A 144,179-nucleotide genomic window follows, 5' to 3' on the forward strand; every position below is an offset into this window, starting at 1 on the left:
CTTGAGCTTTTTTTCCTCTTTCTCATGAACAACATGGTCATTGTAGTTGTGACTCTCAACATTTAATACACATTATTTAAAATTGAAAATTAGAATCACAATCATCTAGTTTTAGTTCTAAAACACGTTGCTGTTAGAAACTGCGAAGCATCCGCTATCTTCATCATACTAACAAGTTTTATTCCTTTTCTTCTATCATTTCCTTCTTGTTCTGTGGCATATAACAACTAAAGCTGTCTAGCCCAGTACTTCTGAAGCTTTAATGTGTCTACAAATGATATGGGTATCTTACTAAAATTTAGATTCTGATACAGTAGGTCTGGGGTGGGGTCCAGGATTCTGCATTTCTTTCTTTCCTCCCCCCCCTTTTTTTTTAAGGTTTATTTATTTATTTGAGAGAGCACATGCACACGCACATGCACACAAGTGGGGGAAAGGGCAGAAGGTAAGGGGGAGAGAGAATCTCAAGCAGACTTCCCACTGAGCATGCAGCCCGACACAGGGCTTGATCTCACAACCCATGAGATCTCACAACCAACTGAGCCACCCAGGTGTCCCTGGGATTATGCATTTCTAACCAGCTCCCAGGTGATGCCAACACTACTGGTCTGGACACTGTACTCTGAGCAATGAGGGTCTGGAAGACTGAGCAGTGGGTTCTTTAGTTACCTGGATCACATGGGTGTGGCTTTTATATTCTGCTCTACCAAATGAAATACTGTTGGCAATATTAAATCAAATTTAGGTTAAAATGGGGTTGGGATTAAAGAGCATTTCCCAAAGTAGAAACTTACTGATTTGTTCACTATTTTCTTTACTCTAGGATAAGATGAATACATTTTTCCATTGAGAAGAAACTTCCTCCTCCTGATGTCTAAAAAACAGAGAACCCAAGCTTGTTTCACAGTTTAAGATGTATAAAAAAATACATATTTTTATTATTGGTATTAATTCCTATCTATAAATTAATCCAAGGCAATGAAGGACTATTGGTAAAGTTTGCTAAGCACCTGGAAACAATGAAGAAGAATATTATACTTATTTTTAGTTGGCACATTTGAAATACATTGGGTTTCTAATTAGCTTATTTTATTAAATATGTGAAACATGGTAAAAACAAAGGCATGTTTATTGAGTCTTTACTTCAAGGTAAGCATTGTAAACCTTAACCCTTCACCATAGTATAATTACGTTCATCCGTTGGAAAAAACAAAACAAAACAAAACAAATAGAGGTGCCTGGCTGGTTCAGTTGGTAGAGCATGCAACTCTTAATATCAGGGTTGTGAGTTCGAGTCCCATGTTGGGCACAGGGCCTACTTAATTAAAAAAACAACAATTTATTTACAAATTTACAAATTCATTTACTAATTTATTTATTTGAAGATAAATAATGCATGATTATTTAACATACATTAACATCATACAATTTCCCATTCATTAAAATAGAACTTTTTTAAGTTGAAGTAGAGTTGATACACCATGGTACATTAGTTTCAGGCATACAACATAGTGATTGGACACCCTATACATCATGCTATGCTCACCACAAGTGTAGCTCTCATCTGGCACCATGCAACAGTGTTATAATACTATTGGCTATATTTTCTTTCTTTTTTTTTTTTAGAGATTTTATTTATTTATTTGACAGAGAGGGAGAGGGAGAAGCAGACTCCCTGCTGAGCAGAGAGCCCGATGTGGGACTCGATCCCAGGACTCTGGGATCATGACCTGAGCTGAAGGCAGATGTTTAACCAACTGAGCCACCCAGGTGCCTGACCATTGGCTATATTTTCTATGCTCTACCTTTCACCCTGTGACTTATTTACTCCATACTAGAAGCCTGTACCTCCCATTCCCCTTCATCCATTGTACCTATCCTCCCTCTGGCAACCACTACTTTGTTCTCTGTATTTACAGGTTTATTTTTGCTGTGTTTATTTCTTTTTTAGATTCCACATGTAAGTGAAACCAGACAGAATTTGTCTTTCTCTAATTTATTTTACTTAGCATAATATCCTTTAGGTCCATCTCTATTGTCACAATGACAAGATCTCATTCTTTTTTATGACCGAGTAATATTTCATTGTGTGTGTATATATATATATATATATATATATATATATACCACAACTTCTTTATCCATTCATCTGTCAATGGACACTTAGGTTGCTTCTTGGTTATTGTAAATAATGCTGCAATAAACAAAGCGTGCATAGATCTTTTCAAATTAGTGTTTTCTAAAATATAACTTTACATAATTACACTTAAAAATCATACGTACTAAATTTTTGTGTTTATCACTCTATTGTTTGGACATTTGTGTTTTTTCAGTTTTTCATTTTATATATAACTTTCATAATAGTTATTCCTGTCCCCTTAAAAAATTCTTTTTCCCAGTATCCTGGTTATTTACCTTTCATTTTCCTTCTTTTCTAGGCTAAGTTCATCTTAAAACTTCTTTCAGTTCTCATTTCTCAAGTTCATTTCTCGGTTTTAATGTAATAAATCAAGTCAAGTCAACAAAGATTTGTTGACTGGGTATGTCCCTTCCCTACTTAAAAATATTTACACTGTGAAACAGTCAATAATCTCTTAAGTCAAGATCCAGACTTTTCCAGATTTAATATAAAAATTTCCAGTTAGTAAATACACACTAGACAAGATCCTACACGTAAGCCAATTCCAGCCACCACCATGTTTATGGAACTCTCTCATCACTGGCTACTTCAAAAATGGTGCTGTGGCTAAAATTGGAGAGATTACATTTTAAATTAGTCAAGAAATATAACACTCCAAACCACCTGGAGTTGGGTGAAGCCTTCACTATTCTTACACATCTAAAATCTCAACCTTCTAAAAATTCTTGCCATCATCTTTTTTGCATGTTTATTAGGATGCCACACAAAAAGTATAGTGGGTGGGGAGTACAACTTTTATTCATCTGTTGAAATGATGTCCTATTTGCTCTTGAACTACCAGTGTGGCTTTCAAACTCATACACAGGGATTTCCTTCCTCATTTCCACTCTACTCCTGCCGAATAAACAAACTCCCCCTTGTTTATTCTCAACCTTGCTGCCTGGTGCTCTGCTTGAGTCTCCCACTTCCTGATCAGCTGCTAACACCACCAAGGACTGATTGCATGGCTCTGTTTCCTTGCTAGGATTTCTGTCCTTATTCTACTTTGGGGCCCTGGTTCCTTTTGTGGTTAAACTCTGTTCTTCATTGCCCCAATGTACATCTTCCCAAGTAGATTCCTGTACAGGGTTTTTCATGCCAGCATTATGTATAGGGAATAATTGAAACTATCTCAATGCCAAATATAGGGGATGATTTTTTTTAAAAATTACTATATGAGGGGCACCTGGGTGGCTCAGTTTGTTAAGCATCTGCCTTTGGCTCAGGTCATGGTCTCGGGATCCTGGGATCATCAGGGAGTCTGCTTCTCCCTCACCCTCTGCCCCTCCCCCAACTTGCACTCTCTCTCTCTCTCTCTCTCTCTCTCAAATAAAATCTTTAAAAAAAAATTATTATATGATACAGCTGTTTTTTTAATTCAATAAGCATTTTTTAAAATAAAAACTCTTTGAAAACCAGAATTACAAGGACACTTTTTTAAAGTAATAGAAATTTATAGCCATCTTAAATCATAGCCATTTTGATACTTTTTTTTTTAAGATTTTATCTTTAAGTAACCTCTACACCCAATGTGGGGCTCAAACTCACAACCTTGAGATCAAGAGTCGCATGCTCTACCGACTGAGCCAGCCAGGCGTCCCCATTTTAATACTTGATGAAATATACTAGAAGTGGGATGCCTGGGTGGCTCAGTCAGTTAAACTGCTGCCTTCAGCTCAGGTCGTGATCCCAGGGTCCTGGGATCGAGTCCCATATCAGGCTCCTTGCTCAGCAGGGAGCCTGCTTCTCCCTCTGCCTCTGCCTGCCACTCCCCCTGCTTGTGCTCTCTCTCTGACAAATAAATGAATAAAATATTTTTTAAAAAAAGAAATATACTAGAAGCATTCCTTCTAAGGTCAAAAATAAAAAAAAAATTTTTTTTTTCCTAGAGATGTTTGCAGCTTGCTCCCATTTAGTTTTCATTTTATATGCTTCTGGCCCAAAAAGTCCTTGAATTTTCTAAGTTCAGGCTGAAGAAGTTGCTGTAGGGTAACTTGATGTCATAGGGCTCACACCCTTCTTAATTTGGTTAAATAGTCATGGCAAAAGTTTCTGTGAGCCACACAGATGATAAGATTAGAAGTAGAAAATAAAAAGCCAAAATGACTAGAAAAACTATTAGTTGTATGAGATGGGACAACATTTTTTTGAAAGATAACTTTTTAGTCTGACTTTTAAAGAAACTTATCCCCTGGTTTCTCTTATTAACACATTATTTGTTTTCCAACTAAAATCTTTATAGAGGTAAAAATCATACCGTAAGGAGGTTTGGGTTTTTTTTTTAATTAACAATACTAGCACATTACAAGTATTTTATAGCCACCTGTTGTGGGGAGGGTCGGGGTCTAACAGGCAGACGACCTTGTTAGTGCCCACCAGGTAATTCTGGATTGAGTGGTTGCAGGTCACATTCCTGGGAGAGGCAGACACTGCAATGAGGTTAGATGTGAAGTCTTTGTTTGCTGATGTGGGGCTCAGACACAAGTGACTCCACGTTGGGCTTGTTATTGTTTGTTAATGCCACACAAGTACAGTTGAGACCTTGTGTGCCACCTGATGTGACATAACATGAAGCATACAGCTTTCTAGGAATATCCTTGTCAAAAAAGTTGAGTGTACTCAATACATAGGTAACTTCTCTTCATACTAAGTACGGATGGGGAATGGGTTAAATGACACCATGGGGAGGCATAAGACAAGTCCAGAATGTGCAACATAGTGCAGAACAGCTGACCCAGTTTCTGTGCAAGTCAATTAATTATGCAAGCTTAAATGTTGTGGGGGACTATTTGAGATAAAAAGAGACTTAGCAGATACAATGACAAAGTGTAACATTCAGGCCTTATTTACATAACCGATTCAAACAATCCCTGTTAAAAAAGATAACTTTGAGACAATTGAGAACGATTTCATTTTAATTTTAAAAATTTAGTTAAAAAATTGGACTGTGTTTTAGAAAGTCTTGGGACAATTTTGTCAAATTTGCAGTCTGATAATAGCATTGTGGTTATGTAAGAAAATACCTATATATATGCTTTTATATATATATATATACACATATATATATTTAAAGATTTTATTTATTTATTTGACAGAGACATAGCAAGAGAGGGAATACAAGCAGAGGGAGTGGGAGAGGGAGAAGCAGGCTTCCTGCCGAGCAGGGAGACTGATGTGGGACTCAATCCCAGGACCCTGGGACCATGACCTGAGCCAAAGGCAGACGCTTAACGACTGAGCCACCCAGGCGCCCATGCCTATATATTTTTAAGATGAACGCTGAATTGGGGCACCTGCTCGGCAGGAAGCCTGCTTTTCCCTCTCCCACTCCCCCTGCTTGTGTTCCCTCTCTTGCTATGTCTCTGTCAAATAAATAAATAAAATCTTTAAAAAAAAAAAAGATGAACTCTGATTTATATAGGAGTGAAATGACATACATAGAGGATTTACTTTAAAACATAGCAGAAATAAAAGAAAGGGGGTTAAGGGGCGCCTGGGTGGCTCAGTTGGTTAAGTGACTGCCTTCGGCTCAGGTCATGATCCTGGAGTCTCGGGATTGAGTCCCGCATCGGGCTCCCTGCTCGGCAGGGAGTCTGCTTCTCCCTCTGACCCTCTTCCCTCTCGTGCTCTCTATCTCTCATTCTCTCTCTCTCAAATAAATAAATAAAATCTTAAAAAAAAAAAAGAAAGGGGGTTAAAAGAAGCATATGGGGCACCTGGGTGGCTCAGATGGTTAAGCGTCTGCCTTCGGCTCAGGTCATGATCCCAGGGTCCTGGGATCGAGTCCTGCATCGGGCTCCCTGCTCAGCAGGGAGCCTGCTTCTCCCTCTGCCTCTGTCTCTGTCTCTTATGAATAAATAAATAAAGTCTTAAAAAAAAAAAGAAGCATATATGGGTAATCTTAACAATTGTTGAATCCTCAAAGGAATTTGGGGTTCAACCTATTTTTTCTTTTTTTATGTTTAAAGTTTTTCATAATAAGTTGTTTTCAAGTATTTGCTTTAGATAGAAGGAAAGATTTATTTTTGGAGCTAGTAAGAAGGTTGAGGAAGTTCCTTCCTTGGTCATCTTTATTTTTTGAAAAACAAAATAAACATAGGCATTGGACCCCTCTCCAGAACTGTTCAGCTCATAAAGATGTTCATTCCCCCCAAGAACTGTCCACCACCCCATCCCTGACTCCCTGCCCACCCCCCCACCCCCAATCCACTGACCACCACTTGGGACTCTGTTCTAGGCTATAGCTAATCTCACCAGGGTGGACAAAGCCCAGGATGGCCCAGTTGGATTCTTGCTGTCAAAGATTTAAAATTGAGATTCAAAATCTGCCCATCACACTCTGCTGTCAGAGAACTCTGGAACAAGGGAGTACTGTGTTCTGCCCAGAGACCCGGAGAGGTATAGAGAGCTGATCTAGGAGGGTGTGAGTGGGGATGTGAAGAAGAAATTGAAGCAGATGCAGCAGTCTAACAGCGTTGCTTGCCCAGAGGGCTAGCTGCAATCCTCCTCTTGGGCTCCATGAGACCCACTTCTCATGTGATAGTAAATTATGTCCAAGTGAGCACTCTCTTGTGGGCTGGCCTTGGGTAGAAATGCCAAGGCCTTAGCTGCTACTGAGTGACAGATGAGAGCTGGGAAATGCTTGTGGTGGAGGATGTTGCTGGAGACTCCCTCGGTGGAGGGGGGCCTTTGGCCTCACAGGAGGATTAAGTCCTTCATTATCATTTCAGGAACTTTCTGCCAAATAATTGTTTAACTTAATTATGTTAGTTTTTTTTTAACCTATCTTTAATAAAACTCTTTATAAAACAAAGTGCATCTCAGAGCGCCTGGCTGGCTCCATTGGTTGGACGACCAACTCTTCATTTCAGCTCAGGTCTTGATCTCAGAGTTGTGAGTTTGAGGCCCACATTGGGCTCCATGCTGGGCGGGTGAAGAGCCTACTTAAAATTAAAAAATAAATAAATAAAATGTTTTGAAAAGTGGGTCTCTATGAGGCTCAGTTCTCACATTATAATAAAGTGTGCCCCCCACCCTGCCTTTTTTCTGGTCTAAAAGCTGCCTCCGGTGAGTCACCATAACTACAAGTCAAAGAACCCTTACTAATACAACTGCTCTTAGTTTTACCTGGCCTCATTATACTGCTTGCTTGGAGCACGTGTGTGTGGGCTAAACAGCTTCCCTCTGCTTTGTAATTCCACATAGAGAGAGAGAGAGAGACTGGAAACTACTATGTGGAGACACTCAGGTCTACCCCTCCCCCAGGGGAAACTTGCTTCCCTTTCACTTGAGAGAGTTCCTTGACAACCTGACAAACCTTGCCTAATTAATCATAAGTGTAGACGAGAGAGTTCCAAAGACAGGTGGCCTAAAAGAACCTTTTACCCTGACAATGCCACTTGATTGATGCAGAGGTGGCAAAGGACAGAGTAAGTGACAAGGCAGTTGAGGAAATATTCTAGAGGCCAGTGGGCAGGGCTACTGAAGACCTAACACATCTCGGGTTCTGGTATCAGCCTTTGAACTCTTTAGGTCTGGAATTGCTCTAAAGCTGTAACTCAACAGGGTGGATTGAGTGTGATAACTAGCATGTCCTCCAAGGACAGAAATGTTTGTCATGAGCCTGGCACCTAACTGGCATTCAATAAATGTTATCGCATGAAGTTATAGCTTTTGTAGGTTGAATATTTTAAAAGATTTGTATTTATGGGGTGCCTGGGTGGCTCAGTTATTAAGCGTCTGCCTTCGGCTCAGGTCATGATCCCGGGGTCCTGGGATTGAGCCCTGCATCGGGCTCCCTGCTCGGTGGGAGGCCTGCTTCTCCCTCTCCCACTCCCCCTGCTTGTGCGCACTCTCTCACTGTCTCTCTCTCTCTGTCAAATAAATTAAAAAAAAAAAAAAACTCTTTAAAGATTTTTATTTATTTGAGAGAGAGAGAGCATGAGCAGCGGGGAGGGGTAGAGGGAGAGGCAGAAGCAGACTCCCCACGGAGCAGGGAGCCTGATCCGGGACTCAATCCCAGGACCCTGGGGTCATGACCTGAGCCGAAGGCAGACGCTTAACCGACTGAGCCACCCAGGCGCCCCTTTTGTAGGTCAGAACAAAGTCTGACCCTAATGGAGTCCTGCGAGTGTCAATATAGGACAATTCTCAATCCTGTATTGTTTGGAAAACCCTTCAGGAAACAAACAAACAAAAAACCCAATAGCTCTACAAGCCGATAATGACAAAAGGTATCATGCCAAAGTATATCAAAGTAAAGAAAAACTGAAGCATTTCCTCTTTCAAAGGAACACAGCAAATCCTGGGGCCGTCATATCAAAATCTTCTGACAACAATCCCCATCACTCTTTCTCAAATTGCGGACGGGGAAATGCGCCAGCAGAGCTTCAGGGGAGCTGAGAGGCAAAACAGCTGTTCAGGGATGGAAGAAAGGAGCGGTGGGCTCTGTGAACACGGGGTCAGACAGCATCTACCACTTTCACTCATATCTAATCTCTCTTCTCTGACTTTAAGGTCGTTGCTATTTCCTTGCTGTCTTGGGTGATCCAGGAAACGAAGTCTTTGCACAGTGAGCTCACTGAAGAAAGAATTTTCCTTTTTATGCAGAGCCCAGTGATGCAGTGCTGTTAGATAGCCGGGGTAGTGTTTCTTCATCTGTCTTTCTCTTTCTCCCAAGACAAAACGTTCGTGGAATTGCACCAAACATTACTAAGGACAGACCAAAGGTTCTTTCAGAGCAGTTGAAAACATTCCCATTATGACCAGCGTCACTGATGAGATCTCACCCTTCTGCATCATGCGAGACTTCTGGGCTGTGGTGTATTTGGCCACAGTAAGCTTGACCCGGAATCATAAGCATTTGGCTATCTTCTTCAGGAATTTTTCTTCCCGTGCCAACTGAGCAACATTCACTTTAGCTTCCCTTTTCCACACTTCTCCAAAATTACTTGTATGTCACTGATTTTGTTCACTTTCACCCAACAAGTATCTCTTAACATTGTAAGAACCTCAAACCGTTTTTTAGAGGTAGAATCACAGGAATGAGTGGGATGGAACGCAGTTCTGTTTTGATGGACTGCTTGAGGGGAACTGACCGGTCAAGGCATAATTACCTGACTTCTAGGAAAAAAATGCATTTTCTCTCCATTTTCTTTCATGAAGTGTGCCCTGGGGCTGTGTGAGAAGTAGGGTCAGGACAAGGTGAGGAGGGGGGCAGGTAGTCAGGATCCCTTCCTCCATCTGCAGAGGGTTGGGGTGCCTCCCTGAGTTAAGGTCTGGTCCCGAGTTAGGGTCTCATTGCCTTCAGTGTAGCCACACATTGGTACTAATGTGGGGCAGGTCCCACAGTAAGCCCGGTTCAGAAGTCACTTGACTAAAGACCCAAGTAGACTTGGGTTGGGTTGGGGGTAGAAGGACAGTGCTGGTGAACCTGAAGAGGATTGGGGGAGGCCAGTATGATATTTACAATGTTTACCCTACACTTGTGCTGTATTATTTATCTTAGTAATTATCTTTTTTTTTCTTTTTTTTCTTATGATTTTTATTCTTAAGTTCTCTCTACACCCAACCTGGGGCTCAAACTCACAACCCCGAGATCAAGAGTCACACGATCCACCAACTGAGCCAGTCAGGAGTCCCTAGAGTCCAAAGTCTTTTGCATAATCTTCATGAGTGTAGAAATGGAATTGTTTCATAAGTGTCTCATGAAATGTAAAATTAAGAGTGGTGTTCATTCATTCATTCACCTATTCATTTATTTAATAAATACTTTTTAAACACCTCATATGTGCCAGGCACTGCACTTTGTGATATTAACATATTTATTTCCATGTCAAAATAATTTTCTTTTGTGTAAATTTTGCACTCTGTAACTTTCACATGTGACTACAAATAATCTCTATTTTAGGAGAAAGTAGTTTAACAAGAAAAATGCAGAGGTAAATCCTCCAAATATTTAAAGAATCATATAAATATTTCTGACTTCAATTAAAATTTCACTATGTACATTTTTTCTGAACAACCAAAATCCTTGTATGACCTTTCAGTCAGGTAAGTGTCCAGGAAGAACTTGAGTGCATAAAGAGTAAAAACCTTAAGTAAATGTAGTAAGTTCTCATATTGACTTTTCCTAACAATGTCTTTCAGGGCCAGTAAATTTTTGCACTTGGATAAAAACGAAAGACCCTTTAAGTTGGTGTTAGGTTTCTTTTTCTACCAATGATTGAACAGGGCAATGAACCATAAATTGTGGATTGTTGCTGAATTTACACAATTCTTATAATTTTTAACTAACAATTGTTTCCACACTCAACTGCCCAATTATGCACAGTTGAAAAATTGTACCTGACAAAGGTACACCTATTTGCACCCGGGTCAGCCTTTCTAACCACACTTGTCTGTGGACCGCTTCCCATCCCCCAGTAAGTACGTAAACCAGGGAAGGACTCTGAATTGCTGAATTGCCCTTTTGTCTCTTCAAGGAAACAAATGGAAAGTATACTTAGGTCAATGTTCAGCCACAGAAATCTCAGATCCAACCACAGATAGCAACCCATTTGAGGGCAGCCTCATGGAGCCTAGCTGACCAGCTCAGTGCTGGTGGAAAGGCCTCAGGCAGTCAAAATGTGTTCTGGGGTTTCCCAGGAAATAGCAAATTGCTACAGGATTTCTTCTCCTTTGGTGCCCGCGGTTCTTGGTCACGTCGCTTCGAGGAATGAAGGGGTAGACCAGACAGAGTGGTAGGCAGCAAGGTTCATTGAGTGATAGCAGAAAGCTCCCAAAGAGAGAGGCGATTTGAGAGGGTTGCCACTGGAGTTGGTTTTTTTTTTTTTTAATTAATTGATTTTTTTTTAAGATTTTATTTTATTTATTTGACATTGAGAGAGAGAGAGAGCGAGTGAGTGCACAAGCAGGGGGAGCAGAAGAGGGAGAGGGAGAAGCGGACTCCCCACTGAGCAGGGAGCCCAATGCGGGACTCGGTCCCAGGACCCCAGGATCATAACCTGAGCCAAAGGCAGACGCTTAACCTACTGAGCCACCCAGGCGCCTCACCACTGGAGTTTCTAAGTCTAGGGGTTTTTATGGGCTTGTTGGTGGGCTGTTTTAATCTGATCAACCCTCCATGCCGTCTGTCACCCCATCAGGTTTTTGTCATCTATCTATGGAGTGGGAAAGGGTGGAGGGCTCCTTCCAGGGTGGTGTAAAATCCTTTTAAGGGTGGTTTCCTCCTCGGGCAGGGACCCATTGTCCCTGCCTGCCTCTCTTTGAACTATCCTTCATCCAAATGTCACTGGCGAGGAGCACCAGGACAGCTTACAATGAACTATTTGAGGAAGAGCAAAGAATGGGTTAGACTTTTAGCAACCAGAGTTGGCCTTGGCCTTGGCCTCAGAGAATTCTATCCGCTATCAAATGTTGGAACTGAGTTAATCCTCCTTGGACACATTGGGAGGTGATGACTCACTCAGCTTGGGAAAATGCACCTTGAATTGTGGACCTCTCTTCTACCGTGGTTTAGCAGTCCTCAGGGGCCAAAAGCCCTGTCTTCATGCTTGCAACAGAAAGCCACTTCCTCCTGTGTTATAGTCTGTGGAAACTGAGAGGCCTTTAAATATACAAGAAATACTTTGTTTATCCTTAACCAAATTAAGAAGAATCCTAGAATGCTTAAATTTTTTTTTGATTTCTTAAAATTCTGAGGTGATTTAGAGTTCATTTAGAATAACAATTCCTTTTGTATGGCTAATAGGCATGTTGTTTTGGACTGCCCTCCAACCCTTCCCTCTTCAGAAAACAGCACTTTATTTTTTACTTTGGGGAACTACTCTCCCCCTATTGTTAGCCCATGAGGTTTAGCTAAACCTATCCTGTAGCTCCAGAAGAAGATCTCAAGAGAGTCCACATCTCCTGACCACAGTGACTGCTTCAAGAATGAGCACTTGGTCCAGGTTGGGCCAAAGAGAGGCAGCCTAATTTGATGGAGTTTCTGATGCTTGTCATCAGGGTTCCAATTCATGTGTTGCATTTACCCCCTGAAAGCTTAAGGGGCTTCTTAATGTCACAGCAAATCATTCACGTAGCCAATTTTTCCTGATGCTTACACACTTTCTAGTGGGGAACACAGATACCAACAGATTATTTCAGCAATACATTAAGAGCCCTCCTTCATTCAACAAGTATTCATTGAGATGATGAATACTACTACGTGCCAGGTTCTGCGCTAGGGCTGGAGTTATGAACGAAACATGATCCCTGCCCCCATGGTATTCTGAAAGATGTATATATGGGAGCACATATATGTAACCTACCCTGGATTTGTGCATATGGGAAGGCTTCCTGGAGAAAGGCCCTGGTCTCCTAACTATCTCTGAATCTACTCTCCTTTAATTTTAATTTAATCTCATTCTCACATCTACTATTTTAGTTCAGGCATTTTGTTTCGTATGTGATTTCGTATGTGATTTATAGCAATATCTTTCCAACTGGATGAGATACTTCTGCTCTTATCCTGGTCCCTAATACCCAATTCATCCTTTACTGATGAAAGAATGATTTTTTTCCCTTAGAAACATTTTACTGAAGTATAATATACAGATACAAAAGTACATATATAAGTCTGTAGCTTAATGAATTTCCTCAACAAAACACACCCATTATCCAGTGCCTATGTCAATAAACAGGGCTAGCACACCAAAGCCTATCTTATGTCAACTTCCATATACGCCCCTCCCCTCACAACGAGCTTTTAAAAAAATACTAACCCTGGGCGCCTGGGTGGCTCAGTTGGTTAAGCGACTGCCTTCGGCTCAGGTCATGGTCCTGGAGTCCCGCGATCGAGTCCCGCATCCGGCTCCCCGCTCAGCGGGGAGTCTGCTTCTCCCTCTGACCCTCTTCCCTCTCATGCTCTCTATCTCTCATTCTCTCTCTCTCAAATAAATAAATAAAATCTTAAAACAAAAATAAATAAATAAAAAATACTAATCCCATTATATTGCTCCCTCGCTTTGTTCAAACCTTTTGAAGACTCCCTACAACCTTCAGGATAAAACCCCATCTCCTTAGCCAAACTAAACCCTAGTGACTTCTAACCTACCACCCTCATCCTCACTGTCTGGCCATTGGTGTGCTGCCCCTGCTGCTTAGACTAACATCTCGGCACTCTGCCTGATTTCAGTGGTCCCTAATTATTCCACGATCCACCTTACCAAAGCCTTCTAGGATTCCTTCCCTCTGCCTCTTTCAGATTCTTGAAGGTCAAAATAAGTGTTTTTTATCCCAGTTTCCCAACTGGTTCAATAAAGACATGAGAATACTCCATTCCTTTAAAATAAGAACAAACCATGGCCCACGGAATAAATCAATCACTTGTTTGTAGAGAAGTCATGATTGGTTTCTATTGATCCAACTATACCCTCTTCTAGGTATCCCTTCCCCCAACATCCAACATCAAGATGAGACTAAATAGAGAGTTGTATCCTTCATCCTACCAAGGTCAGTAGAGACAATGGAAATTGATATTCATGAGATCAGAGTCATTCCACCAAGAAAGAGTTGGCGTAACTGGACTATCTGAAGGAAGGATTTACGGGAAAACGGAGTGGGGGAAGGAAGCAACATTAACCAAAGCCTTACCTACCAGGTGCTGGACACAACGTTACGCTCCTCCTGTGATGTCTTATTTAACTGAAGTGGGGGAGGAACGTGCATGAATGTATAGGTTTTTGCATTGCATAAAAAGCAAAGCTAATATGTCCTTTCCTTCATTTGGTTGAAAAAAGTTATTTGTGCATTCAAAGCTTTTTTTATTTTTATTTTTGTATTCCTTTTCATTTTTATTAAAAAAAGATTTTATTTATTCATTTGACAGAAAAAGAGAGAGAGAGAGAGCACAAGCAGGGACAGTGGGAGGGGGAGAAGCTCTCCCCAGGATGCTGGGATCATGACCTGAGTTGAAGGCAGATGCTTAACTGACTGAGCCACCCAGGTGCCCTTGTTTTTTTTTAAATTAAAAATAAAAGAGTGGAAGTGAAATTCCTAATTTCAATGACAATTGGCTTAAGTAGCTTGAAAATAATTCTGTGAAATTAAAAGAAAAACGAGAAAAGACAAACATAAAAGGTTTCAGTGTGTAGGAGAAAGTGTCACTAGGTTGATGGGTACAGTCAGGGCGCCTAATGCTGTCCAGCTCCAAAACTGGAGGCATGCCACACGAAACCATCTTTATAGAAGCTTTCACAATCTGTACTTGATTTTTTAAAAAGGTTTATTATTTATTTGAGAGGTGGGGAGAGAGGCAGAGGGAGAGGAAGAGACAGTCTTAAGCATACTCCCCGCTGAGCCCTATGCAGGGCTGGATCCCAAGCCCCTGAGATCACAACCCTGAGGTCAAGGACATGAGCTCAAACCAGGTGTGTCACCCAGTGTGGCACCCAGGCGCCCCTACAGTCTGTACTTGATTTTTAATGAGGAAAGTTCTTCCCAGGAAATTCTAATGGCAAATCCAGGTTTCTTTTCTTTTCTTTTCTTTTTTTAAGATTTTATTTATTTATTTAATTGACAGAGAGAGAGAGAAAGAGAGAGAGAGACAGCGAGAGAGGGAACACAAGCAGGGGGAGTGGGAGAGGGAGAAGCAGGCTTCCCGCCGAGCAGGGAGCCCAATGCGGGGCTCGATCCCAGGACCCTGGGACCATGACCTGAGCCGAAGGCAGTCGCTTCACCAACTGAGCCACCCAGGTGCCCCCAGGTTTATTTTCTGTATGCATAGCATCAAAAACACCTGACAGGTTGGCCCCATTCCCAGGAAACCTATTTCTCCTCTAACATTCTGTAACTTAATATGGCACTGAGCTGTGGGACCGCGATGCACAGCTGTGTTCTACTAAAAATTGTCTCAGACCTGCCTCCTCTTCTTAGGTCAGTTGCCCACCTATGGCCTATTTGGAATTTCACTGAATAAGAGTTGGTTTTGTTTTTTTTTTTAAGATTTTATTTATTTATTTGAGAGAGAGAATGAGAGACAGAGAGCATGAGAGGGAGGAGGGTGAGAAGGAGAAGCAGACTCTCTGCTGAGCAGGGAGCCCGATGTGGGACTCGATTCCGGGGCTCCAGGATCATGACCTGAGCCGAAGGCAGTCGCTTAACCAACTGAGCCACCCAGGCGCCCTGAATAAGAGTTTAATAACATAAGTGAAGGCCTAAACCCAGAAATTCAAATTCAAGGTGTAGGGGAAGAAATTGCTCAAGCGACTGTGGAAGTAGATGCCTTCACAAGGGAAGCAGCAGCGAGATACCGGCAGTCAGAAGCATTTAGAGGTGGAGGGAGGGAAAAGAATGTTTCAAGTGCTCAGAAAATGTGTTATGCCTCCGATCCTCTGCTGGGGAGGTAGGCAGAGGAAACGTTCTTGTGACAGTACGGTTTAACTAATATCCACCCTGGAAGCTTGGTGTCACAAAATGCACGACCTCTCCGTGCGTCGCGCCGCCGGCCAGTCTCGGCGGGTCACGAGGTCACGGTCACCGACGTGGTGGCAGCGCCGCAGCCCGCACGTTCCCGCGGCCTCTCGGGCTCCCTCCCTCCGGCAGGCGTCGCTGGCCACAGCAGGGCGGGTGAGGAAGGAAGAGGACCCGATCTTCCGTCCCCCTGCCGGGGACTCGGCACCCCGGGCCCGCCTTCCCTAGGAGCCCGCGCGCCTGCTCTAGCGCCCTCTGCACGCGCGCTGCGGTGAACCGGGTCCTCCCTGTGCCGGGCGAGGGTGCAGGCCACCGCGACCGAACGCCGGGGCGCAGCTGGGAGGGAGCCGCGGGCAGGTTAAGGCCAGGGCGCTGGGCGCGCGCAGAAAGGCCCGGGACCCCCCTGAGGCGGGATCCCGAGGAGAGGGTGAGGGGGCCTAGGCCGCGCGGCCGCTAGTCCGCGAGCCCTGGGGCGGGTGGGGGCGGGCGGAGGCGCGGCAGGAAACGCCCGGGGCGGCCGCGCGGGTCGGGCTGGAGGTATGGTGGCGGGGAGGGACGGGGCCGCCCCGGGCTGGGCTGCCCGACCCGCTCACCTCGCCCTGGTGGCGCGCTCTGCGGGGACTCGCGGGGAGGAGATCCACATCCGCGAGCTTCGGGATTCCGGGACAGCCCTCTCCCGCTCCAGGGTCAGCGGCGAGCGGCAAAGACGGGCGGAGCCGCAGCGGCACCATGAGAGCGAGCTCTGCTGCTCGACGCCTGCAGACGCCCGGCGAGAGGCGGCGGCGGTGCCTGCGCGCGCCATGGGGGCGCCGTGGGGCCCGGCAGGCGGCTGGCTCTTCGCGCGGCGCGGAGGCCTGGGGCTTGCGCGGAGCGCCCCGGCGCTGGTGGCTGTTGGCCTGCTGTGCACCGCTCTGGCCGCCTACTACTGCTGGAGGCAGCTGCCGCCGCTGCCCCGGCCGTCCTCCGGCCCGCCGCTGCCCCGGCCGTCCTCCGGCCCGCGGCGGCCGGTGGGCGTGCTGCTGTGGTGGGAACCCTTCACCCGGCGCGAGAGCCGCGCGAGGCGGCCGCCGGACTGCTGGCTGCGCTTCAACATCAGCGGCTGCCGCCTGCTCACCGACCGGGCGGCCTATGCGGAGGCCCAGGCGGTGCTCTTCCACCACCGGGACCTCGTGAAGGGCCCCCCCGACTGGCCCCCGCCGTGGGACGTCCAGGTGCGCGGGGCCGAGGGGCTGGAGTTGCGGGTGTTGGACAAGGGGGTGGCGGCGGCCGAAGCCCTGGCCATCTCGGGCCTCAGGCCCCCGGGCCAGCGCTGGGTGTGGATGAACTTCGAGTCGCCCTCCCACTCCCCGGGCTTGCGAAGCCTGGCAGGTAACCTCTTCAACTGGACCGTCTCCTACCGGGCCGACTCGGACGTGTTCGTGCCTTACGGCTCGCTCTACCCCAGGACCCATCCCAGCGATCCGCCGCTGGCCCTGGCCGCGCCGCTCGCCCGGAAACGGGGGCTGGTGGCCTGGGTGGTGAGCAACTGGGACGAGCGCCAGGCCCGGGTGCGCTATTACCACCAGCTGAGCCAGCACGTGGCGGTGGACGTGTTCGGCAGGAGTGGGCCGGGGCGGCCGGTGCCCAACATTGGTCTCCTGCACACAGTGGCCCGCTACAAGTTCTACCTGGCCTTCGAGAACTCGCAGCACCTGGATTATATCACCGAGAAGTTTTGGCGCAACGCGTTGCTGGCCGGGAGCGTGCCGGTGGTGCTGGGCCCCAACCGTGCCAATTATGAGCGCTTCCTGCCCCGCGGTGCCTTCATCCACGTGGATGACTTCCCTAGTGCCTCCTCCCTGGCCGCCTACCTGCTCTTCCTCGACCGAAACCCATCAGTCTACCGTCGCTACTTCAACTGGCGCAGGAGCTTCGCGGTGCACATCATCTCCTTCTGGGACGAGCCCTGGTGCCGGGTCTGCCAGGCTGTGCAGACCGCCGGGGACCGGCCCAAGAGCATACGCAACTTGGCTCACTGGTTTGAGCGGTGAAGCCACTCTTGCCTTGGGTGTAACCCAGGGAGGTCAAATCCTCAGCTTTTGGAGCCTCAGCGGTGCATCTCCTTGACACCTGTATCATGGGACGGAGTTTTCCAAACATTCATTTGTACTCTGTGGGGAAATGGTCGTTACCAATCGATATTATTCAGCACAAAGACGGGGTGGGAAGGATTCCCGGTTCTCATGGGTTTTTTGCACAAAGAGCAGTTGGGCTCTTGTCTGCTGTAGATGGACATCAGTGTTCACCTGTGAAGAAGGGGGTCCTTCCTCACCTTGTAACCTGTGCAGAGGGGAGGAAACAGCCTACCTACCAGAAGCCTTTGAGTCAGTTGCTCTGACCTTCCTCATGGGCCACAGGCCATACTTGTGGTCTGTGCGGAATCCAAATCCACACACACTGCTCCTTGACGCCCGTTTCACTGGGCCAATGCGCAGCAAGCCCCTGCTTTTAGAAGGAGCCTTGTTGCAGAACAGTGACAGGACTAGGGCCACAAGTGGGTCTTTCTCTGTCTGGGGCGAGTTCTGAAAAGCCTCATCTCCTAAGGCAGATGAGGAGGGTGGTCCAAAAATCCCTTGACTGTTCCTTAACAAGTCCTTTTTGTTCCCCTGCCCTGTGAGTGCAAAGAAGATGCTAAATTGTCCTCGGAGAGTTAAGATGAATCTATAGGTATACCTCACTTTTACAAATGTATTTTTTGGAAATGTATTTTTGGAAAGCTGCTTTTAAATCAAGTCCCAAATTCACTGCTTTAGGAGAATTTAGTATTTAATGCAACCCTATGGAGAATCCCTTTGCAATGTGAATCATCATCTGCTAACTTATTTCCTCTGTGTCTGTTTTTCTATAACCTAAAATTTTTCAAAAGCACATTAAAATTACAGATATGAAAATAAAGTGGAAGCAGTCTCTTCCCTCTTTCCAGAAAACCAGCCTGTGTTTACAAACAGGAGAAGGAAGCCACGGTGTCATTCTCCACAAAATTAATTTGTTAATTAATTAACAAATTTCAGGAGGAATGTCCGTCCTGAAATTTCAGCAGGAATGTCTGTCCTCCAGGGTTGCTGGCATTACCTGTCTGCAGAACAAGGAAAGAGACTGTACCGCATTGTGGAATCATGGAAGAGGAAAAAAATTTCGTGGTGTCTGTTAATGCCAGTTTTTTTTTTTTTTTTGGTTCCCCTCCCCCCCCCTCCCCCCCGCTCAGTTTTTAGTGCAATGTTTAGTTGCTGGGAAATGAAACTAAATTAGTGCCTGCAGTGAGGTTTGGCTTTTGTTAAAATCTAAATCTGCAACTTTCCTTGGGGCCAGCAAGTTCCCCTCCTGGTCTGCATGGTAGTACAGTACATCCTCACATGCCTAGTGACCTTGAGACTGTGTCATGGGGCCAACTTTGAAAATATATGCATTGCCTTGAAAAGTTGTTGAATGAATAGATTACTTAGTAGGTGTCACCCTGTGCCCTACTCTGTGCCAAACACTGGGCTGTAGGTGCCAGGAAAGACACACAAATGTGTAAGGCAAGGAAGGTCCTTTCCTTTAAGGCTCCTCGAATCTGCCACTGCCTACAAGTAAGTAACTTTGATAAATTGACAGAACCTATTTGTTTAAAGTGACATTCTTTAATGTAATACGGGCCATAGGTCAATTATTAGAAAGCCAGTTGATTTACAGCCTCAAACGATGGTTTCTTTTTCTCCTTGATCTATGATTATTTTTTTCCATTTTTACTGAGAAGTAATTAGCACATGTCACTGTATAAGTATAAGGCATAGAGCATGATGGTTGGTTTACATAGAATGTGAAATGATTGTTGCAATAGGTTCAGGTAATATCCATCATCTAATATAGATACAATATAAAGAAATCCTCGATTTATTATAATAAGGACCCTCAGTGACTGATTATTGTGGGTACGGTCCGAGATTAATTAGGTTTATATAAAGTTCTGCTGTAAACAGTAACTATGCACTTGATTAGGACAATTATAAAGTAAGTTTTCTCTCTGCTCATTTGTTGCAGACTCACTTGAAAAGCTCACTAAAATCCAATTCTTTATTCAGTTCTTTCTTTTCCTTAAAAGGAGAAATTAAACCCCATTGATAAAATTTCCTTATTTAAATGCTATAGTGTGGGTGGAATTACAAAGTGTCAGCCAGCCAAAAAAGAAAAAGTTAAAATTCTATTCTTTTTTAAAAAGATTTTATTTATCTATTTGAGAGAGAGTGAGCCCTAGCGGGGGGAGGGGCAGAGGGAGAAGCGGACTCAGATCATGACCTGAGCCGAAGTCAGATACTTAACTGACTGAGCCACCCAGGTGCCCAGAAAAATTCTATTCTTAAAATGAGTATTTATGAGGTATTGGCCAATGATCTTGGTGTTGTTGGGAATCTACATGTGGCAGTGGGAGAGTGGATTTTGGAGGTAATCTGGCTTAGATTTAATTCCAGCTAGTGTGACCTCTGCAAATTAGTAATAACCTTGAGCCTCAGATTCCTTATCTGAAAAATGAAGGAGGACAATACTTCACAGTTCATTGTGAGCATTAGGGGAAGTAAAATAAATAAAGGTGCCTAACATATAGCAGTCAGTTGGCAAAAGATAAATTTTTTCCTTCATTTTTTGCAGTGATTTCAGGCTCCTCCATATCCATTTGTATGTGTAAAATTAAATCTCAACATATATTTCAGGATATTTCTGAAACAAAAAGGGACCTCATATTGTGTATTTCAAATATATCTCTAAAGCTAGACTATATTATTTCAAGAATCACCGTTGTTATTTAGATTGAACTTGAATTTGCAGACTAGGAGGAAGCACCTGGCTTTCTTTGAAAAAAAAAATTGAGTTATATAGTTACATGAGTAACTATTACTTTACTGATGCTCTTCTTAGTGGTAAGTCTATTTAAAACTAACCACCTTTATTAAATATTTAGCATAAAGAAGGTATATTTGCATTTTTATTCATGTGCAAATTTTGGGTATAGAATGAGCAGAATTTTTAGGCTGATCTCTTCAGAGACAGAAATAAAGCAGTTGCGGGCACCTGGGTGGCTCAGTTGGTTGGGCGACTGCCTTCGGCTCAGGTCATGATTCTGGAGTCCCTGGATCGAGTCCCGCATTGAGTCCCGCATCAGGCTCCCTGCTCGGTGGGGAGTCTGCTTCTCCCTCTGACCCTCCCCCCTCTCATGTGCTCGCTCTCTCATTCTCTCTCTCTCAAATAAATAAAATCTTAAAAGAAATAAAGCAATTGCTCATTTTTTTTCATATTCTAAATTGAGTAGGTTAAAATTCATATCCATTCATATAAGAATGCATATGAAGGCATCATATATATTTAAAAATGTCTTTTCTATGATTGTCATGCCCTCCCTTTAAGGCATAAACTTTTCTTTCAAATTTATTACAAATTTCATATTTTTGGCACTTGATGACTGTAATGACATGAGCGCACCCGGAATGACATTGGGATCGGGAAGACAGGCTGACTTGCTTTCACTATTCACACTCCTTTCCAGCTTCAAAGCCCTTCCCTGGCAGTAAGTTAGAGGAGGCAGGATGGCTTCATGGAAGGAGTTTGCAATTTGGGGTCAGAACCTGGGTATGTGGTTCTGCCACTTTCTGCCCCTGTGATCCTGATTAGGCAAGTTACTGAAACTCTCTGAGTTTTAGTTTCCTCCTTTATAATGCATGAATGCCTCAGCAGAATGAGGATTAAATGTGATTATGTGGCCCAAAGTGCTTCGTACACGGTGAAGTGCTGCACAGTTAGAGTATACTCTAAATTTTCAACGTTCTAGAACAGGATGAGCAAACTCTCTGTAAAGGGCCAGAGTAAATATTTCAGGCTCTGCAGGCCATCCAGTCTCTGCGGCTGCTAACCTCTGCTGATGGAGCGCAAAAGCAGCCTTTGGCAATACATAAACAGATGGGGTGCCTGGATTTGGCCATAGTTTGTCAACGCTGTGCTAGACTTTTAGACTTTTAAGGAATCTGAGAACCTACCTGATGGGTATTTCTTAGAAGGGATTTAAGAATTGGAATCGAAGAATTTTGGAGGCAGATATTCCTGGTTCCTAGATCAGCTTTGCAACGTTACCTAATTGTCTTATCTTGGGTACATCATCTAAGCCCTCTGTGTTTTGATATTCCCATCTCTAATTTAAGGTAATCATCTATAGTTTATGGAGGTGTTGGGAGAATTAGATCACACTTCAAGTCCTCAGTGCAGTGTCTGGCACATAGGAAGCACCTGGAAGAAGTTAGCTGTGATTATCACCAGTCCATTTTACTTAGGAAGGAGTCCAGACCAGCCTAAGGTTACGGTCACAGTGGCAGAACCAGTTGTGCTTGTCACAAGTCACAGCCCCTTTGAGCCTCTGTCACTTGAACTGCAAAATGACGGAGTTGGACAAAGTCTTTTTTGGGGACCTTCTAGTTTCACTTGCCATCATTCTGCCGACTGGCACCCCAGGGCTTAGGAACTGATTCACCTCCCCATGTGCCTTCCATACAGTCTGGAAAAGACTTGCTACCCAGCCTCAGTAAACTGGCAGAAAACTAGGCAGCAGAGAGGGAGACTGATTTAGCATTAAAACATGCATATATATATTTATGGACACACACACATATATTAAAGTGTCACATGCCTTAGATATGAGGGAAGGGAGCCAAGTTCTTGGTAATCAGTATGGTGAATAATTGCATTGAATACATTTCAAGTTCTTTTTGGATGTGTCTCAGGGACTTTTATGCTACACGTTCTAATAACAAATCAAGTATGTATTCATGTTCAGATTATTTTGATAAAATGATTAAAGTGTTGAGATGGAAAGCGACTCCTTGTTTATAATGTACGTCCTCCAGGCACTAATGTGTGCAACCATGACACGTGGGGTGTTTCCTGGTTGAGGGGTTTCTGTAAGTTCATCAGTCCTCCTGGATTAGTGACTAAAATGTGACGGTTTTATGCCTTCTGAGTTGTGCCTGGTCCAATTCAGCCTGTCCTTTTATTTTTCTTGCCCGGCTTCTTCACTTTAACCTGGTGACTTGTCTCCAAGGGCATAAGTAGTGTTTTCCTTTCTCTCGCTCCAATTTATTTTACTAAGTGCCCCAACACACACTATGTACTGTCTTTATCTCCTGTTCAGTAAGCTAAATAATGCCATTTTAAAAGAGGTGGAATAAAGACTGGGAACAGGATGGTGGGCAGAGGCATCCCTCTTAACAGCTGATGCTCAAATTATTGAAAAGGGAAAAACATTGAATATTTTCTCCGCTTTCCTTTCTCCAACACACACACACACACACACACACACACACACACACACACACTGACACGCTCATTTCAGTACAGACTGTGAACACTGATGCTGGCTCGCTGAGAGTAGGACCAGGTGTGACAAGAAAAGAGGATTCAGTAGTGAGTACTCAAGAGTGAATAATAAATGAGTGAAAAGGAGTGTGCACCAGAAAGAAGGACAGCTGGTGAGCATATGTGGGGAGTGAAGAGAAAAAAGGAAAAAACAAAGACATTGGGGTAAACGAGTAAGAAGTGTTTGAAGAGAAAGTGAGAAGAGCAGATGGAAAAGAAGGAGGGAAAGATAGGGGCTAACTGACACGGAAAGAGGACCAAGGAGGAACAGATGCGCAGAGAATGAGGGAACAGAGTAAACCCTCCATTCGGTGCACTGCTCTGAAGGGAAAGCTTTGTTCCAGCTTGAAATACAGCATCTGTTGGCACATGGGAAGTGAAATCAAGAAGCCTGCACTCATTGACAGGGAGAGTCAGGACCTTAACAAGGAGTACACTAACATTTCAGCAGAAACAGAAAACTGTCCCCTGATTCATTACAAGAGATTCTTGAACTCTTGTGAATACTTCTTTTTTATCTTGGAAAACTCACATTCGTTCAAGGTTTTTGGTTGGTTGGTTGGTTTTGTTTGGTTTTGTTTTTGCTTTTGTTTTTAATTCCCAGTTGGCATACTTCAAGTGCACTCAGTATCTACTTGTAGAGAAATTTATTATTTTTTTATGTAACCATAATCACCAAATGACTCCTTTGAAGAAGAGTCGGAGGAAAATAAGAGACTCAGTGCATTGGATGGACTTACTAGTTTCATGGGGAACCCTATGATAAAACTATTTCAAGTAAGTTGTAAAGGATTGGATTTTTGAGATCTTTGAATTCATTTTTTTAAAGATTTATTTATTTATTTTAGAGAGAGTGTATGTGGTGGGAGTAGGGGGAGGGGCAGAAAGAGAGAGAGAGAGAGAATCCTTAAGCAGACTCTCCTCCCCGACTTGAGGCTTGATCCCAGGACCCCGAGATCATGACTTGAGCCAAAATCAAGAGTCAAATGCCCAACTGACTGAGCTACCCAGGTGCCCCTCGAATTCATGTTTTTTTTAAAAAATTACTGAATTTTATCTAAATATACTAAGAAACATTGCCCTGTTAGATCATGAGTGCTAAACATTTTAATCTGAGTTATTTTTAAGAGGGGAGAGAAATGGGCTATTGAACAACACTTAATGAACATTTCTTTAAAAAAAAAGACTCCGTTTATTTTGAGAGCACTCAAGCAAGGGGAGAGGCCGAGGGAGAGGGAGAGAGAGAATCTTAAGCAGGCTCCACCCTGAGTGCAGAGCCTGACTCAAGGCTCCATCTCACAACCCTGAGATCGTGACCTGAGCCAAAATCAAGAGTTGGACTGAGCCACCCAGGTGACCCATTATACGAACATTTCTTGTGAGATCACAAGCTAAGTCTTTCTGATGTTCTTCCCCCAAAATACAAGTGCTACAGCCTCTGGTCTCAACACTTACCTACCTGATTATTTTCACTAATACTACATTAAAAATAAATGTCATTATGAAGTGTCGCTTTCAAAATGACTAATCTCTATAGGGATTTTGCTCTCCTAGCAACTAGGAACACCTGCTCTTACCCTATGATTTTTCTCATTCTCCTAAGCTTAGGTAAACATTTCAGAAATCTCTGTTCCACTACCTGAAACTTAGTCTGAGATACAATTAAGCACAATTATCTCAGTGATCAAGTCCTTAGATAAAAATGAATCTTATCTAATAATTTATCATGGCTCCTTCTTTGAGAGGTACAAATTTGTGGCTTTTAAACAGGAATTGCTTGCCAGAAGTTCACTAATATTTATTACTTATTAGACTCCTACTAAACACAGGGTGCTTTCCATATATTTTTCCCCTTTACATCGAAGGCCTAGTGGTAGGCAGCCTCTAAGATGACACCCATTGGTCCCTGGCCCCTGGTATCCACGCCCTTGTGTAACTATCTCCCTTTGAGTGTGGTCTGGATTTACAGACTCAAATTTATTTATTTATTTTTAAGATTTGATCTATCCATTTATTTGAGAGAGGAGGAGCAGAGGGAGGGTCAGTGGGAAGGGGACAAGCAGACTCCCCATGGTGGGGCAGGGGGGGCGAACCCACGACCCTGATATAATGATCTGAGCTGAAATCAAGAGTTGGATGCCCAACAGAGTAAGCCACCCAGGCACCCCTTTAGGGACTCATTTCTAATGAATAGAATGTGGCAGAAGAGCAAGGCTGAAACTTTGAAATAAGGTTATTAAAAGTCTGGTTTTCTGCCTTAGGAGCCCTTTCTTGCTTTTTAGCTTGCCAGCTCTGAGAGAAGCCAACTGACATGATGTGAGCTGCCTTGTGGCAAGAGACTGAGGAAGACCTCAGTCCTGAGTTGCCCTCAGTCCATCAGCTTACGAGAAACTGAGTCCTGCCAACCAGATGAGTGAGCTTGGAAGCAATTCTCCCCAAGCTGAGCCTTCAGATGAGTCCCCAGGCCCAGCTAACATCTTCACGGCAACATCAGAGAGACCATAAATCAGAGGTCCCCAGGTGCACCACGCCTGCATTCCTGACCCACAAAATCTGTGAGATAATGTTTATTGTTTTAGGGTTTGGAGGTATTTGTTATGCAACAATAGCTAGCAAATGCAGTCATTAGCCCTATTTTAGAGATAAGAAAACAGAATCAAACTGGTTAATCATGTACAACTATGCAGATGATACCTGAGCCAGGATTCTGGCTCCATTGGTTCCAAATCTTTCTTTCATTATAGTATCCTGCTTTTCATTAAGTCTAAGTCTTGCAGTGACTGTGATGTATGCCCCTCTGTCCTAGTTTACATGAGTTTCACTAGTCCTCAGCTACTGATACACGCAATCTTCGTAACTACTCTCAGTTTGGAATATGGGGACATATATTTGGCACTGGCTTACCAGGAAGCTTGCCGGGACTTCCATGTCTGGACATTTGGAAAGACATTTGGTTAGACAAGGTCAGCCAACTCACTCACTAGAGGCAATGCCTTTAGTTGGCTGCTGGCAACCCTTACCATGGCATCTACAAGAGCCTGGAGACCTCCTGGTGAGGACTGGCACAAGCTAACAGCAGTTGTGATCTTCTGGACTAAGTACAAGAGTCTCCAGGTGGACAGGACAAGGGGCCAGGCAGGTAGCCCCAACCTTGCTACTTCAGATGGTCGGTCCATGTGGTTTAAAGCAGGATCACAGTCCCATGCTAGGAGGGCAGGAAATGGGGTCCAGTCCCTTGAGGGATGAGCCTGGTAAGAGCTAGAGAAGATACCAGGTCTTCTGAGCAGGGCCGCAGTGGGAGAGGCTGGAAAACACAACTGCTCTTCTCGGCTGGTCGCTCTGGTGCCAGGTTCCTCATCATGACGCTAGCTTTCTAGTTCTCTGCATTCTCAGGGGTAGAAGGACAGCAAATACTGGCCACATGACAAAATAGTGCTGGCTCTTGAGCAAAGTGTAGCTGAAGATGGCATTGATTTCAGGTGCTGACTTTCTGTAACCATGGCTCTAGACTTTCCCAGATCCTCCAATTTATAATATTTTGTCATGGATGCATATTTATCCCCATTTCCTAATTTTGGATTTTAAAATGGTACCGTAACTTTGGAAGACAGCCTCCCTGCTCATGGATTGGTGATTGAAAGTTTATGCCATCTGTGGTGGATTCCCCAATTCAAGTTGGACAAAACCCTCTTGGCTGTGAGTGAATGGAAAGAAGAGGGGTGTGTGTGTTGGGAGTGGTGCAGAGAGATGTTGCTGAACTGCCCACTAGGGGCTTTGATTATTTCTATGCTTTTAGAGAACCAGAAGTTTAGGGATTGAGGGTTTACTGTATTCAGGAGATGCTCTCTTGGATTGAATTTAAAAAATTTGAATAATACTAAAAAAAACAGCTTTGCAAAGGGATTTGGTAACGATCTACAGAATTTTGATCTTGGTATGGATTTTGATGTGGTATGGATTTATGGATTTCTTACATGGCTTCTCTAAAACTGGAACAGTAGAATGTTATCTATCTCTTAGATATCAGCTATTTGTTATAGAGTCATAACTCTGGAATTATGTTCATATCTAAGGCATCTTTGTTCTAGAATTATGTTCCTATTATTAATAGGTTTATATTATTTAAATTGTAAGCAAACACAAATATCTAGAAGCTATAACAAAATTTGAGCAATAGTTCCAATTAGCAGAACTCAAAATTATTGCACTGACCTTCAATAGTATTTTAATAATAACAGCCTGACAATTGGTTGCTTTTCTTTTCATACCATATTATATGCATATTTATCATTATCACTTATATTACTTGAATTGTATATTAACTTATTAAGTTTAAGAGTATCTGGGAGAAAGCATTGTTATACCAAAAGTACATTTTATTTTATTTATTTTATTTTTTTAAAGATACTTCTTTTTTTTAATTTATTTGAGAGAGAGAGTGAGAGAGAGAGAGAGAGCACAAGAGGGGGTAGGGTCAGAGTGAGAGGCAGGCTCCCTGATGAGCAGGGAGCCTGATGCGGAACTCGATCCTGGGACTCCGGGATCATGACCTGAGCCGAAGGCAGTCGCTTAACCGACTGAGCCACCCATGTGCCCCAAAAGTACATTTTAAAAGTACTTTTTAATTTTTACATTTCCCCCTCATGCATAATTACTTAATTTATTCATTTTGCTTCATTCATCTAAGCCTAGCTCTCTGTCCCCGGTAATTATCTAAGTAGAGCATATGTCCTCTTGTGCCCATTCCTGCCACTTCTCCTTTTCCTCAGTGCAGAGGAGGAAGAATTACAGTTATATTTCAGTTACTTGATGTTATTTTTGAGATTAAATGTGGGCCTATAGAACCATGATCAAGTTGGAATAGTATGTGATGACTATCTGATTTGCTGGTTATCTTGATATTGTCTAAGCCATGAGACTAGTATTTCCTGAATGGTTCTGCCATATAGATGATCCACAGCCAAGCAATGCTAAACTATGTAAGTCCCCTCCAACCTGCTATGTACTATTTTCTACAGTTGTTATAATCTAACTTAATCGGTATGCATTTCATACCTGAAAACAGTGAGTGGTGGTGGGATAACTAGAAATCCAAAATCAGTCAATCAGATTTTTTAATGAACAAGAAATAGAGAAACATATGTTTACATGCTTATTTTATAGCTTTTATTTATGTATCTAGCCATCATTCATCCATCCACATCCATCCAAGAATCCATTCAGCCATTCACGTAATCAATATGTATTTTCACAGAACAGGTATCATGCTAGACTCCAGACACAGAGGTGAAAAACATGGTTCCTGTCCTAAAGGAGATGACAGTCTAGAAGCAGAAACAAATGAAGCAACAATTTTCCAGTGGCCTGATTAGAATCAGGGCACAGGAATGTGTGAAGCATACATAATGGGAGCACAGAAGAGGAGTGTCTGCTTCAGCGTGGGTATCGAGAGTGAGCAGAGATCAGGGAAGGTGGCCCTTGATTTAGAGATGTTTGAGTGGGTCCTCAAGTGCGAAGAGGAGTTACCCGTACACTTTCGGAAGTGAAGAGAAGAGGTATGTATTTAGGAGGAGCCAGCATAGGCAAAGTCTGTAAGTTTGAGAGAATATGGTAAGTTACAGGAACTCTAAGTCATTCTGGACAAGGACACAAGAGTGTGCTGGGGCAGGACGGATGTGCGGGGCGCAAGAAATCATTCTAGAGAGCAAATCTGATCATGAAAAGCCTTGTAAATGAAGCTAAGAATTTTGTTTTGTTTTGTTTTGTTTTTTTAAAGATTTTATTTATTTATTTGAGAGAGAATGAGAGATAGAGAGCACGAGAGGGAAGAGGGTCAGAGGGAGAAGCAGACTCCCTGCTGAGCAGGGAGCCCGATGTGGGACTCGATCCCAGGACTCCAGGATCATGACCTGAGCCGAAGGCAGGCGCTTCACCAACTGAGCCACCCAGGCGCCCGAAGCTAAGCATTTTGGATTGTTTCCGAAAAGGGAAGGGAACCATCAAAGGCTTCGGGTTGGTTTGTCTAGATTAAATGCCAGAGAGGAGCCATGGCCTTCCTTTGCAGCTGCTTCCTCATTTTATAAACAGATTTCTGAGCAGATAGCCATCTCAGGTGTTCACTTCCCCGTGCTTATTTGCATGTCCAAAGCCTAATGAAATGTAGTTAGTTCAAGTAATTCACTCCAGTGTTTCTGATGGTGCAGCACTGCCGATGGCCCCTCCAGGATCCAGGAAGCAAGTCTTGTGATCAAGTTCCGTCATTCCTCAAATCTTCCTCCTGCCTCTTTAGGCACAGTTTCTCCCACCACCACCTGGTTTTGGCAAGCACTGATCCGTTTTCTATTGCTATATTTTGCTCTTTTCTAAAATGTCGTAAATAAAACTGAGCGCTGGGTAGCCTTTCAATCTGGCTTCTTTGGCTTAACATAATGCATTTGACACACTTCAATATTATTGCGTGTATCAGTAGTTCATTTTTTAAAAACATTTTATTTTATTTAAATTGAATTAATTTACATATAGTGTATTATTAGTTGCAGAGGTAGAGTTTAGGGCTTCATCAGTTGTATATAATAATACCCAGTGCTCATTACATCACGTGCCCTCCTTAATGCCCATCACCCAGTTCCCCCATCCCCCTCCCCCCTTCCCCTCCAGCAACCCTGTTTGTTTCCTATAGTTAAGAGTCTCTTATGGTTTGTCTCCCTCTCTGATTTCGTCTTATTTTAAGTAGTTCCTTTTTATTGCTGAATAGCATTCCATTAAATCTTTGTGTATTCTGTATACAAGTTCTTTATCTTTATGTGTGCGTGTGTACGTGTTCAATAGACTTTATATTTTAGAGCAGTTTTAGTTTCACAGCAAACCTGAGGAGGGGCACCTGGGTGGCTGTCGTTAAGCGTCTGCCTTTGGCTCAGGTCATGATACTGAGAAGAAAGTACAGAGATTTCCCAGATGTCCCCTCCCTACCACATGCATTGCCTCCCTCATTGTCAATGTCCCCCACCAGAGTGATACATTTGTTACAACTGATGAACCTACACTGATACATCATAATCACTCAAAGTCTGTAGTTTACATTAGGGTTCACTTCTGGTGTTGTACATTTTATGAGTTTGGACAACTGTGTAATGACATGTATCCATCATTATAGTATCATACAGAGTAGTTTCACTGCCTTAAAAATCCTCTGTGCTTCACCTATTCATCCCCCTACCCCTTAAACCCCTGGCAACCACTGATCTTTTTACTGTCTCCATAGTTTTGCTTTCTACAATATCATATGGTCAGAATCATACAGTATTAGCCTTTTCAAACTGGCTTCTTTCACTTAGTAATATGCAGTTAAGATTCTTCCATGTCTTTTCATGGCTTCAGAGCCCATTTCCTTTTAGCACTGAATAATATTCCATTGTCTGGATATACCATGGTTTCTCTATCCATTCACCTACCAAAGGACATCTTGATTGCTTCTGAGCTTTCGCGGTTATGAATATGGGTAAGGCTTTGATAAACATCCATATGCAGGTTTTGCATGGATATAAGTGTTCAACTCCTTTGGGTAAATACTAAAGAGCTGGATCATATGGTAAGAGATGGGTTAAGTTTGTCCTTTGAACTGTGCCACTTAACCATAATCTCCCAGGTTTTTATGTCTTAAAAAATAAGAAATTATTATTATTATCATTTTGAGAGGGAGAAAGCATGCAAGTGGGGTGGTCGAGGGGAAGAGGGAGAGAGAGAGAGGGAGAGGGAATTTTAAGCAAGCTCCATGCCCAGCACAGAGTCTGACACGGGGCTTAATCTCATGACCCTGAGATCATGACCTGAGTTGAACTCAAGAGTCAGATGCTTAACCGATTTGAGCCACCCAGGTGCCCCAAGAAATGATTTTATTGTTGACTTAGTTACTACCACCACATTCTTCTTCTTTGTTGTTGTTATTTAAAGCTCTGACAATACTGTCCTTTTTCTTGATGTACTGGAAAGAAAATGGTTCAAGATACTCTTACCCAGGGCGCCTGGGTGGCTCAGTTGGTTGGGCGACTGCCTTCGGCTCAGGTCATGATCCTGGAGTCCCGGGATCGAGTCCCACATTGGGCTCCCTGCTCAGCGGGGAGTCTGCTTCTCCCTCTGACCCTCTTCCCTCTCGTGCTCTCTATCTCTCATTCTCTCTCTCTCAAATAAATAAATAAAATCTTTAAAAAAAAAAAAAAGATACTCTTACCCAGGAGATAAACGTGGCCTATGTGCCCACTTTGCCTGGGACCATTCTTGGCCTAAGTCAATACTACTGTTTGGGCCAGGACACTTGGGAAGGTTGGAGTAGACAACTCCATACAAATAACCAGGCAAGTCCTGTTATTCATTTACTGAGAAGGACTGATATGATATTAAGATCATTAATTCATATAGTATAGGCAACTTTGCTCTTTAATTCTTATTCTGTAAAGCAAATCAGTGAGACTGGCTACAGAGTTCTTTATTTCCACTTAGCTGTGTATCTATTTGAGTTTTCAGGGCATAAACACTTTGCCTGCACTACTTTCTGAGTTACACTTTTAAATGAGCTTCTGTTTATCATGCTCCATACATATCTGAACAAAGAATCCTTAAGAATGCAGATACATTTAAAAAATTTTTTAATAAATCCATTTGCTTCTTTCTTTTTATACTTTTCCATATTACACTTATTCTTCCCACCAGTCTTAACAAATAAACTCTTCTTGGAAAAATAAACAAATGTCTCTACTCATTACATCTGCCTTATTCTACTTGAAAGCATTTTATTTGCCAGCAGTCCTCTAGAATGACTAATAAAGTTCTAAACTTTTTTCATTATTTCATGAAGTAATAAAATAATTGAAAATACTACAGAGCTCTCTTGGAAATTAGTCATACTCTATTCCTTCTTTAAAGGTTTACCAAGGTCCTGTATGGCCGTAGCATATACCATAAACCACAAACCACAGTTATTTAGACAGCTTTGGCAATGCTACCATTCAGCTTGAAATTCCATTTGCATTCTTTTGGAATTATTGATGTAATATTTTGCTTTATTTATTAAGTATACTACCCCCTGACTAGACTCTAAGCAGTGAGCAAGTTGAACTAAGTAAGCAGGATGTAAGTTTCCATGTGTTATAATGCATGAGAGTGAATGATTTTGTCTTACTTTAGTAAATCTGCTTTCATAATTGCCAAAATTGCTGAGTCATTTGGGAAATATGATTAAAGAGTTGGAATGCAAGTTCTTTATTAAAAAAAAAAAAAAAGTGAAGCAATGGGACAGTATTAACCAGAGAAGAAAAAGCTATGGGGAGTTTTCTCCTGGTCTTCAAGCATCTTCAATCATCTAGCAAATAATTTTGCCAGGTACTGGGACCAGATTAGTTGATGGGGATAAAGTATCAAGCATACAAAGTTCAAGTTCTCCCGGTGGAACCATGTGGAGGGAACAGTAAGTATACAAATAACAAAATAAATAAAATAATTTTCTGTAACACACGAGGGCTCATTGTTTAAGATGATATCCAGCATCTTTTATCTTTGCTGGAAGCTGAAGAGAAAATGGGTTTTGCACCATAGAGTAGGAAAGAAATTCCTTTCCAGGGAAAGTACGGAGGGGTTGCCCTAAGGGGGAAAAGAAGCAAAGAGAGGGTGAAATTTACTGAACCTGCTATGTGGCCATCTAAGCTGGCTAGTGGATATTAATCATTTTACAACCACAACACTCCTGTGAGTTAACTTTTATGATCCCCATTTTACAGATAATGAAGGGGTCAATTACTTGCTTAAGGCCACATATCTCATCACTGCAGACCTAGGGTTGATTCTCTTGGACTCCAAGGCCACTTGTTTTCACTGTGCACTGTCTTGAGTGCAGGAGGATGGAATACTGCCATTCTAAATCTTTAAGCTTCTGTATAGGATTCCTTAGGTAGTTTCTTGCTCAAAAGTAAGGCAAAAGACAATCTGAATGGCTTTCACACCTGTTTTTTAAGGAGGAGAATCTAGTTTTTAAATAAAACTTCATGTGGAACACTACTATATGAAACAGATTAGAACAGAGCAGCCCTGTTGGATTTCGGTGCATTGTTAAGAGGCTCGGCCACCCTCCCGATGAATCCCCCTCAATGACTAAGCTCCATTGTGACCCAGGAACGTTCTCCTTGCCTAGTGGTGGACATTTTAAAACAGTTACTAAGAAATAAAGTGAATGGGGCGCCTGGGTGGCTCAGTCGTTAAGCGTCTGCCTTCGGCTCAGGTCATGATCCCAGGGTCCTGGGATCCACCCCCGCATCGAGCCCCACATCGGGCTCCCTGCTCAGCTCCCTGCTTCTCCCTCTCCCACTCCCCCTGCTTGTGTTCCCTCTCTCACTGTATTTGTCACATAAATAAAATCTTAAAAAAAAGAAGAAAAAAAGAAAAAAAAAGAAGAAAGAAAGTGAATAAAGCAAGTATTGATAGGAGTGAAACAAAGAGGAAACAGAAAGGGGTAGGTCAGGAGACTTATCTCATTCCCGTAGGGTGGAAATCTTTTAGATGTTTATTTAAAAACGGGATAAAGAAGGGCACCTGACTGGCTCAGTTGGAGGAGCATGTGACTCTTGATCTCAAGGTCATGAGTTCAAGCCCCACATTGGGGATTACTAAAAAAAAAAAAAATGGGATGAATAAAATGGATATTGATGGGGTTAAACCAATTTAATACAGCACTACCTAATGTTAGGTGGGACAAAGGGACTCCCTACTGCTCTACGAACATTAAAGGGCCCCAAACAAGTCTACTCTATTTACCCCTGTTTGGAGAAACTCAGGAAGTTAGAAGGCAGGGATTGTCACGAGAAGCCTGACCAGCAATCCCCCGAGGCAACAGGCCAATTAATCAAGTTAAAGAGTCACCAAAGGGCATGGGTCCCTTGTTCAGCTCCTAGCTAGGGAGCCAAAGCATTTTGCACGAGAGTGAGTAAAATGGTCAGGGATTGGTGAAGAGAAATTCCCAGGACTTTTTGATTCAGGAGTCCCACAAACTGGTACCAAAACCCAGTCTTGAGGCCCTCACTCAGGCTGCGATTAGTTTTGAGAGCATGTAAACATGTCAGGGTCAATAAGATTATGAAAACTAGAATGTTGAACCAGGCTTTATGTGAAGTAACTGTGTCTTATTGCTGATCTTAGGAGGAAAGTAACCAGTATTTTGCCATTAAGTATGATGTTTGCTGTAAGATTTTCATAAATGCCCTTAATCCAGATTGAGAAGATTTCCTTCTATTAATAGTTTGTTGAGTAGTTTTTGTCATAAAAGAGTTTCAGATTTTATCAAATGCTATTTTCTCTATCTATTGAGGTAAGCATGGGTTTTTCTTTTTTATTAATATGTTTTATTACATTAATTGATTTTTTTGGATGTTAAATCAGCTTTATGTTCCTGGAATAAATTCCACTTGGTCATGTGTATATTTATTTTTATATGTTGTTGGATTTAATTTGCTATATTTTGTAGAGGATTTCTGTTTCTATACGCAGATACTGGCTTTTCTATCCTTGTGATATCTTTGGTTTTGGTGTCTGATTAATACTGGCCTCACAGAATGAGTGGGGTAATGTTCCCTCCTCTTCTTTTTGGAAGTGTTTGTAAATAATCATTATTAATTCTTCTTTACATATTTGGTAGAATTCACCAGGGAAGCCATTTGGTCCTAGGCTTTTTTGGGGGGGCGGGGGAAGAGGATAGTTTTTGGTTACTGATTGATTCAGTCTTTTAACTTGTTACAGATATACTCATACTGCCTACTTTTCCTTGAGTCAGCTTTAGTACATTGTCTATGAATTTGTCTATTTTATCTAAGTGATCTAATTTCTTGGCATATAATCGTTCATAGTATTCTTTTTTTTAAAAAGATTTTATTTATTTATTTGAGACAGAGAGAATGAGAGATAGAGAGCACGAGAGGGAAGAGGGTCAGAGGGAGAAGCAGACTTCCTGCTGAGCAGGGAGCCTGATGTGGAACTCGATCCTGGGACTCCATGATCATGACCTGAGCCGAAGGCAGTCGCTCAACCAACTGAGCCACACAGGCGCCCCATAGTATTCTTTTATAAGTCTCTTTATTTCTGTATGGTCAGTCATAATGTCCCCTCTTTTATTGCTGATCCTAGTAATTTGTCTTCTTTCTCTTTTTCTCTTTCTTTCTTTCTTTCTTTCTTTCTTTCTCTTTCTTCTTTCTTTCTTTTTCTTTCTCCTTTCTTTCTTTCTCTTTCTCTCTCTCTCTCTTTTTATTTTTTTGGGAGTCTAGGTGAAGATTTGTTAGTTTTATTACTCTTTCAAAGGACCAAATTTGATTTAGTTAATTTCATGTATTGCTTGTATATTCCCTTTAGTTCATTAATTTCCCCTATTATCTTTACTTTTTCTTTCTTTCTGCTTCCTTTTGGTTTAGTTTGCTTCTCTTTTTCCTTTGATGTAAGGTGGAAGTTTAGGTAAGTGTTTTGAGATGTTTCTTTTTTTTGATGTATACATTTACAGTTATAAATTTCCTTCTCAGCACTGCTTTAGTAGCATCCCATAAATTTTGGTACGTTGTGTTTTCATATTCATTAATCTCAAAGTGTTTTCTAATTTCCTTTTTTTTTAAAAAGATTTATTTATTTATTTTGAGAGAGTGAGAATGAGAGAGAGAGAGAGTACATGAGAGGGGGGAGGGTTAGAGGGAGAAGCAGGCTCCTTGCTGAGCGGGGAGCCCGATGTGGGACTCGATCCCGGGACTCCAGGATCATGACCTGAGCCGAAGGCAGTTGCTTAACTGACTGAGCCACCCAGGTGCCCCTCTAATTTCCTTTTGATACCTTCTTTGATCCTGGTTATATAGAAGTGCATTGTTTAGTTTCCACATATTTGTGAGTTTCTCAGATTTCTTTCAGTTGTGGATAAATTTCAAATTCCATGCCATTGTGATAAGAGAACATATTTTGTATTATTTCTATCTTTTTAAATTTATAGAGGAATGGTTGATCCTGAAGAATGTCCCATATGCATTTGAGAAGAATGTATATTCTGCTATTGTTGGGTAAAGTGTTTTGTAAATGTCTGTTAGTTTATCCTGTTGGTTCATAGTATTGTTCAAGTCTTCTTTTTTGTTATTGTTGACCTTCTGCATAGTTGTCTTATCCACTATTGAAAGTGATATATTGAAGTCTTCAGCTATTATTGTTATATTGTCTATTTCTCTCTTAATTTCCATCAGTTTTGTTTTCATGTATTTGGTACTTGGTTATTAGGTGCATATATGTTTATAATTGTTTTATTTTTCTGATGGATTAACCCTCTTATCAGTATAGAATGTCCCTGTTATCTCTACGCATATTTTTAAAATATGTCTACTTTTGTCCACTCCGGCTTTCTTACAGTTGCTGTTTGTCTGGGATATCTTTTCCCATCCCTTTAATTTTAATCAATTTGTAATTAAATCTCAGGTGTGTCTGCTATAGACAGCATAGTTGGTTCTTGTTTGGTTTTCAGTCTAACAATCTGCACTTTGATTCACTTGTTTAATTCATTTACATTTAATGTGAATACTGGTCCAGTTGGATTTATGATGCCATTTTACTTTCTGTGTTCTATGTTTCTTGTGTACTTTCCTTCCTCTTTTACTGACTCCTTTTTTATTAAGTGGATGTTTTCTACTCTAATTTTTAAATTATTTAATGATATTTCACAATGTTGAGTTATTTCCTAAGCAGCTCTTTTGTCATTTTTGCTCCAGGCATTTTTAAGTTTTTTCTTTTTGTCATATACATATTTATATTATGTATTTATATAAAGTTTTGATTATGTTATGTTCTGTGTCTCACAATTTCAATATTGAATTTTTACGAACTTCTTTTTACTATATATTCTTTCTGCTGATTCTCAATCATAGTTTCTTTGTCCATTTGTACTTACTCATTTCTTGCTGTAAGTTGCTCTTTTTTCTTATGAAATTATTTGTGTAAATTCTTTGACACCTAGGTTCAATATGGATTTCTCTAGAGATTTCTGTTTCTTTCTTCCAATTTTTGGGTCATCACAAATCCAGGGCCCCTATAAAATGAAATCATGGCTTGAGGTTATTTTGGCCCAAATGATAAAGCAAATTTAGACTATAAATCAGAGATGGGTTAGTTCATGATTGCAGATACCCCAAAATAGTTGTTTGCTCCTTTTTTTGCTGTCTGAAATGAAAATTTCCTTATTAGAGGGTAGAACAGACTTTATTTTTTTGTTTCATTCTTACTCTGAGAATTTGAATCTTGCTTTCTCAGATTTTCAGGGAGGGTATATCTCATATGCTCCCCACATGAATAAGCTCTGGGCATCATTTCCTGTCTATTACAATTCATGAACCTGAGAAAACCAAAGCTAAGATTTTTCCAGATTTGGCAGATGCCCTAAGGATAAAACCAACTTTTCTCTCTGGATTATTGCCTACATTTATATTTTTGGACTAAATGACTATTCTCTTGATAGTTGTTTTAGATGTTTTTTATATTTTATCAATTATTTTTAGTGTAAGAGGCAACTTAAAATCTAGTCTACCCTGCTCCTGGACATGGAATCCCATTAACTATTTTTTCACTCCTGTTATTTATCTGGCACCAGGACAGGTCCTGGAATACAAGTCTACCTAAACCAGTGCTACTTTGTGTCTTCTGTAAGCCAGTGCTGGTTTGTGAACTATTTGTTATCAAGATACAGTTGGGAATTGAAAGTGAATATAAGCAACTAAACCTCTACCTTATCTTGTCCCAGACTGTAATTGCCAAAAAAGATGAGCATTTATATCATGTCAGTGGATCTGCTGAAGACTGATAGCTCTTCATGGACCAGAGATTGAGTAGCATAATGTCTAAACTAGGATGGTTTTTTTAGACTTTTGCTGGGACCACATAAAAACTGATAAATGTTATGGATACTCTCCCCAGAAATATGTGCACATAAAGAGAAATATGGAAGTTAATATAAAATATCAGGGTATATATATATATATATATATACACACACAGATCCTCTGAAATCTTATAGATCTTGTTCTTTTAATCCTAGCAACAGACAAAGGCAAGGGCCCTGGACCCTTGTGTGAAGGGTGTGATCTCTGAACTGGAGTGGGGTTGAGGGGGGCCAGCACCTGCTTCTGACCTCTGGTGCCGCTGGCCTCAGGATCGGACATGGCCCAGAACTTGAAGGACTTAGTGGGACGGCTGCCCTCCGGGCCCCGGGGCATGGGCACGGTGCTAAAGCTGCTGCTGTGGGACGGCGCTGTGGTCTACGGCGTCTGCGAATCCGTGTTCACCATGGAAGGAGGACAGAGAACCATTTTCTTTAATCAGATTGGTGGCATGTAGGACACCATACTGGCCGAAGGCCTTCACTTCAGGATCCCCTGGTTCCAGTACCCCATCATCTATGACATTTGGGCCAGACCCCAAAAAATTTCCTCCCCCACAGGCTCCAAAGACCTGCAGATGGTGAACATCTCCCTGCGAGTCCTGTCTCGACCCAATGCCATGGAGCTTTCCAGCATGTTTCAGCGCCTAGGGCTAGACTACGAGGAGCGAGTGCTGCCGTCCATTGTCAACGAGGTGCTGAAGAGTATGGTGGCCAAGTTCAATGCCTCACAGCTGATCACCCAGTGGGCCCAGGTATCCTTGTTGATCCGGCGGGAGCTGACAGAGAGGGCCAAGGACTTCAGCCTCATCCTGGATGATGTGGCCATCACAGAGCTCAGCTTTAGCTGAGAATACACAGCTGCTGTGGAAGCCAAACAAGTGGCTCAGCAGGGGGCCCAGCGAGCCCAGTTTTTGGTGGAAAAAGCAAAGCAGGAAGAGCGGCAGAAGATTGTGCAGGCCGAGGGTGAGGCTGAGGCCGCCAGAATGCTTGGAGAAGCCCTGAGCAAGAACCCTGGCTATATCAAACTGCGCAAGATCCGGGCAGCCCAGAACATCTCCAAGACGATTGCCACATCACAGAACAGTATCTATCTCACTGCGGACAACCTCGTCCTGAACGTACAGGATGAAAGTTTCACCCGGGGCAGTGACAGCCTCATCAAGGGTAAGAAATGAGCCTGGTGACTGGGAACTCTACTCCCAGAGAAGAAGTGGATCTGTTCCTCCCCTGGCTTTTGAGGAGTCAGCTTGGGGTCCAGCGCACCCCCATCCCACCCCTAGTATCATGTGATGGTCCCTCCTGCATCTGTCCTCCCAACCCTTCTTGAATAAACAAAGCCTGACAAGTTTTCTAGGGAATGATTTTGAGTAATCATTTCATCATTCAACTTATTTGCCACTCCATTTATTTGTGGGTATAAACTGGAGTAGACAAAAGGGGGACCCTATAACAGACTATCAAGGGAGTAAGTTGAAAGATGTCATTTATTAGTCACTCATTCATCCAACCAAACCCAAGTGCCCGCAATGTACCAGATAAAGTTCTAGATCTCAGAGCATTGCTACAAAAAGTAAAATTTACCATTCTTTTTTCCATTGCTTACCTCCATGCTCTACCCCTGGAACCTGTACCCTCTTCCCACATTAGTCCCACATTCACAGAGTCTAGGTAGGAAGCAGAGCCCACTTGCCTCCATTAAGAGAGGAAAACTCACCTTCCCAAACATTCTTGCATTGAACAGAGCATGAAGTTCCAGTATTCAAGTGACCGCATGCCAGCCTCTGACTCAGGACGTGCGGACAGATAGGCTGAACAGTGTTGCATGCATTTGGCATAAGTGGTGTGAGTTGCAAAGTGTATCCAGTTGCCAGGAGCAGCAGACAGCAATCCTTGCTGCAAGGTCCAGCGTCCAGCATCCCTGGAGTCAGTGTTGTGGGCAGTGGCATTTGTGCTCAGCAGCGGGGGCTTATTATAAATTCCTACATGGAATCACATAGGGTGGGATTTTGGATTCTGTTCCTGGTTGTGTAGCCGGCTGCAAGCCTGTTCTCTGGTATTCCCTGAAATAAAACAAGGTGTGTTTATGTACGTGTATATATATCTATATATATGTGAGTATATAATAAATATAAATATCTATCATCTATTTCAATTAGAACAACTTGGAATCTGTTGTTCACACCAAGAAGTGAAAGAGAAATTCATGTAAGAAATAGTCTCAGCAAGGATTCAGAGATTTTGTTTTTCAGTTTTATTGAAATGTAGTTGACATATAACATTGTATAAGTTTAAGATGAATACCTGTTGATTTGGTACACTTCTGTGTTGCAAAATGATTACCATCCCAGTGTTAGCTGACACCTGCAAGTTACATAATTACCATTTCTTTTTTTTGTTGTGAGTACATTTAAGAAATGTACTCTTAGCAACTTAGAGATTTTCTTTATGTTGAGCTGATAATCACTTTCTAAATCTTCCACCTGTCTATACTCCAGCATAGAGAAAACAATATGTATCTCCTAGCATGTTTTGACTTTTTCTTCACAGGAAAAAATAACATTTAAATGTGGACTTAAGTCCCTTCCCTACCCTGAGGGCTCTCTGATCACTGACCTCAGTGGTTCCGGATACGGCTGAGTGCCAAAATTGCTTGTGGGTTTATTACAAAATACTCAGGCCTCTTCCTGGAACCACCAGCTTAGAATGTTGGGAACAAAGCTCGGGAATCACTTGTTCAACAAGCCCTACATGTGAGGCTGCTGCACGTTCATGTGGGAATCCTGGTCTGCAGTCTTGCTACCAAATGTATGATCCAAAGACCAGAAGCATCAGCGCCAAGCTTATTATAAATTCAGAATCTCGGGCTTTATTCCAGACTATTCTGGATCTTGACGAGAGGTCTGGGTGATTCCTGTGCCCACTAAAGGCTGGGATCAGGGCACCTGGGTGGCTCAGTCGATTGAGCATCCAACTCTTGATTTCGGCTAGGTCATGATCTCAGGGTCATGGGATTGAGCCCCGGGTCAGGCTTCTAACGTAAACTTGTAATGTAAACCCTTTCCTTCTTTACTATGCTTGTGGTGTACAGCCTGCCCCTCAGCGATAGAACAAATACTCCACAAGGCTGGCAATGTTTACCTGTTCTTTATTTTTTCCACTGAGGTTTCCTACATCAAAAAGAGTCTGTCATATATCCGCCACACAACAGAAATCAGTTGAATGAATAATCAGCATAGAGCACCTCCCTGCTCTAGAGACAGTATCTTTATTAATGCAACCCTAGGCCAAATTCTATTTGGTGGCCACTGTAGCACGAATCCCCTCACTTGCCATCAGTGCTGCCCATGCTTTCTCACATGCTGCTCTCTCCCTTTGCTCAGCTCCTCCCTCCACCCCAACCCTCCTGCACAGCACAGGATTACATTTCTCCAGAAAAGATGATCCTAGGCTTATGGGTCCTATTTCCTAACCAACTGGGCACCTAAATTAGACTTTGTCTTATAAATCCATGAGTTTGCATGAGAGCCAGAGCTTGGGTAACTGGAGGAAAGGGCAGAGGAAGGGGGCAAGCTGCAGAGAACGTAGGAACCCAACAGGAATTTAAGATGAAGAACTCTCGGATCCCTCCTCTCTACTGATTCCAGGATCTGATTCTTTAAAAAAAAAAAGATTGGAAAGATGGGAAAAACAGCCTAGGAAACAGCCCTGGAAGGAGGGCAAGAGCTGGATGAGTGTGAAAATGAATCCCTCGATGCTACAGAGGCCTGCATGCAGGGGTTCCCCGGGACCGGTAAGAACATTGACAGGCAGAACGACTCCTCCTGCTGTGAGAGATGGGGGAAGCCCAGAGGAAAAGGAGACCAGAACTCTACACAGGAAAAAGAAGAGGCAGAATCCAAAAGAACCCACAGAAGAAAAATACAACTACAGAAAGGAGAGGGGTTGAGGGCTGGACCCAGGCCAGAACGCAGGCTGACCCAGCTACATGAACCCCTTGCTGCCCAGGGCCCTGGAAACAGGACAAGGTCCCCGTGGTGTCCAGGTCCCTATGATCACAGGTCCTAGTGGGACAAGGTTCTACTGAAGGGACAAGGACAAAGGAGCAGAGGAGATGACCATGCCCAAGAGTGACCGTGGTGAAAGCCCACACAGGCCCCGTCCACGCGAGGCTCCTCAGGGCCTCTCCTGTCCCCACCCGCAACAGACTCAGAGCAGCAAACCTGAAGGTTCTGGAAGGTTCTCAGACTTCCCCTTATTTTCTGTCTCAAACTTTACAAATCTTTTCCTTTATTAGCCCATCAACTCCATGTGACAAGAAGTAGAAAAAAGAAATTCATATCTGGACTTTTATTTTAAATAGGGAAGTAAGACATTACTACTCAGGGCGACATGAAGTACAAACAGGGAGGGATACAGCCCAGCCCTGCCTCTGCGGGAACCGGAAAGTGGGTGAGGGAAGAAACGTAGAGGTCAGTGTGGGGAGGGGGTCCTCGTGGGCCAGGGGTGGGCCAGTCTCCCCAGCTCCTCGCATCGTGCTAATAGGAGCACAGATTTGTCCAGATGCCAGCTGCAGGACGAGAAGTCAGGGCATCCGCAGGTCCCGCCGTGGGAGTGGGGCCAAATTGCGTGTCACCGGTCCGACCCAAGGCAGCTGTCTCACACTTTAGAAAAAAGCAATCACGAACGAATTCAGGTTGGTCACATCACACAAGTGTATTTCTGTTTTTGTTTTTGAAGATTTATCTATTTGTCAGAGAGAGAGGGAGAGAGGGCGCGCACATGCACACAAGCAGGGGGAGCAGCAGGCAGAGGGAGAGAGAGAAGCAGACTCCCGAAGGAGCAGGGAGGCTGATGTGGGGCTCGATCCTGGAACCCTGGGATCATGACCTGAGCCAAAGGCAGCCGCTTAACCGACTGAGCCACCCAGGCATCCCAGTCACGCAAGTGTTGACATTCTCAGCAGTCCATTATGTGCCTAAAATGTCCCACTCAAGGAATCCCCATGACTCCATTGTGTCCCCTCTGCCCCAACCCCTCCCCTACTCCGGGCCCTTCAGGGTCTCGCCTTTAGGAACCCTGAGAGACATATCAGAGCCTTAGGCAATCTCACTTCCTGGAGCAGAACAACAATGGGATGTGGTCCAAGCCCAGAGCTATAACTAGAGGAATCATGGAGTGAGCGAGCTCCCCCCGCCCATGGGCCTAAGGGTCTTAGGGATCAACCTCCTGACTCAAACTCACTTGCAGCTAAGCATAGCCCCCTTCTTTTTCTCCTGTGGGAAGAAAATATTATGCGAGAGGCCAGGGAGAAGACTGGACAATGAGATCCTAGACATCCCCCAGCCCCGGACCAGAGGCTCTTGTCTACATACTTGGGATCTTAGTTTTGCATGTTTAGTGACCCATCTTGTTCCATGAAGGATGGCCTGTGCTAGCAGCTGCACACATGTTTCAGCTTGCTTTCTCTTCAAAGCTTCTCTAAACCCGTCCCATAACTGTATTTGTGTTTCCCAATCCTGCCCTGAGTCTCCAGTCACAGAAGAATTTTAGGGCTCTCTAGGACTCCTTACTGTCTTTGCACCTTTTACTGAAAATTTGGTTTATTTATGTAAATCTATTTCTCCTAAAAACTCACTTCAAAGTCCAACTTCTACCAACTGCCTGATTCCAAATCTACCACCTCATTTTAATTTTTTGTTACAACAGCACCCCATTTCCAGACACCAAGTCCTGTAATAGTTATCTACTGCTGTGTAACAAATTACAAAAAAAGGAGACAGCTTGAAACAGTGAACATTTATTATCTCAATCCATTTCTGAGTGTCTAAATTCGAAGAGCAGTCTAGCTGGGTATTTCTGGCTACAGGTTTCTCATTAGGTTACTATCGATAGTTTGGCTGGAATTGCAATGATGAGAAGTCTTGACTGGGGCTAAGGAGGTGTATTCAAGCTCACACATGGGGCTGTTGGCTGGAGGCTTCGGTTCCTTGCTGGCCACTTAGCCAGAAGCCCTAGCCTTTGACTACATGGCCATCGCCACACGTGATCATCTTTATGACATGGCACCTGGCTTCTTCCAAAACAAATGATCAAAGAGAAGGAGAGAATGAGAGTGCAAAAGACCACAGACCCTTTTATGACCTAATCTCTAAACATGGCATCCACTTTTTTCTTTTCATTAGAAGTGAGTCACTGAGTCCAGTCCACACCCAAGAGGAAAGGAATTAGTTTGACCTCTCAAGAGGAGGAAAATTAGAGTTTGTGAACATTTTTAAACCACCACACCCTATATGTAAGGTATCATTATCTCCTGCTTGTTTCCAGATTTTTTTCCTATCTTTGGTTTCCATCAGTTGTATAGAGATGTGCCTGGGTGGTCTTCCTGGTGGTCTCTCTTGGTGTATTGAGCATCTTGGATCTATAGGCTAAAGTTGGAGCCTTTCAAATGTGATTTCTTCAAATCTTTTTTTCTGCTCTTTTCCCTCCTCCTTAGTTTTGAACTCCGATTGACTGTCTATTGCCTATTGCCTTTTATATATTCTTCTATGGGTTTCTAAGGATTTATTTACTTTTCATTCTTTTTTCTCTGTGTTTTTTTTTTTTTTTTGGATTGGGTAATTTCTATGGATTTATATTCAACCTCGATGCCTTCCCAAGACCTTTGCGCTCATCCACTGAATTTTCATTTCAGTTTGAGAATTTTTATTTGGTCCTCTCTCTATTTTTTTTCATTCAGATTTCTTCCCTGTGCACCCTTTAATGCCAAGATTTCCTTTAATTCCTTCAACATGTTTTCATTCAATTCTTTGAAATTCTTAGATCTGCGTGGGAGTCTTTGAATGCTGAATCCAATATTGGGACATGCTGTCAACATTTCTGTTGACTTTCTCATTATGGTTACATATTTCTCTTTCTTTGAAGGTCTGATAATATTTATTTTAAAAGTGGATATCAGAGATATATTTTAGCAAATCTGGAACCTATTTTATTTTTCTGAGGATTGCCTTTATTTTTTTTCCTAGAAAATGGTCAACTTGCCTTGACCACACAGTGAAATGTGAACCCCTGCTGTATGTGATAGCTAGTGTGTTGGCTCTGTTTTCCCATATCCAGTTGCTGCATTTTTATCCTGAATCTCGAGTGATCTGTCCTGCATCTGTGTAATTTAGTGTGCCAACGAAGGATTTGGACAGTTTCTACTCCATTTTGGCCTCACCGTCTCTGTGGTTGCCTTGTCCTTGATATTTCCCCTAAATTTTCAGATACCCACCCCAACCACAAGTTCTGACCTTCGACACCTCAAACCAGTAAGGTTTTTGCTTTCTGCTGCCTAAGCTTTGTGCTAACTGAAGAATTCATCAGTTGAAGTGTGGACGTGCAGAATTCACCAGGACCAGTCTAGTTCTTCCTGGTTTTTTAGCAGTTTCTCTTGAGTGTCCCACAACCATGCACAGATTAGTGGTCAGCCAGGGATTTTGTTGCAGCTTGTACTTAGATTTGGGATCTCAATACTTTTGCTGCTCTCTCGCTTTCATATTTTTCCCTCTAAACTTCCAATTACTCTGCACCATGAAAGCCATCACCCGCCTTCTTGAGCCACTGGGGCTGCAGTTATGAAATAATCAAAGAGAAGGAGAAAATGAGAGAAGAAGAGAGAGTAATAAAGAGTTAGGAGAATGCTCCCGTAGGTAAGGAGGCTATGATTTGCAGTTCCTACCCATTTCGTTCAAGATTCAAGTAATTCAGTATCAAAGTTCTTCTCATATTTTTACCTGCCTGTATTTATTTTTCAGTGACTTCAAATATTTGTTTTGAATATTTTTGTCCAGTTTTCATAATTGTCTTCTGTAGGAAGATTTGCTCTGCTTCTTCATACTGCCATTATCAGAAGTCCCACCTTGCAAGAGGGTTTTGGGGAGAGAAGGCCATAGGCCATCTTTTGATCTTCTGAGACTAAAGTGGATCTAGGCACCAGAGATTCACTATTCAGTTTTGTCACATGGACATAAGATTAGGTCTGGGGTCTGGGCACACAAACTCCCCAGGGGAATCACTGAGTTCATGCAACCCACGATGACAAAGGATGCCCCCATGTCATTGCTTCTTTAGTGTTGGAGACCACAAATTACGTACCTGAGAATTCTCACACGTTTTCTGAAGGAAGTCAACAGAAATGCAGCTAAATCTGAATGGTGGCCTTGGAAGTGGTTCAGTTAAATCTGAAACAAGCTCTGCCTTTGTCCCCCATCCTCCTCAGAACTGTGAAGTTATGGGAATCTCTCATCAACCTGACAGCTCTTTGTAGCCTTTGTCAGTGACAGCCCCCCATTATTTAGTGGGCTCTGGGCTTTTCCACTTCACACTTTCCCTCCACCTCTGAGAAGTGTAAGCCCCTTGAGACCTAACTGCATTGATATGCTCAAATCCTAGTGAATAACAACGATCAAGCCCAAAGAAGAGTTATGACTTCTCATCCCACTTGGGGTCTTCTCTGAACCAAAGTCCCAATAGGTACAAAAAGCTCCCATACGAAATGGAAATGGCACGTCTACCTGAAGGCCAAGCCTGGATGCAGAGGCCTTAGCAATCTGCACCAAGAGACAGCAGGCAACACACATGCTCATTGCTGCTTTCCCAAACCCCTGGCCACCAAGGGACGTGACAACAGACGTGCCACCTGAGAATGAAGTCTGTTCCATTGTGGCACCTCCAGAGGAATGCTGCAGCCGTCCACTGTGGGAAGGTAAAGTGTTGACAGCCCACAGCATCGGAAACTGTGCAGCTAGGGTGAAGATCGATTGGCCACAGAGCATACAAACTGACATGACTGAAGCACATAGACTCATGGGCCTTCACTGACCGACCCGCTGAACAGTCAGGCCACTGGGCTCCTGAATACTGAATTTTGAAGGGCGCATCACATGGCAAATCCTTTTATAGATGCAGGTTAAACCCCAGACACAAATTCAAACTTTAGGTTTTATCTTTCATGCCCATGAGAATGGATTTCTCTGTTTATATATTTAAAGGCTTAATTATTGGGTAAATATAAAATAGTCATATCTTTCTACTAAACTGACATGACGCTGTCTTTATTATGAAGTCAGTAATAGATTATAATATGTTATAATTCTTCTTGCCTTAAGTCTACCTTCTCAGACCACACCAATACAGTTACTCCAGCTCTTTTCTGGTTAGCTTTTCATGGTATCATTTTATTTATTTATTTATTTATTTATTTATTTATTTATTTATTTAAAGATTTATCTATTTATTTATTTGAGAGAGAGAGAATGAGAGAGATAGAGAGCACGAGAGGGCAGAGGGTCAGAGGGAGAAGCAGACTCCCTGCCGAGCAGGGAGCCTGATGTGGGACTCGATCCCGGGACTCCAGGATCATGACCTGAGCCGAAGGCAGTCGCCTAACCAACCGAGCCACCCAGGCACCCCATGGTATCATTTTAAACCCCTTTCTTTTCAATCTACTGTGTCCCAGTATTTAAAATGTACCCTTTAAACAGCTTGTACTGGGGGTTTTTCTTTATGTAGCCAGACAATCTTTGTCATTAAACTGGTATATTTAGCTTATTTACTGTCTTCTTTATTTACATAGAGGAAGAATTAATCTTCATGATATAGTCCATGGGTTTTCGCAAAAGTCTACAGTGTATGTCCATTACCATAGTCATCGCATGGAAGAGTTCCATCTCCTGTAAAATTTCATCATGTTATACCCAAACTTAGCAGTGATCTGTTCTCCATCCCTATCGTTTGTCTTTTCTAAAACGTCATGGAAGTAGAATTCTACAAAGTGTCACCTTTTGAGTTTGGCTACTTCTGCTTAGCAACATGTATTAGAGATTCATTCAATTTGTTGTGATAATATTTCATTCCTCTTACTGCTGAGTAGCATTCAATTGTATAGATGTAACAGAGCTTGTTTAGGCATTCATCTGTTGAAGGACATCTGGACCACTCCCAGTTTTTGATGATTACTAGTACAGTTGCAAAAACAGCCAACTATACAGGTTTTTGCGTGAACTCAAGTGTTCATTTCTCTTAGATCAGTAAGAGTGGGGTTGCTAGATTATATTGTAAGTATACGCCTAAATTAATGTGACACTGCCAAACAGTTTTCCGAAGTGGTTGTATCATTTTACATTGACACCAACATATATGAGAGTTTTGGTCGCTCCATGTTATTGCCAGTATTTGACACTGTCAGCTTTGGGTGGTGTTTTTTGTTTCAGATACTGTACTAGCTGTGTAAAAGGATCACACCATGGTTTTAATTTGCACTTGCCATATGGCGAATGACGTTGAATATCTTTTTGTATGCTTAGCTGCCTCCCACGTATTTTTTTGGTGCTGTTTTTACCTCTTCAGTGAAGTGTCCGTTCAGGTCTTTTGCCCATTTTTATTTTTATTTCATTTTATTTATTTTTTGCCCATTTTAATTAATTAATTAATTCATAAATTTTAAAGATTATTTATTTATTTGTCAGAGAGAGAGAGAGAGAGAGAGAGCATGAGAGGCAGAAGGAGAAGCAGGCTCTGCCCTGCGCAAAGAGCCCGATGTGGGACTCAATCCCAGGACCCTGGGATCACAACCTGAGCAGAAGGCAGATGCTTAACCAACTGAACCACCCAGGCATCCCTTGCCCATTTTTAAAATTGTGTTTTTCTTACTGTTCAATTTTGAGAATTTTATATATATTCTGGGAAAAAGTCCTTATCAAAATGTGATTTGCAGGTATTTCTTCCCAGTTTCTTACTTGCCTTTTCATTGTCCTTATAGCATCTTACACAGAGCAAGTGTATAGTTTTGTTAAAGTCCAATTAATCATTTTGTTCTTACATAGATTGTGCTTTCTTTGGTGCATATAAGAACTCTGCCTCATCAAAAATCATAGTATTTTCTCCTATACCTAATTTCTAGCAGTTTCACAGTTTTATATTTTAAAGTCTATATACATTTTGAAATAATTTTTGTACAAAATGTGAAGTGTGGGTAGATTTTCCTTTTTTTTGCAAATAACAAATCATTTCAGCACCATTTGTTGAAAAAATGATCCTTTCTCCATTGAATTGCTTTGAAAATTTGACAGATATCCATTTATTGTATTTGTGTGTGTCTATTTCTGCTTTCATCCTCATTATTTCCTTTCTTCTTGCTTTGAGCATACTTTGTTCTTTTTCTGGATTTCTAAGATGGAAGTTTTTAGACTACTGATTTGATAACTTTTTCTTTTAAAAAAAGTGTTTAATGCTATGAATTTTTGTCTAAGCACTCCTTTAGCTACACCCCCCAATTTTTCATATGTTTTAATTGGTCCTAATTTAAAAAAAATTCTTGGGGTGCCTGGATGACTTGGTTAAGCATCTGCCTTCGGCTCAGGTCATGATCCCAGTGTCCTGGGATTGAGCCCCGCGCCGGGCTCCCTGCTCAGTGGGGAGTCTGCTTCTCCCTCTCCCTCTGCCCTCCCCCCCTGACTTGTGTGCTCTCTCTATCTCTCTCAAATAAATAAATAAAATCATTAAAAAATAGATTCTTTTGAAACTTCCTCTTTGACCCAGGGATTATTTACAAGTGTGTTATAAAATTTCTAAATACATGGTATCTTCTGGAAATAACTCTGTTTTTGTTTTCTAGTTGAGTCTTACATTGGTCACAGAATATATGTTGTATGATTTCTGTTTTTTTTTAATCCTTTAAAGTTTGTTTTAGAGCCCAGCATATGGTCTCTCTTGGTTAATGTCCCAGATGCACTTGAAAGGAACATATATTCTGCTGTTGTTGAATGTTCTACAATGTCATTTTAAGTTTTCCCTTTTTCAGTATGGAGGTTCCTCAAAAAGTTGAAAATAGAGCTACCCTATGACCCAGCAATTGCACTACTAGGTATTTACCCCAAAGATACAAATGGGCACCTGCACCCCAATATTTATAGCAGCAATGTCCACAATAGCCAAACTATGGAAACCCATATGTCCATCAACAGATGAATGGATAAAGAAGAAGTGGTATACACACACACACACACACACACACACACACACACACACACACAATGGAATATTATGCAGCCATCAAAAAATGGTATCTTGCCATTTGCAACAATGTGGATAGAACTAGAGGGTATTATGCTAAGCGAAATAAGTCAATCAGAGAAAGACAAGTATCATATGATCTCACTGATATGAGGAATTTGAGAAACAAGACAGAGGATCATAGGGGAAGGGAGGGGAAAATGAAACAAGACGAAACCAGAAAAGGAGACAAACCATAAGAGACTCTTAATCTCAGGAAACAAACTGAGGGTTGCTGGAGTGGCGGGGGGCAGGAGGGATGGGGTGGCTGGGTGATAGACATTGGGGAGGGTGTGTGCTATGGTGAGCGCTGTGAATTGTGTAAGACTGCTGAATCACAGACCTGCACCTCTGAAACAAATAATACACTGTATGTTAATAAAAAAAGTTTTCCCTTTTTATCCTTGATAATATTTCTTGTTTTAAAGTCTACTTTGTCTAATAGCATACAAGTTTGCTAAGGCTATTGCAATAAACTATCACAGCTCTGGAGGATAGAAGTCCAAAGTCAAGGTGTGGGCCAGGGTTGGTTCCTTCTAAGGGGTTGAAGGAAGGATCTGGTCCAGGATCTCTCATTGGTTTGTAGATGCCCACCTTCTCCTTGTGTCTCTCTACATCATCTTTCTTTTTCTGTGTCTCTGTGTACATTTTTCTTTTTACAAGTTCACCAGTCAAACTGGAGAAGGGCCTACCACAATGACCTCACTTGGCCATGAGAACTTCCATAAAGACCTAATCTTTGAATCAGGTCATATTCTAAGATACTAAGGACTAGGGTGTCAACACATGAATATGGGGGGCTTGACTCACCCCGTGGCAGAGAGTAGTGCAGTTACTCCATTTTTCTTCCAGTCAGGATTTACATGGTATATCTTTTTTCCATTCTTTTAAGCTATCTATAGGTAATATTTTTAAAACAGGTTTTCTGTAGACAGCATATAGTTTATCTTTTAATTGTCACATTTAGGCCACTTATATTTAGTATGATTATTGATATGGTTGGATCAAAATCTACCATCTGGCTAAGTGTTTTCCATATTTTTTTTTTTGCCTTTTCAGGTTAATTGAGCGTTTTTTATGATCCTATTTTATCTCCATAATTGACTTACTATGTATTTATAACTATCCTTATAATTCTCTATTGATTGCCCTAAGGTTTACTAATATATCGATAACTAATTAGAGTCTACCTTGAAATGCTGTTATAGTGCTTCCTGAATAGTGTTATCTTATAATAGTGTATTCCCAATTCCTCCCATCCTTGGCTATTGTTGACATATATTTTATTTTTACACATGCTAGATGCAACAATATCTATATGTAACAACACATTGCTACTATTTTTGCTTTGGACTCTTATCCTTTAGAGAAAGTAAATATGCAAAAAATGCACTTTATTTTACATTCACTTATTGCTGCACTCTTCATGTCCTCATATAGATCCAAGTTTCTGTACAGTCTCATATTTTCTTTTGCTTAAAGAATTTCCTTTTATATTTTTTATAGTATAGATCTGCTGGCCCTGAATTCTCTGTTTTTGTTTCTCTGAGAAAGCCTTTATTTCACCCTCATTTTGAAGATACATTTGCTGGCTGGCTTTAGAATTCTGGGTTGACTTTTTTTCTTCTTCGAACACTTTAGAAATGTGACTCTTTTGTCTTCCAGCTTGCCTGGTTTCTGATGAGAAGTTTGATGAGACTTATTTTCTAGCAAGTTGTGCTGGTTGCTGACACGAAGCCTCGGCTTCTCACGATATAAATCTCTTTCTAAAGTTGCTTGAGTATCCTCATGCTATGGCTGCTGACATCCCCCAGAGCAAGTGATTTAAGAGAGAGAGCAAGGAGGAAGCTACAGTGTGTCTTCTATGACCTACTCACAGAAGACAATAGCATCACCTCTGCCACATTCTATTTGTTAGAAGAAAGTCACTAGGAGAAACCCATGCTTTAATGGGAGGGAATTAGGCTCGGCCTTTTGAGGGGAAGAGACTCAGAGATTCTGTACCTATACTGAAAAACCACCACAGGGTTTAAAGAGCCTCACTCTGGGGAGCACCTGGGTGGCTCAGTCAGTTAAGTGACCAACTCTTGGTTTCAGCTCAGCTCATGATCTCAGGGTTGTGAGACTGAGCCCAGAGTCAGGCTCTGCACTCATTGTGGAGTCAGCTTGAGATTTTCTCCCTCTGCCCTTCCCCTTGCTCTCTCTCTCTAAAATAAAGTAAATAAGTGCACTCTTTAAAGAGCCTCATCCTGTAGGGGCTTGTGAAGTGAATTCCTTGCCCTTTCCCATTCCTGTGAAGGTGCTAACATGATTTGAATGGCTCAGTCATCACACTGTTCTTATCAGTGACCCTTTCCATGTGTTCACACAGTTACCAGGGTCATAACTCTTTTCTTGTCTGAGAAGAAGAAAAAGTTTTCTAAACTCCAAAGGACTCCCGAAGGATAAAAGATAATAATGTGAACTGTAAGCTTATAAAGTTAAAAAAAGAAAATATCACATAATGTCCTTGTACACTTAGGGCGGGGTCAACTTTCTTTTAAAAGTCTCCAAAAGTACAAGCCATGTAGATATGACTACATCAAGATTAAGGATTTGGGTTAGATAAAGGACCTCCTAGTTAAAATTAACAAGTGATAGATTGGGAGTAGATATTTGCAATGTTAAAGAAAAAAAGGATAAAATTTCTTCCAAATCACAAAGAAAAAACATGAGAAACCCAATTCTTAAAATGGCAACAGACGTACACAGACAATTGACCGAACGGAAAGCTCTGTAGCTATCACGCATAGGGAGAGGTGCCTGCCCACCCACACTAGTGAGCAGAGAAGACAAACGGCGAAGAACAAGCCTGTTGCAAGCTCACACACATGAGATGCGCAAAACCCAGGGCGTTGGACGACGCCAAATTTGGAGGGGGGACGGCGGATGGAGGGCCAAGGGAAGTCTGGGCCCCGCCCCCGGTCACGTGCTCCCCGGAGGGTGCGCGATCCCGGCGGGCGGTGCGCGCCCCTCCACCCACGCGTGGACCGCCGCTGTGTCTCCCGCTGCGGAGCCCGGGACGCACCGTGTCCGCCGCCTGGCGTCACAGCCTCGCCCTCCGGATGCCGAGGGGAAAGTACCCTCCTTGAGAGCTCGCTGCCTTGGAAGCGCCCCTGCGCTCGTCGGGAACATGAGTGGTCGCGCCCGCGTGAGGGCCAGAGGCATGGCCCGCAGCCCCAGCGCCGCGGGAGCCGGGCGCGCACTGGCGCCGCCCTCGGCCTCGCCCCCGCCCTCGGCCTCGCCCTCGCCCTCGGCCTCCCCGTCGCCCTTGGCCTCGGTGTGTAGGACACGTGGCCCACAGGGCCTCGGTCTCCTCCTCCGTGGCCTTCACGCACACCGCCTTCCTCTGCTTTTACCTCTTCCTCTCTTAGGGGGGAATAGTGGGGTACCTTGCCGCTCGGCTTCGGGTCTTCCCAGGGTTTCTCACCTTTTTCCCTTCTGGGGGGCTTATCGAGTAAGATAGGCCGGTGAAGAGTCCTGGAGATTGGAGGCAAGTGCGTCGTTCCCTTCTGCTTTCTGAGAGTTTAATTACTTGACTCTGTTTTAAGTCTCCTGGAAAGAACTGTTGTACCATTGTAGGGCATATGCTCAAATGCGATTTGTCTCGCTAATTCATACACTCGCATAAGTAATCTCAAATACAGATGTGGTTTAGAGTCACCCGCTGTTTCTTGACCAACCACGGTGGGTAGGGCTCCTGGCTACACTTAGACAAGATTAAATTAAATTGGCTGGCAAATCAGCGACGTTTGAGTGATGTTACTCCTACCTATCAGGATTTGGAGCGGTCTCTTAGACCAAAAGTTCTCAAGTGAGTAGGCTGTGGTCATTGTGCCTTTATTTTCATGTCATTGTTTTCTCTTGATTTCATGCATTTTTTAGCAGGCCAACATATACTTCTTGAGCAAAGAGAAGTAGTTACTGTGAAAAGAGGAAATATTAATGGTTCGCTTGGTCTGTTTCACGAACTAATTTGGGACCCATTTATTCAGGAGAGTTATCACCTGAGCTGGTGGCCCAAGTCCCCTGGGCTCAATTTATTTTCTTGCTACAAACGTGTTTACATCGGAGACCCCATGTCTGGAGGCAGCAGAAGCATGAGGTCTGTGTTCATCTCTACCGCCTTCCCTCTGATGAGCTCCCTGGGCATGAGAATCATAACTCTACCTCTTTACACCTCCAGGAGTAACAGCTATATCTGGCTCACAGTCAAAATTAAAGTTTGATAAATGGGGGAAAACTATAGCTGCTCCTTATCCTTTTTTTTCTAGAATGGGCAGTCTCTTCCCATCATCTTGTAAGCATTTTACCTCTTAACATTAGCTCAGGGTAGTCCGATGACTTAGGACATGATACCGTTCTTATTTTGTGATAACCTTTTGGTTTATGACTTAAATCTAACTAAGCTTTACACCCCCCCCCCCCATTTTAGCCTGCATCTGTTGATCTTGGCAACAATGAAGCATCGTCTACCAGTGGCTTCGTGGGAACAAGCAGGATGTCTGAGAAATGTAAGTGCAGTTCTGTCTGTTCATTCCGTTCCATTCCATCCGGATGGATCAGGAGTGACTGCTAAGCTTTACAGCAGCAGGGTCACTTCTTGAGCATCCCATTTACCTCTTCTTGGAGGATTCCCCATGTGTGTGAGGTTTCTTTGGGATTCCCAAACACAGTCTGCCACTGCATTTGCTGATACTGCTTGGCAGTTGGGCATCCACGGCACCAGGAATCCAGTCTTCTGATTTTGTCTGTTCACTGAATAATTTTGAAAAATGTTCAGAAATTCTTTATGGCATGAAAGTGTCAGTGCCCCACCCTGCAGGGGTAGTAGAAACCTGGCACCCCAGCTGCCATGCTCTCTTCTTTTGTCCCCACCACCTGATAGTAGGTGTCTTCACTGCAAATCCAGATTCGGACTCAGGATACGTGTCCACATGCTACCACAAGTGGCTGCTATCGCAGTGTGGGTTGGCCTTCCCCGTACCCTGGTTTGCTAGGGCTGCCATGACAAAGTACCATAGACTGGGTGGCTTAAACAACAGAAATGTGGTGTTTCATAATTCTGAAGGCTGGAAGTCCAAGATCAAGGTGTCCACAGCGTTGGTTTCTTCTGAGGCCTTTCTCCAGGGCTTATAGATGGCTGTCTTCTCCCTGTGTCATAACATGGTCTTCCCTCTGTATTGGTCTGTGACTTCATCTCTTCTTATAAGGACACAAGTCAAATTGGATTAGGGCTCATGCGAATGACCTCATTTTAGCTTAATTACCTTATTAAAGACCCCATCTCCAAAATAGTCACATTCTGAGATATGAGGGGTTAGATCTTCAACATATGAATTTGGGGGACACATAGTTCACCCAGTAACCACTGCTGAAACCTGTTAGCCATCTCCCTTGCTCTGACTATGAAGTTAAGTGATGTAAGCTCTAAGCACTTAGGTTCTCCCAGACTCTGTGGATCATCAGTCCTTCCACCATCGTCTGCTGGGCTCTCTTATTGTCCACCGGGGTTTTTCTAACTCTCCTCAAGCACCCTCTGTGATCTGAGCTCACAGAAGTGCATGTGGTCTCAGAACACCTGCTCTGAGAGGCCGTGCATCAGGTCCAGCACTACTGCCACCACGCACAGCCTAGTCCAGCTTCTCTTGGGACTTGCATTCCATGTCTGCTGCACATTCTTGTGACTAGCAAGGGTTGGAGATTGAATTTTTATTTATTTTTAAAAAATATAGTAAAATATACATAATATAAAATTTACCATATTAACCATTTTCTTTTTTTTTTTAAAGATTTTTTATTTATTTATTTGACAGAGAGATAGACAGAAGAGCACAGCAGAGGGAATGGCAGAGGGAGAGGGAGAAGCAGGCTCTGCACTGAGCAGGGAGCCCGATGCGGGACTCGATCTCAGGACCCTGGGATCATGACCTGAGCCGAAGGCAGGCGCTTAACCATCTGAGCCACCCAGGCGCCCCATATTAACCATTTTCAATTGTATAGTCTGTTGGTATTAAGGACATTCACATTGTTGTGCAACTAACACCACCATCATCTCTAGGACTTTTTTTATCTTACAAAACTGAAACCCTGTACTCATTAAACAATAACTCATCCCTCTAACCCCTGGCAGCTACCATCTTTTTTTTTTTTTTTTTTAAGAGTTTAGTTATTTGAGAGGGAGCCCGTGAGAGAGAACACAAGCAGGGGGAGTGGCAGACGGAGAGAGAGAGGCAGACTTCCTCCTGAGCAGGGAGCCTAACATGCTCAATCTCAGGACCCTGGGATCATGACCTGAGCCAAAGGCAGACGCTTAACCGACTGAGCCACCCAGGTGCCCCCTGGCAACTACCATCTTATGGTAGATTGCTTTTTTAGAAACCACCCAACATCTTTTGAAACCAAAAGCAGTGGGTGATATGGATAATCTAGTAAGAATAATTTTTTAAACATTTTTAAATTTTGTGACCTTGCTGGGAGACTCAGACTCCACTGAAAGGGTCTGAGCAGCAGTTTGGAGCAAGTGATGGTGTCATTTGAGGGAGTTGCAGTGGCTGTATCAAAGGACAGAGGTCAAGTCAGAGTGTTAGAGATTGGTCATACTATTACTTCATAGTAATATTATTACTACACTTGCTTTGTAGTAATATTCTGTACTTTTCTTATTTTCACATTATCTTCAAAAGTGCCAAAGTTGTATCCAAAAAACCAACATCTCTGTACTTGTTTAAACAAAAAATGTGTATTTGGAAACAGATTTTACTTTCATATTTGCCAGAACCTAACAGTAAGTAATATGCCCCAAGGTGAAATGCTGGCTTTCATCTTCAAAGGAATTATCTAGCATAAAAACTAATATCAGTGTTCTGGGCAGTTCTCTTCTCGTGATTGAGAGAGGTAAGAGATTCAGCCCCAATCTGTAAAGAAGTTGGTGTGGACTATCTTTGTCTGTGAGTCTTCAGGGTATTATGCAAGAGCGGAAGGGGGGGGAGCTACCCTCCATACATGAATGTGGAGCAGGGCATAGGGGATAGGGCTTTTTCTCTTTAACCAAGAGGAGAATCAGACTATACAAAAATATTATGAGGTAGAATTCATAGTTTGTTATTTCTAACAAAATGTACCATGCTTCCTTTACAATTTTCAATTTTTAGGCTGAAGACTTCTGTATAGTCATGATTGTTTTCAGCAGTATGGGCCAGTTTTAATTAAAGCCACAAAAATCTGAGCTTTGGTTAGAGATGCAGTTTTGTTAGAGTAGTTGTAAACAGCATCATTAGAATGAAACATGAGATGTTATGGCATTCTCTTCACATTTTAGGTGAAGATGTTATACCTTCTGGTGATGCGGGATGTACTTTCATTGAAAGAGGTGGGAAAATCAGATGGGACTTCACGGATCTGAGTGTCTGTACTAGAGAGAAATTGGCCCACGTGAGAGATTGCAAAAGAGGTACGTAGTCTTCATGTTACTTACTTTTTTAATGTTACCAAATCTTGCTTAAGGAATTTTAATTTCTAGATCTAAAATAAACAAGTTTATATATTGACTTAAAAGACATTTATTGAATATCTGTTATGTTCAAGGCATTATTAGACACTAGTTTTTTAGCCTTAATTCTCTCCTTTATTTGTAGAAGTAAGAATATTTCCCCCAAACATGTAACTTGTTGAAAAGATTTTCTCCTTACACTTGGGGTAGGGGTTGAAAGAGATGCTCTCTTTCTTTTCCAATACTTTTCCTATATGGGAAATAATAAAGTCTCTGGACTTCAGCTGTAAAAAGAAAGATATAGTCTGTTTTTGGAATTTTTAACCCAGTTTCCAAGGTCACCCCTGAAATTGCACCCAGAATTATGGGCATATGCATTTTCAAGAAGGTAGGTCTGTTGTTTTCATTAGATTCTTGAAAGGCTTTGTGACACCCTCCTAAGAGTTGAGAAAGACTCCCTGATACAGATCAATTTTCTTCAAACTTTCTGCAACCATGCAAAAAATAAGGAATAGATATATTGTTATCTACCATACACACACTAACACAAAATTGAAACAAAGTTTTATGAAACAGTGCTTGCACTTACTATGTGCAAGTCACTCTGGTCGGTTCTGTTGCATTCTAGTCATTGTATAAAATGTGTTGGGTCATCTCATATATTTTCCTAACTTCAGCACTAATGGGTCATGATTACAGTGTGCAAACACTGGTGTAGGTGATTTCCAAGGGTCTTGCCAGCTCTGACATTCTGGGCTGACTGCTCTTTGTCCATGAATATGAACAGCTAAAATATGTTGCCTTTTTCCAGGATACAGGAGAGCAAAAGAAAGCTTTTCTTTAATTAAAATAGCACAAGAATTCCTTGCTCCTAACAGATGTCTACCATACATAGAAACTGAGGAAATATTAACACACATGATGCTCTTTTTCTTTCTCACAACCTTGGGGGCTCGTGTTTCCACCTCCTTCATGAAAGGAAGCAAAATAGTGCCCATTTAATAGAAGTCTTTTCTGTCAGACAAACACTGGATGATTCCCTGCAAGAAGAAGTCAGAAGTACCTCCTTTGTGCCCTCCTAGATCCTATCCTGGAGGGAGCTTATGCCATCTTGAGCACTGAACAACCATATCGAGGCCACCTCTGAATTTGTCTGGTAGACTTTGAAGAGGTGAATAAATTCTGTAGGGGACGGAATTTTTGGAAGCACACATAGCCTCCCTGTGTCTGCAGCAAACAAGCCCAGAAGCCTTGTCTGTTTTTATGCATGAAAGATAAGTGTAATATCTTTCTCTCTCCCTGTTCTCCTCTCAGTCTCTGAGGGCGTTCCATTTTCCCTGATTGAACTATTTCAGAATTTTCAGAAGTATGGTTCACTTTTGATTATCTGGATTTCCAAGGGGCTAGGGGTGTGCTCATGGTAAGACCTGGACAGTGTCTTTATAATCTAAGAGCAGCATTTGAAAATATTAGTTGAGCCATTTTTTTAATTGCACAGACTCAGAGCTGGAAGGTAGGCTTTGGGAGGAGTCCTATGGTAATTGAATTCTGAGGCTTCTCTTCTATCAAGGACAAGAATGTCAGTGTCTTCTCTTATGTTCCTATGAGGCCTGCTTTACACATGATCACATGATCCCTTTTTAATTCCTAAATGTGTGTTTGTAGGATTCCATAAGGTTATCAGGCTATAGGTTATTAGAGCCTGTCTTGTGTCACTGAACAAGAATCCTTGCTTTACAGCAACAACTATGCATAGGCAAATAAAAATTTTAAATGATGTGATTAATATTAACATTGTGTGATTTTATTTTGGTTAAAAAATGTTTTTTTTTATTTGCCTTCTCAGGTTCCAGTGGAGTACCTGTGAAACTGGTCACAAATCTCTTTAGTTTAGATTTGCCCCAGGACTGGCAGCTATACCAATATCATGTGGCATTTGTCCCAGATATAGAATCTAGAAGGCTGAGAATTGCTTTGCTTTATAGTCATAAGGAACTTTCCAACAAAGCAAAAGCATTTGATGGCGTCATCCTTTTTCTCTCGCAAAAACTGGAAGAAAAGGTACAGTATGGTTAATTTTTATCCCTGCATACACATGTGTGTACTTACACTCATTTGGGTGTAGTTAAGAGGTTAGCTCATGGTTGTAACAGTTGGAATGAGTGTCTCACTCCTTTCCCCTTGCCTGTTCCCAGGCCTGAGAGCAGAAAGACTTGTTAATTAAGACCTCATCAGTAATTGATTTCTTAATTAAGAAGCTGATGATGTGGCATTTTACAAATAAGAGCTGTAATACAAACACTGCTTTTTCAACTACTACTTTTTTTTTTAAGGCAAAGTGTCCTTGAAATAGGCATCTTTTTTAAACTTTTCCCAAAATAGGCAAGACTTTAAGAAACACCATTTAGCCTATGGCTTCAGAGCCTTAAATTTGCTCTCCTTTTCTTTTGCTCCTGCACAGTTGTACCTGTGTGTCCAAATAACTTTATATCAATCTTTGATTTGAAAACTGTCATTTCTTTCATCATATGAAATATGGGTTATTGATATCAATCCTAAGGATATTTTTTAATGGTGTGATCGCTGAGTATGGCAGTTGCATGATTCATATGCCTTTATCCATGTTTTTATACCCTCAACATTTTCAATCCTAAAATAAAGATATTGTTACTGATGTTTTTATCATATGCTTTGTTCTAAGGCAGTATTAAATTACTACAAGGAAAAAAGAACCAGTTTCTTTATAAAAAATTAAAATAGAGCATTGAATTAAAACTTTATGCTTCTATCCCTGAGAAAGCTTAATCCTCTAGTTCAGGCATAAATTTAAATTTCTTGACTCAACATAAATCTCTGTGAATTTCCTCAAGAAATGCATTTCTGAGCACTCTTGGGGCCTTTGTCTTTTTATGAGAGTCTGAGATTTATAGGAGCCGCTTGAGTGATTATTTTCTCTGGATATGGAATTTAAAAATCATACCATAAGCTTAAATTTAGGGGCTTGGAAAATCTGGATCTGTAAATTTAGAAACATTTTAATTCATCATAAGTCCTTATCGATCCTTCAGTATTGTGTCCTATGACCAGTCATTGATAGCATGCTAATATTGTACCTCTCATACTTAAATGCTATATTTCAGGTGTATTGTTATCATTAAAGATCGTCTTGTTCTTGCAGATACATCTGCAGTAACAGTAAATTAAATATGTTAATATTATACATCCCCTTGAGTGGTCCAGTTTACTTCAATTGTACCTAACCAAAATGGAGAAATTTTACTCTACAGATGCTCAGAATAAGCATATTATTTGTTTCTCATTCAAAATGAGCATGTAGTATGCACCTTAGGGATGGAATCTAATGAAGAGGCAGGTGAGTAAAGAGCAGAGATTGTAAAAACCCAGTTAGATAATGGGGCATCTGGGTGACTTAGTTGGTTAAGCAACTGCCTTTGGCTCAGGTCATGATCCCAGGGTCCTGGGATCGAGCTCCGCATTGGGCTTCCTGCTCAGCAGAGAACTTGCTTCTTCTCTGCGTGTTCTCTTTCTCTCGAATAAATAAAAAAATAAATCTTTAAAAACAAACAAAACAAAATGTAGTGAGACAAATCAGGCCTGTTGCCTTTATTTCTCAGACACAGGTGATACTAGGTTTCTGCAAGAGTATTGTCTTATACTTTGTGGACATATGTCCTTCCTACCCAGTGACGGTGAGATAGAAATAGTAAAAAGAAATAGTGTCCCAACAAACATGTTACTATGCTTATCTTTTTATTCTGGTCTTAGTATCACTCAGGCTTAATCCTGCACTCCCGTCCATCCTCTACACACTTTGTAGGATCCTTATTGTTGTTGAGAAAGCCCCTCCACTAATACATTGATTGCAGCCCTCCAAAGTGCAGTTCTAGAAGTCTTATTCTGCTGCTTCCTGGCCGTCCACTGTCTTGTAGACCCCGTCTGTGTATCTGTGGCCACCACGCGGCTTGCCCTTACTGGTCACATCTAGTTGCCACTCGTATGCATTCATTCTGCACTTACAAAGAGCCTGCGGTTGACTGCCAAGGTGCTACCATCATGGAGGAAACAAGGCCCTTGTCAAAACATTTCAACTCAGTACTAAAGTTATTTACTACTAAATACAGTGCAAAGTTATTTACAAATGAATACAGCACAAGATTACATTTCTTGAGTACCGTACTCTGCCAGGCTCTTCATAGGTGTGAGCTCACTTGATTCTCTCATCACCCCTGGAGCCTTAGAGGTTAAGTATCTTGTCCCAGGTCTTCATACAGAGCTTGACGAAAGGAAAGATCCTGCCTAGCAGGATACTTCAGTGGGAGCTGATACAGGCTCTTCAGGTAGGATTTGGGTCAATGAAGGCGATGATGAGGAGAGGAGGGATTCCTAGACAAGAGCACGGGAAGGAGCAAAGGTACAATGATAGAAGGCGAGGAGCGTGTATCTTAGAAACTTCTGATCGTTCAGGTTTAGCCAGGAAGGAATGGAAGTTGCAGCTCCAAAGGTAGGGAGAATCTTAAATGTGCTGCTGGGGAATAGGACGTCCTCCACAAACCACTGAAGCCTCTGAGGAAGTGCTTCCAGGAGAGCTGTGTTAGATTACAGTTACTCTGATCACATCTTACTGAATGGTTGACAGGAGAAAATGGAAAGATTAATAACGCGCCCCTGGAACCATCTGGGCAGGATGTCAGAGGGGCTTGAACCGAGGGACAAAGCGCTGCAATTTGTTTGACCTTGCTGAGTGCATGTGCTGTGGATAAGGACGAGATCAGTGAATTATCCCCTTTAATCTTCACAACGCCACGACTTATGTGACACTTCCTCCCATTTTAGAGATGGGGAAAGGTCTTAAGGAATGAAGGGGCCTGTTCTGTATCACACAGCCTTCAAGAGGCAGAGGACCAGGGTTTGTCCGATTCCCAGTCATGTCCTCTTAAGCCCTGTGGCAAATACCTGGAACCACGGAAATAGATTAAAGATACTGCTGGTGTAGAAATGCTAAGGCTTGCCAACCAAACGACAGTGAGGTAGCTGGTGGGTTGAGAAGTGAAAGCACACTGATGCTAGCAGCCTGGGACTGGAGGTGCGCCAGGGCGGGGGCTGGGGGGCAGTAACAGACACAGGAACCCAAGAGGATTTGGCGTCGGGTGGGGGAGGCACGGGGAGCCCTGAAGAGTTTGCTCAGATGGCTGTTAGGAATGCAGGTCCTGGACCGCTGCTGCCACGTGCACACCACCCCCTCAGCCCAGTGTCATTTGTTCTCTAAAGCCTTTGTCCTGAAATCCCTACAGCAGTTTGAAAGCATCTCACCTCTTTTGCCTGCTAGACTTCTCCCAGATGGTGATGAGCTCTTCCTACAGCTATCCACCTCTGAATTTCTCACAATTTGAGTAAGAAATCACCTTGTGGAAGGACCCATTTCTCTCTGTTTGCATGCAATGAGCCATTCCTGCCCTACATTTTTGGTTCAACTTGAAAGTGATTACAATTACACTTTACAGAAAGTAGGGATGAAATACATAAGTACTTGCTAATGAACTGGCCTCTTCTGATTCCTTACCCTTCTGAAAAATCCTTGGTCATGATTTTTATTGTCTGATTTGATCATTCTTTTGTTCCGAAAGCCTGGACCAAGTCCTGTCTGGTCTAACAAGCTTCAAATTTCATTGGGCAGCTGGTATAGGAACCTGTTCATGCATTCATTCTATTGTTAGAACATTGTTGCAGATTATAAGAAACCTACGAATTTCTCTAGACCTTTCAAAAATTAATAAAACAGAATTCCTGTCTGTTTTAATGTCTACTGATTTCTCCCCACTTTCCCCACGTTTACTTGCCCTCTTGCAAATCCCCTCTCCTTAACTTCCTTCCTCTCTTCTTCTCTGCTTTTCTGGTTTTTTTAGGAGGATTTATTTATTTGACAGAGAAAGAGAGTGTGCCCCCATGCGTGAGTGGGGGGAGGGGCAGAGGGAGAGAGATTCCTCAAGGAGACTCCCTGCTGAGCATGGAGTCCCTCTCGGGGCTCCATCCCAGGACGCTGAGATCATGACCTGAGTCAAAATCAGGAGTTAGACGCTTAACCAGCTGAGCTACCCGTGCACCCTTCTGCTTTTCTCTTTATGAATAAACTTTTGAGAGGCTGTCCTCTGGAATCCAAGAACCCAGAATGGGCTGGACGCTCCACTAATAGGCTTCAGGGTGTCCATGAACCCCCTGAAAATGGGTAACTCGTTGTGGTATATACGTATGTGAAGTTTTCTTGGGATAATGCCTATAACTTTTTATCAGACTCTCAAAGTAATTTGTGACCTTGCCCGCCCCCCCTCAGCTAAATAAGGTCAAGAAACACTTTATCTTTGGATCGAGTCTCTGTACCCTAAATCTGATTTTGATTCTCCATTAAGAAGTTAGAGAAGAGAGGGGCTCCTGGGTGGCTCAGTAGGTTAAACGTCTGCCTTGGGCTCAGGTCATGATCCCAGAGTTCTGGGATCGAGCCTCGGGGAGCCTGCTTCTCTCTCTGCCTCTGCTGCTCCACCTGCTTGCACTCTCTCTCTCACTCACCTTCTATATCTCTCAAATAAATAAAATCCTAAAAAAAAAAAAAAAGGAAAGAAAGAAGTTAGGAGAGAGATGTGTTACTTTTCTAGGATTAGCAAGATAGGAAAACCCTCCAAGTGTAATGTGATTAGATTGTTACATACTAACACCTGCAGTTTTGTTTTGTTAATGCATATTAAATTGTGATGGCTGTATCATCTCTAACTCTTCACACTCGAGGATAAATCTAGAGTGCACATTAAATACCTCTTTTCCCAGGTCACAGAACTGTCAAGTGAAACTTCGAGAGGCAAGACTGTAAAGATGACTATCACTCTGACAAGAGAGCTGCCAGCAAGGTCCCCCGTGTGCATCCAGGTCTTCAATATCATCTTCAGAAAGTGAGGAGCTTCACACGTCTCTTTCGTTGAGGCTAGCGATGCCGTTCAGTACAGGGCCTGCGTATGACAAATCTCGAACATCTTGTGGGCCATGTGCCTGCAGCAGTGTTGTCTGCAGGGCAGTTTCCCCGTGCTTTCACGCAGCCGTGCGGTGATGTGCCCCGCAGTCCCTCACAGCCTCTCACGGGCTCCTGCCTCGTCATCCAGTGCTCTCTGAGTTGGGACAAAGAACTCAAGGGTTGTGCTGTCTCAATGGTAGCAGGGGTGGGGGGAGTGGGGCAGGGCTGCCTTTTCTTTCTCTTCTCGTTCTGTACCCTCTCCCACCCTCCACCCAGACTGAAAAATCAGGTATGTCTGGGTTGGTCAGCTGAAAGATTTGTTACTTTCCTAGCCTCACCAGCTGCTCTCTGCCCTTGCCGCCCACCCTCACCCCCTTGCCACATGAACCCCTGGGGCAGAAGGAAGGTTGTGACTACACTGCCCGGTGTCCTTCAAACTGATGTGGGGATCACTTGCCTCAGGATCATCCGCGGGTTGTTGGGTGGAACTCCATAAAATGCAGATTTCCTAGCACCTCACTGGACCTAGTAAAGAGAATTTCAAGAGTGGGGCCTGAAATCCACATTTTTAGCACGCTTCCCTGATGACCAGTGGGAACACAGAGGCTCGTAAACCAGTATTTTCCACACTACTAGTGTGGACCAGCAAGATGGTATAAACTTTCGATGCCAGCCTTTTCCTCAATAACGGCCTCTGCACAGGAGGAAGGCAGGGGGTTTGGGTTTTGCTCTGTAGGACACATAAAAGGAATCCACCCCCGCCCCCAGATATGTTATTTCTTAATTCTAGTCAGAAGTCTTGCTAAGTAGCTTTAGATCATATTCAATATCATCAGATATGGAGGCTGAGGCTCAATGACATTTGGTAGCCAAAATCATGCGGTGGTTATCTGTGTTTCCTGACTTGAAATGCTTGCACTTCCCTCATGCAGTGGGCAGCCTCAGATCAGTGATGTGTCCAGTTCCAGAGGTGGCCAGGATTAGCTGCTGAAGAGGCAGCCATGCTATGTAGCCTCATTAGAAAAAGCCTCCCCATCTCAAAACAGGGAAGAGGCCAGGAAGAACCTTCAACCATGGCTTGCCTCACCCCATCCATGCTAACCAGAATGTGACAACCACAGTCATATTGTGACCATGTATTGATCATTGCAGTTAAGTGCAAACAGACAAAAATAATTTCAGTTGTATCGTTCTCGAATAGAAAGAAGTCATAGTTCTTACGTATATGCTCATATGTATATTTAGCATCTAAACCTTCCAGTGCTAGAAGAATGAGAGTTCTATAGTTTCGACATATTTTTATCAGCTGTTCAGCATGGGGACAAACTTAGAATTACACTGTTATTACCTGATGTTGACCAAAGATTTAAAAAAAAACGTATACTTGCAGGATCTTAAAAAAGTTGGCCATGTACCAAATTGGACGGAACTTCTATAAACCTTCTGAATCAGTGGAAATTCCCCAGCACAAGTAGGTTTATTTATATTTTCTGTTACTCTGAAGTTGTTATAATGTGAAGAACATAATTTACAATGCAATCTTATACCATTATGCCTCCTATGAGAGCCTCTGTGTTATGAAAAGTAATGGATTTTTTTAATTTTCAAGTTTTTATAGAATGGAGAACGTCAGTGTGAAGCTAGCAGCCTGTTTTCTTCTATTAGTGTGCTAGATCATTACCATAAATCCTAGAAGGAGTTCAGAAACTGTGTTTTCTGTGTGTGTGACAAGTAATAATGAAAGCAAAATAAGGATGATGTTATACCACTTAGTTGAAACTCTGTTTTCTTGCTGACGGGAAATTAGCACAGCCAAAGATGGTTGATGTTGGGTAAGCAGAGGCCAGACAAACAAGTCAACTAAACGAAACTGGAATTTCCACTCTAAATGGGAAGTAGATGCTTCAGGGAAAGCCACCAGTTGTGTCTAGGATGGGTTGTTAGCTTTCCAAAATATGTGGTCAAGCTAAAGACAGGAGAGGCAAATGGTAACCCAAAGACAGATATGTAAACAAAGGAAGGAGTGCATAAAAGATAGAAAATGAGGGGTAGGCTGTTTAGCCTTCTGCCAGGTAGGGGGAAAATGGTAGGGTTTCCATATGGTAAGTGAGTGTGTCACAGGGGTCTGTATAAAGCATCTGGTTCATCTTTGTCCCTCATCCCCCGACCTGGATGAGAAGTTCTTGTGAGCTGGACTTGACGCCAGTGCATATGCTTGTCCTAAAGGCTGGCTCAGTGGCACCCTGAATGAAGTCCACAAAATAAACTGACACAATTAAAAAAAAAAAAAAATTTGCCCTTTCTTTCATGTCATTTCCATAAGTTTTTCTTATGCAGGGCTTCAGTCCGTGATAGCCCTAAATGTGAAAAGGGGCTGTAGCCTCTGCTACAGTTTCCCTTGTGTGTTTGTACATGATACCATTTAGATTATTTCTTACTCTCATGAAGTCTCTGCACTGTCTACACCAGTGAGTCTGTGTGCTTTTCTGAACCTAGAGGTTTTCATGCTGGCATAGTTCACTGTATAAACTTATCAATCTTACAGCTGTGATTCTCCACCAAGGGCAGTTTTGCCCCCCTAGGGCACATTTGGCCAATGTCTCTAAGTGTTTCTGGTTGTCACAGCTTGGAGGCTGCTACTAGCATCTGGGGGGTAGAGGCCAGGGGTGCTGCCAGACATCCTACAAGGCACAGGATAGCTCCTAACAGAGAACGATCTAGAGCGCACATTAAGTACCTACAAAATTTCAGTAGTGCCAAGGTGGAGACATGCTGCTCTGTGGGAATGTGTTTATCACAAATGTATGTTTAAAGGCACTCCAGCTAGAAATAACTAAAGTTTTAATCAGCAAGTGGAAGAAATCAGACTAAAGAAAAATTGTTTCATAAAATCTGGAAAATTAGAATGTAAAATCAGCATGTAAAAATAATAATTGTTTTATGATATGACATTTAAAATATGTGTTTTTAAATATTTGCTTATTTGAAGGTTGTCCCTTTGGCCTGGGTTTGCAATTTCTGTGTCACAGTTTGAAAGCAGGCTCCTCTTTACTGCTGATGTGAGTTATAAAATACTCCGGAATGAGACTGTTCTAGAATTCATGACTGGTATCTGCCAGGAAACTGGTATGTCCTGCTTTACCCAGACGTGTGAAAAACAGCTGCTTGGGCTCATTGTCCTAACAAGGTAAAAGCATGCATTTTTAAAAAACTTTTCCCTATGGAATGCATTCTTTATGCTCTTTGGGAACAGGAATAGCATTGGGGCGTTGTCCTGAGCACAGACCTGATCAGTTTACTCACCTGTTTAGACCTGGCTGTTCTCTGTTGACTAGAGTTCAGACTTCCAGGAGTGGCCTCCGGGGACCCTCCACCATCTGACATGGTCCTGCGTTATCTCTTGCTGCACCCCTCCCCCACCCCCAGTGGTTTGCATTTTGCTGCTTCAGTGCCTCTGTCGGGATTTTCCACCCCGAATTCTGACTTTTAAATTTCTACTTGACAAAATCCAGCTCAAACCTTACTGCTTTTCTGGAGCCTTTGCCTGTCCACTCAGTTGGAAGTACTCAGTTCCCTCCCCTGTGCTGTTCTGATGGCTCACAGCCCCCTCTTTATAGCCATTTTATTTTGTTTTATCACATCACAGGTGAGAACATTAGGTCCACGGCTCTTCTTATCTGTAGAGTATGAGATCTTTAAGGCTGAGACCTTTCCGGTCCTTAGACTTGTCTATATATAATTTGCCCACAGTGCACATTGAACTGAATTAAACACAAATTAGGTTACTTCCTGAATACCAGAAAGCTCACCATGTACTGTGGCTAGTCCACAGATAGGTCTTTTAGAGGACATGCTAGCCTTCTCCTAATCTGGTTTGGAATTTCCACTTAAAGTTGTTTTTCTGGGTTATACAGCAGGGAGGTGGGACTGGTTGAATTGCGCACTATCCTGGATGAGAAGGCCACCCTCGTGTCCCACAGTCCAGATGGTCATGAATTAGCATATCACACTGTTCCAAAGTAACCTTGCAAAGTACCCAGAACCTAGGAGAAACCTGACAAGGAGGTTTCTGTCCCAAGGCTGGGGCAGCGTGTGAGAATATTGCAGGCCACACAGTGCCGTAGGGGAAAATAGAGTTTAGAATGATTTTATCCAGCCTACTTTGCAGTTTCACTAAGGGCCAGCCCCAGATGGGAGATTAAGTGGGATACTCAGATTGCAGGGTTGATCAGTCTTCTTTGGGTGCTTTTCTTTCTTTCTTTCTTTCTTTCTTTCTTTCTTTCTTTCTTTCTTTCTTTCTTTCTTTTTTTTTTTTTTTTTAGATTTATTTATTCATTTGAGAGAGAAAGAGCCGGAGTGGGGCAGGGGGACAGGGAGAGGGACATGGAGAGAGAGAATCCCCAAGCGGACTCTCCACTGAGTGCAGAGCCTGATGCGGGGCTCGATCCCAGGACACTGAGATCATGACCTGAGCCAAGGTCAAGAGTTGAACGTTTAACCGACTGAACCACCCAGGCGCCCCTTGTTTGGGTCCTTTTTATCAGAACAACTATCTGGGAGCTGAAAAACTCTGAATGGCACCAGAAGCTGATGGGAAAGTTTTGAGCAATCCTTCAGCCTTTGAACATAGAAGAATAATGTTATAATGAAGTTAAAGTGTCTCAGTGAGAAAGATTGTGGTCTAATGACTTTCTCACCAGTTTTGTTGGAATGTGGAGGTTTTCCTGTATACTGAAGAGTTAATGAATGCTTTTCTCAGATAAAAGCTGGTCATTAAAAAAATGACTATTCGTGTATTATTGTTGTAATTTCTGAAATTCTGGGGTCTAATACTTTGAATTATAACTGTAGTGAAATAGCCACTTTGTCTTGTATGATTTGGGAAAAACGTTTAAAGATGTCCTTGCGTTTCCCAGATACAATAACAAAACCTATCGCATCGATGACATTGACTGGTCGGTGAAGCCCACTCACACCTTTCAGAAGCAGGACGGCACTGAGGTCACCTACGTGGATTACTATAAACAGGTTGGACTTTTTTTTATTTTACTCTCATCTCTCTTCCTCTTTGCTTAGAGAAGTCTCCCCGTTCCTTTCCAAACCTAACAAGTCCCCCAAACTGTCAGTCTGAGTCTGTTTCTAACATCATTCTTTGACTTGTCCCTTCCCCTCCGCCCGCACCTTCCCTGGCTTGGCTCAGACCCTCATCCTGTCTCCTGTTGTCCTTCTTCCTGTAGTCTGAGGAATTTCCCTTCAAAGCATATCTGATAATGTCCCTTCCCTGCTTAAAATATTTCTGCGACTCTCTAGTGCTTTAGAAGCTGGATCTGAACTCCCAGGCAGAGCCCCTTTATGATCTGGCCACTCCCTGCCTCCTGAACCTCCTCTTACCACTTGGGTTTCCTTTGTACGCTCTGCTGTGCTTCCCGTTTCTGGTTCCTTGGGTCAGTTACTCCCCTGTGCATTCCCGTTCACGCTCCTTCCTCCTCTTGGGCACCCCTGCACAGCCAGCCAGTCACTGACCACCCTTCCATCCACAGCTCAGCTGTCAACTCTTAAGGGAGCCCGGTGGCGCTCTCCCCAGGGGCCCCTTCCTGCGGTTGGTGGCATCACATTATCACGGGCAGGATGTGAATGTTCTGATTTCCCTCCTGAACTTGGAGCTCTTTATTTCGGTATACTCGGGGCTAGCACAGCGCCTTGCACATAGCAGGGACTCAAATATTTGCCTCTGGGAGCTGGCTTCACGACTTGTCACCATTACCTCTGCCTCCACCTTCCATCCGCAGTTCCTTCCAGAGGCTCCTTCTCTTTAACGTACAGTCGTATTTCAGTCTCCAAAATCTCACAGATGTTTTCAAAAACAAAAACAAACACATAGCAAGAACTCTTCCTTTCTACACCTTCCAGAAAAGCTTTTAACCCCCTCTCCTTAGCTGATTTCTTTGGAAGGTCATCTTCATTAGCTCCAAGCACCTCTTCTGTTATTCTCCCTGAAACCTCCGTAGTCTGGCATCTGCTCTGCTGCTATGGAAATAGCTCTCTGAAGGTCAAATTCAGCTACCATTCTTATTCTGAGGGGCTTTTGGTGGCACTTGACACCAATGACCCCTCCCACCTGGCTGGAGCAGCTCCCCTGGTGGCTCTCTGCCAGATTTTGTTTCAGTCTCAGCCTCCTGAGCTGTTTCCCCTTCCTTTTCCCCACCTGGTAAATACTGTTATTCACTATGACTCCCTCATATAGATCTGATCTTATCTCGAGACCTCTCAAACGGAGTATTTTTGCCTAGCCCTCATTCCTAAATTATAGACTCATCTCCATTTTCAGGCCACATTTGCATGAATGACCTGCAGGCATCTCAGATTAGCATCATTCATACTGAATTCATTGTCTTTCCCACTCCCATTTCTCCTTGGGAGTTCAGCCTCTTTTGTTCTCATCTGCCTCCTTTGTGCTTGGATTCTCCCTGGAACCCGTCCCTCTTCCCCAGCCCTATTACCACTGCAGGAATACAGGACACCTCACCGACTCCCATCTGGGGGATTTTGGTCACACCTTTTTGGTGTCCTTGCCCCAGCTCTGTCTGCACTGTGACCATCATCCTCACTGCCACCAGAGGGATCCTCCTGAAATGCCGCCCAGAAGGGTGGTTAAGAGCATTAGCAATGGAATAAGGTAGTCCTGGCACTGGCCGTGTGACCTGGAGAAAAGCACTAAACTTGGGAGTGTCCTATGTAAAAGGGAGCCACTGATCTGCCTTTGTGGTGCAGCGCAAACACCTGAGTGAGGTGACCATGCCTACAGACCTTTTAGCGGGGTACTTGCACACGGTGAGCACTGGCTACATGGAGGAGACCCGCCCCTCTTTTCCTAGCCTCCCCTTCTTCACCTCTAGCATCACACCCTTTGATCCTGGCTCACCTTTTAGCCTCGTCTCTCCCCGCCTTGCCACCAGGCACCCCATGCTGCTGTCCCCCCATCCACTTGCTGTCGCTAAGCGTTTCTTAGCCTGTGCTCATGTTTGCTAGACATCTGCACCAGCCCACACTTTCACACCTTTCCCCTTCAGCACCAGCTGATGCCCTAGCTTTGAGGTCAAATGTCACCTCATTTGTGAAGTCCTCTCTGACCTTGCTTCCTGTCACATTCACAGAAGAGCTAGCCATTCTCTTCTCTGAGCACTTGTTCCACACATTGCACGTTGCTTCTAGAATGTCTGCCTTGCAGAAGAGGGATGGTGTTTGGCTAACCCCTGATGAATAGTGCCTACCAAAGCATCTTGTGCATAATGTGCTCCATAAGTGTTTGTTTATTAAACACCAAGTTTGTTGAACATATCGGTTTCTTTCTTGCCTGGGTAAATGTGTTCTTTGAACAGAGGTATTTTTAGGATCTGTGACATTCTGAAAAGGGAATCCATGGTAAAATCCCACTCACTTTGTAATGAGTTGTGGTTCACTGCATGTTTATTGTAATTAGGGAGAAAAAAAGAAATTGTGCCAATTCTAGAATGTCTTCCTCTCTGTCTCAAGGAAGGAACACTAAATTACTACGTAGTCAACTCTCACAGTGGACATCTTGATATTAGCCTTTATATTTCCCTATTTTATCTTGTGAAAAACATTTTCAAATGCTAAGAAAATTAGGACAAGGGAGAGAGTAAAGTTTACTTTATGATACAGCTTAGGGGACAGAATTTTTGGCCATGTCCCAGGGTGAATACAATACCCTCTTTCTGTAACATGCCCCAGCTTTGCTACCGGGACTCTTTATACTCCCATGTTTTCTTCAAGGTGCTCTTTTGGACTCTGCCTCCTTCACGAAGCCTTTCCTGATTTACCAGCTATAAATTGTTTCACTGCCACCCCCACCTTCCTCCCCAGGCACCCAGTACTGAATGGTGAACAAGCAGAGGTTCCCAAGTCTTATGGGATAAATCCTGGCTGTACTAATTTCCAGTTATGGGACCTTGGGAAAGTTGTTTAATTTCTCGTGGGTTTCCTCATCTGTGGAGGGGATGATGATAGTATCTGACTCATAGGTGTGGTGTTAAGATTAAATGAGGAAAAACACAAGTGCTTAGCATATCATTATTGGTGCCCCTCATCTCCTTTGCTTCGCAGAGAGTGTAGTTATGTGTAAGGTAGGGCTGTACCTCTCATCCTTGTGTCCAAAAGCTCCTGGAACACGACAAGAGGTACACACGAGATGTGTACTGAATTAATGAAGTCATGTATAAAAACTCTCCTTCTATGAAGACTTCCCCAAGCTTTTTAGCTGGAGCATTAGTTGCAATCAGCCCTTCAAACTGCAATTTCCTGGACTGTTTTTTATTTTAATGACTAGAAGTCCTTATTGAATGGAGAAACTCTTCACTTCTCGCTTCCTTAATTATAATTATTGATGTCAGCATCACATAGTGCCCAGACATTTTGTAAATTATAATTCCAGTTGTTCTGTCATGAATATTGAGTTAATTATACTGGAAATGAGTGTTAATTGGAACCTTTGCTGTTGGAAAGGAAATGAACTTTTGGCAAGGTGAGAATGTGGAAATTCAAGGGGGGTGGGATGGGGATGAACAGCAGAGGGCTCATTATAAATCAGACACCATGCTAATGGTTTATGTCAGACGCCTCTGAGCTACTGTCCCCCTCATTTCATGCCTGAGGAAAGGTAAGAAGCTTCCCCAGTGTCACAGTCCAATGAAGTAGAAGAGCCAAGGATCAGATTTACATTCGTCAGACTTCAGAGCTGCTTCCCTAATAACATCACGCAGTTCTGGAAATCAGGGCAGTCATGCTTTTTTGGGAAGTGGAGTTGACTCAATATAACTCTTGCCTCCAATTTTAGAGATTTTCAGAATGAAGACAGATGCCCGGAGCAGGTTGGTTATGCACGGAGCAGTCGGCCTCAGTCATCAGTAGTGGGGATGCTGACACTGACTCAGCTCCAGGGGGGGCCTTTTACGTACAGAGCCGGCTGGAGGAGATTTGGACCTGGGAGGAAGCAAGGAAATAATCTTTTTTTCTTTTTCTTTTTAAAAAGTGTTGCATTATAAAGGCTAATCATTAAAATCATAAAAAAGACCCTGAGAAATGAAAGATGAGTCCTGGGAAGGAAGTAGAAATGAGTGGGTAACCGTAGGGATTGGTAGGGATTTTTCTTTTCTTTATTGAGGAGATTTGCTCATCTGTTCATTTTGGGATTAGCTTGTTGCTTATAAGCGAGGATGCTCATTTTACAGTGTTTCCATATTAACTTTTCCCTCATTAATCTTGCATCCTGTAGCAATATGATATTACTTTATCCAACCTAAACCAGCCAGTGCTTGTGAGTCTGCTGAAAAGCAAGAGAAATGACAACCCTGAGGTTCGGGTGGCCCACCTGATCCCCGAGCTCTGCTTTCTAACAGGTAACGTTTATGCTTTACACTCTAGCGGTCAGGCTCTTGATCCCAGGCTCGGCAGAACCTCCCCCAGCTTTCGGGGTGCCAGAGCATTCATTTAACCCATGCAGGTGGGCTTGTGAAGTGATGTGTTTGACAGAGGAAGTGGGAGGACAGAGAGCGCTTCGGGGGTCGTTTGGCACAGGAAGAGTGATACGTTTTCCTTATTTCATGTATTCCATTTGTTACTTTGACATAAAATAGGCCCCCAGAGATGTTCCTAAAACGAAGCTTCTCTCTTTTTTTTTTAACGTGCACTCTTCACTTCTTTATTTATGTATTTGAAACCACGTAATTGAGGTAATGATTGACATGTCGAAAGCTGTGCATATTTAGGGGAGCCCGGGTGCTCAGTGGGGGTTAAGCGTCTGACTCTTAGTATCAGCTCAGGTCATGTTCTCAGGGTTGTGAGTTTGAGCCCCGTGTTGGGCTCCATACTGGGTGCGGGGCCTACTTAGTAAAGAAAAAAATACCTAATGAAAGCTGTACATATTTAATGAATACAACTGGGCGAGTTTGAGGTAAGTGTACACTTAGAAAAACATCATCCTCATCAAGGTCGTAGACCTATCTATCCTTCACCTCCCAAAGTTTCTTACTTCCCCAATTATTTATTATTATTATTATTTTGACACACACTATTCTATTTAACTTCCATGTAATCTTTATGAAAACTCCTATGATTTAGGTATAATTACTGTCTCCATTTTATAGTTGAGGGAGCCAAAGCTTCCAGCTTGCTCTTAGTCCTGTGCCTTTTAATAGGCAGAATTTAGGATTTTTAAGAAAGATTTTACTTATTTATTTGAGAGAGAGAGTAAGAGAGAGAGAGAATGAGCGGGGGTGGGGGCAGAGGGAGAGTGAGCGAGAGAGAGAGAGAGAGAGAGAGAAGAGAGAGACATAGACATGAAGGGGAGCAGGGGCAGAGGGAGAGGGAGAAGCAGACTCGCCGCTGAGCAGGGAACCTGATGCGGGGCTCGATCCCAGGAGTCTAGGATCATGACCTGAGCTGAAGGCAGAGGGTAACTGATTCAGCCACCCAGGCGCCTCAGAAGTGAGGATTAACTTTTACCTGTCCAACTTCAGATCTTAATTTCTTTCTTATGGTACTTCTTATCCCAGAATAAGCAAGGGGCTTCTAGGGAGTCGGTGGAGCTTGGAACCAGAAACCTTTCCAATGGTGTTATATAATTAGAGTGAGCTAAAAGGGAGTAGCCAAAGAACCAGTTTGAGTTACTTTATTTGGGAGAGACTCTAGAGGTGCTAGTAATTTAATAAGAGATAAGTTCTCCAGGTTAAACTTTTCTAATTCAGGAGTAGTTTACAAATGGTAACACCATGTGTGCTGTTACCTCAGGGCCTTTGCATTAGCTGTTCCCTGTGCCTGAATATTCTTTCCAAAAAATTTATTAATTTATCTTTTTAATCCCAGTACAGTTAACATACAGTGTTATATTAGTTTCAGGTGTACGATGCAGTGATTCCACGGTTCTATGCATTGCTCAGTGCACATCATGATGAGTGTGCTCTTAATCCCCTTCACCTGTTTCACCCATCCCCCACCTCCCCTTTGGCAACCACCAGTTTGTTCCTTATATTTAGGAGTCTGTCCTTTTGTTTGTCTCTTTTTTTTCTTTGTTTTTTTGTTTGTTTTGTTTTGTTTCTTAAATTCTACGTATGTGTGAAATCATATGGTATTTGTTTTTCTCAGTCTGACTTAATTCACTTGGCATTATACTCTGTAGCTCCATCCATGTTGTTACAGATGGCAATATATCATTCTTTTCTATGGCTGAATAATATTCCATTGTGTATGTATGTGTGTGTGTATATATATATATGCATGTATATATGTGTGTGTGTGTGTGTGTGTGTGTATCACATCTTCTTTAGCCATTCATCTGTTGATGGATATTTGCTTCCATATTTTGACTGTTGTAAATAATGCTGCAATAAACATAGGGGTGCATATATGTTTTTGAATTAGTGTTTTCCCTTTCTTTGGGTAAATACCTACTAGTGGAATTACTGGATTATATTAAACCAAGCTTCTCTCCAGCATTTTTGAGCTTCACTAGTATAGGAAGCAACAGGACTTTGATTTTCTTCAGGTACATTGTGTGGTGCCAAAATGATCCTTGTTTTCTTTTTGCATGAGTTCTTTCTAGAAGGTAATTCTAACTGTACAGTAGAATCTGAGTAACTGTCTCGAGCACTTTTAATCATGTTCATTTGATTAATAAGCTGGGACTAAGCAAGGAGGACTTTTACATTTTGTTATCAGTGTGTATATATTTATTTCATAATTAGAAAAATTAATAAGGATATAATTCTTGAAGGGAGGGATGCTCATTCTTAATGGTATTCTGATATTCTGGATCTGCACAGTCCTGTATGGTAGCCACTGGCCATGTGCGTTTATTGAGCCCTCAAAATGTGGGGAGGACTGTGAGTGTAAAATACAAACTGGATTTCTAAGACTTAGTGTGAAAAAAACAAGGAAAATAGCTCATTAATTTTTTAATATTGATTTTATGTTGAAATGATAGCATTTTAGATATATTAAGTAATATATTATTCAAATAACTTCTTGTTTCTTTTTGGCTTTTTTAAAGAAGATCTATTTATTTTAGAGAGTGAGAGAAAGTGAGCAGGGGGAGGGGCAGAGGGAGAGGGAGAGAATCTCAAGCAGACGCTGCACAGAGCTAGATGCGGGGCTCCATCTCACGACCCTGAGATCATGACCTGAGCTGAGATCAAGAGTCGGATGCTTAACTGACTGAGCCACCCAGGTGCCCCTCATTTTGGTTTTTTTAAATGTGGTTGCCAGAAAATTTAGAATGACATGAGTGGCTTGCATTTTATTGGGACAATGCTATCCATATGCTAGATCTGAGTCAATTTAAGTGCAAAGCTTAAAATCTGCCTGAGCTGGGCTGGGTTACATTGCATGCTGTTCATTTTCCCCCTTGTTTTCATTTCCATTAATAGGGCTGACCCGCCAGGCAACCTCTGACTTCCAGCTGATGAAGGCCGTGGCTGAAGAAACACGCCTCAGCCCTTTGGGAAGGCAGCAGCGCCTGGCCAGGCTTGCTGACGACATTCAGAGGTACTGGGTTGCTTTGCTGGGGCCAGAGTGTATCCTGCCTAAGGCCTGGTTTATGGAGTTGGATCGTCTACAGAATGTTTCATTCCTTGATGGAATGCCTCTTTGCTACTGACTCAGAGCAAGGCACTTTTGGATTGTGTAGTCCAGAGCCAGAGGTTCATCCCTGATGCCTCAGGACCACAGACTGCGCGGAGGTGGTTGGAGCCCATGCTGGCCAAAGTACCATCTGGCTTCAACTAGATGACCCTGCTCTCCTCTGTTTTAATACATGGAGGTTTTGGATAAACAACTGAATGAAGAAAAGGGTTGTAGTTTAAAAAACAAAACACAACCACACCAAGCCCCCCATATTCGGGGTCGAGAATGTTCAGATCTTAATATAGTGGCCTCAGCACACTGATTATTAGAAAAATTCTACTGTGTAGTCCTTAAACTTAGGAATACCTTTGCGCCCTTTGGTTTAGCCCATCTACCCCCACACTGAATTCCTGTCCTCATTCTGACAGTTTGATGTCACCCGGAATGCTGATACTGAGCTGCTCTTGGTTCTTCCTTCTGACGTACTAAAACTTCACTGTCCAGTGCTCTAGCCCCGTGTAACTATCGGACATGGGAAATGTGGTTAGTGCCTTGAAGTGTGGTTAGTATCTTGAAATGGTCACATTTTGAATTTACTGGGTTAAAGAACATATATTTTCAAAATAATTTTACTTGACAATTTCTACTTTTTTAATGCAGCTATTAGAAAATTTTAAAATTACATACGTGGGTTGCTTTATATTTTGCTGGACAACATCGTAGAATGGTCTTTTTTCTTTAAAGATAAAAAATTTGGAGGACACATTTGGAAACTTACATAAACAGAAAGAAATGCATGTGTATGTATACTCAGTAAATATTTGTCTCATGCATGAATGAATCATAATTGAATGGTGTATATTGTCTCAGATATTGTCAAATGCATATAATCATGTATAATCATGTTCTTTTTAGGAAAATGGCATAGTACCGTACATCATGTTTTGTAGCTTGCTTTTTCTTGAATATTTCCACATGTTAAATGTGCATCTCTGTTATGCTCATGGACTCATAGTTTTCCATTTTATGGCTACACTTTATGTCATTTATCCTGGACATTCCCCAGACTTAACGCCTACTTGAGACATTTCCTGGTTCTCTCCCCCTTATTCTGGGCTGTGGATGACTCTTCCTGACGCCTCTCCTTGCCACCTTTCAGGAATCCCATTCACTTCAACCCAGTTTCTTGACCTGTGATCACTTCACCCGTCTCATCTTGAGCAGATAGTATCTGAAGCAAAATAATTAATTCAAAGTATTCCGTGTGACCGGACCAGACAGAGCATTACTAGATGGAAATAACGAGCTGTTGCAGAGAGTCCGTGTAAAGAGGTTTGAGCTCCCCTAAAGAGAGGGGAAGCTTTGCGCAGTAAAGCACGAGTCTCGTCAGTCTCTCTAGTGAGTGCCTGGCTCCCCGTGTGCCAGCTACCATAATGGAGGCCAGGAGGCAAAGTCGACATGCTTGCTTTCCTGAAGGAACTGACAGCTTACTAGAGATGACCATATATCGTAATCCAATGAGATTACACATCAACTATGATCAAGGTTTACTAAGTTATAAACTTAAGAGTACCATACAAATATAAATCAGTGATTACTACTGACACTAATCTTCTCTTCACGATCTTCCTCCTGCCCTGTCTCTCCTATGAACCTTCGGAAGCCCAAGTCCATATGTTCCCTTCCTTTGTCATCTTTCATCCACTCCTAAGCCAACTAATTCAGATATTCCCGGAAGACATCTCCACATGCGGAGTCTCCATAATATCTCTTTATTAACACGTTTATTATTGGGAAAAATGACTAACATCTATTGAGCACACCACTCCTAAGCCAGCTAATTCAGATATTCCCGGAAGACATCTCCACATGCAGAGTCTCCATAATATCTCTTTATTAACACGTTTACTGTTGGGAAAAATGACTAACATTTATTGAGCACACAAACTGTGGTAGCAGTTTCCATGTCAGCTTAATCTTTCCATCAACCCTCTGAAGTAGCTAGGATTATTATCCCTACATTTTACCAGTAAGGAAACCATAGCTTTAAAGGATTTGATCTTGCTCAAGGTTACGTGTTATGAAATGTCGGCACTAGGAGTTAAACCCCGGTCTGTCTGGCTCATAGGCCCATTTTGCCGACCAAGGCACCACACTGGAAACCTTCTCCATCTCTGCATGTCCCAAATGGGTTCAGTTGTCCCATCATTCGTTTGAGCAGGGGAAAAAGATGGTGAGTAGAAATAGAAGTCAGGAATCCTAAAAAAAATAAATTAGTCTCTGAATAATTCAGTAAGTTATAATTCTCTCTCTAATGGTTTAAAGTCTTCAGAAAATGATTAATGATTTAAAACTCAACTCTATCAACAGAAACAAGGATGCTCGTTTTGAACTGGAGACCTGGGGGCTGCATTTTGGTTGCCAGATGTCTCTGACTGGGCGGGTTTTGCCTTCAGAAAAAATATTAATGCAAGACCGTGTAGTAAGTACTGTGATTCTGTTTTCATTTAAAAGTATTTGCTTGAATATGTGTACGTTTGACCATATGCAAGAGTGACTAGTGGTCTTCTAATAGTCATTTGGTTTCTCCATGTCCATGTAAAGTATTTGCTTGAATATGTGTACGTTTGACCATATGCAAGAGTGACTAGTGGTCTTCTAATGGTCATTTGGTTTCTCCATGTCCATGTCCTTCCTAAAGGTCCTAAACCTTGAGGTCCCCTTTGTTTTCCTTTTCAATCTGAGTGTACTTGTGAGGACTTAGCACCCACTGGACCTGATTTAGGTCAGTGTGGTTTAGTTTCTCATTTAATGACGAATTAGAAAAATGGCATTTCAAGCTATGACATTTCAAACACGCCCACCTATTATTAGGTGTTGTAGTTCTCTCTCTCTCGCTCTCTCTCTCTCTCTCTCTCACTCTCACACACACACACACACACACACACACACACACACACACACACACAATCCATAGTACCTGAGAAAATGTTTTAATTGGTGAGAGTTAATTCCAATAGACTATGTTTCCTGATACCAGGGTTCTTTCTTTCCCTCCAAAGTAAAATGCTGCTCGGTTGGCATCAACATGAAGGAATGCGCCCAGAGCCCATCCCCAGCCCATCCCCAGGGAGAGGGGCTTCTGAAACCTGAAGAGACACCTCTTTCACGCTTCAGTTGAAGAAATGAACCTATTTTGTGCAAAAATGGCATTATCTTTCTACTTTCCCCTCTGTTTTGCTCGTTTTTAAAGCCAGTTATATATTTCATTTTTAAAGGCCCTCTTCTCATCTTTCTCTGATATAATAAGCTGACATGTCTGAACGAATGTAACTGAGCGACGGAAGTTTCGTGTTGGTGGCATGGGAATTTTTCATCATTTCTATAATCTATCCAAGTTACCAAAACCCTCACTGGAGAAGCTGAGGAAAAACTACTTTTAAAAACAAAACAGAACCAAAGTTTATAAAGTACCAAAAAGTAGGCCCCATTAAGATTTTGGTCAGGAGTCAATAAAGAGAAGCTCAGTTTCAGTTCCACATATGAAGTAGGATTTAAATATTTAATATGATCTGTCTCAGCATCTCTGTAAGCAAAATCATATTTCTCAGAGCTATTTTGTTGCATTTCTTTAGCATGGAAACAGGTCTTCTTAAGAGAAGGGGCGCTAAAATGGGAGAACCCGCCCCCTAGCGGTGGTCATGGGCTTCTGGACCAATGCTTGCTTTTCTGAACTTGGGTTCTAAGAACTGAGTAGACTAAAGGTGACAGGCCTCAGAGTGTCTTGGGCAGTTGTCCCGGGTCTTCCACCAGCCCATAACAAGTACGAGTGGAGGTGCTCCTCATGCTGGTTGTAATGGAAAGAATGAACCGTGACTCCAGAGAGAACCGTTGATGGAGGGCTAAACTTTCCCCTTCGTTCTTTAAGGTTGCTTCGGAACTGACCCTGCCTGGCCACCTAATGACAGGGCATTATGAGGGTGCCTGTGGTTGGATTTCAGAGTGTTGGTGGAAAGTACAATGGTCTTGATTGCAATGTCAGGAAGACCGATCTAAATCTGTCACTGGTACCAACTGACTCCATAATGTCTCACAGCCATAGCTTTGGAGTCTGTAAAACAAGGGGATTGTAATACTTCTTGAATGTTCATGTTCTGATGAATGACAGGGAACATGTTAACATGCAGATTCCGATCCAGTGGGTCTGGGATGGGGCCCAGAACTCTGCATTTCTGACAAGCTCTCAGTAGATAGCCATGCTGAGCAGCAAGGGATTCGATTACAGTGTGGTCCTTTTCAATTCTAACAGTGGCTCTTCCTGGCTCACTATACCAAGGACGTTTCCATCCAATTCTGGTCTGTGGAAATAAGCAGAAGGCTAGTAACCAATCTAAAATCTCCACTCTTCAGTGCAGGGAGCTTAGTTTTCCTGGTCACTTGGGGGGAGGGGCGGGGGAGGGACCATCCAAGAATGAGAAAGGTGGTTGTGCCCTGGCCTCATCTTTGTTCCTAGACATAGCTACTCCTGGCATATGGTATGTTCTTAACTGCCCTGTAGTGTTTGTGAGTTGTAGTTGGATAACCTGGAGTATCAACAGTCAGCATTTTCTTTCGGATAGTTTATGTCTAAGGAGACCAAATTAGACAGCCCACTTGCCTGAGGCATTTGTATTAAAGGGCATCGATCTTAGAGCTAGAAGGGAACCTAGAGATCTTTGAACCAGACACCTTTCTTTGCACACAGCAGAGACCCACAAGGTAAAGGGATTTGCCCACCCGTCTGCAGTCAGAGAGTGGCTGACCTGTAGTGATGCTCAGATGCCTCCCCTTCCAGGAAGCCCACGTAGTCTGTCCAGATGTGGAGTGCTTGGATCAGTGTTTTAAGTCTGTGAATAGCAAACTGTACTAAATAGGTCTCTTACAACAAATGTGGACCATCTTAGCACAATCTTAACTGCTCTCTGAATAAATGTGTTCAACTCTTTCATGATCATTATTTTTTTCAGTGTCAACCTGGATCTGCTGCTGAGTGGTCCAAGGATATGCGGAATTGCAAGATTTTAAGTGCACGGTCTTTGAATAAATGGTTGGTTATATGTAGCAACAGAGATGAAAATGTGACCGAGGATTTTCTGCACTGCTTGAGGAGAGTTGGAGGTTCCATGGGATTTAATGTGGACTACCCCAAAATGTGAGAATACACAGAAAATCATCCCAACTGTTTTCATCTATTAATTTGGTTTAGTTAGAAGATCAGAAACGATGGCTGATGTAGCTATAAAAGCTTTATCTCAGTAAAGTTTCCTAATATAAAGTACCAAGAAAATAGTTATAAGTAGATAGATTTTGTAGTGACTGAAGTTTTATACAGTTAAAATATATTTTATGTTGGTCTTTGTAAAACTCTTTTCATAGTTCTTTAGGCAATAGTCTCGTTACCCCCAAGATCTTTTCAGTACTAGTTGGGCCATAAATCCTTAATAAATCCATTAATTTTTTTTTCCTTAATTCTTTCATATCAGTTGTTTATAAAACTTAATAGGAAACAGGATATTGAAAAATATAAAAGTTGCATTTCCTGACTTATTTGATAGATTCTATGCTTTAAAATTTAATGTAAGAAAGAGGGGCACCTGGGTGGTATAGTCGATTAAGCGTCTGACTCTTGGTTTCGGTTCAGGTTGTGATCTCAGAGTCATGAGATCGAGCCCCACATTGGGCTCTGCGCTGGGCATGGAGCCTGCTTGAGTTTTTCTCTCCCTCTCCCTCTGCCCCTGTATCCCACTCATTCTCTCTCTCAAATAAATACCCTTTTAGAAGATTTAATGTAAAAATAGATCTGAAATAAGCTTTTCTGATTATGTTACTGTAATAGAAGATTATTTAGTTTCTGGGCATTTAGTCTTTGAACATTTATTGTCTACTATATACTAGATGCTATGCCATTTGTTGGGGATGTGAAAGATAAATTGCTTTCAGTTTAGTAAGGGATCTCTACATACACAATTACTCAAAATTGGATATTGTTTGCTTTAGAAAAGCAATAAAATTGGTCATGCCTGGTTTTATTGAGCTTGATATGAGGAATGCATACTCTTTTTGTTGCTGTTATTGTGGAGGGGCAAATGTCCTAATTGGCAAGGTGGGAAGTTATTCTTTAAACACGTGGTTACTAATTAATTACATCAGCAGTTACAAGCATTGTTGAAAACCAAAGATGTCCCCAAAGTCTCATTTTACGCTGTAGTTTAGAATGCATCTCTTACCACATCTGTTAACAAATCACCTGGTTTCAGTTTCACCTGCTCTAATTTCTCTTAACCCAGGAGCTAAAAAAGCAGGAAAAGATGAATGAAACAAGCCCAAGTCACAGACCCTGGGATGACGGTGCAAGCTCTTTCTTACGTGAATTCTACGCACAAGCCCGTGCCGTGTTCTGTTCTTAGCCTGTTTTATTTGAAAGGCCATATTTTATTCCATCCTTTTATCTTTCCCATGAAGTATCCATTTCCCTTCTTTCTTTCTTTCTTTCTTTCTTTCTTTCTTTCTTTCTTTCTTTCTTTCTTTCTTTTTCTTTCTTTCTTTCTTTCTTTCTTTCTTTCTTTTTTCTTTTCTTTTCTTTTCTTTTCTTTTCTTTTCTTTTCTTTTCTTTTCTTTCTTCTTTCTTTTTCTTTCCCTTCCTTCCTTCCTTCCTTCCTTCCTTCCTTCCTTCCCTCCTTCCCTCCCTCCCTCCCTCCCTCCCTTCCTCCCTCCCTCCCTTCCTCCTTCCTTCCTTCCTTCCTTCCTTCCTTCCTTCCTTCCTTCCTTTCTTCCTTCCTTCCTTCCTTCCTTCAGAGACAGGGAGAGTGGGAGAGTGGGGAGGGAGGGGTGGGCAGAGGGAGAGAGAATCTTCAGCAGGCCCCTTGCTCAGCGCAGAGCCCAGTGTGGGGCTAGATCTCACGACCCTAAGATCATGACCTGAGCCGGAATCAAGAGCCTGGTGTTTAACTGACCGAGCCACCCAGGCGCCCCTTACCTGTTGGATTTATATGCGTAGTTCCTCCTATCTGAAACATTTGCCTGACGAGTTTGGAAAGAATGTACAGTAAGATGGCTGCTGAGCCTGCATGCAAGAGATTGATTTGGAAAAGTCAGGAACATTTAGTTGTTTTAACAGAGCTGCGGGCCATTCTTGGAGCTCAGTTAGAATCAGTGAGCAGGGAACAGTGGTCCTGCCACCTGCTGGGCAAGTTTTAAAAGGCCACTGGGCATTAGGACAGTCCAATCCTATACACCTCTCAGAAGCTGATTCTACATAAACTATCTATGAAGTCCTCTGTGTGGGAATTACTTCTGTAGCTCCTGGCCCCTAACATAATGTAAGCACAGAACAGATAAGTACTTGCTGACTGATTGATACAGGCTAAATATTCCAGGCTCCAAACAAGCAGTCACTAAGGAAAAAAAATCTTTTAGTCTGAACCATTCAGATTAGCTGAGTAAACTGGTCTCATTCATCTGATGATTTTTGAGACTTCTAAAGTTCTTACAGAGATTCAGTATTATAGAAATCTTAATCCCACTTTAACTCGAACCAGTTTCAGACACATGGTATTGAGACTTGTGATTTCAAAAGCTCACTTTTAACCTCATTTTGAACAACAGAATTATTAATTGTAGGGATTATATACAATTGAGAAAATTGCATTTTCCACCAGACTATTTTTAAGCTAAGAAAATTGATTAGCAAGTGTTTTGGTGTATCTTGTAGTGGGATTATAAAAAGCTGTCTTATTTTTAACTTTGTATGATTATGTGTTACTAAAAAGGGAATTATATATCCTCAAAATTAATCTTTTTATGTAGCATAAAAGTACAAGAAAATCCAGCTGCGTTCCTTAAAGCTCTACAGAAGTATGTTGATCCTAACGTTCAGTTGGTAAGTATAGGATAATTTTTGTTTTGATGTATAATTTTTTTTTCTTTATATCTAACAGTCTTCTTTCCTTGGAAGAAGGAATGTGAGCACATTCTCCCATGATATGTTTGCAACTGGCTGTGCATTTCCCCAAGAACCCAAGAAAGTATTAATCTTAGTATTTTAATCAATATTTTATTTCCTTTCATATTTCTAATATTAATTTTTAAATACTTGTTTTTACCCCTATCTCATCCTCTTGGATGTCTACATATTTTTAACTTGCTGGGGGGTCATCTTTTATTTAAGATTTAAGATAAAGTGACTCCCATCGTATCCCATAAATGCTGGGGCCCCTAGTGTTTCAGTGGGTTCTTGGAAGGTTTGGGTTTTTCCGTGTCACCTATGGTGGCTTCCTCTGGGTTCTCGCCTCTTTCCTGAGTGCCATTCCCCCTGCGCTGCATCAGCCCCCACAACTGCCTCATTTCCCAAAACATTGTGTGTGTGCATGGGTGTAGCTGGCTTGGTGGAGGGTTTGGGGCCAAGGCATGATTAGAGCACACCCCAACAATGCAGACAAGTTAAAATTGACATCCTTGTTCTTGGAAATCTCTCAGCCTTTCTTATTTCTTGGAAATGCTTCCTCTTCTCCCAGGCCCCGGCCTCTCACTGCACTGCAGTGTCTTACTCCCTAGCACATGCGTTCGGACTCCCAGCATGCCTCTCCGCATCTCCCGCAAAGCAGCTTAGCCATGTCTGTTTCTCTTTTAGTCAGACACAAAAGCCCGTGGGGATGATATATTAAACGAAGGGAATTCTGACCCTAAGAGCACTTTTTTCCCCTTAAAAACAAAATAAAACTTAATGAAAGATCGCAAGAATTGTACAAAGAACTCCTATATACCGGTCACCCAGATTCTCCAATTGTTGACATTTTATCATTTCCTTCCTTCCTATATCTGTCTGTCATCTTTTCCCCTGAACCATTTGAGAGTAGGTTACAGACATGATGCCCTATTGCCCTTGAATACTTACTGCATATTCTCTACAAGCAAGGTCACTCTCTTGCAGGACCATAGGACGACCATCAAAAGCAGGAAACAGTAAGACCGGCTAATCCACAGACTCCATTCACATTTCTCCACTTGTCCTCAAAATGTCCTCTCTAGTAAAAAGATCTGGTGCATTGCACTTCATTGTCCTGTCTCTTTAGACCCTCCTTCAATCTGGAACAGTTCCACAGTTTTGATGACCTTTCAGTTTTGAAGAGTTATAGATCAGTTATTTTATATAATGTCCCTTAATTTGGGTTTGTCTAATGTTTTATAATTCAATTCAGGTTATGCACTTTCGGCAGGAGTATTAACAGCGATGATCCTGTTTTCTTGATACATCCTACTGGGAGGTACCCCATTAATTAAGGTGGTATCTGCCAAGTTTCTGTGTTGTACATCTACTCTTCTCTTTGTAATTAATCAGGTGTTTTTGTTTTTGTTTTTTGCAGAGAGATACTTTGAGACTATGTAAATATCCTGTTTCTCATCAAACTTTTACCTGCTAGTTTCAGAATCCATTGATAACTCTTAATCTGAACCCATTATTACTATGGTGATTGCCAAATGGTGGCTTTCTAATTTCATACATTTAGTATGTAGCATTGTATTTCCTTCTACATTTAGTAGGTAGCATTAGGTTACAAGGAAGAGCTTTCTCTTCTCCCCATTTCTTTGTTCATTTATTTATATCACTATGGATTCATGGTTTCCTATTTTATTTACCAGCTTATCACCTATTACTACTGTTATTTATTTTGATGCTGAAATTGTTCCTAATTTTGTTAGTGGGAGACCCATTCAGATTGGTTTCTGTGTCTTTTTGACATGTCCCCATCTTTTTTGGGACACTTCCTTACTGTCTGGCACAATAAGGTATTCCAAGTTAATCTTGAAGTTTTGCTGCCCAGCCCTGGAATTAGATATTTCTCCAATGAGCCGTGACGCCTTTTGGTAGAGAACAGTATTTAGAAGTCAAAATCTGGTCAACTGGGTGTGCTCATTTGTTACTGGGGTGTCACTGCTCCCTGGCTTTCTCAATGGGCAAAGCTAGGAATATTTGTAGCATGTGTCTATGTGTACTCATAAAGAGTTGACCCTTGAACAATGTGACAGTTAGGGGTACAGACCCCTGCACAGCCAAAAATCCCCGTATGACTTTGGACTCCCACCAAATTTAATTCCTTAGCTGACTGTTGACTGGAAGCCCTATAACATAGTCGATTAACACATATTTTGTATTTTATATATACCATATACTGTATTCTTACAATAAAGTAAGCTAGAGAAAAGAAAATGTTATTAAGAAAATCGTAAGGAAGAGGAGATACATTTACGGTACTGGACTATATTTATCAAAAAGTTTGCATACAAATGCACTTGCACAGTTTAAACTTGTGTTGTTCAAGGGTCGACTGTAGATACATACACACTTACATGTATGGTATTACCGTGTGTGTCTATGTATATGTTAAAAACATGTTCACACCTCCAGTTCCAATCCAACAGCGCAGGGATGTGTTCCCCACGTCCACGTTTGTACCTCCCTTCTCTAATGGGGGAAGCATGGCTCCTGTTATTCGCCTACCCCCCCCATCCCCTCGTAGGCAACCCATCTCACTTGTCTCCCACCTTCTCTTGGCCCCACGCCCCGTTGGACCACTGCCTTGTTCTGTCACCTACCTGGCTTGGCCCCAAATTCATAGGATGGAAGGAAGACTTCTAAGAGGATTTTGCTGACAAATATATGTCCCTATTTTATATAACTAAGTGTAAAAATTTTAGCCCTTGACACTATGATATTTTGAACAGATCTGTAGGTGGCAAATCACTTTATTTGTCCTCTGCTAATCATGACAGTGCCTGTCTTTTCTATAATTTGGCTAAAAGATGGAAAGAAGATGCAGGTAGGCCAGGAGAGGCCCTTTGGAGAGAAACACCTGATAAGAAATAGGGGCGGTGAAAAATACCTGGGGACCTGAAGCTTCTTTCTCCTTATTTTCCCTCCCCCCCATATCCCTACTCTAGAGTTGAAGTAAACAAACAAATATTTGTTTGTTTCTTTATTTTGGTTGTCTAGTACCTAGAAAAGACCACTTTGTAAGCTGATCCTCCACTTGGCCTATGTGTGGGTCAGGCTGGGGGAGGAGATGGTGGGGAGTGAGAGCTGCGGAGCCACAGGAAAGGGCCAATAAGGGGGCAGGGAGGGAGCTGGAGGAGGAGCTAGGTTAGGAGGGAATTTGGGGAGCCTAACAGAATCAAATCAGAAGAGATGTGCGGCAGGGAAAGCCAAGAGGGATGGGTAGCTTTGGAGCGGGACTGCAAAGCAGGTGCCTGATAAAAGGGCGTTTCAAATGGCTTTGACCAATTGTCAGTGGTTAGGGGCCATTTAAGACAACTTTAGGCATGTTAATATTTGCCTCTTCAGAATTTAAGGGCAAGAGATATTTGGAGAATCCATGCATTTATTTTTTTGAGAGAGCACACATGCGCGAGGTTGGGGGGAGGGGCAGAGGGGGAGGGAGAGAGAGAATCTTAAGCAGCCTTGGAGCCTAGGGTGGAGCCTGACTTCGGGGCTCGATCTCACAACCCTGAGAATCATGCATGACCTAAGCCAACATCAAGAGTCGGGCGTTTAACCGACCGAGGTGCCCCTCAGTTTTTGTAAAGCTGCTTCTAAGCATAAGTAAATTGACATTTCTCTTCTTTTTTTTCCTTTTAGGTAATGTGTATCCTGCCTTCTAATCAGAAGAGCTACTATGATTCCATTAAAAAATATCTGAGCTCCGTCTGCCCAGTGCCAAGCCAGTGTGTGCTCACTCGGACCTTGAATAAACAGGGAATGATGATGAGCATCGCCACCAGGATCGCCATGCAAATGGCCTGCAAACTCGGAGGCGAGCTGTGGGCTGTCGAGATCCCTGTGAGCAGTCCGTCACTCTTTTCCTTTTAGCAATCAGTCAGTCCTTTCATTAATTTAACAAATGGGAGATATTTTCCCATGATCCCAGAAGTGTTTGTTTTGTTTGTTGGGTCTGCCGTCTGTGGGCTCTGGGTTCCGGTGTGACTCGGGACACCATCCAGAAGCTGAGGTGTGGTTCCCGTTGTCCGGGAGCTTCGGGTGAGCTGTTAACAGCATGTTTCGTGACCGAGAATCTGGGTTGGCAGAGACTTGGAGGGCCTTGATCTGGGGCCGCCCTGCTGCTACAGGAAATCTGTGCCCCAGGGTCTCTGCTTTTATCAGCTTTCAGCAGCTGCTGGCCCCCAGAGGAGCTCCGCACCCGGGAGGGGCCTCCCCGGGGCTCGGGCGGCTGGCAGAGCTCTGATCTTGACCTGTGGTGGGAACTGAGAAAGTCCTCCTCTTCCTGAACTATTGGCCACTGTGGAAGGAGGAAGGAGGGGAGGGGATGAGAAGTGAGGGAATGTTGTCCGTTCCCTTACATTTCCATCAGCAGGATGTAGGCGGGGAGCCTCAGCTGCCTCCAGGGGGTGCAGAGCCACTGAGCCGTGAGGGTGCCCTAGACATCTGAAGAATGGGGAATGGACTTCCCCTTCAGATCCCCACAGCCCAGAGGCGCCGATAAATGACTGACCACTCGCCTGGAACCTCTCCAGCCACCGATGGCACGGGTCCATCTCCCCAAAGGATGGTAGCCACTACAGTGGGGCTCTGAGGCAAAGTGTGCACCACAGGCAACCCTCCATCTTTTAGTCTCTTTGCTTTCTGTTTTAATAGCCTGCTTCCTCAGGCCCTTGGTCTCGCTGGTATATAGCTTCACTTAAACAGTTTAATAACTTAAGGACGGTTTTTTTTAAAAGTTCATTTAAAAGTTCAAAAGATATTAAATCATCGTTTGGGGAAATGATGCCCCATTCCATTAAAACATGAAAAATTTACTTTCACAGTTAAAGTCCCTGATGGTGGTCGGTATCGATGTCTGTAAAGATGAATTCAGCAAGGGAATGGTGGTGGTTGGATTTGTGGCCAGTATTAACCCCGGAATCACCAGGTACTTTTACAATTACCCCAACATATTCTCTAATTATTGTCTGTGGTTTAGCTAAAAACCATAGAGCAGGAAACAGTTTGTATTCCTCACTCATTTTAAAAATATGAAACTTTAGTCATAGATTGATTGATAATATTAAGATAATATGTAGCCTTATGAAAAACCTGTATTTATGCATACATCAGGACAAGCTGTCACTCGTATACCTATCACATTCCCAAAATGATGGGTGATGGAAATTCTTACGAATTTGTTTTCTATACATCTGCGCTGTTTTGGGTACTATACTAGGAACTTTACATACATTATGTCAAGCAGCTGAACTTTGGATTCAGATTGCTTGGATTTGTATCTTGATCTGCCTCTTACTTATTCTGTGTCTGACATCTGGCTATTTAAGCTTGCTGTGCCTCACTTGTAGTTACCTGTAAAACGCGGATGACAATGATGCCTATTTCATAGGGCATGTATGGAAATTACCTAAGATGAAGTGCTTAAAACACAGCCTCAATATGCTCCGTACATGCTTGTTGTTATTAACACTTGCAGAGAGTTGATGTAGTTGTTCATGCAGCTGTTGAAAACATAAGCAAGGTTCAGGGGTAACACATTAAATATTGACTCATAGTACTTAATAAATTGTAGTTCTTAGGATTGTTTCACTATTTGCATGTAAGCAGTGTGTTTTGAGGCTGCAGGCACTGTTTGTGACTATTTTATTCCTGGGTGTAAGCCATTTGATTTACTCCATTAAATTTGTGGTAAGGTGTATATTTGGGGTGGTGAGAAACAGGAAAAGTAGCAGTAATTCATTCCAGGTTGTACGAGATCCCATTTGTCACTTCATTAATCAAGCAGATAAGGGATTTCCAGTTTGTTAGCCACATTCCTAATTGTGTCATTATTGGTTATATAATAATGTCGATGCATACTTAACCACTAAGCCATGACTTTCATTTTCCAAGTGCTTTTATTTAATTAATGACTTAAGCAGGAGAACTTCTGAAATTTAAATAAGTGAATCATGTTCAGATTTCAAGTCCAAAAGGCTCATTGATAGGAGTCGAAGTTTATGCTTGAGAAATCTTTGAATATTTTGAAAGTAGATCTGCTAAACTAATAAATTCCTTTGTAATAATAATAATGTAGTGGCTTCTATTTATTATTGCTTGTTTTGTGCCAAGTACTGTGCTAAATCCTTTATATATATTATCTAATTTAATTTTTACAACCTTATGAGGTAGTAACTACCTTACCACCTTGCGTATTTCCTTGGTACAGATGAAGAAACCAAGGCTTAGGTTCACATGGCTGGTGAGTATGCCAGCCAGGATTTGAACCCAACTATGTCTGATGCCAGCACCATGCTTTAGTTTCTCTTACTAATAAATTTCTTTTGGGGAGGGGAGGTTTTTAATATAATTGTGCTCAAATAGCATATACAAAATCGTGAGCATTAAGTACTACTCATAATGTCTGTTTCTTTTTATTCTGATTGAGGTATAATGACATACAACATTATATCAGTTTCAGTGTTCAAGCTACTGATTGAATATTTGTACATATTGCAAAATGATCACCACAGTAAGTCTAGTTAACATCATCACATACATAGTCATAACATTCATTTTTCTTGTGATGAGGACTTTAAGATTTACTCTTCAGCAACTTTCAAATGTGCAGCAAGTGTTATTAACTGTGCTCACCATGCTGTTCATTACATCCTCAAGACTGACTTATTTTCTATCAGGAAGTTTGTATCCTTCAATCTCCTTCACCCAAGGCCCCCACTCCCACCCCCTGCCTCTGGCAAACACTGGTCTGCTTCCGTATCTAGCTTTTTTTTTTCTCTTCTTAATTTCACATACAAGTGAGATCATACAGTACTTGTCTTTCTCTGACTTACTTCACTTAGCCTAATGTCCTCAAGGTCCATCCATGTCATCACAAATAACAAGATTTTATTCTTTTGTGTGGCTAAATAGTATTTTGTGTGTGCGCGCGCGTGTGCAGGCTCACACACGAGTGTGTCACGTCATCTTTATCCATTCTTCCGTCAGTGGACACTTAGGTTGTTCTGTTTCTTCATTTAATCCTCATGCATGTTTATAGAAGATGTTTGGAATTTGAACTTCACTTTTGTGTTTTTCTCACTTTAGGTGGTTTTCTCGCTGTATCCTCCAGAGAACAACAACCGATGTTGCAGATTGCTTAAAAGTTTTCATGACTGGTACTCAAAGTATGGCGGTGGGGGTGGGCTCTGAGCACTATTCTTTCTGACCCAGAGTCTGGGTGCCCATAGCAGACCAGCCGGTGGAAGCAGATGCCCTAAGCCTGCCTGAGGCGACTGTCACCTGGTGGGAGATTCCCAACGCTGTGTCCTGTGCCCCCTGCTCACAGATGCTGTAGAATCTACATGTGTCATCTGTGTGTGATAAACAGAAAGCCAAGAGGAAGCTACTTTGTAGCTGCTAGTGGCTCTGGCAAGCAGTGCAAAGACCAAAGGAATCTACCCCAGAGGAACAAGGATTGTGACAGAGTGGTGTGAGGTCTAGAACTAGGAAGGAAGCCTTTGGGGCCAGGATAGGAATGATGGCAGATGAAGTGCGGCATAACAGGAGAAGATGGGAAAGAAGGCAGGCGAGGAAGGGTGCCTTCTTCAGGGTGGGATGCGGTGGGAAGAGCATCTGGAGCTCCCGTCCCTGTCTGCTCCCCAGCCCTGGTCGGGGTCTGGCTTTGGCGCTCCCTCGCAGTGCAGCTCCAGTTCACTTCCTCTCCTGATGCACATTTTCCCATCTATAAACTTCGGGGACGGGGGGAGGTTGTAAATATTGTTTCCTAAAAAAGTGAATTTGGTGATATGTGTTGGTTATGGCCTTACCTATATGATCATCTTCTATTGAACTAAAATGAATTTCCCAGACAATAAACTCTTCTAAAACAATTGCCCAAAATATACATGAAAATAAGTATTATATTATTTTGCCCTCACTTCAGAACTTGATCCTTTTTCTAAGTAGTTGTGAAAAGTTTGTGTTGAGTAGGAGTTACTGTCAGGTCTCTGTCTTGGGGCGGTTTCTGGTTGGAGTGGGTGGAAATGTTCTCAGAATTCGCATTGTCGGTGCAACTCAGAAGCGAATTGGGTGAGTCCATGGTAAGAGATGCTTTCAGAGGGGCGGCCATGTCCTTTCCTTATGTCTTCGTAATTATGCTCGGAGAAGAAAATGACATGAAATTATCCAGTCTGTATCTATTGATAGCATTTAAAAAAGACTCGGAGGAACTAAATTAGTATTAATTTGGTTTTGGGAATTTGTATGTCTATTGCATGACTTCATTTATTGCTTAAATATTAAAATGTCACTACAGAGGTGTATGCTCAGTTTAGGAAGATGTTATACCATAGAAACCATTATGATTCCTCAAATAGCTGAGATGCCAAATGTTCCCTAAAGTTACCCGCTTTTATATTATTGCAGTTACAACTCAAGTTAGGAATTACCCTCTTTTATAGTGGTCCGTAGTAATGGACTTCTCTTAAAACATTGGACTCTAAGAGGATGTTATTCTTTGTTGGCATCGGATGAGCCATTCTCTTCTCACCAACAACACATTCTGCAGGAGCACTCAACAGATGGTGCAAGCACAACCATGCTCCGCCTGCGCGCATAGTGGTGTACCGGGATGGGGTAGGGGACGGTCAGCTGAAAACACTGATTGAATACGAAGTTCCGCAGCTGCTGAGCAGTGTGACAGAAGCAAGTTCAAATACCAGGTATTCAATTACCGTTCTTTCCCCACACTCGCGATGATAGCACATTGATTATAACTATTAAAATGAGTATGGCTCTGTGTTTGCTTCCTGTGGGTACAGTCGGATGGTTAGATTTCCCCTGGCTTTGGAGCATAGTCAGGTTGCTCTTCCGTGAATAGGGTGGGGTGAGCCCGGGTGGGGGTACCTGGAGGAAGGCAGGTGTCCCGCAAAACAGCTCACGCGGAGATTCAGCAGGAAGGCCACGGGGCTGCTGGCGGGGAAGATGCTTCATGCATATTGATAAGCCGCGGGACTGAACAAGCTGTGGTTTGAAATTCAAGGCCCAAATCAACAGCCAGGGCTAAAGCCCCTCAAGTGCAGGCCCTGGTGTGTGGCTAAGGTCGGTGGGAGGTGCTGAAAGCAGTGGAGGGCAGGTAGCTGGGCTGCCGATGATCAGACCACCCTAAACACCTTGCTCCGTCGCCACGTTTCTAGATTCAGTGGTGCGGTACATTTTCCTCAGTGAGTGTGTCAAGTGTCAGGTGCAAGGAAAATATTAGAACTGACAAACGGGGGAGGATGATAATCTTAATTGGCTTCTTAAAATATTCGGAGAGCATCTTACTCCAAGCAGAGCACCGCATTCGTCTGTTGGGTGACACCGTCAGCACCACCGGCAATCAAAATTGCCGCCGTGAGCCACGGAGGAGCTGAGCCTGGATCTCATCAGGGACTGTCAGCGAGGACGGAGAGCATAATGGCTTGGGGGCAGTGTCGCCTGCAGCTGCATCCAGACCCTCACAGCCCAAATCTCTCCCTCCCCACTGACCTCAGGTGACTGTGTCTATTCAGAATCACAAGCATTCAGTTTAGGGCTAGCAGGAACACATTTAGCAGCTGACAGAGCTAAGGAGTTTTCTTGCAATATGGCATCAACTTTTAAAAGTTTCAATATTCTAAACAATAATTATTTTTTAAATAAAATGCTTAAAGTGAGATTTCCCCATAGTCTTTGCATCCCAGAGGTTCCTTTGGGAAAGATGGCCAGTATTTGGACTTGGTTTTACCAAATCCTGACTTTAATCCTTGGTCATTCAACATTTGGCCCAAATGTACATTTGGTCCATCCATCTGTCCTCCCAGGCGTGTGTCCTGCAGGATTCAGGAGTGATGATTGAGGAGTAAGAGGAACTTGTGGGTCTCTTGCTATTCAGAAATTGAGAGGAAGGGTGAAGGTGAAATAGGACTATTGCTAATGGAAAAGAAATCTTTTGTCTCCATGGAAAATTCTGGAAAATCTTCCTTTAGAAGTGCTAGTTGGAGCTCATTGCCTTACTAACCATTCCCCACTGTCCTGTTCAAGTGATATAAACCAGCCAGGTGAGTGGACCTGCCATACTTTTGCCACAAATAAGAATCTCTAATTTTGAAGACTCTGTGTATCTCGGTGCAGGGGGTTGGGGGAGTTGAGGTTGGGGGTAATTTTGACTTTCTTCATTTTTGCAGTGTTTTTCTAATGAGTGAATTATTTTATCTAGAAATTGCCAAGAAAGATGAATAGAAAGCTGCAAGCTTGGTTTTGGTTCTCTGCATCTCACTTTTTGCCTTTCTGGTTCCAAGCGCCAAACTGTCGGTGATTGTGGTCAGGAAGAAGTGCGCGCCGCGGTTCTTCACCGAAGTGAACCGGTCGTTGCAGAACCCGCCGCTCGGCACCGTGGTGGACTCAGAAGCCACGCGCCCTGAATGGCATGTTGTGTTCGAAAGCCGGTTTTCAATGAAACGTTCGCTGTGTGTTCTTCGAGTCGGGCCTCTTTCTCACATTCCTGCCGGTTTTCCCCCAGGTACGACTTCTACTTGATCAGTCAGGCTGCCGGCCGGGGAACGATTACTCCCACCCACTACAACGTCATCTATGACGACAATGGCCTGAAGCCTGACCACATGCAGAGACTCACCTTCAAACTGTGCCACGTGTACTACAACTGGCCGGTGAGTGACGCTGTGGGACGCCGACGCTCAGTGCTCCTGCCCGGTGAAGTCACCCAACTCCCCCAGCACAGCGCCTGACTTCACGAAGGAGGAATGCATGCATGCATGCATGCAGGAATGAATGAATGAATGAGTTCTGAGTCCACAGTGGGAGAAACCCAGTCTGTCATAGAAACGAAGCAGCAATAACTGTTAACGTTATTATTATTACTTAGAACATTAGTATTTATCATTTCCAGGGGACTTTATTCTATGCATTCTCTTATGCAAGCCGGGGAGGAAATCGGGGTCGTGTTATTTCCAAGTTGCAGTTGAGGAAATTGAAGCCAGCCCAGACACTGTGTCTGGTGGGAACGTAAGGACGCGTCTGTTCTGTGTTTCCGTGCACGAAGCCCAGGGCTGCTCTCAAAGTCCGAGGCCAAGGTTTGTTCTGAGCCCCTTGGAGCCTCAAGTCACAGGAAACTTAGCGCTAAGTGTGACGGCTCCCAGCTGGTTGGAGCCAGACTGGCCCTTGGCCCCATCTCGCCCGCTGAGCCTGTACTCCCCGTGATGCGGTTGCCCTTTGTCGACTGAGTTTAGTTAAGTCTACTCGCGAATGCCTTCAACTGTGTATGGAATTAGCAGAGGCTAAAACTCAGGAACATAGATTATTTTGAAGAACAGGTTAACCTCTTAATTGCTGTCAATACGTTTTCTCCTCAGGGCTTAATCAGTATCCCAGCCCCGTGTCAGTACGCGCACAAGCTGACCTTCCTGGTGGCGCAGAGCGTTCACAAAGAACCGAGTCTGGAATTAGCCAACTCTCTCTTCTACCTGTGATGACGGGAACCACGGGCGTCCCTAGATGAGCAGTCTGAGGAGTAGTGGGTGGATTTTGTGTGAACCTGCCACAAGTGCGAGCCTGTGACCGGGGAAAGGAGACTGAGCTTACTTGTAACTTTTGGAAAAACACCCAACACAGCTTCATCTGAAATGGTTCAAGAGAAATGTATAGTGTTTTATTTTGAAGAGTTTTCTGCTCGCAGTTAATTCTCATGCTGGTAGATGGAATTAAAAGGTACCATCATCTGTAAGTAATTCCACAAAGCTGAGTATCCTCTAAGAAAATAAGTGTTTGCAAGATGTTTTTGATGGTAGGGAAATGGGGTCTAATTTCCACCCTAAATTTCGCGGAAGTTTTGTTAGATAATATTGTAGAACGTTTTGTAGCGTGGTTCAAATAGTTATTAGAAAATAAAGAAAATTCAGAGCATCGTATATGTGTTTACCATTGTTTGGATTTCAGTTGAAGCTACATGCAAACCTCATGATTGGTTTTCAGCACAGACTTACCCGCTAAACCACACCACCACCACTCGGAGTGATATTTCTAAATCGGAACATACCACCTGCTCTCATGAAGGTACTTAATTTCACTTAAAAGCAGGTGCTCTCACTGATGACCTTGCTTCCCACGGCACTGAGAAAACGGATTCCACAAGAAGAGAGCTGGCCCAGGCCCTGTCCCCTCCCCCCACCGCAGGGCAACTGTGTGCGGAGCCCCCCCCCCCCCCCCGCGCCGCCCCTGTCATCACAAATGAACCATGTCTCTGCTCGTGCGGGTACCAAATCCCGCTCCCGCTGACCTAGGAAGGGAGCTGCTCCTGGAATTCTTCCTCTCCCTCCTGCAGCAGCCCTTCTTCCCTCACCCTGGATCATCCCTGGTATCACCACCCATAGGCTGTTAGTCCTCCCATCCTAAAGACGAAACTACTTCCTCCTCCAGTGACCACCCCATTTCTTGGCTCCTCTTTATAGAAAAACTTCTCAGAGAATAGTCGATGCTTCATCTATCAAATTCCTTACTCCAATCAGAATTAACCACACCCACTACAGCAACGTGGCTTTTGTCAAGGTCACTAATGACCTCCTCTTTGCTAAACTGGATTGTCCGTTCTCGGGCCTTGCCTTCCTAAGGGATCCCAGCATCTGACCCGGCTGGTCATTTCCTCCATCCACGACACTTGAGTGGCCTCTAGGATGACACACTTTCCCGGTTTTTCTTCTACTGTGTCAGTCCCTCATTCTCCCTCTGTCTCCTTTGCTGGCTGCTCATCTTATCATCTAGAATGACCATTTCACAGGTGATAAAACAGGACTAAAGATGCCATGTGGCTCACCCAAGTTTATAAGATCAATAAATTGTAGAGCTAGAATTTGTCCTCAGGTATATTTGACTCCAAAACCTGTGAGATGAACCATAAGCCTACTGCCTTAATAACAGGTTCTATAAGATCTTAAAAATTTCTCGCTGAGTTTTTATGTGAGGAAGTGTCTCATATAGTTCAAGTTGGCGTGATATACAAGTCTTTGGAGGGAAGCACTGCACCAATCCAGAGTGGCTGTGTTTTTGTTTTGATGTTGTTGTTTTCTTCTTTCCAAGTGCGGGGATGCTATAAAGTGCCACTAACCTAGCAGCCACCTTGTATAAATCAACATGCCGCGTTTAGATTAGCAATACAGAGGCCTGGAGAACTCCTTACTCTCTTACCCATGAAGCACTGCCCAAGACAGTGGCTCCATACCATTTTATCCCACCAGGGGGCACACAAGAACCATCATATGGGCAGAGCCTGGCCTCTTTGCCCACGTGGTGCCAGAGAGAGTGGAAGAACGGTCAAGTAATCTTGGACAGGGCAACAAGGGATTAGAAAAATCTTCATCTGTGCTCTGGGTCCGACACTTTTGGCTGTGGAATGTGGAATGCGGTAATCTCCCCTCTCTGAGGCTCAGTTACCCAATCTGTAATAAGAGAAGGGGGTGGTAAAGATCAGTGGTGCTCAACCTTGGAAATGATAGAACTTCCCACATGTAAAAGCTCTTTAAAAAAATACAAATGTCTAGGCCCACCTCAAGAAATAGTGATTTAATCAGTGTGACGTGCAGCCTGATCATCTGAATATTTTAAATTTCTGCAGGTGATTCAGATGGTTAGCCAGGGTTGAAGACTTCTGGTCTGGAGCAGTGCTAGGTTTGAATCCCAGAACCACCGCTTACTAGCTGTATGACCTGGTCAAGTTACTTAACCTTGCTGAGCCTTAGTGTATCAACTTGTAAAGACACCTAACAACGTCCGAATTGTAGGGTTTTTATAAGGATTAGAAATATCAAATCTAAAGTATCTGGCTTTAGGGCGCCTGGGTAGCTCAGTCGGATGAACATCTACTTTCGGCTCAGGTCCCAAGACCCTGGGATCAAGCCCCCACATCGGGCTCCCTGCTCAGTGGAAAGTCTGCTTCTCCCTCTCCCTTTGCTGCTCCCCCTGCTTGTGCTCTCTTTCTGTCAAATAAATAAATAAAATCTTTAAAAAATAAAGTATCTGGCTTTAATTAAGAACAGCATATTATTACACCTCATGAGAGGAAAAGAATCATAGAAATACCATAGGATCCAGTAATTCCACTATTGGGTATTTACCCAGGGAAACGAAAACACTAACTCAAAATATATGCACCCCTATGTTTATTGCAGCATTATTAACAATAGCCATGGAAACAACCTAAGTGTCCATCAGTAGATGAATGGATAAAGAAAATGTGTATATGTACAGAATAGAATATTACACAGCCATAAAAAAGGATGAGATGCCATTTGAGACAACATGGAAGGATCTAGAGGGTATTATGCTAAGGACAAGTCAGGCTGAGAAAGACATACGATTCCACTCATAAATGGAATTAAAAAGTAAATAAACAAAAAACCAGAATCAGAACTATAAATACAGAGAACAAACTGATAGTTGCTGGGGGTGGGGGTGGGCAAAATGGGTGAAGGGGAGAAGGAGATATAGGCCTCTAGTTACAGAATGAGTATAAGGAAGGCAGTAAATGATATTGTGATAGCGATGTAATGGGACAGATTGTAGCTTGTGGTGAGCAAAGCATATGTATAAACTTGTCAAATCACTATGTTGGACACCTGAAAATAATGTCACATTGTGTGTCAACTATACGCAAAAAAAAAAAGGATCAAATAACAATTTAGTCGACAAATACTCGGGTATATATAATGTGCTAGGAAACATTCTAAGTTCTGAATTCTTCTACAATCCCATTTAAAGGAAAGCTCAATATTTTCTCTCTATATAAGCAGCCTACCACTTGCTCTTTTATGGAGAAGGTTTTTTGGTTTTGTTTTTATTTCAACGGTGAGAAGGAGACTTTGAAGAGAGTATACTTTAAATACATTGCCATGGCATCCAAGAGGTGCCCCACTCAGATCTCCCTTAGCTGGCTGACAGGGTCCACCACAGTGTTGATGAAGCAGGATCCCCCCAGCTGCTCCTAGCCGCTGACTGAGCTCAGCAGAAGTACTAGGTTTGGGCCATTTCTGCCCAGCATGGGAATCCCCTGTTGGGCAGTCTTTGCTAGAGTGTTCCTTTTTGACCAAACCAGGGCTTTCTGAGAACTGCCCAGTAGTTTGGGGGCTCTTCCAACCTTTTAAATATTGGGCTTTGAGTTAGCAATTTTCCATGGGACAATTTACTCTTAAACCTTTCTAACACACTTAAAGATCTCAGACATGGAATGTCAACTGCTTTTGAGAACTATTGTCAAATGTTTGAGTTTTGTTGCTCAGATGAACCTGCACTTTTCGCTTTCAATTTGATCCGGTGTCCACTGGCCAGGAATAACCTAACAGTGCCCACGAGAAAGATGAGATAGGGACTCATTTCAAAGGGGGAGAGGCCAAGCGCAACTGAAGATTTTTTTTTCTATTTTATTTTATTTTTCCTTTAACTTTTTTATTGTTATGCTACTCACCATACATTACATCATTAGTTTTTGATGTAGTGTTCCATGATGCATTGTTTGTGCATAACACCCAATGCTCCATGCAGAACGTGCCCTCTTTAATACCCATCACCAGGCTAACCCATCCTCCCACCCCCTCCCCTCTAGAACCCTCAGTTTGTTTTACAGAGTCCATCATCTCTCATGGTTCGTCTCCCCCTCCAATTTCACCCCCTTCATTTTTCCCTTCCTGCAATCTTTTTTTTTTTTTTTAACATATAATGTATTATTTGTTTCAGCAGTACAGGTCTGTGATTCAACAGTCTTACACAATTCACAGCACTCACCATAGCACATACCCTCCCCAATGTCCATCACCCAGCCACCCCATCCCTCCCACCCCCCACCACTCCAGCAACCCTCAGTTTGTTTCTTGAGATTAAGAATTCCTCATATCAGTGAGGTCATAGGATACATGTGTTTCTCTGATTGACTTATTTCACTCAGCATAACACCCTCCAGTTCCATCCACGTTGTTGCAAATGGCAAGATCTCATTCCTTTTGATGGCTGCATAATATTCCAGTGTGTGTGTGTGTGTGTGTGTGTGTGTGTGTGTGTGTATACCACCTCTTCTTTATCCATTCATCTGTTGATGGACGTCTTGGCTCTTTCCACAGTTTGGCTATTGTGGACATTGCTGCTATAAACATCAGGGTGCATGTACCCCTTCAGATCCCTACATTTGTATCTTTGGGGTAAATACCCAGTAGTGCAGTTGCTGGATCATATGGTAGCTCTATTTTCAACTTTTTGAGGAACCTCCATACTGTTTTCCGGAGTGGTTGCACCAGCTTGCATTCCCACCAACAGTGTAGGAGGGTTCCCCTTTCTCCACATCCCCACCAAAAATCTGTCGTTTCCTGACGTTAATTTGAGCCATTCTGACGGGTGTGAGGTGGTATCTCATTGAGGTTTTGATTTGGATTTCCCTGATGCTGAATGATGTTGAGTACTTTTTCATGTGTCTGTTAGCCATTTGGATGTCTTCTTTGGAAAAATGTCTGTTCATGTCTTCTGCCCATTTCTTGATTGGATTATTTGTTCTTTGGGTGTTGAGTTTGATAAGTTCTTTATAGATATTGGATACTAGCCCTTTATCTGATATGTCATTTGCAAATATCTTCTCCCATTTTGTCAGTTGTCTTTTGGTTTTGTTGACTGTTTCTTTTGCTGTGCAAAAACTTTTTATCTTGGTGAAATCCCAATAGTTCATTTTTGCCCTTGCTTCCCTTGCCTTTGGCGATGTTTCTAGGAAGAAGTTGCTGTGGCTGAGGTCGAAGAGGTTGCTGCCTGTGTTCTCCTTTAGGATTTTGATGGACTCCTGTCTCACGTTTAGGTCTTTCAACCATTTGGAGTCTATTTTTGTGTGTGGTGTAAGGAAATGGTCCAGTTTCATTCTTCTGCATGTGGCTGTCCAATTTTCCCAACACCATTTGTTGAAGAGACTGTCTTTTTTCCACTGGACATTCTTTCCTGCTTTGTCAAAGATTAGTTGACCATAGAGTTGAGGGTCCATTTCTGGGCTCTCTGTTCTGTTCCACTGATCTATGTGTCTGTTTTTGTGCCAGTACCATACTGTCTTGATGATGACAGCTTTGTAATAGAGCTGGAAGTCCGGAATTGTGAGGCCGCCAGCTCTGCTTTTCTTTTTCAACATTCCTCTGGCTATTCGGGGTCTTTTCTGGTTCCATACAAATTTGAGGATTATTTGTTCTATTTCTTTGAAAAAAGAGGATGGTATTTTGATGGGGATTGCATTGAATGTGTAGATTGCTCTAGGTAGCATTGACATCTTCACAATATTTTTTCTTCCAATCCATGAGCATGGAACGTTTTTCCATTTCTTTGTGTCTTCCTCAATTTCTTTCATGAGTATTTTATAGTTTTCTGAGTACAGATCCTTTGCCTCTTTGGTTAGATTTATTCCTAGGTATCTTATGGTTTTGGGTGTAATTGTAAATGGGATCGACTCCTTAATTTCTCTCTCTTCTGTCTTGTTGTTGGTGTATAGGAATGCCACTGATTTCTGGGCATTGATTTTATATCCTGCCACTTTACTGAATTCCTGTATGAGTTCTAGCAGTTTTGGGGTGGAGTCTTTTGGGTTTTCCACATAAAGTATCATATCATCTGCAAACAGTGAGAGTTTGACTTCTTCTTTGCTGATTTGGATGCTTTTTATTTCTTTTTGTTGTCTGATTGCTGTGGCTAGGACTTCTAATACTATGCTGAATAGCAGTGGTGATAGTGGATATCCTGCCGTGTTCCTGACCTCAGGGGCAAAGCTCTCAGTTTTTCCCCATTGAGAATGATATTCGCTGTAGGTGTTTCATAGATGGCTTTTATGATATTGAGGGATGTACCCTCTATGCCTATACTCTGAAGAGTTTTGATCAAGAAAGGATGCTGTACTTTGTCAGATGCTTTTTATGCATCTACTGAAAGGATCATATGATTCTTGTTCTTTCTTTTGTTAATGTATTGTATCACGTTGATTGATTTGTGGATGTTGAACCAACCTTGCAGCCCAGGGATAAATCCCACTTGGTCGTGGTGAATAATCCTTTTAATGTACTGTTGGATCCTATTGGCTACTATTTTGGTGAGAATTTTTGCATCCATGTTCATCGAGGATATTGGTCTGGAATTCTCCTTTTTGATGGGGTCTTTGTCTGGTTTGGGGATCAAGGTAATGGTGGCCTCATAAAACGAGTTTGGAAGTTTTCCTTCCATTTCTATTTTTTGGAACAGTTTCAGGAGAATAGTTATTAATTCTTCTTTAAATGTTTGGTAGAATTCCCCTGGGAAGCCATCTGGCCCTGGTCTTTGTTTGTTGGGAGATTTTTGATGACTGCTTCAATTTCCTTAGTGGTTATAGGTCTGTTCAGGTTTACTATTTCTTCCTGGTTCAGTTTTGGTAGTTGATACATCTCTAGGAATGCACCCATTTCTTCCAGGTTATCTAATTTGCTGGCATATAGTTGCTTATAATATGTTCTTATAATTGTTTGTATTTCTTTGGTGTTGGTTGTGATCTCTCCTCTTTCATTCATGATTTTGTTGATTTGGGTCATTTCTCTTTTCTTTTTGATAGGTCTGGCCAGGGGGTTATCAATCTTGTTAATTCTTTCAAAGAACCAGCTCCTCGTTTCATTGATCTGTACTACTGTTCTTTTGGTTTCTATTTCATTGATTTCTGCTCTGATCTTTCTTATTTCTCTTCTCCTGCTGGGTTTAGGCTTTATTTGCTGTTTTTTCTCTAGCTCCTTTAGGTGTAGGGTTAGGCTGTGTATTTGAGACCTTTCTTGTTTCTTGAGAAAGGCTTGTATTGCTATATACTTTCCTCTTAGGACTGCCTTTGCTGCATCCCAAAGATTTTGAACAGTTGTGTTTCATTTTCATTTGTTTCCATGAATTTTTTTAATTCTTCTTTAATTTCCTGGTTGACCCATTCATTCTTTAGTAGGATGCTCTTTAGCCTCCATGTATTTGAGTTCCTTCTGACTTTCCTCTTGTGATTGAGTTCTAGTTTCAAAGCATTGTGGTCTGAAAATATGCAGGGAATAATCCCAATCTTTTGGTACCGGTTGAGACCTGATTTGTGACCTAGGATGTGATCTATTCTGGAGAATGTTCCATGGGCATTAGAGAAGAATGTGTATTCCGTTGCTTTGGGATAGAATGTTCTGAATATGTCTGTGAAGTCCATTTGGTCCAGTGTGTCATTTAAAGTCTTTATTTCCTTGTTGATCTTTTGCTTAGATGATCTGTGCATTTCAGTGAGGGGGGTGTTAAAGTCCCCTACTATTATTGTATTGTTGTCAATGTGTTTCTTTGCTTTTGTTATTAATTGCCTTATATAATTGGCTGCTCCCATGTTAGGGGCATAGATATTTACAATTGTTAGATCTTCTTGTTGGATAGACCCTTTAAGTAGGATATAGTGTCCTTCCTCATCACTTATTACAGTCTTTGGTTTAAAATCTAATTTGTCTGATATAAGGATTGCCACCCCAGCTTTCTTTAGGTGTCCATTAGCATGGTAAATGGTTTTCCACCCCCTCACTTTCAATCTGGAGGTGTCTTTGGGTCTAAAGTGAGTCTCTTGCAGACAGCATATCGATGGGGTCTTGTTTTTTAATCCAATCTGAGAGCTTGTGTCTTTTGATTGGGGCATTTAGCCCATTCACATTCAGGGTAACTACTGAAAGATATGAATTTAGTGCCATTGTATTGCCTGTAAGGTGACTGTTACTGTTTATTGTCTGTGTTCCTTTCTGGTCTATGCTGCTTTTAGGCTCTCTCTTTGCTTAGAGGACCCCTTTCAATATTTCTTATAGGGATGGTTTTGTGTTTGCAAATTCCTTTAGTTTTTGTTTGTCCTGGAAGATTTTTATCTCTCCTTCTATTTTCAATGACAGCCTAGCTGGATATAGTATTCTTGGCTGCATATTTTTCTCATTTGGTGCTCTGAATATATCATGCCAGTCCTTTCTGGCCTACCAGGTCTCTGTGGATAGGTCTGTTGCCAATCTAATGTTTCTACCATTATAGGTTACATATCTCTTCTCCCGAGCTGCTTTCAGGATTTTCTCTTTGTTTCTGAGACTCGTAAGTTTTACTATTAGATGTTGGGGTGTTGACCTATTTTTATTGATTTTGAGAGGGGTTCTCTGTGCTTCCTGGATTTTGATGCCTGTTTCCTTCCCCACCTTAGGGAAGTTCTCTGTTATAATTTGGTCCAATATACCTTCTGCCCCTCTTTCTCTTTCTTCTGGGATCCCAATTATTCTAATGTTGTTTCATCTTATGGTATCGCTTATCTCTCGAATTCTGCCCTCGTGATCCAGTAGTTGTTTATCTCTCTTTTTCTCACCTTCTTTATTTTCCATCATTTGGTCTTCTATATCGCTGATTCTCTCTTCTGCCTCATTTATCCTAGCAGTTAGTGCCCCCATTTTTTATTGCACCTCATTAATAGTCTTTTTGATTTCGACTTGGTTAGATTTTAGTTCTTTTATTTCTCCAGGAAGGGTTTCTCTAATAACTTCCATGCTCTTTTCAAGCCCAGCTAGTATCTTTAAAATCATGATTCTGAACTCTAGGTCTGACATCATACTAATGTCCGTATTGAGTAGGTCTCTGGCAGAGGGTACTACCTCTTGTTCTTTTTGTTGAGGTGATTTTTTCCATCTTGTCATTTTGTCCAGAGGAGAATAGATGAATGAGAGAACAAAATGCTAACAGGGTAACAAGGTCCCCAGAAAATATACTCTAAACAAATCAGAAAAGACCTGAAACCAGGGGAAAAGAAAGGGAAAGAAAGAGAAAAAAAAAGATAAAAACAAACAAAAACAGAACAAAACAAAAAAAACAGAATATGATCAAATATGATGAGGCTAGTGCATAGATCAGTGCCACACACTATATATTGGGTGTATTTTGGTCTGTTAGAAGAAAGTGGCTCCCTTATATATGTACAAAATAAGCGTTGATACGATGAAGGGATGGAATATGACTGTAAAGATGAAAATTATAAAAAATTTTATAAAAGGAATTGATATGATAAGAAGTTGTTTGAAAAAAGAAAGAAGTGGATTTAAAAAAAAAGAAAGAAAAAAAGTGGGAGAGAATGTCATCAGGCAGGAGACTAGAACAAAGCCATAGACTAGAGATTTAGGGTATATTTTGATCTGTTAGAAGAAACTGTATCTCAAAATTTTAAAGAGAGAACAACTTATATATATATATATGCCAAAAATAAGGGTAACTACTATGAAAGGATAGAATATGACTCTAAAAATGAAAAATAAAAATGTTTTTTTAAAAAAGGGGTTGATAAGATGTTGGTTGAAAAAGGGAAAAAGAAAAATTCAAAAAAAAAGACAGTTAAAAAAATTAACTTTGAAAAACTAATGAATCATGGTAAAAAAGCCATGAATTCTATGTGCAGTATTCCCCTAACTCTGGAGTTCTCCCGTTCTCGTTGATCGGTAAACTTGGTCTTGGCTGGCTGTTCGTACTGATCTTCTGGGGGAGGGGCCTGTTGCCGTGGTTCCCAAATGTTTTTGCTGGAGGCAGAATTGCCCCGCCCTTGCTGGTCCGGGCTAAGTAATCAGCTTGGGTTTGCTCTCAGGAGCTTTTGTTCCCTGCAAGCTCTCTGTACAGCTTTGGAGGACGAGAGTGAAAATGGTGGCCTCCCAATCTCCACCTGGAGGAGCCAAGAACTTGGGGCCCCACTCCTCAGTGCGCCCCCAGAGAAAAGCAGTCAATCACTCCCGTCTCCCTGGCCTCCAGCCGCACTCCGTGCTCACCCAGCCTGTGACCAAGCATTTCTATCTCGGGCACCCGACCCCGTGTGGAGTCTCCAAACCCAGCAGATCCCTGCGGGGCGCTCCCGCGCCGCTCCTCCCGGGGGAGGAAGGGGAGTCTCCCCTGATCTGCCGCTTGTTGGGTCCCTGCTGGAGGAGCAGTGGCCCGAATGGGGCGCGGATCACAGTTTATGGCAACCCTGAGCTGAGAGCCCGCGCCTCGGCTCCGTCTCTGCAGCCGGCTTCCCCGCTCCAATACCTGGGAGCTCTGCTGCACTCAGGCACCCCTGGTCTTTCTGTGACCCCGAGGGTCCTGAGACCACACTGTCCCGCGAGGGTTCCACCCCCCACTTAGCCACTGGAGCGACGTCCCTCCACGGAGCCAACTTCTAAAAGTTCCGATTTTGTGCTCCGCGGCTCTATCACTTGCCAGAAGCGGCCAACGGAGGCCCCCTCCCCCGCCGTCTATCCTCCCGAATATCGCCTCGGATTCACTTCTCCGCACGTCCTACCTTCCAGTAAGTGGTCGCTTCTCTGTTCAGAGAGTTGTTGCTACTCCCTTCTTCGATCTCCTGTTGAGTTCGTAAGGGGTTCAGAATGGTTTGATCCCTATCCAGCTGAATTCCTGGGACCAGACGAAATCCAGGTCTCCTACTCCTCCGCCATTTTGCTCCTCCCCTACAACTGAAGATTTTATGGCTGAGTCAAGTTCCTTCCAATTCAAGAAGTTTTCTTAATCTTTGATTTAAACATTATAAAAGTAATAGATGTACATTATGGAATATATGTAAGGTACAAAAAAGTATGATGAAGTAGAAAAACAACCACATCAGTACAACTACTAGCCAGAAGTATATACTGTCAACACTTTGATACATACTTTTCTTTTTTTTTAAGATTTTATTTATTTATTTGAGAGAGAGGACATGAGGAGGGGAGGGTCAGAAGGAGAAGTAGACTCCCTACTGAGCAGGAAGCCTGATGTGGGACTCGATCCCGGGACTCCAGGATCATGACCTGAGCCGAAGGCAGTCGCTTAACCAACTGAGCCACCCAGGCGCCCTCTTTCATCTATTTCATCCATTCCCCCCACCCTCCTCCCCTCTGGGAACCATCTGTTCTCTATAGTTAAGAGTCTGTTTTTTGGTTTGACTCTTTTCCCCCTCTTTGTTTGCTGTTTTATTTCTTAAATTTCACATATGAGTGAAACCATATGGTATTTATTTTTGCCTGACTTACTTCGCTTAGCATTATACTCTCTAGATCCATCCATGTTGTTGAAAATGGCAAGATTTCATTCCTTTTTATGGCTGGGTAATATCCTATTGTATAGATATACGAAATCTTCTTTATCCATTCATCTACCAATGGACACTTGGGTTGCTTCCACAGGTTGGCTAGCTTAATGCTGCAGTGAACATAGGGATGCATGTATCCTTTCAACTAGTGTTTTCATATTCTTTGGGTAAATACCCAGTAGTGCAATTACTGGACCATAAGATGGTTCTATTTTTAATTTTTTGAGGAATTTGCACACTGTTTTCCACAGTGGCTGCCCCAGTTTGCATTCCCCCCAACAATGCATGAGGGTTCCTTTTTCTCCACATCTTTGCCAACTCTTGTTGTTTTCAAAATAAGACCAAGGTTTATCCCAGGAATGCACAGAAGCTTGAACGCAAGACAATCTATCAATATCATTCACCAAGGAACAGATTAAAAAAGGCAATCCACATGATCCCTGCAATAGGTTCGACCAAGCATTCAGGAAAATTTACAACTCATCTGTGATTTACTAAAACAATACTTAAAGTATAAATAGAAGGGACTTAAAAAAAAATCTAACAAAAATCTCTATCATATCTTAATACATTTTATCAAAGATCCTAAAATAAGTGTTTAGAGACTTTTCTAGGAAAGTCAAGAACAAGACAAAGATACCCACTACCACACTGATAATATGGTTATCATCAGTACTGCCAACAAGGCAGTGGAGAAACATGGATGAAAAGGGAAGAGACATGCTGGAGGGGAGGGGGTGGGGGGATGGGTAACTGGGTGATGGGCATTAAGGGGGCACGTGATGTGATGAGCACTGGGTGTTCTATGCAATGGATAAATCACTGAACTCAACATCTGAAACTAATGATATGCTATATGTTAACAAATTGAATTTAAATAAAATAAGTTAAAAAAGGAAGAGACAAATTATCATTTTTTTGATGGCATAATTGTCTATTCATTTTTATTTTTTTTAAAGATTTTATTTATTCATTTGAGTGAGAGAGAGCACACACATGAGTGGGGGTGGGGAAGGGGCAGAGGCAGAGGGAGAAGCCGACTCCCCGCTGAGCAGGACCCAGGGCTCGATCCCAGGACCCTGAGATCATGACCTGAGCTGAAGGCAGACACTTACCTGACTGAGCCACCAGGCTCCCCTATAACTGTCTATTTAGAAAATCTAAGAAATTTTACAGAACTAATAAAATTATTCAACAAGATAGATCATATAAACCTACCCCCAAAAGCAAATAACATTGCTTTTTTAAAACAGAGTTTTCTTTGTTTTGATGGGACCAGTTTTTTATTATTATTATTATCATTATTATTATTTTGAGAGAGAAAGAGAGTGTGAGCGAGGTAGAGGGGAGAGGCAGGGGGAGAGGGAGAGATAGAGAATCCCAAGCAGGCTCCATGCCCAGCTTGGAGCCTGACGTGGGGCTCGATCTCATGACACTGAGATCATGACCTGAGTTGAAATCAAGAGTCGGAAGCTCAACTGACTGAGCCATCCAAGGGCCCCAAAACAAACAGCATTCTTACAAGCTAATATTTACACAAAGACACTGAAAAAAATCTAATCTAGCAATAAAAGTAATTTGATGCCTAAAAGTCAATAAAACAAAAAAAGTAAAAATTATTGCTGAGGTAATTTCAAAAACTTGTATTGAAAATGTATACGTTCTTAAAAAATAAACTGTCTTATGAATAGGAAGGTTCAGTATGGTAAGAATGGTAATCTTCCCACAGATAAATCTATAACACTAGTGCAATGCCAATAAAAACCCTCATACGGTTTTCTATAAAACTTTATAAAGTTGTTTTAAAATTCATGTGGCAGAAAAAAATGCAGAAATATCCAGCGCAATTCTGAAAAAGAATAACTAGAAGGGAATGCTTATTTTACTAGGCATGAGAGTTTATTATGAAGTTAAATAAGTACAATAGTGTGGCTTTGGCTGATCCATAGATAAAAGATCAGTTGAGCAGATTAGAAATTCCAAAACAGGTTACTGCATCTATGGACGCTGTCATTTAATGGACCTGGCATTACAGATCGGAGAGAAAAGGATAAATGACTTCAATAAAAAGGTCCTGGGCAGCTGGGCTTCCTGCACAGAGAAAATTAGATCTTCATCTTATGCAGAAAAAAAAGGGGGGGGGCAATTTCATGTAGATTAAGGACTTACACATTAAAAACATATAAAAACTTACAACAACTAGAAGAAAATACAGGGACTATTTTTAGGATATTAGGGTAGGAAAAAACTTCTTAAGCAATATACAAAACAGCATAAATTATACAGGAAAAGAATAATAATTTTGACTATGTCAAAATGTCAGATTCTGAATGACAAATGAGAACAGTCATGCTGAAAGAGAAACAGCAGACTAGCACAATGTATTTGTAGCATAACACAACGGGAAAGGATTATTCCCTAAAATAAGTAAAAAAAAAATGCTATCAGATTAATTTAAAAAAAAAAAAAAGAAAAAGAGACCCAATAGTAAAGTGGCAGGGGGATGGGGGTGGAGAACAAGCAATTCACAGTCAAGGGAACCAAACGTTAGTGAATATATGAGATGATGCTCAAGTTCACGGGCATTAACTAATTAAAAGGGAAATTAAGAATAAAATACCAATGAGATTTAATTTCACATTCAGAAGTTTGGGAGAAAATGTCAAAGTCTGCTTAAACTACCTATGGCTGGGAATGTGGGGAAGGGAACGTTGCTGCTGGAGTATGAACTGGTATGATTGTAACGGAAGGTTCACACTCTACAAACCAGCAGTTCTATCTCCAGGCGTGCACCGTAGAGAGTCTCTGGTGTGTGTGCACTGGAAGGGAATGGGTAACGTATACTGTAGTCACACTCTGGAATACAAAGTTAAAAGACAGGGGGGCTGGGGGCACCTGGGTGGTTCAGTCATTAAGCATCTGCCTTTGGCTCAGGTCATGATCTGGTATCGAGCCCCGCATGGGGTTCCCTGCTCGGCGGGAAGCCTGCTTCTCCTGCTCCCCCTGCTTGTGTTCCCTCTCTCGCTGTTCTCTCTCTGTCAAATAAATAAATAAATAATCCAAAAAAAAAAAAAAAAGACAGGGGGGCTTGCTAGGTCTGTGGAGATCTCCCCGAATGGTTCTCAGAAACGATGCTGAGTGAAACATGAATGAGGTGCGTGTGATGCCATTCATGGAAAAGTTTTAAAATACACATAACATAACATCTATTTGCCTGGTTGTGCAGATGCACATGTCCACAGTGGAAAAAGGGGAAAGTGGAGATGGAGCATTACACCCGGAGTTTAAGGCTGTTGCAGCCAGGATGTTTTGGGGGCTGTAGATGCAGATGCTCGGGAACAGGGATCTAACGTCCATTCGTTTTTAAAAAATGGATTGAATATCACAAAAACGGTAACAAACGGCAATTCTGGGTTGAAGATATGTGCATGTTTAAACTCCAGGCTAGTAATGAGAAAAACATCAAACAAATCCCAGCTAAAAGACACTATAAAAGGTCTGGCCAGTACTCCTCAGCACGGATGGGCTTGTAAAACACAAGGAAAGTCTGAGAAAGACTGGGTAGGCAAAAGGAGCCTACGGAGACATGATGGCTGAACGGAATGTGCTGTCGTGGATCTGATCCTCCAGCAGAAGAAGGATGATGGGACCTAACTAAGGAAATCTGGATAAAATAGGGATTTTGTTAACAGTAATGATCAATAGTGACCCATTCATTGTGATAAATGCACCGTACTTGTGGGAGCTATTGAGAATAGGGAACCGGGCACAGGGCATCTGGGAACTTTCTGACCATCTTCACAACTTTTGCTTAAATCTAAAATTACTCATAAATGAAAAGGCTTATTTAAACAGAATAGGTACAGAATCATTCCAATTTTGTGTGAGCGTGTGAGTGTGTGTGTGTGTTTGTGTGTGTAAAAAACCCCGAAAGACAAGCAAAATATTTAGCAGAAATAGCAGACAATGGTTAGGTCTGGATGGTGGGACTGTGGATGGCTTTCAGTTTCTCTTTTTTCTTTTTATTTCTTTTTAAGATTTTATCTATTTATTTGACAGAGAGAGCGAGCGAGCACAAGCAGGGGGAGCGGCAGAGGGCGAGGGAGAACCAGACACCCTGCTGAGCAGGGGGCCCAATGCGGGTCTGGATCCCAGGACCCTGGGATCATGACCTGAGCTGAAGGCAGACGTTTATATTGCAGGCGTGATATATGGACACACGCCAGACATCAGGCTCATCATCAAGACCTGACATTGTTCTTCTCCGCACTTGGGAATTAGTGGGCCCATCCTCCTAACACCTGTTTCCTAGATTTGCCCGAGGTGCTTGCTCCAAGTGCAAAGTCTGAGCTCTCTGCTAGGAATTTCCAGGGAAGAAGTTTGAGAATTTATTTTTTAACAAGCCTCCAGGTGATTATTTTGTGTGTGTGTGGTGGCTGTTCAGATAAGTTTAGGAAAGAGACTCTGCTAATTCTCTCTCAAACTGTGAGACTCAGCACCAGCTCCACTGACAAGCTTTCTCTACCCATCTCAGGCACTTACGAGACTTACGAGCTCCCCTGTCTCTGAACGCACCATACCATGCACAGAGCTCCGTTCTTGCTCGGCTGGCAAAGTATTGCTGTTAGTTATGGATACATTGAGTCTCTGGCTGTTCTGCATATTTTTTTTATCTCAGTGAAAGCATACGGTAGGCTCTCAATATGTGTCATTTGGATAAATATATGGAAGGGTAAGTAGATGGATGGGCTGCTTTTGAATTGGGCAGGTCTGAGAATTTCACTAGCACCTGCCATTAGGCCCTGGTATCCCTGGTTGCTTTGCAATGGGTGGGATCAGCCTCTTCTATCACCCTGTACAGTGAAGCTTGGTAATATTAATTTCACTCCATTCTATATCGCTTTAGAGTTGGATAATGGTCAGAGAAACTGGAAATGTAAATGTGTTTCTACATATCTGGGAAATTATCCAAACCCAAACTTGCTTACATGGGGGTGGGCTAGTCCGCGCTTAGAACCGTGCTATTCAATATGGCAGCTTCTGGCCAGCTACAGCCTTTGAAATTTAAATGTAAAGTAATTAAAACTAAGTGGAATTTAAAAATTCAGTTCCTTGGTCACATATTTTCTAATTAGGTCTGGATTGTGGTAGTAGCTGCTGTGTTGGAAGGGGCAGGTATAAAACATTCCCGGGATCACAGAAAGTTCTAGAGGAGAGTGCTGACAGAATATTCCTCTTTATCCTTCAAAATCCATATCGGAAGCCTTTCATCATCCCTCCAAACAAAGTTCTGCTTGGTTCACAGTGCCAGGCATGTCCTTGGCACTGGGAATTTTTCTCAACTGGGGCACTTTTGCTGCCCAGGGGAGATCTGGCCATGTCCGGAGACACTTTTGGTTGTCATAACTGGTGCATGTTGTATGTGCATGTGTGCGTTTGTGTGTGTGTGTGTGTGTGTGCGCATGTGCGTGTGTGTGTGTGTGTGAGATATTGGCATGTAGTGCACAGAGGCCAGGGATGATGTTAAACATCCTGCAAGGCACAAAACAGCTCCTCTCCCATCAAAAATGTATCGGGTGCAAAATGTGAATAGTGCCGAAGTTGGGCTTAAAGCCTTGTTGGGGGCAGAGATCCAGGAGCAGACAATGCCAAGTAATGAGAAAAGGGAAGAGAGAGGGGAGGTGTCCAGAAATGGGGTCAGGATGATTCCAGAGCTGCATCTGGGAGGAGCTAGAGGGTTAGTCGATCCTTCTTCCAGGATCCCATACCACTTGGCACGTTCCTCTGAATGGCACCTAACGCTGCACTGTATTTTGGCCATTAGTTTATGCATACTTCTTGCTGTCCCACTGAGTATTCTTCAAGAGCAGACCCTGGGTCTCTCTTGAGAGAGAGAGCACAAGCAGGGGGAGCAGCAGAGGGAGAGGGAGAAGCAGGCTCCCGCTGAGCAGGGAGCCCGATGCGGGGCTCGATCCCAGGACTCAGAGATCATGACCCGAGCCGAAGGCAGACGCTTACACTTACCGACTGAGCCACCCAGGAGCCCCTGGAGAGTGAATATTGAAAACAATGTAAATAACCATCAGCAGGAGAACAGATAGACTGGGATACTATTCAGCAATTAAGATGAATGAAATATATTGATACATACTAAGTGCAAATATCTTCAAAACACACTGTTGAAAAAAGCGAATCACGGAATTATATGCACAGCATGAAAACATTTATAGAAATCTTAAAATGCCAAAATAATGCTCTCCCATGTTTATTTATATATGTGTAATAGAAGTAACAGAAAAACAGAACGTGGACACAAAGGGCATACACCAAATCTATGAAATTGGCTGTCTCTGATGAGGGAGGGGAGTGGAACCAAAGAGACTTCTAACTCTGTAGAGTTCTTTTTACTCATTTTTAAATGAGAAGCAAAAATAACAAGATGTTACCATTTCTTAACTCCTGATGAGGGGTTTTGTGGGTCGTTCCCTCTCGCCCTCTAGAAGCACACTTACTCTCCAGCCCCCGCTGTGGCCCAGGAGGCTGGCCTCTCTGCTCAGCTGCCCTGCGGCTCCTACCCAGTTCATCCAGTTGGGAACAGGGCAGGGATGGGGGGCGGAGAGGGGAGCGGGACTCTGGGTATTTATTCGCCCAGCCCCCTCCAGCTCAGTGGCAACGCAGGTTCCTTTCAGTAAGCCTTATCTTGTCAAGTTCTTGACAGCTCCCAACCTCGCCCCTTAAAGATGCTAAGGCTCCTGAAGCTGGGGGGTACAGCACTATCTCTTGGGGCTTTCCTACACCTTGCTCATTCCTTTGCTATGTATTTCCTGTCGGGACCCTTCCTGATACAGGGTTTAAAGGGGTGACTATTTCTCTGCAATTTCTGCATGTTTAAAACTATGTAAAAAAGAAAAGAAGTCATAGAGAAGTAAGGAATTGAGAGGGAAGAAGCCCAAGAGTATGAAAAGCTCCCCAAGAAACCGGCATGCCTGGAAAAACTAGGTATGAGTGAAAATAAAGACCCTCACGGCTGTGTTTTCTGTGTGTTTTGTCCCCTCCCCAGCCCGCGCAGATGTGCTGCACAGGAGTCCTTTCCTCTTGCAGAGACACAGCCTGGGACATTTGCTCCTACCCTGTCATCAACTTGACACGGAACAGAGATAGTGCAATAAGCCAGCAGTTTACTCTCCCTGTTAGGTTTTGTTCAGCACACGTGACGGGGCATCTCGGTTCCATCAGCCACGAAGCCAGCTGCTGCAGGTGCCGAGTTAGCCTACTCTCCAGACTTTGCTGCCTGGCGGCAGAACCTTGCCCGGAAACACAGGCCTTTTCAGCATTGAAGCAGAAACTTACTTTATTTTACTTTTATTGTGGTGAGAACACTTAACATGAGCCCTACCCTCAACAAATTTTTAAGTGTACAATGCACTATTTTTTGCTATAGATACAATTTGTATATAGATACTATATCAATATCCATATAGTTACTAGCAGCTCCCTAGAGCTTGTTCACTTGGCTTAGTTGAAACTTTCTGCCCATTGATTAGGAACTCCTCTTTTTTCCCCCTTCCCCCCAGGCCCAGCAACCACCATTCCATTCTTTGACTCTGTAAATGAGACTATTTTGGATCCCACATGTAAGTGAAATCATGCTGTATTTGTCTTTCTGTGACTTATTTCAATTAACATAATGTCCTCAAGGTTCACCCTATTGGCTTATGTGGCAGAATTTCCTTTTTTAAGATTTTATTTATTTATTTTTGGGAGGGGTGGGGGAGAGAGAGCACAGGCAAGGGGAGCAGCAGAGGGAGAAGGGGAAGCAACAGGGAGCCTGATGCAGGGCTTGATCCCTGGACTCGGATCACGACCTGAGCTGAAGGCAGACACTTAACCCACTGAGCCACCCAGGTGCCCCAGAGAATTTCCTTTTCTTAAAAAGACTGAATAGTATTCCATTGTATGCATATATCACATTTTACAAAATCTACTCACCTGTTGATGGACATTTAGATTGTTTCCACACGGTATTAGTGAATAGGGCTTCAGTGAACATAGGAGAGCTAATGATCGCTTCAAGACCCTGATTTCAATTCTTTTGGATAAATACCCACAGGTGGGATTGATGGATCATATGGCAGTCCTATTTTTAATTTTATGAGGATCTTCCATAATGTTTTCATTTTTTAATTGGATTATTTGTTTTTTTGGGTGTTGAGTTGTGTAAGTTCTTTATATCTTTTGGATACGAACCCTTTATTGGATATGCCATTTGCAAATACCTTCTTGCATTCTGTAGGTTACCTTTTAGTTTTGTTGGTTGTTTCCTTTGCTGTGCAGAAGCTTTTTATTTTGATGTAGTCCCAGGAGTTTGTTTTTGCTTTTGTTTCCCTTGCCTCAGAAAACATCTAGAAAAATGTTGTTATGGCCAATGTGAGAGAAATCACTGCCTGTGCTCTCCTCTGGGATATTTATGGTTCCAGGTCTCACATTTATGTCCTTAGTCCATTTTGAGTTCATTTTTGTGTATGGTGTAAAAAAATGGTCCAGTTTCATTCTTTTGCATGTAATTGTCCAGTTTTGCCAGCACCATTTGTTGAAGAGACTGTCTTTTTCCCATTGCATATTCTTGCCTCCTTTGTCAAAGATTAATTGACAAGCCCAATCGTGGGCTTGTTTCTGGGCTTTCTATTCTGTTCTATTGATCCATGTGTCTGTTTTTTATGCCAGGACCATACTTTTTTTTTCATACTGTTTTGATTACTACAGCTTTTTAATATAACTTGAAATCTGAAATTGTGATACTTCCAGCTTTGTTCTTTTTCAAGATTGCTTTGGCTATTCAGGATCTTTTGTGGTCCCATACAAATTTTAGGACTGTTTGTTCTAGTTCTGTGGAAAAATGTTGTTGGTATTTTGATAGGGATTGCATTAAACCTATAGATTGCTTTGGGTAGTATGGACATTTTAACAATATTTGTTCTTCCAATCCATAAGCATGGAATATCTTTCCATTTGTTTGTGTCACCTTCAATTTCTTTCATTGATCTTTTATAGTTTTCAGAGTACAGGTCTTTCACTTCCTTGGTTAAGTTTATTCCTAGGTATGTTATTCTTTTTTGGCGCTATTGTAAATGGGATTGTTTTCTTAATTTCTCTTTCTGCTGCTTCATTATTAGTGTATAGAAATGTACTGGATTTCTGTACATTGATTTTCTATCCTGTGACCTTACTGAATTCATTTATCAATCCTAGTAGCTTTTCAGCAGAATCTTTAGGGTTTTCTATATAGAGTATTATGTCATCTGCAAATAGTGAAAGTTTTACCTCTTTCTCACCCGTTTGGATGCTCTTTATCCCCTTTTCTTATCTGATTGCTGTGGCTAGGACTTCCAGTACTATACTGAATAAAAGTGATGAGAGTTGACATCCTTGTATCATTCCTGACCTTAGGGGGAAAGCTCTGTTTTTTCCATTGAGTATTATGTTAGCTGTTGGTTTTTCATCGATGGCCTTTAGTATGTTGAGATATGTTCCCTCTAATTCTACTCTGTTGAGGGTTTTTATCATGAATGAATGTTGTACTTTTTAAATGCGTTTTCTGCATCTATTGAAAAAATGGTCATGTGGTTTTTATTCTTTCTCTTATTGATGTGATGTAGCACACTGATGGATTTGCAAATATTGAACAACTCTTGCATTCTGGGAATAAATCCCACTTGATTGTGTTGAATGATTTTTTAAAAATGTATTGTTAGATTCAGTTTACTAGTATTTTGTTGAGGATTTTTGCATCGATGTTCATCAGAGATATTGCCCTATAGGTCTCTCTCTCTCTTTTGTAGTGTCTTTATCTGGTTTTGGTTTCCTCTTTCCAATGCTGGCTTCATAGAATTAATTTGGAAGTTTTCCTTCCTCTTCTGTTTTTTGGAATAGTTTGAGAAGAATCGGTATTAACTCTTCTTTAAATGTTTGGTAGCATTCACCTGTTAAGGTGTCTGGTCCTAGACTTTTGTTTGTTAGGAATTTTTTGATTACTCATTCAATTTCATTGCTATTAATTGGTCTAATCAAATTATTTTTCCTGATTCAGTGTTGGGAGCTTATACGTTTCTAGGAATTTATTGATTTCTTCTACTTTGTCTAATGTGTTGGCATATAATTTTTCATAATATTCTCTTACAATCTTTTGTATTTCTGTGATGTCAGTTGCTATTTCTCTTTCATTGGTGATTTTGTTTATTTGAGTCCTCTTTCTCTCTTTTTTGGTGAGTCTGGCTAAAGTCTGGCTTTTATCAATTTTGTTAATCTTTTCTTTTTTTATTAAGCAGGCTCTACACCCAGCTTAGAACCCAGCATGGGGCTTGAACTCACCACCCTGAGATCAAGACCTGAGTCCAGATCAAGAGTCAGACGTTTACCAACTGAGCCACCCAAGCACCCCTTTGTTGATCTCTTCACAGACCAGCTCCTGGTTTCATTGATCTGTTCTATTGTATTTTTAGTTTCTATAGCATTTATTTTGGCTCTAATCTTTATTATTTCCCTCCTTCTACTGGTTTTGGGTTTTTTTTTTAGATTTTATTTATTTATTTGAGAGAGACAGTGAGAGAGAGCATGAGAGGGGAGAGGGTCAGAGGGAGAAGCAGACTCCCACTGAGTAGGGAGCCCGATGTGGGTCTCGATCCTGGGACTCCAGGATCATGACCTGAGCTGAAGGCACTCGCTTAACCAACTAAGCCGCCCAGGTGCCCTGTTTTTGGGTTTTGTTTGCTCTTATTTTCTAACACTTCGGTATAAAGTTAAGTTGTTTATTTGAGATTTTCCTTTTTTCTTGAGGTCGGCCTGTATTGCTATAAACTCCCCTCTTAGAACCATTTCTGCTGCATCTCAAAGATTTTGGACCATTGCATTTTCATTTTAATTTTTCTCCATGTGTGTTTTGGTTTCTTCTTTGATTTCCTGGTTGACCCATTCATTGTTTAGTAGCGTGTTATTTAACTTCTATGTATTTGTGCTCTTTCCAGAACTTTTTTCTTGTGGTTGATTTTGAGATTCATAGCGGTGTGGTCAGAAAAGATGTATGGAATGACTTTGATCTTTTTGAATTTGTTGAGACTTGATTTGTAGCTTAGTATGTGATCTATTCTGGAGAAAACTCCATGTGCACTTGAAAAGAATGTGTATTCTGTGGCTTTAGGATGGAATGTTATGAATATATCTGTTAAATCCTTCTGGTCCAGTGTGTCATTCAAAGCACCGTCTCCTTGTTGATTTTCTGTTTGGTTGATCTGTCCATTGATGTCAGCGGGGTGTTAAAGTCCCCTATTATTAATGTATTACTATCAATTGGTTCTTTTTGTTTGTTATTAACTGCTTTATGTATTTGGGTGCTCCCATGTTGGGTGCATAAATATTTACAATTGTTATATCTTCTTTTTTTTAGAGAGAGAGAGAGTGTGTGTGTGTGTGTGTGAGCAGGTGGGGGGGGCAGAGGGAGAGGGAGAGAGAGAATTTTTTTTTTTAAAGATTTTATTTATTCATTTGACAGAGAGAGACACAGCGAGAGAGGGAACTCAAGCAGGGGGAGTTGGAGAGGGAGAAGCAGGCTTCCTGCGGAGCAGGGAGCCTGATGCGGGGCTCGATTCCTGGACCCTGGGATCATGACCTGAGCCGAAGGCAGATGCTTAACGACTGAGCCACCCAGGCGCCCTGAAATAGAGAATCTTAAGCAGGCTCCATGCCCAGTGCAGAGCCCAACATAGGGCTCGATGTCACAACCCTGAGATTATGACCTGAGCCAAAATCATGAGTCAGACGCTTAACCGACTGAGCCACCAGGTGCCCCAATTGTTACTTCTTCTTGTTGGATTGTTCCCTTTATGATAATAGTGTCCTTCTTTGTCTCTTGTTACAGTCTTTGTTTTAAAGTCTATTTTGTCTGACGCAAGTATTCCTACCCTGGGTTTCTTTTCACTCCCATTTGTATGATAGATGCTTCTCCATCCCTTCACTTTCAATCTGTATGTGTCTTTAGATCTGAAATGAGTCTCTTATAGGCAGCATATAGATGGGTCTTGGTGTTTTACCCATTCCATCACCTTATGTCTTTTGATTTGAGTGTTTAGTCCATTTACATTCAAAGTAATTATTGATAGATGTACATTTATTGCCATTTTGTTACTTGTTTTATGGTGGTTTTTGTAGTTCTTCTCTATTCCTTTCTTCCCTTGCTCTCTTCTGTCATGATTACTTGGCTTTCTTTAGTGATAGGGTTGGATTCCTTGATTTTTTTACATACCTTTCCTGGTTTTTGATTTGTGGTTACCATTCAGTTTGTATATAACATCTGCACATAGCAGTCTATGTTAAGTTGATGGTCACTTAAGTTTGAACCCATTCTTCACTTCTTTACTCCTTCCCCACCACACACACATTTTAGGTATATGGTGTCATACTTCCCATCCTTTTATTTTATGAGTCCCTTGACTGATTTTTACAGATACCCTTATTTTTACTGCTTTTGTGCTTCCTACTTTTCTTACTTTTCCTTGTGGTTTTTCCTTTCCACTCAGAGTCCCCTTTAACATTTATTCTGGGCTGGTTTAATGGTCATGAGTTCCTTTAACTTTTGTTTGCCTCGGAAACCATTTAGCTCTCCTTCTATTCTGAATGACAGCTTTGCTGGATAGAGTATTCTTGGCTGCAGAACTTTTTCCTTTCAGCACTTTGAATATATCATGCCACTCTCTTCTGGCTGGGAAAGTTTCTGCTGAGAAGTCAGCTTTATGGGGCTCCCCTTATAAGTGACTGTTTTATTTTCTCTTGCTGCTTTAAAATTTTCTCTTTACCACTACTTTTTGCCACTTTAATTATGATGTGTCCTGGTGTGGATCTTCTTGGGTTGAATTTGTTGGGGGATTTCTGTGCCTTCTGGATCTAGATTTTGGTTTCCTTCACCAGATTTGGGGATTTTTCATTGAACAAATTTTCTGCCCCCTTTTCTCTCTCTTCTCCTTCTAGGACCCCTATATTGCAAATGTTATTATATTTGATGATGTCACTGAGTTTCCTTAGTCTATTCTCATTTTTATAATTTTTTTTCTCGCCTGCTCAGCTTGATTACTTCCCATTACTCTGTCCACCAGGTCACTGATTTGTTCTTCTACTTCCTCTAGTCTACTATTTATTCCACCTAGTATATTTTTAATTTCATTTATTGTGTTCTTCATCTCTGATTGGTTCTTTTTTGTTTTTTTGTCAAAGATAAGTAAATGTTTATGTCCTCCATTCTTTTCTCAAGTCCAGTGAGTATCTTTATGATCACTACTTTAAATTCTCTATTAGGCATATGACTTATTTCTGTTTCACTTAGGTGTCTTGCTGTGATTTTTTGGCCTGTTCTTTCATTTGGGACATATTCCTCTGTCTCCTCATTTTGTCTAACACTCTGTGTCTTTTTCTATATGTCAAGAAAGTTGACTATGTCTCCTGCTCTTGAAAGCAGTGGCTTTGTGAAGAAGAGGTCCTGTCATGCCCTCTGTTCACTGGAAACTGGTGCTTCAGGGGTGTTGCCTATGTGTGTTGCATGCACCCTGCTATTGTGGCTGAGCCACTTTTTCCTTCAGTCCAGTCACCCGCAGTGGCTCTCTTTGCCTCTTGTGGGCAGTGTTTCATCCCTGTGATGTTAATGGGCCAGTATGGGGAGACCCGGGGCTTGAGTTGAGTCAGACCAAATGTTTATGAGATGCAGTAGCACCAAACTACAGGGCGCCTTCCCTGTGATGTCCCCTGAGCAGCTTTTGTTGGTGGATGGGACCTATAGTCAGACCAGCTGTCTGGCCCCAGCCCACGGCTGGGGTTGCAGTATGACTGGTGTGTATGGTTATCTTCCCCTCTCTCCAGGACAGGAGTCTCTTTGGAGTGGTGCTGGCTCCTGTTGGAGCTGCTTGCACATTGCCAGGCTCGTGGTACCACTTTGGAAGGTCTCAGACCCAGAGCATATTGCAGAGGTCAGATCTGCAATGTGTGCAGCGTCGGGAGGCAGAGTGTTTGCAAGGCTTGTGCACTGGTCCTCTGGGACAGAGGACCTGCTGCGCCAGGACTGAGCTAGGCCTGGCTGGAGGAAGTGGATCTGCTGAAGCTTGAGGGGCCAGATGCTTGGTGTTAGCAAGTTAGGTAGTGAGTGTTGGTGCTTCACTGGTTCCTGCAGGTGGCTGTGTGCTTATGCTGGGAGGTGGGGGAGGGAAATGGCACCTGCCAACTTCTTTGTTCTTGGAGAAGTCCCCCAAAGATCTCTGTCCCTCCAGGACACACTCTGAGCTGGGTAAACAACTTTCCTTCCCATATGCCCTAGGTGTTTTTCAAACTGCTATTTCTAGGCTGTATCTCTGCTGGCTATCTGTTGTGCTGTCTTTTTAAGGGCAGGGACTCAGTTTCCTCTTGCCCTCCCAGCTCTCCCAGAACAGAGTTCACTGATTTTTAAACTTCCAGGTTTTAAGTCCCGCTGGTTGTAAGAAATCATAGAATTCAGCCCCTCTGGTTTTCAAAGCCAAAAGTTATGGGGATTCATCTTCCCTGTAGAGGATCCCTAGTGTGATAGTCTGTTTCTATGCCCTCTCCCTGCCTTTGGGTCCCTGCCTCCCATGGACAACCCCACAGGTCAGTATAGTTCCCAACCATATCTCTGCCTTTCCTATCCTCTTCAGTGTGGCCTCTTCTCTACATTTAGTTGTGGAGTCTGTTCTGCCAGAATTTGGGTCATTTTCTGTGTTATCTACACTGATGTGAGTGTTACCTAGTTGTATCTGTGGGACAAGATGAGTTTAGGGTCTTCCTACCTCCCCCCCATTGTCCCAGCAGTCTTGTCTTTGTTTTCTTGATAATGAGCATTTTGACCAGCGTGAGGTGACATTTCATTGTGAGTTTGATTTGCATTTCCCTGATGAATGGTGATGTTGAGCACTTTTTCATGTATATTATTGGCCATTTGTATGTCTTCTTTGGAGAAATATCTGTTCAAGCTTCGCCCATTTTTTAATTGGGTTATTTGTGTTTTTCTTACTATTGAATTGTAGGAGTTCCTTATATATTTTGGAGATTAATCCCTTATCAGATTATATGTGGTTGCAGTCCAGATATATGATTTGCAGATATTTTTTTCCATTCCATAGGTTGCTTTTTCACTCTGTTGATTGTTTCCTTTGCTGTGTAGAAGTTTTAGCTTGATGTAGTTTGATGTTTAGTTTGGTTTAGTTTATTTTGATGCAGAATTTGATAAGACAGAGTTTTGCCTCAGTCTCGGGGAGCCTAGAGTGGAACTCAGTGAAGGCTTCCATGCAGAAATGAAGATGAGGCTCAGATTTACCAGAAGAGTATAACTGTCATTAGTACAAGAAATAGTTGTCAAACACAATGCTGTATGATCCTAATACAGGTTCTCTGAAGGGTACTGAGGAGTTTTCCACCACCTTCCAGAGCAGTGCTGTCCCATAGAACTTTCTGTGATGATGGGAACATTTTATTTGGTATCATTAGCCACATGTGCTTATTAAGCACTTGAAATGTAGCTATCATGGTGAAGGAACCAAATTTTAAGTTTTATTTAACTTGAATTAATTTAAATTTAAATTTGAAATGCTAAATGTGAAAAAAAAAAAAAAGAAAAGCTATATGTGGCTAGTGGCAACCATATTGGACAGTGCACTTCTAGAAGATCACAATCTATTAGGACAGATAGGAGATGATAATTATAGTTATATGATATGGCAATTATAAGTCATCTTTTTCTTCATTCAATAAACAATTTTTAAGAACCTAATGTATGCTAGCATCACAATATGGATATGCCCAAGCCTTGACCCTGTCACCAAGATGTGCCCAATCTAGTGGGACTCCAACACCAGCCAGGTCAAATCCTCACTTTTGAGAATTTTATGGTAGCATGTAGAACATCTCACTGAAAGCCTCACTGAAATAAACCTCACCAAACCAAGGTCTTTTAAGGGCATGGGGCTGGGGAGTATTTACCTACTCTGATTTGGCCTACTCTGAGCATCAGAATCTTGACTATGATCATCAGTAGAGACCATCTGGTCCAGGTGTACACATTTACACACATCTGACAACATTGGAAATGATCCTTTGACTTTGAACTATAGTAAGACCACAGAAGAATCTGATGGTAATTCACCCACATCCTAGAGTGAGAACCCACACTGAGTTTACACATCACTATATACATCTATATAAGGTAGCTGTAGGACACACAGGGGATTCTGATACCAATTCCCTATAAATACAATTTGGTAAGAGGCTTTAAGCAGCTACTGGTGCTGTCTGGATTATTTTTGGTGTGTTTCACTTTGTTCTTATCAGATCATGGGCAGTATAGTCTGTGCTGGAACATTCCCTCCCTCCTTCAGGGCTTTTGGTTACCCAGACCTCCTTTGCTTTATGCACTTCCTCAAAGCACGCTCTTCCTCAGCCATTACTAGGAAAGGTCTTGTAAGATGCTACTGTAGCTCCTATCTAAATTTGGCCCTGTGCTCCTATACCTGCCTTCTCTGCTGCTGCTACATTCTTTCTGGGAGATGGCCTTTCTTCTAAGTGCTGTGTTAATGGGAGCATAGTTTTAAACTCATTTTGATGGGAAAAGTCACTTCTGGCTGGAAACAGGTCCCTGATCATATAGCACATGGCATCACCTGTGGGACACCATTAAAAAGGTCTCATTCTGCTCCATCCACTGCTCAGTGAAGGGCTTTGTTGCTAAATCACATACAAGATGGTGTGGAGTATGCACATTCTGGCCACTGATGACAATGCCTTACACTGAGCAGTGCACATCTTTTGGGACTTCAGCCTCTTTCTACGACGAGTAACTCCCAACCCCCCCCCCCATGGTCATCATGAGTGACGGCTGTGTTTGTAGCATCGGTCCTCCCCTTCTGCCAGAGGTGACTGCGCTAGAGATGAACATCTGGTCCAAGATTCCTTCTCTTAGAGTTTAGAACTGTGTGGGAAAGAGAGAGACAGAGACTGAGAGACAGAAAGAAGAGAGACATACACAGAGAGAGACTAATTCTCATTGGCTGGACCTGTAAAGCATAAATTGCAGATCAGATAAGGTTGGTCCACAGAGACAGTGATGAGACAAGTGCCTTGGTCCCCAAGACATCCTTATTTCCTTAAAACAAATTTTCCTGTTTGCTTAGGTGAGTTCAAACAAGTTGATTTCTGCTTACACACATACACACACACACACACACAGAGTAGGGGCTCAGCAAATGCAAGTGTGGCAGGTAGAATTTTCAGATGGCCTTTGTGATTCCTATCTCTGGTATCCATGCTTTTGTATAACCCTTTCCCCTTAGGTTGTGGGGTGGGGGGGAGGGAAGTAACTCGCTTCTGATCCATAGAATATAGTAAAATGAAGGGAATTTTCTGTCATTAATCACTTGACTGTAAGTTAACCAAACAAGAGTTTATCTTGGGCTGATCCAACCTAATCAGGTGAGCCCTTGAAAGAGGGTCTAGAGGTCAGAGTTCAGTCTTTTCTGCTGGCCTTGAAGACATAAGAGGCATGAGCTCTACACCCGCAAAGAACTGAATTTTGCTAACAACTGCATTAGCTTGGACTACTACCCGGAGCCTCAGACTTGACCCCAGGTAGGCTGACACATTGATTCTATCCTCATGACATCCTAAGCCAGGGACTTAATTACACCGTGCTTCACCGGACTTCACATATGGAAACTTTTCAGTTTTAACCTATTAGTTTTGTGGTAATTTGTTACACAGCAATAGAAAGTTATACAGAAGGCACATGATTAGATGCTATTATTCAAGCCCCCACCTTACCTACCTCTCTCTCCTTTAAACAATAACCAGCATTCTCTTTCAGATCTGATCTGTAATGACTGCAGTCCCAGCATCTAGATGGACTCTAGGAGGTCAGTTAGCTATATTCCTACCTCTCACTTTTTATCCTTCGGCCTTTTACCTCCATGAAATCTTGTGACAATCGTCACTCAGCAGTGATTTCTATGGAACTGGTGGCTTGTCATAAAGAATAGGTCAGCCACGGCCACGGTGAGGGCAGAGGTGGGAGAGGCAGATTTTTAGGAATGCCTCCTCCCAAGGACAAAGAACATGTGAAACTGCATTGGCTTTGACATAAAATGTGAGCACAAGGCTCGCTAATGGAACTTTCCTCATCTCTTCATGGACTTAGGGCTCTCAGGAGGAAATTAGGCAGAGGTCTTGCATTGGCAGGAAGCACCCATCTCATTCCGCCATTGGCTAGAGTCCACAAGTTATAGGCACCAGCAGGCCCCTGGCCACTCAGAACTTTTCTGGAAAACTAGAAGGCTAAGATGCTTGAGATTTGGGTGTTGGGGCTGTTGAATCCTCTAGTAACCAACCCAATTGTAAAAAAGTAATAATATATGGCATCCATATAACATTTTACAGGTTCCAAATTGCTCTAAGCTCCATTTATCACTTGGTTTTCTCAATAGCCCTGGAAACAAAGCAATTGTCATCATCCCTGTTTTACAGTTGTGAAAATTAGTGCAGGGAAACCTCACTAAGATGGAGTGGAGATGTTTGGCAGGGGGAGTTCTCATGCCCTATTACTTGAGGTCAATTGCAAATCCAACAGGAAGAGACAGACCTTGCATGTGGATACTACTTTACTCTCCCAGCCAGAGGAAGAAAGGCTTACCTACGCCCCTGGCAACAGCTCAGCCAATGAGAGATAGTCACAACTTTCCCCTGGCAACAGCCCAGCCAATGAGAGATCGCCACAGCTCAACCAATGAGAAGCCGCTATACTTCCAACGCCCAGTTTAGTCCAATGGACCTCTTGTTTATAACAGCCCTCCCAACTACCTCTTTTCCTCTGTAAAAGAGTGTGGCTCTCCTCTGCTCTTGGGACTTGTGTGGGGTTTTGCTGTTGTTTTGCTTGTCCTGGATTGCATTTTCTCTTATTCCCGAATAAACCCATCTTTCGCTGGCAAAATAACTGGCAGTTTTATTTTTAAGGTTACCACAGAGGAGGAAACAGGTTCAGAGAGATTAAATGCCCAAGATTACACAGCTCAGCGAGAACCAGGCCTGGTAGCAGTGCTTCCTCTCAGCAAGTCCCTTGCTCATTCGTTCCTTCCACAAAGATGTGCCCAGGGTCTTCCAGGTGCCAGGTCCTGGCAATGTGGCGGTGAACAGGAGAGGTGTGATCCTGAGCCGCCAACAACAACCACAGAAACTAGTTAAAATGTGATAACCAGGGTGGGTCAGTTGGTTAAGCATCCAGCTTGGGTTCAGTTCATGATCTCCAGGTCCTGGGATCAAGCCCCACAGCGGGCTCTGTGCTCGGAGGGGAATCTGCTTGTCCCTCTCCACCTCCCACCCGCCTTCCACTAGTGCTCTGTCTCTCAAATAAATAAATAAAATCTTGTTTGAACATGTGATAACGAAGGAGATGTGCAAGGTTCTGTGAGAGTTTATTAGAGGGGTCTTTAACCTAGCTTGGAGAGTTGGGAATATTTCTTCTGAGGGAATAGCATTTAAGCTAACATCTAAAAGCCAGACGTTGTTAACCAGAAGATTGGCAGTGGGATAGGATTTCAGACAGAGGGAATAACCTGGCACCTTCAGGGAAGAGGAAAGTATGTTCATATGGCTGCAGGGTAAACAAAGGGAGGAGTAGGGCAAGATGGGGCTGGGCAGGCTGGCAGGGACCAGGCCAAGAAGCGCCTTAGAGTTCTGGTTAAAGATTTTTGTGGTGTTTCAAAGAGCAAGAGGAAGCCTTGACAGTGTTCAACCTGGGGAGTCACATATTCAGATATGTATTTTTAAATACATGTAGGAAACTGACTGGAGGTCAAAGAGGGCAAGAGTGAAAACAGGGAGACAAAAGAGGAGCTAGAAGTCCAAGTAAAGGCTATGATGTGTGCCATGGCAGTGGGGCTGCAGGGATGCAGATGGGATACGGTGGTGGGGAGGGAGAAACAGAGATCAAAGATTTCCCTCTTTCCATGGTCTTCATCATCTTTTAGGCTTCTTGTGTTTGCTTCCTTCTTACAGAGCAAACGCAAAACCAGGCTCTTCCCCACAGCAGCTGGAACACAAAGGAAGGCCAGCCAGGCCTCAACTTTGTCAAAAGCTCTTAAAAATAACCCAACTTAGAAAAGCTCTTCAAATATCCCATTGTTAGGGATTCCCAAAGGATCAGGAAAGCAGGCAAAATGTTTCCACTTGATATTCACCTGTTTGATCAGACTCTCTGAAGAAGACATTGAACTTCTCCCCAGGTAGGAAAAAACAAATAGCTTGTTAGGTAACATGAATGGGGGAATGTCATGTTCCATAAAATCTTCAAAATACCATATTGAGATTAAGCCCATTGGTTTACCATTGCTGCTCTGGACAATGATAAGAGAATGACTCAGAATTTAAAAAAAAAATGGTTCTTAAATTCTCTCCTCAAAATCCTGGGGGAGGGAAGGCTTATAAATGTATGCAGAATGACAGACTGGAAAGAAAAGAATTTGGTGGCATTCAGTTCATGCCTGGTGTCTTGCCACGTCTTGAAGAGCAAGGTAGTAGAAAAAACCCCAAATGGATAACCCTATGAGTCTTCAACAATAAATAAAAAAAAAAAAGTCTGCTTTAGAAATTGCTGCCAGAGAAACTCAGCCTGAACAGTCCCCACTGTGAGAGATTGAAGGGTTCCAACCAATTTTCAATTCAATTCAAAGTCACCAGTATTTTCTGAACATCTACTCTGTGCCAGTCCTGTGGGCCACAGTGCTCTGTTGGCCATCTCACGGGCCAGTGGAGGAGGCAGACATGTGAACAAATACATTATGAAACAGCATCCAGAATATGGTGTTAGAGATGTGTTCTGGGTTCAGAGGTCAGCTGGAGGAGGGGTGATGTCTGAGGAGGGGAAAGGGGATGTCTGAGTTGGGTTTGAAGGCAGAACAGTAGGATTCAAGGGAAGGGTAAGGGAACATGGAGGTGTGAAATGGCTTTTCGGGTAAAATAAGCAGCTGGGAGCTCTAAACAGGTCTCACCTCAGGGTGGACCCGGCTGACATGTGAAGAAAGCCACGGCCAACCTTTCATGCTTTCTGGTTTGCAGAACATTGAGCCAACTCTGTCCCAGATACCTCCTCACCATTGTTCAGTGCATCTACTTTTAGCTTCAAGTTTTGATCCTTGTTCAAAAAACAGACATATTGTAGGTTGTTGCTATTCATTTATACTTGAGTGAGGATGATTCTGTGTCTTTTATTGAGAGATGGTTTAAAATATTGAAAGAGCAATATGTCTGAGTCCCCAAGTAGAAACCTGGTTGGGTTCAGCTCCTCCCTCGCCTTCACCCCCACTAGCTTCAAAGCCTTTGTTCAGAAGGCCAGCTACTGATGACTTACATATTTGAAAACTTACACATATGCTGGTTTTCAATGATGCTAACTTTTCTCTGCTTGTTGTCAATTACATTTTATTCTTCTAGGCTACATTAGTAAGAATTTCTGACAAATATCAAGATGAGTTGCCCCATCATAATATTAGCCGGAAGTTGGCCTTTAGCTACAATCTGTTCTTTCCATTCAGATACAGCATTCTGAGAAAGATAAAAAAAAAAAAAAAAAAAGACCTCTTTCTTCCTTTTTTTTTCCCTTTTAATTAAACCTACCTGGAAGTGCACAAACCGTGTTCCCCGATTCCTCCTGCGGCCCAGGCCCAGATCCTCAGAGGAGATTCTGTCTGTCTCTATGAATGGCTCAAGTGACTAGGTGAGTTCCCAAGCCATTCTCCCAGCCATGTGAATGCACATTTTGTGACTTGCCAGATACTGCGTGATATTGTTCTTGGCAAAATACTTTGTTCTGTTACTTTCCTGCCCAGGGGCAGGGAGGACAGAAGGGCCTCGAGAGGCCAACTTGCAATTCTATTACTCCATATAATTGTGGAAGGTTCTGGGAGTAGGAAAAGCATGTAATCAAAATAGCACTTCCACAAGATGTTTGGTGAAAACCAAATATTGAAGTTCTTGGGAGATAGGAGTCTTGGGAAGCCAAAATCTCAGCAAGCATGACCATGACTAGGACATGTCTGATGGCGTGAGATCTGGCAAGAAGAAGACAGGGGTAAGATGGAAGGGAAGTGACCTTCAACAGAAGATACAGAGGGTCTAAAGCTAGTTAGGAGGCCGAGGACAGTGCATCTTTATTTTCAGCAGTTGCCTGCTGAGGAAAGGGCAGCAAGAGCAGCCTGGGAGAAGCAGCTTTGTCTCTCTCTGGGACTAAAGAAGGCACCAGAATGCACATATAGAGGGGCAGGGCCTCTGAGAAGACACACGCTTGACTCCAAAGCTGCTGTTCTTTGCATCCCATAAAACCTCATTCTGGGAGGAATTATCTCAAGATGATTATACACTTTGAACCCTAAGAAGAGTCCTTTTGGGGGCCTTGATCCTGACCCAGGAGTCTCTAGTAACAGGTACAGCATGCCTAGAAGATGGGGGGTTGGTGAGGCGAAGGCATCCATCATGTCATTTGTTACTTGAGCTGGTGTCACTGACTTTGGAGAAACGGCCACCATTATTTGGAATTTGGGGGGGCAATCATTGGAATACTAATGAATAAGATCAAGGAAATCTCTCAGCAGTGGTCTCAGAGCATCTGGGACGAGCAAGAACAACAGAGTTGGAAGAGAGTAGTGACATTTGAAACTGGGAGATCTCTTCAAGTATATGCTAGAAGAAAATTTGCATGACATTCATGGAGATTGAAGAAGAACAGAATATGTCACATAGAGAGAACTGGAAATGGTGTCAGCAGACTTAGGTTCCACTGTCCTGCCTCTAGACCATCTTACACTCTGCTGTCCGAGTGGTAGCCCTAAAATACAAATCTGGCCATGCTACTTCCTCCATAAAGCTCTTCGGTGGTTCTAGTTACTTCCTTCAGGAAAGCTCACTCTTGGCATAACCCACAGGCCCTCACTGACGTGTCTCTGCCTTCTTGCTTGAACTCCTTTCTCATTATCCACTGCCCCATCCCTACCCTGACCCTTTTACCATCTTCTTTGTCCTTACGGAACGATTTACCCACAAAAGCCATGCTCTTTAAAGACTGTTCACTTGCACATACTGTTTCCTTGGCCTGGAATATCTTTTTTTTTTTTTTTTTTTTAAGCCATCAATACTACATGCAAGTCTTCTGGGAAAACCCACTTCAAGGGGTATTAATTACTCCACCCCTCGCCCTACTTGCTCCTTCTTGCGATCACTGTACCCCCAGTGCAATTGATCCTTATTAGTAATTGCAGATTTAAATTGCATGGGTTTTGAACATTATCAAGCAATTAGAACATCCACAACATACACGAATTTTCTGATTTTGCTGAGGCTCCAGTTTGTATGCTGGGAGGCATGTTTCTAGAAAGTAAGTTCCTAGCTAGTGAGGGAATTTAGTGAACCACCCAGCGTTTACCTCTCAAAGTGACTTGTCCTCCCTGCCTTTGGTCATGTAGGCAGTAATCTTATGGAAGGATGAGAAACTTTGCTTATCTCTACCAACAACATTAACTGTTCAGTGTTATACAAACATCTCATTCACCCCTTACAAAACTTCCATGAGCTCTTATTAAAATTCCCATTTTATAGGTAAGGAAATTGAAGTAATTTTCCCACATTGACACTGCTAGCAAGTGAAGTCAGGAGTCAATCTCAGGGTCCAAACTAACAGAATGGAACACAGAACATATAGTTAGCACCAGTTTTTTCTGAAGATGGTGAAAAGGGATGAATAGACTCTGGAGAAATTTAAGAATGTGATTATTCTTGGCTTTAAAAAAGTTTGAACGAATTAAACAGTGGGGAAAATCATGTTAGAGAAGAATTTGCGAATTCCAGGATTCTTGATGGTATCACGACAAATTTTTGGGACACAAATCTTTAGGCATAGCCCTTAGTGTTAAAGATGGCCTCTTTACTATGGCCTCTGCATTGCTAACTCCAAAAGTCAGCCTGAGGCACCTGGGTGGCTCAGTCGGTTAAGCGTCTGCCTTCAGTTCAGATCATGATTCCCCAGGGTCCTGGGATCAAGTCCCACATCGGGCTCTTGGCTCAGCGGGAATCTACTTCTCCCTCTGCCCCTCCCCTTGCTCACGCTTACACACACTCTCTCTCAGATAAATAAATAAAATCTTAAAAACAAAACAAAACAAAAAAACAAAAACAAGAGTCAATCCACAGACTTGCACAAGCATTTGGCAGAGTTGATGACATTTCCTCTTTTTTTTCATGGCTCCTGGGCCACAGGCTCACCTGGTTCGCCTCCCTCCTCACTGGCAACTCCTTCTCAGTCTTCTCTGCTGGTTCCTCCTCAACTCTCCAGCCTCCAGATGTCCGAGTGCGGGGTCCCTTGGGTCTATTCTTCTCTGTCCCTATATCCTCCTGATGACAGTGTCCAGTCTTGGGCGGTTAGATGTCCCCTATATGCTGCCAGCTTCCCTGGAACTTCAGACATCTCCACGACGGTACCTAGGAGACATCTCAAATATGAAAACTCTCCAAATGTTCATCTTCTCCTTCAAACCTGATTTATTTTCAGTCTTTCACATCTTGGTTGATGACAACTCTTATCTTTCTAGTTATTTAGGACAAAAACCTTGGAGACATCACTGATTCCTTTCTTTTCCTTATGCCTCACATCCAGTCTATCAAGCAATTTCCATTAACTTTAACTTCAGCACAGACCAGGACCACTTCTTGCAGCCCCCATCGCCACTACCCTGGCCCAAGTCATCCTCACTTGCCTCCCGGGTATACAAGATCCTTCACTGTTTTGTTTTGTCTACTCTTGTCACGCATCTACAACCCACACTGTCTATTCTCAAAACGGCAGCCAGAATGATCCTTTTAAAACATAAATCAGATCATGTCACTTTGTTTAAAAACCTCTCTTACAGCCTCCTTTATGCAAAGACCGCCATATTTCTCAGAGTAGAAGCTTAAGTCCTGACGTTGGCTTATAAGGCCCTTCTCCCCCTTACCCCATTGTCCTACTAAGATACTGTATAGGACTTCTTTACTTAGTGGGCTTGTCATCTCTCTTCCTTTCCAGCAGAGAATGGGGATTTTGCTGTTTTATTTACTACGTATACGCTGAGAGACGCTGGCTGCTCAGAAAGTGTTTGCCAAATACGTCAATGGGATTTTGCCTAAGGTCAGTCCTTAGGGAGTGTATGTGATTCTGGGCCTCTCTCAGAGGAGGCGAGTAAGACACAAGTTAATACGGGAACTAAATTAAGAGCGGTATAATTGTTAGAGGCACTTGTTTGTGATACTGTTTTCCCAAGTGGAAACCTCATTCTTAATGAAATCCTTTTTTCAAATGAGACCTCTTTCTAAATTAACCGGAGAAAACATACCAGCCCAATGCCAATTTTACTGTTAAATGTCAACAGAAAATCACCAGTCTGTTGTTTTAAATAGTACAAGGAGTCAGTAAGTGCTGAGCACCCAAGAGACTGGAGTTAGGTGGTGGGGAGGACAGATCTTGCCTGTCTGTCACCGAGAGTGGGCAAAATTCACCAGGCTCTGCATGAAGTTTTCCAAGCTCTTTTTGCTTCCTCAAAAAAAAATCTGATCCTTCTTTTCAGTGCTTTAGGGTTGACCACAAGCAGAGATGTGTTTTATTTTACACAGTCTCACACAGGAATTTTATGCTCCCACTAAGCTGCAAATCAACATTCCAGAAATTCAGTTATGTAAGGTGGGGGAGAGCTTACTCTCAAGACCCTGAGGAGAAGGCGTGTTGGGGGTGGGGGGAGAGCCCGGTGTCTGTGGGACCACGAGGAGCCTTGGGTCTCCCGTTTCTAGGGGTGTCTCTTCATCCTATCAGTAAAATGGGCTCATAGCATCCATGTGACAGATTGTTGAGAGTATCTGAGAAAGTTAGTATATATGAAAGGGATTTGTAAAGTGTAACGTGATGTCTAAATGTTGGTCTCCGGCGAAGCAGTAAAACATTTTCACAAATCAAAATGCCCTCCCGTAATCCTCACATAATTTACCTACCTTGTAAGTTTGGATTTCACATACTAACCTGGGTTAGATGTTCTTGTTGCATTTTTATTCTTCTGTCGCCACCTCAGTAGTGAACACTGAAGTTGTGTCCAGTCGGTTCAACATTTGGCTCAATCAGTTTATTCAAAGAATGAGGTGTTTTAGGTCAGCTTTCTGAGCTGCCCAGGGGTTTCACCAAATTGCTCACCTTGGCCAGTTGTATAGGTTGAATTGCGTCCATTCTCCCCCAAAAAAGGTATGTTGAGGCCCTAACCCACAGTCCCTGTGAGTGTGACTTTATTTGAAAATAGGTCTTTGCAGGTATAATCCGGTTAGGAGGAGAATGTCAGGTGGGCCCTAATGCAACGTGACTCCTGTCCTTACAAGAGGAGAGACACAGTCGCAGACGCACACAGAGGGAAGACCAGGTGATCACAAAGAGTGGGGTTATGGGTTTACGAGCCAAGGAATGCCAAGGCTTGCCAGCAGCCGCAGAAGCTAAGAGAAGGGCCTGGGACTGAGAGTCTCCTGGAGCCTTCGGAGAAAGCCTCGTCCCGTTGACACTCAGAGTTGGGACTTCTCAGGTCCAGACCTGTGCGGGAGCAAATTTCTGCTCTTTCAAAGCCTCCCACCTTATGGTACTTTGCTATGGCGGTTGATTAGCAAACTCATGACAGCCAGTTATCCCACAGGCGCATTTGGGGTACGCCTGGTCACGGTGATGAGGACCGTGACTTATTTCCCTACATTTGGTAAATGAACTGCCACCCATCCAAAGGCCTTGAAGTGAGTGGTCGGGAGGGACGATTCCATCCACGTATGTTCCTGAAGGAACAGGCAGAAGTTAACTACTGGTATGCGAACAAACCTCTGCTTTGTTTTTTTCTCTCAAAACTTTCTTTCTGTTCAGTTGTGATTTTTTTTTTAAAGATTTTATTTATTTATTTGAGAGAGAGAGAACGAGAGAGAGAGAGCACATGAGAGGGGGGAGGGTCAGAGGGAGAAGCAGACTCCCCGCTGAGCAGGGAGCCCAATGTGGGACTCGAACCCGGGACCCCAGGATCATGACCTGAGCCAAAGGCAGTCGCTTAACCGACTGAGCCACCCAGGCGCCCCATGATTTTTTTTTTTTTAAGCAACTGCTTTTTTTTTTTAAGTTTTTGTACGATATTAAATATTTATTAGCAAAAACAAAATTAAAGGGAAAGCTGTATCAGGCTTATCTCAATCTGTAAGGTAGACTGTCAGAGAAGAACTCAGAAAGCAGCTCAGTGATCTCCTGGCCCAGAGGTTCCCCAGTCCTGGCTGCCCCTCATGCTGACCTGAGGCCTTCCAGAGTAGCATCTTTTGAGTTCCACCCCTATTAATTCTGATCGAATTAATACGAGGTGGGGCTTAAGCTTTGGTGGCTTCTTATGTGCCCCGGATGATCGTGACCTGTAGCCAGGATTGAGAACCAGAGAGCTGGTCCGACCTTCTCATTTTACAGAAGAGAGCACCGAGGCCGAGAGAGGTCAGTGACTTGCCCAGGATCAAAGAGCTAAGGGCCTTGCCTCTGTGCGTGCCATCTCTGTCCCCAGAGCATGCTGTCCCTCCTTCACTTGGATCATTCCTGGTCACTTACCAAGGCTTAGCTCAGTAGCAACTTCTCTTTCGGGCCTCATCATACTGATGGTTAGAAATTTGGAAAGTATTCACAATTACTTTGATTAAATAAAATTCCCACAGAACCATCCCCTGAAGGCCTGTCATGGATATGATTTCTCAGTCAATCAAGCATTTATTGATAGCTCTTATATGTTCTTTGGTGCCAGAACACTTAGGTTCAAGCCAGCCCTCAACCTCTGTGTCGTCTCTTTCTTTTTTTGTAAAATGTGCTTTACCAGTAAAATGTTTGTTCTCACAACAGTTCCAGAAATTAAGTATTAATGTTCCCACATGAACAAATTGAAGCTTAAAGAGATTTTCTACATTTCTTAGTTTGTAAGAACCAGTCCTGGGATTAGCACCTAGGTCAGGCTGACTCACGGCCCGTGCTCTCTCCTCTATTAGAGCTGTTCAATCGCTAAGCTCTAAATGCCTGATCAGTTCAAGCTAGCAGTGAAATTCTGAGCTCTACTAGTTACCGTAAAAACACATTGTTAAGAATGTGTAAGCAGGGCCATTGCAGACAGCTGCACAGTTTACGCACTGTCAACCCAGGAGGTGTCATTCACATTCCAGTCCGCATGAACAGATGTTCCAGGCATCGTGTGGTGACGTGTATTCAGGGGTTAGGGTCTGCCCTGCACCCAGGCCTGTGGCCTTGGGCTGAGCCTGGAGCATCTGCAGGGGGTGGAGTTGGTGGTCAAGCCACGTTGCACACTGAGCCACAGCACTGAAATGCCGCACTCACACGGGTCTTCCGAGATGTTCTCTGGACTGCCCTCAGGAAAACAGAGCAAGAGGAAGAGGGCTGCACAGTATGGGCTCTGCAGAGCCAGTCAGAGGCCATGTTTACGTATCTCAGGGAAAAGCGCTTTCTAGGAGAGCAAAGCGGGACTTGGTGGCAGGCCAGCCGCAGGAGGCGGACTCCCAGGCGGGACCGAGAAAGCGCAGCGGGGACTACTCCTTGATCAGATCGCTTGCTGCAGATCCTGCAAGGCCACGTCGAGGGGCTGCTCCAGAAACGTCCACGCTTCTTCCTGGGCATCTCGGTGAAGTGAGCAAAGCTGACACAGCTTTCTTGTCAGCAGAGGAGGGGTGGCCGTGGCCCTATTAAACCTCAGGACAAGAGATTCAGGGCTCACCCACAGCTCAGAAAAACCAGGAAGAGGAAAGGTACGGGTGGTGGGAGCAGACACAAGGACAGAAACCTGTAAGAGATGCAGGGCGCAGAAGAAACCATTCTTCTCTTGGAGAAGGAGTGTTGCCAGCCAACAAACCCTGGCATTTCTGGGGCATTTCTGAGCATTTTCATATGCGTTTTCCCATTTGGTCCTCTCGGCTGCCCTGAGAGGTCATTGTCATCACCATTTGACTAAAGAGGAAACCGAGGCTCAGAGGGAACTATGATCCAGCCCCATATCTATCAAGTGCCATAGGCGGGACTGGACCTCTGCACGAAGCCAGGGCTCCTGATGCCAAATTGGAGCTCCCTCTGTAGGGAAAAGCTTCAGAACCATGGGAAGATGTCCGTTGGGAAGAATAGTTGGGAAGATGCCCAGGAAGAGGACAGGTGACTCTCAGCAGTCTGGTCCATTTTTTTTTTTTTTTAAAGATTTTATTTATTTATTTGACAGAGAGAGACACAGCGAGTGAGGGAACACAAGCAGGGGGAGTGGGAGAGGGAGAAGCAGGCTTCCTGCCGAGCAGGGAGCCCAATGTGGGGCTCGATCCCAGGACCCCGGGACCATGACCTGAGCTGAAGGCAGACGCTTAACGACTGAGCCACCCAGGCGCCCCAGCAGTCTGGTCCATTTTAATCTTGCAGGGCATGGCCCCTGCCCACTCTCCAGAGTCTTTACCCTCTGTTGCGTCTTATTTCCGGCACTCCTGACTCCCCGAAGTTTAGCCCTTAGGAGCTGCTTCTCTGCTCTGCTGGTATGGAACTAATTCTTCCAGCTCTTCCCCTGACTACTTCCTTTACAGCAGGTTGCCTCTTCCAGGAAGCCTGCCTGGATGCGCAGACTGACCACCAGACTGCTCTGAGTTCTCATAGCTTCCTTTCTCATACTTGTCCCACCGCAAAGATTGATCGGCTATTTTCTTAGCTATCTCAGTAGTTCTGTTGATGATCCCTCTGCTCCTGCCTGGCCCTTGCAAGCCTGGCCCCTCCTGCGTCAAATCTTCTCCACCCTTAGCCACAAGAGCCCACCCTTCTTTCTCCACTGCCCACTGGGCTGGGCAGCAGTGAATTCTGCTGTAGGAAACCTTGGAAAAGAAGAACACCCCCACACACATGCATTTTCTAGAAAAAGAAAAGAAAATGGGCCAGGAGCTCAGTCCAGGCTCTTACTCCAAGAGAAGAATGGTTTCTTTCTCCTTAGAAAAAAATGTACTCATGGAGGCACAAAGCAGAAGGAGCCCAGCAATTCCGTTTTAAATAAAATCCCGCTCCTAAATTATCAAATTTCAGATTGGAATCCCGCCCTCCCTGCCTCGGCCCCTGCCCCGTAGCTCTTTATTCTGTGTGAAGCCGCAGTGGGGAAATGTGAAAGGCACTGATTAAAAGGAGCCTGTGATGGGCCCGCCACCAGCCGGGTCTGAAGAGACACATCCAATTAAAACAGACAACATTTTCAAAGACCCCAGGCAGGCATTTCATCTCCTCCGCACTTCCTCCAACTTGTCAGTGTTACCTGAGGCAGTTCTCCCCTTTTTTTTTCTCCCCCAGCCTGAAATTTAGGTCAGTAACTGCATAATCCACGAAAACAGCCCTGGCTGCCTCCCCTGCCTCCCCCCACCCCTTCTGGAGCTGTCTATTTGGAAATACCTAATTGGGCCCAAATGCTTCCCCCAGCTGACTTCAGTGTGTGGGGTGAGGACGGGGCCGGGAGTGCTGGGGGGCTGCTGGCTCTGCGGCTCACAGGACGTGTGATGAGAAAAGACCAGAAGGTTGATCATGAGGTTCGAGAGCGAAGTCAAGCCAGGCTGCCAGCCCCGGGGGCCCGCTGGGCTGTCTCAAGGTGACGTCAGATTCCATGCCCTACTGTCTGCAGAGAGAATCCCCGTTCAGCCACCTGAGGCGAGGGAACTGGCGTCCTTCCCATGCTTGAGCTGGGACAAGCATTGTGCTTGCCACAGAGACAGAGCTATTTTCTCAAACAGGAAAGCAGATTTTGTGCTTGGAAAGTGGAAGGCAGAGTAGGCTGGCCACAGCATGCCCAGCCAAAGGGGACCTAAAAAGCTTTTCCTCATGCTCCCGGCTCTGGAAGACTCCTGGCATTGGCCAGGTGAGCTCGGGAAACTTTTATCACCCTGCATCTTTCCACAGGAGAAAACAGGGAGACAGACCTAGGGACAGCCACCCTGGTTTTGTCTGACCGACTATCTGTCTGTGCTGCAGGACTGAAAGGGGACACGGGGACCTCGGGGGTGAGCCGTGGTCATTCCACCTCTGTGGGGTCATACTCGGCTCCAGGGACATATCCCTGGTAAGGGACCTTAGGTGGTCTCTAGTCCAGCGTGTCCAATCTGCAGATGAGAGAACATGGTCAGACAGGGGAGGTGACCTGCCACGTTCACACAGCTGCTGGAAGAGCTGGGGGACTAGGGACTCCTGACCGCCAGGCTGAACGAGGCTTCATCATCTTGTGGCCTTCCTCCCATCACGTTTTCTTCTTCCCTGTTTGAAAATTAATTCAACACAATCTAGCAGGTGTTTACAGAACACCTGCCTTGTTCCAAGCACTGTGTTGGGCACTGGAGATAGAGAAGTGAAGTGAGCCACCTGACGACGTTCACTGCGTACTGGGAGAAAACTTTCTGCAGGGAAGGAGGTACAGGCCAGTATGCTGTCACCTTACCTGAGCTCCTGGAGCACCTGTACCTGCCTCAGTAGTGTCCCTGGCTACATCAAAGCATAAGTGATGTCTACTCGATACTGAGAACTTGAAGGACGAGGACCGGCTCATTAATTTTGTATCCCAGATGCCCAGGACGACGTCTAATACATGGTGAGTGTTTAGTAAATATTTTTAAAAAATAAATGAGTAAATGTGAGGCACCTGGGTGGCTCAGTCAGTTAAGAGTCTGACTCTCAATTTCAGCTCAGGTCATGATCTCAAGGTCGTGAGATCGAGCCCTGCATCAGGCTCTGTGCTCTGCGTGGAGCCTGCTTAAGATTTTCTCCACCACCTCCCCCCGCGGCCCCTCCCCTCCACTCACTCATGTTCTCTCTCTCTAATAAAAATAAAATAAAATCACAGACCTGTATCCCTGAAACAAATAATACATTATATGTTAATTAATTGAATTTAAATTAAAAAATAAATAAAATAAAATAAATGAGTGAATGTCTCACTTAAATGTAGTAATTTGACAAGTTATTCCTATGCCTCAGTTTCCTCATGTATAAAATAGGGATAAGCACTGTATTTTCCAACTCTGGCAGACAAGCTTGTATAGTTGTCCCCCCTTATCTGCTGTTTCACTTTCCATGGGGGTCTGTCACCCATGGTCAACCACGGTCCGGAAGCAGATGATCCTCCTTCTGACTGTCGTGAGAAGGTCAATAGTAACCTACCACTAAGTCACAGCGCCTACATCATTCCCCTCACTTCATCTCCTCATATAGGCATGCTCTCATCTCAAATCACCACAAAAAGAAAGGTGAGTACAGTGCAATATTGAGAGAGAGAGACCACATTCACCTAACTGTTATTACAGCATATGGTTATAATTGTTCTATTTTATTATTAGCTATTGTTAATCTCTTACCATGCCTAACTTATAGATTACATTTTATCATAGGTATGTATGTATAAGAAAAATCAGTATATATAGAGTGCATCACTATCTGTGGTTTCAGGCATCCACTAGCGGTCTTGGAACAAATCCCCAGTGGATCAGAAGGGACTGACTACTATATTAGAATAACCTTTTCACTAAGAACAACCATAAAAGCAGAACTATAAAAACAGAAATATATATATTTAAATATAATAAATACGTCTATTTAAGAGTTCATATGTGTATATATACATAAGTATGTAAATATATACTTTAAAATATATATTATGATAACTGTAATATATATTATAACTAATACATATTTTTATAAATATATAAAAATTATATATAATTGTATATATAATTACATATTACAATATAGTATATACTTTTAAAGTATATATAATTGTGTATAATGTGTATGTATATATATATATATTATATATAATTTTTAAAATGTATTGACAGGAACAAGGAAGTGAGGACTTGAATGGTCAAAATCCGAAAGAGAAGAAAAAGAGAAGTTGGTTTGATATTTGAAGTTAATTTTCCCCTCCACGTGTTTGCCAATTTCTGCCCAGCAGCCAAGAGACCAAGAATCTGAGCAGGAAATTGTGGCATGGGAGCTGAGAAGCTGAGAAGCGAGCAGAGCTGCAGTAGCCACTTTGATTTGGAAAGTTAAAAATTGGAGTAAGGGCCCATCGGAGTGGAAGGCCCTGAAAGGCAACATGCTAGGAGCAAAGATGAACCTGAAATGCCAGTCATCACAGACTGAGGCACACTTCGGATCAGCTTAATATCAAAACTGATTAACCTCATCTGCTTCTCTCCTAACAGACTTCAGAAGCAGAAGCAAGTCCACTCTGGAGAACAGTAACATCCTCCAGAACCTTGAAATGTCTCTACAATTCATTGTCCATGAACAATTACTAGCATTCAATCTGAAATCATCAGATAGATCAAGAAAAAAAGAACAAAAAGGATCAAAACCAAGAGAAAAATTGACAAGAGAAACAAACCTCGAGGACACGCAGTTGTTGGAGTTATCAGACATGGACTTTAATATAGAAAATGAGAGTGTAACAGTAGTACCTACTAAATGAGTTTGCACATGTTTAATGTCCAGAGTAATGCCTGGTGCGTTGTAAGCTTCATATCCTGCTTGTTAAATATAAAAGAGATATTTTGGAATCATGGGGGTTCTGTTGGGGGAAAATACCAGGCATCCATTCAATAGACACTTATTAGGTCAGGTAAGCACTGTGCTAGGTCCCGTGAATACAGATAAGGTGAAGACCCTGACTACAAGATGCTCACAGTTAGGTGAAGTAGAAATTTCTCAGTATGGGAGGGTCTTATAAGGTTGTTCTAATGGAAAGAGGGAAAAGAAAAGAAAAATCACAGTATATGGGACCAATGGATCTAAGTAAACAGAATACAGAGATAAATGCTATGACACTGTGGCCAGGGAAATGGCCAGGTGCAGTGTGACAACCCCCCCCCCAGTGACTTTGACCATTTTCTACCATTCTTGAGGCAGCTATGACCGTTAACAGCACCCCCATTTTATATAGTAGAAAACAGAGGCCCAGAGTGGTTAAGCGATTCGCTCTGGGTCAAAGAAGAGCTGGTATTGGGATCAGGATAGCCTCTTGAGACAGGAAACCATCAAAATCCTAGAGGAGAAGACAGGCAGCAACCTCTTCGACCTCGGCCGCAGCAAATTCTTACTAGATACGTCACCAGAGGCAAGGGAAACAAAAGCAAAAATGAACTATTGGGACCTCATCAAGATAAAAAGCTTCCGCCCAGTAAAGGAAACAATCAACAAAACTAAAAGGAAAGCTTACAGAATAGGAGAAGATATTTGCAGATGACATATCTGGGAAAGGGATAGTTTCAAATCCAAAATTTGCAAAGAACTTATCAAATTCAACAACCAAAAACCAAATAATCCAGTTAAGAAACGGGCAGAAGACATGGACAGATACTTTTCCAAAGAAGACATCCAGATGGCTAACAGACACATGAAAAGATGCTCAATATCACTCATCATCAGGGAAATACAAATCAAAGGCACAATGAGATACAACAACACAGGAAACAACAGGTGTTGGTGATGGTGGGGAGAAAGGGGAACCCTCTTACGCTGTTGGGAATGCAAAGTGGTGCAGCCACTCTGGAAAACAGTATGGAAGTTCCTCAAAAAGTTAAAAATAGACCTACCCTATGATCTACCAATTACACTAGTAGGTATTTAGGCAAAAGACACAAAAATACAGACTCGAAGAGGGTACATGCACCCCAGTGTTTATAGCAGCACCATCAACAATAGCCAAACTGTGGAAAGAGCTAAGATGTCCATCGACAGATGAATGGATAAAGAAGATGTGGTATATATATACAATGGAATATTACTCAGCCATCAAAGGAATGAAATCTTGCCATTTGCAACAACGTGGATAGAGCTAGATTATATTATGTTAAGCGAAGTAAGTCAGAGAAAGACAAAAACCATAGGATTTCACTCATATGTGGAATTAAGAAACAAAACACATGAACATATGGGAGGCAGAGAGAGAGAGAGAGAGAAACCATAAGAGACTCTTAACGATAGAGAACAAATTGAGGGTTGATAGAGGGAGGTGGGTGGGGTGTGGCTAGATGGTGACGGGTATTAAGGAGAGAACTTGTTATGATGAGCACTGGGTATTGTATGTAGGTGATGAACCACTGAATTCTACTCCTGAAACTAATATTGCGCTGTCTATTAACTAAATAGAATTTAAATTAAAATTTGAAAAAAAGAAAAAGTAAACGATAGTCTCCTGAGTGCCATACAGTGCTCTGTTCCCTTCTCCATTACAGTACTATTGCAGAATGTGGGATTCAGGCCAAAGTGAAGGAAAGACACATATAGCAAGAATATCTCCAATTGTTTCCTGCTTTACCTACACCCCCCCACCCCCGTCAGGCATCCCAGGCTCAGCAACTGGAAAGCTAGAGACCCAGACTGCTACCCAGCTGAGGATCTGCAGATGTGAGGAGCCCTGCCTGAATGCCCTTCCAAGCAGGAACCTCTCTCAGACAGGACACATGGCTGTGTTCCAGAAGGCCAGGTGTTAGAGCCATTGACCCTTTGACGCTTGCTCCAATTTCACAGAATGTTCCCATAGTCAGACGGCTATTGGAACACAGACCTGGGCCTCTGGATCTTTCCCCACTAGTTTGTTGCTTGGAGGAACTGTAGCTGCCAATTTATGGTTCCTGAGGCC

The 144,179-nt window shown here is 42.7% G+C and overlaps 2 protein-coding genes and 1 pseudogene across 4 annotated transcripts; all 3 read left to right on the top strand.

Moving 5' to 3' along the window:
* Positions 1–15,797: 15,797 nt before the first annotated feature.
* Positions 15,798–18,817, top strand: FUT4 (fucosyltransferase 4). Its single transcript, XM_028119596.2, has one exon. It carries the CDS (start codon positions 16,171–16,173, stop codon positions 17,659–17,661), a length of 1,491 nt encoding a protein of 496 aa, XP_027975397.2. The 5' UTR covers positions 15,798–16,170; the 3' UTR covers positions 17,662–18,817.
* A 19,434-nt stretch (positions 18,818–38,251) lies between these two features.
* LOC114221546 (prohibitin-2 pseudogene) lies at positions 38,252–39,174 on the top strand (annotated as a pseudogene).
* A 14,061-nt stretch (positions 39,175–53,235) lies between these two features.
* On the top strand, positions 53,236–96,769 carry PIWIL4 (piwi like RNA-mediated gene silencing 4). Of its 3 annotated transcripts, none has more exons than XM_088017738.1 (20): positions 53,236–53,340; positions 54,538–54,616; positions 57,430–57,555; positions 59,441–59,655; positions 64,432–64,553; positions 66,003–66,083; positions 67,602–67,799; positions 69,529–69,640; positions 73,905–74,028; positions 77,053–77,170; positions 79,619–79,730; positions 82,255–82,439; positions 85,094–85,166; positions 88,920–89,120; positions 90,104–90,207; positions 92,367–92,437; positions 93,829–93,982; positions 95,582–95,707; positions 95,803–95,950; positions 96,653–96,769. In XM_088017738.1, exons 1-20 carry the CDS (start codon positions 53,236–53,238, stop codon positions 96,767–96,769), a joined length of 2,571 nt encoding a protein of 856 aa, XP_087873864.1. The 3 variants fall into 3 exon arrangements, with proteins under 3 accessions (XP_087873864.1, XP_027975449.1, XP_087873865.1); XM_028119648.2 differs by having other exon boundaries at positions 53,236–53,322; positions 54,538–54,622; XM_088017739.1 differs by having other exon boundaries at positions 53,236–53,322; positions 57,424–57,555.
* Positions 96,770–144,179: the final 47,410 nt, after the last annotated feature.

The sequence above is a fragment of the Eumetopias jubatus genome, unplaced genomic scaffold (assembly GCF_037043125.1).
Source record: "Eumetopias jubatus isolate StellerSeaLion01/CBP00866 unplaced genomic scaffold, mEumJub1_p1.0 scaffold_13, whole genome shotgun sequence".
In the NCBI taxonomy this organism is placed as follows: domain Eukaryota; kingdom Metazoa; phylum Chordata; class Mammalia; order Carnivora; family Otariidae; genus Eumetopias; species Eumetopias jubatus.

Bases quoted from the DNA above. Each gene is read 5' to 3' on its own strand.
- FUT4 (XM_028119596.2), top strand. From the start codon at position 16,171: ATGGTGGCGGGGAGGGACGGGGCCGCCCCGGGCTGGGCTGCCCGACCC.
- PIWIL4 (XM_088017738.1), top strand. From the start codon at position 53,236: ATGAGTGGTCGCGCCCGCGTGAGGGCCAGAGGCATGGCCCGCAGCCCC. The intron at 93,983-95,581 runs GTATTCAATTAC...TCTGGTTCCAAG, and splicing joins GAAGCAAGTTCAAATACCAG to CGCCAAACTGTCGGTGATTG. The intron at 95,951-96,652 runs GTGAGTGACGCT...TTTTCTCCTCAG, and splicing joins ACGTGTACTACAACTGGCCG to GGCTTAATCAGTATCCCAGC.